Source organism: Trachurus trachurus (genome assembly GCF_905171665.1).
Source record: "Trachurus trachurus genome assembly, chromosome: 20".
In the NCBI taxonomy this organism is placed as follows: Eukaryota; Metazoa; Chordata; class Actinopteri; order Carangiformes; family Carangidae; genus Trachurus; species Trachurus trachurus.
Genome location: NC_139911.1, coordinates 15,622,256 through 15,752,845, shown reverse-complemented (window position 1 = coordinate 15,752,845; position 130,590 = coordinate 15,622,256). Strand labels below are relative to the sequence as shown.

At 41.8% G+C, this 130,590-nt stretch overlaps 4 protein-coding genes across 4 annotated transcripts; 2 read left to right on the top strand and 2 right to left on the bottom strand.

The window, feature by feature from the left end:
- Window positions 1–13,626: 13,626 nt before the first annotated feature.
- Window positions 13,627–83,943, bottom strand: pou6f2 (POU class 6 homeobox 2; the record flags this gene model as incomplete). Its single annotated transcript, XM_083995077.1, has 10 exons — window positions 83,909–83,943; window positions 77,802–77,987; window positions 63,913–64,010; window positions 58,469–58,688; window positions 43,621–43,967; window positions 30,641–30,778; window positions 25,120–25,329; window positions 23,103–23,256; window positions 18,868–19,036; window positions 13,627–14,134 (listed from the first exon to the last, which is right to left on the bottom strand). Exons 2-10 carry the CDS (start codon window positions 77,971–77,973, stop codon window positions 13,627–13,629), a joined length of 2,016 nt encoding a protein of 671 aa, XP_083851203.1. The 5' UTR covers window positions 77,974–77,987; window positions 83,909–83,943.
- A 1,521-nt stretch (window positions 83,944–85,464) lies between these two features.
- On the top strand, window positions 85,465–102,501 carry vps41 (VPS41 subunit of HOPS complex). The gene is made up of 28 exons (XM_083995926.1): window positions 85,465–85,660; window positions 86,018–86,056; window positions 89,476–89,583; window positions 91,137–91,214; window positions 93,559–93,633; window positions 94,628–94,690; window positions 94,786–94,851; window positions 96,457–96,576; window positions 96,668–96,814; window positions 96,910–96,976; window positions 97,334–97,431; window positions 97,512–97,641; window positions 97,776–97,891; window positions 97,989–98,107; window positions 98,541–98,622; window positions 98,758–98,850; window positions 98,955–99,082; window positions 99,497–99,641; window positions 99,765–99,806; window positions 99,890–99,940; window positions 100,041–100,178; window positions 100,271–100,325; window positions 100,407–100,547; window positions 100,662–100,798; window positions 101,593–101,692; window positions 101,797–101,841; window positions 101,938–102,017; window positions 102,152–102,501. The coding sequence occupies exons 1-28, from the start codon at window positions 85,643–85,645 to the stop codon at window positions 102,230–102,232; spliced, it is 2,562 nt and encodes an 853-aa protein (XP_083852052.1). The 5' UTR covers window positions 85,465–85,642; the 3' UTR covers window positions 102,233–102,501.
- A 760-nt stretch (window positions 102,502–103,261) lies between these two features.
- On the top strand, window positions 103,262–115,430 carry LOC311003821 (uncharacterized protein). Its single transcript, XM_083995698.1, has 10 exons — window positions 103,262–103,314; window positions 104,047–111,106; window positions 111,205–111,301; window positions 111,733–111,814; window positions 111,900–112,008; window positions 112,187–112,318; window positions 112,812–112,901; window positions 113,350–113,493; window positions 113,616–113,800; window positions 113,899–115,430. Exons 2-10 carry the CDS (start codon window positions 104,048–104,050, stop codon window positions 114,065–114,067), a joined length of 8,067 nt encoding a protein of 2,688 aa, XP_083851824.1. The 5' UTR covers window positions 103,262–103,314; window position 104,047; the 3' UTR covers window positions 114,068–115,430.
- A 1,735-nt stretch (window positions 115,431–117,165) lies between these two features.
- LOC311003516 (uncharacterized protein) lies at window positions 117,166–126,745 on the bottom strand (the record flags this gene model as incomplete). Its single annotated transcript, XM_083995284.1, has 6 exons — window positions 126,608–126,745; window positions 124,844–125,498; window positions 124,080–124,236; window positions 122,379–123,689; window positions 121,111–121,346; window positions 117,166–120,360 (listed from the first exon to the last, which is right to left on the bottom strand). Exons 2-6 carry the CDS (start codon window positions 125,489–125,491, stop codon window positions 117,166–117,168), a joined length of 5,547 nt encoding a protein of 1,848 aa, XP_083851410.1. The 5' UTR covers window positions 125,492–125,498; window positions 126,608–126,745.
- Window positions 126,746–130,590: the final 3,845 nt, after the last annotated feature.

Genomic DNA, 130,590 nt, shown 5'->3' with positions numbered 1-130,590 from the left:
AAAGCCCTAAATCTATTGGATATGTTGGTAAAATAAAGATAAAATTGATAAATGACCTATGTCAGTTTAATTGATCTATTTAGATCGGTTTAAATATGTTGTTTTTCCTATTACACTATTCATGCTAAAACAAAAAATGATAATAAACAATTAAAACCTATAGTCTATGATTAAAACCTACCGTACATTCTTTATTTTGGTGCGAACTTTTCCTTTAAATAAACTTCTTCTTGGCTGTTGTATGAAATGAGAAACTGAAAGTTGTAGCGATTACTGCCATCTAGCGACTTGTGGGAATAACGATAATAATAATAATAATAATTTAATAGCAGTATTTTTTTAATCCCGGAGGGGGCGCTATAACCTCACTGTAAAAATGACAGTGGTCCACAAAGAATCCCTGCACGACTCCAAACCATCAAACATGCACAGGCATTAGAGCTCAACTGTGGCAAATCTTTTTATTGATCGTCATCGTCGTCATCATCATCATCATCATCATCATCATCATCAGTAGATGTTTCTCTATGGGGAGAAAACACTAAACACTGAAGTCATGAAGCCCAGAAAAGAAAAGTTAATGAGGTTAAATATGAAACATGATAAATAAACTGTGTCATTGTTGTACAGTGAAAACGATCTTATCTCCATATTTGGGGAATTTTAGGTCTCGAGGTGAATTCAAAGATCAAACTTGGGCATAGACACGTAAGCTAAATAAATATAAATGAATTAATATTAACTCATTAAAATGCATTGTTAAATCTTAGAACTGGGCTGTCCATCTTAAAGTTCTTACAACATCTAAAAACTATCAAATAAATTATCTCATGGGTGTGGCACGTGTAGCATATTCGGTCAATGAGCTTTATAAATACAACTGATTTGCAGGAATTATTTCTGATTTAAAGAAAAATTGATTTAGGTTTCTGTGAGCGTAGAATTGAACACATAAACATATGTGTATATGTGATTATGTGTTAACAACAATGTTATTTGCAAATGCATTATGAAGACCATGTTTTTAACATGAACTGTAAAAACTCATTTGCAGTTAAAAAGATCCAGATGAAGACAATAAAAATGTAGGGAAAAGAGTGAAGGGTGAAGGTGAAATTGTAATTTACCATCACATGAATCCATTCATAAACATGTGAGTGTCAACAATGGAAGAAAAAACAACATAGGATGTCTTGTTTTTTCTTCTATGAAACACTCAAACATACATTTCATACAAATGTTGAGTGCAGCCTGAATGCTTCACTGTTCAAATCACTGTCCAGTTCATCTTCACAGCTTCCTGTTTAAGTTTTCAAAATGTCATCTGTCATGACAAACACATTATTGGCTCATCAATAATGCATCTCTCCTCCTTTTCCCTCACTGTTGAGTAGATACAGAGAGGGGGTGGGGGGTGTTGCTCTTTGTTTTTATTTTCAGATTTTCTCATTCTTCATGCCATGCTTTATGGAAAACACTGGAGAGACCCGATGGCGGGCAAATGCATTTCACCTTGGTGGAATGCATTTGCAGCCGCTGGACAACAATGGCCCTGAGAATACCCAGAGGCCACGACGGAGTTGTCTCTGTTCTGGAAATGGAGTCGGCCTGGAGGCCTCATTCACAGCAGCCACACCTTCAGTCCCCTCGCTCAGAGAGTCAAAACAACCAGCCGGGGCAATCACCTGACACATTTCCATCCAATTTCCACTGCAGAATGTGTTCATTTTCAGGCTAATGGCATGTCATTTTGCTGGAGCCTTTGGTCAAGAATTAATCCTGGAATCAAAACAGATTTTCCGGGGAGCAATCTTCCATCAAGTATTGATTTTTTTACACTCACGGAGCCTGTACTCCCTAATTTAACCTGACAGCCAGCAGCACAATGGACTGGGAGCACCTTGGCATCTCACAGAGGGAGCTCTCCTCCTCCTCCTCCTCCTCCTTTCCTCCATGAAGTGAAAGAGAGATTGGGAAGGAGAAAAAAAGGACTCCCAGATGTATAAAACAAAGATCATTGCTTACAGAAAACACAGAGATAAAGCTTCCGTCTTTCTGTTTTACCTCTAATTATGTTTTCCAGTGTAGTGCAACTTGGGCAGGTAAGGCTGAGAGGGAAAAGGGCAAAGTGTTCTGGAGCCATCAGCTATCATTATGGGCCTGTTGACATCTCCCTGTGTTTGAGTGATTCTCATCTGTGATTTCCCCCGGCTATTTTCCACAGATGCACGAAGAGGGGTTTCATCATGGCCCCGTAAAAAAGGGCCCAAAGTGTCCGCACAGACCCTCACTAATAAGAAAGCAAAGATGTGTCCGACCATGTCGCTCCTCTGCCATCCATATCTAACTCTCCTGATGCCTTCAGATATGCAATCATTCTCCCTCTCCCTCTCTGTGTATGTGCTGTAAGTATACTATCCTGTGTACGTAGAGGTCAGCTGGATGAGAGGATGATGGAGGGCAGGGCCAGTCATTTTCCTCTGGCTCTTAAAGCTGTGATGACCCATACGCAAGAGAGTTGCACTTGGCCAAAGGGATATCCAGACGACCCGACAGAGAGCAAATCTGCTGCTGCTTTTAACTCATAATCACAGATCTCAGCATCAAGAGTGCAGTCAGATTGGAGATGAAATACTACATTTCTGAAACATAGGCCGATTTTATGGCTCATTGCTTTTAGCAGGGCCGTATCCATATGGATTGGGTGACAATGGCTCCTCATGACCCCCCCCAACAACCTCTGCAGCATGTGTGGTCATTTAGCATTTTTCTCCTTTAGCATTTTGAGGCTTAATCTCAACCTTAAGGTTTTGTTTTTTTAATTGCAGCAGAATCATCCCCAAAGTGTTACTTGATACAGTATTGATGTAAAAAAAAAAAAAAGAAAAAGAAAACTTGAAAAAAATTGAGGAAAAAATGTAAAACTCTGGTACATGAAGTGTTTGTTGTTTCCTGTACAGTAAATACATTTGAACTGGCACCATTACTGGTATCAGTGGGGAAAAGCAGCAAATTACATTTAAGTATCGTGCTTAAGTACAATTTTTGAAGCCTACTTGTAGCTACTTTGCTATTCCAGTATTTCCATTTAAGGCTTCATGGCTCAGAGTGAAATATTTTCCTACTGATTCACTACATTTCTTTGGCAGCTGTAATTTCTTTGACAAAAAATGTAATGTTATGGATAAAACCATCTGACAGTATAGCCTACATTAAATGGTTTAAAGCAGCTAAAGCCCATTTACAATAACCCAGTAATATAATAAGACCCAATGTAATAAATAACATTTATGCTTAATAGGCTATTCTACATGGCCCCTTAACAAAAAACATAAACAAAATTTGTCTTTTTTAGCCTCCATGTTCCCAGATCTCACCCCCAGGACACACTGCTCACCTGCTGCAGCTCCACGTCAACCATCAACTGGTGCATCTGCCTGCTGTACCAGCTCTGTCTCCTTCTACTCTGAGTTTGTCCTTGATAATGGTCATCAAACATTATCAAATGTTTGATTTCTTTTCATTATAAACCTTATTAAAGTTGTGCAGGCCTGCCTTCGTTCAGTAACCATAACCTCTTAAAGTATTGATATAATTACCACTGTGTCCACACTCAGTTGCCTAAGTGGTTACAACATAGGGTGAAGTCAGGTATAGCCTACTATAGGACACTTTTTGTGCAAAATTACCAAACCACCATCAACCACCATTATTATCATTTATCACAGATCTTGTCTTCAATATTTCTGCGGTGAAATTATGCTGTAAAGTATATTTGTTTAGAAACTAAAGACCTATAAACTCACTGAGACCCGTTCTCTCCCCCTTCTGCAAGTTTCGGGTAATATGGGACAGCTGTTATGGTACAGTATATGGGACATTCATTTTCAGCCAGATTTCTTTTCTTTAGGCTATTTGAACGTGTATGTGCTGAGTTCAGTTTTTAAACATAGAAGATAACAATTATAACACAATGCAAACAATACATGATCAATCCTCTCAAAAGTTGATTTTGGCTCTGGCAGGGAACCTCAGCCTACAGGTTTCTGACCTGCTGCAATTTCCCTAGATTCACATTGTCACCTTGGCTAGGCTATATTAGCCTAGAGAATAGATCAGCCTATTGTAACTGTGTGAGGCAGAATGTGTACAAGGTTAAAAAGAATATACTAAAATACCAACTAACAATGGGATTGTTCACCATAACTTCTTAAAACATGATTTTATTGCAACTATTATCAGTGTCCCGTGATCACAATGGAGCATTAAGAGAAACTCAACCAAGACAAAATCAGTTTCTCTGTTTTGTTTGATGGACGAGAGGTCACTCGTCGGTAAGGTTATGTGGTCAGGCTGGCAACAACAAAATGTTCCTGCCATTGGAGTTTTTTGATATATATATATTTGATATATTTTTAACTTTAATATAGTTTTTATATATTATTAAATTCTTCATGAAGAGCAGGTTCGAGGTTTAGAGTGGGCTGCAGCACTATTCACATCTATTGGCCTGACTCAACTTAAAGCAGAAGTGAGTGATCCGGTCGTTTTCGCTAATGCTGCGTTCCAGGCAGGCTTTTGAAATCGTAAATTACAGCTTCAAGTCACAACTTACGACTTTGTAGCGTTCCAGGCAACCCACTCGTGTTTTTCCGACCTGTTTTACCGGTGAAAGTCACTATAACGGCCACTCGTAACTTCCGACCGGTGAACTCGTACCAGATCGAACTGGTACCACTTCACGGTCGGAAAAATACGAGTTTCCTTGAACGCACCATAACAGTCCTCGTCGCTACGTCACCACATTCACGGCGTTCCTTGGCTGCACACACAGCCCTGCATGCCGTTCTCTCTCCTCATTGGATAAAAACTGTAGGATACGATGAATGTTTTCTCTTCGGCTCAGAGCAGAGCAGAGGGACTGAGAGACCCGTGTTTCAGTCCAAACACTCTTGATTGCTGTCGGAAGATATAACTATTTAAGACTTATATTAACACAAATATATCACTCACTTCTGCTTTAAGTCACTGATGCAATGGTGAAAAAAAAAAATCTGCAAAGTTTATAGGCCGCTAATTACTGTATGTGATAATGTCAAGAAATATCCAAGAAATGACAAGTAATTGGGTCAATGTCTAGAAATAACCGTCAATTTCATAGTAATGTCGAGAAATATAGCTAAGAAATAATGATTGATTATAGCCCAGAAATATTTGATTGTGACTGACAATTGCAAGGACTTGGTGTAGAAAAATTCTGGCCTTTCCCAAAAAATTCAAAGCATGAAAAGTGTAATCTTTTGCCTTTATGAAAAACAAGACATTACTATGAAATTGACCGCTATTTCCAGACATTATGACACAATTACTTGTTATTTCTTGGCTATTTATTGACATTATCACATAATTAGTGGCCTATAAATGAAAGGGTTACCAGTCTTTCTTCTTTATCATCAGTACTTTTACTTGAAGTAGCTACATTTTACTAGGAATATATTATTTTCTTACTTTCACCTAAGTGACATTTGAACACTTTCACACACTACACAACATTTAAAGGATTCAACCAGTTTAAGAAAGAACAAACTTCTTCCACCACTGTTTTAATGTGGGCCTAACTCTGTACTGCGCTGCTGAATCTGTGGGAAACAAACCAAAGTGAGAGAAAGAAAACATCTTATCAGACTTGATATAGTCAGATATTAAAAAATGCAAAAGATGCACGAAACATCTCGACTTCCTTTCTTTAGACTGAGCCTGTGATTTGACCAGGCTTTGCTCGGGATCCCACTGTCCAGAGTGGATATGGTTAAAGTTGTCCACTTTTAGGCTCAATAAATAATTCATAATGGTTTCATAACCTGACTCTTTGAAATCCAGTCCATAGTCCTGTAAAGTTTATGATGCTAAGGGTCAGTACAAGAAATACTGGGGAAGGGGGGTGGGGGGGCTAAACCTTAAAAATAGATAAAAAGAAGGACAGAAAAAGCATGTTGTCTAAATGATGTGACTTTGTGACAAATACAGCCTTTTTTTAAAATTCTAAAATCTCTTACAGGGTAAAATGAAACATTATGATGTAGTAAATAAAGTTTTTCAGGAAAAAGTAAAACACACAATTTTTCCTCTTTTCTGATCCCCACATCCTCTTATAATTTACCTACGGTCCCTGAACAGGAATTCAGACGCTTAAATAAATGTTGCAGCTACTTTATGTCTAGTATGTCACAGTGGACCTGTCTTTATTCTTTATTCTTTTCCAAAATTACTTCAATCTCATAACACCCACATTTGACTGATGAACACTGGCATGAACGTTTAACGTTTCTGATAAAAAGGTTTCTCTATTTTCCAACCTGGTGAATTTCAGATGACAAATAATCCAATTTAAAGGAAACAATAGGAACAGAGCCGAGAGTATGAATATGATTTTTGATGGTGAGGAATGTTTTGTTGTTTTGTTGAGTTGAAAACTAATGCACTCTTGATACAGTATTGATGTAAAACTGATTACAGGATCTAAAACCTGTTTTCCTATTTGTGTTAGTGTGAGGCAGGTGAGAGGATCTTACACTCTCACCTTTCTGGTTGTGATTTAAGATCCCTGCACAGAAGCACTGAGCTAAAGCAGCAGGTAAACAGAGACATCACAGCCCAAAGACAAGCATCCAAAAACTGGGCTGCTACAAAGTTAAATGGATACAGGCCGACGCAATCAGCTGCTGGAGTCAGACAGGTGTCTCAGTAAAGACCTGGCTATTAACTCCTCTACCTGCAAATACCTCACAGTGTGTCATTGCTAATAATGCTGGAAAAAAAGACAGAAAAAACCCCACCAGAAACAACAGTGAAAGCAAAAGGGATCATATGCATGGCCGACCTCGATTGCATGTGAGGATTGGTAATTGCACCCCCAGAGGCATCTGGGTGTGCAGAGCAGCAAAGTGGGAGATGCCTGAGCAGCTCGGGCTTCACAGTCAGTGTACCAACATCTCAACCTTGAGGAGGAAGTGAAAACAAGAAGGCGGAGGAGCGGAGGGTGAGGGATATACAGACAGTTCATTTACCCAGAACATCAGCCCACCGCGCATTGTCTGAAAGATAAGGAAAGTGAATGCTTCATGCCTGATTGAAAACAAAGGCAGCAATTTAAAACCATCTGCATCCAACACATGAACTCTCTCCCTCCACCTCTCTGTTTCTGTGTCCTGACTGATATTGAAACATAATCCATTTGGAGCGCCGACATGTCATAATATTTCTATCCGGCCTCTCCCTCTCCCCGCGCAGGACAATTTCAGGTGGCTGCAGCTTGAACAGGGATGTTTTATTTCAACCAGTCAGACAGTCGGCTCAGACGAGAGGCTTCACTCCGACTCTCTACCAACTGTTTAAACTGCCTGAAAACACTTGGACTTATTGCACTTAATATCAACTAAAAGTGCCACTCACACATCACACACATTAAAACTGATTTACTACTTATTACATTAGTGAGACTCAACATGTGAAAACAGGAAATGAAATATTTTCTGTGGCTTTGAAGGAGCAAGTCGGAAAAAACTAATGATGTTATCAGGGTCATTTTAGTGAGGCCTTTTACCTTGACAGGTGTCAACATGAAGACAGTCTGTTGTTACATCCTGTGAAGAGAAACAGTGCATTTGTGTAGAATCTCTTTTCTTTCTTTCTTTCTTTCTTTCTTTCTTTCTTTCTTTCTTTCTTTCTTTCTTTCTTTCTTTCTTTCTTTCTTTCTTTCTTTCTTTCTTCTTCTTCTTCTTTCACTTCTGTCCTGCTATTTTTTTTATGATGAAGCATACTAATAACATATAATAATATACAGGGCCGTTCCTAGGAATTCATGGGCCCCCTGAAAGAATACTAAAGTGGGCCCCTGACTTTTCCACTTTTTTTCTTAGACTATGTATGTATTATCATTTTTTATTTAGCCTACTTTGTTTTGATGCTAATGCAGCATTACTATGAGTATTAGTCAGGGTCTTATGCAGAATAATTCAGTCATACAAAGATTAGACTACTGGGGTTTTTTGTGGGCCCCTACTGGGCGCTGGGCCCCTAGAATTATCATCACCTTTCTCCCCTATACAACGGCCCTGATAATATATGAAGTCAGGCTTATGTTTCACAGATCAACTTATGTAAATAAAACGACATGGATCAAAATTATAATTAGTGAGCAGCTATTTTCAGCTCACAAACTGTAGATTTGAATATTTGACGTCTGTAAGTTTGAGCTGCTGATGGAAATGATTTCAATCGACTGATAAAACCATTTCAGGTGTTTAAGATATGATGAAGTTTCTTAACTTCTCCTCGTCGCCCCCACTAAAGAACTGATGTGTGTAGATTTCCTCAAATTTAATCAGGTTAAAGTATCATGAGTCTTCTATGAGGAGATGTTGGAGTATATTCAACTTTGGATTAGAGTTGTTAGATCAAGGATACGATCAAACCTGGAACTGTGCACGGGTAGGAACAAAACTTTTTCGGCTTGACTCATTCTCACCACATTCACATCGCAGAGTGATTGATAAAAAAGCTCAAAACCCTGACATTTACTCCATAATATGTGTGTGTTAGGCTGCCTTTTAACTGAGCTGTTAGTCTACGCTCAAGAGCAGCGCCGCGCCGCAGCAGAGGGAGATTAGAAAGCAAACTTTTATCAGCAGCAGAATACAAACAGTTTGAGCAAACATATATGGGTCAGGAGCTGCATCTGCACAATTACATTGTTAATGGCAAAGACAATGAAAATGGTGCGGCTAGAACACAAAAGAATATCAAATAAGTCGCTGGAGCGGCGTAGCTATACACCTTACCCATCACCACTCAAAAATACATCTAGTGTTTTGAAATGAAGTGGAGGAGGGGGGAGAGAGCTGAAAGGAAGACGAAAAAGCATCTTGAACATCAGTTTTCAGTCTAATGTTAATAATTTATGTTGTCTGTGCTTTTTATTATTATTATTTATTTATTTACTACTTTCTTTTCAGCTGCCTGCCCGTTTTTCAAAGGCATCATGGACAGGGAAGCTGTATCAAACTTTTGAGTTTAGTTTCAAAAGGCTTTCTCCGCGTTTATTTATATATTTCTTCTTCTTTACACTTGTCTTGTTGTTATTTGGTGAGGCAAACATATGAAGCTTTGATGAGAAGCAAACCTGACATGTATTCTTCTCTGACCGACCCCAAGGAAATCTAAATAAATTGCTAAATATTGTATGCACGACTCTTTGTGTCGACGCGGCTCTCATTAAACGCATCAAATAGTCCGTTGTATTCATTCATCTATCCGCCAACAAGAGGTCAAATGTCAAACAACACGTATGCCGCCTTAAATATGAGGGTTTGTACGCGATCATTTAACATGCACTTGTACATGACCTCGCACAGGGAGAAAGTCAGCATGAGTTCGATTTTATTTGATGTTCTCAATAACTGCGCGTCTGCGTGTATCTGGAGAAGATGAAAGGAGAAGTCAGCAATGTTTTCAGAATATTTGTATGTTACCGAAACTTTTGACCCCTACATCAGCCGTTACCTTATATCACACTCCTTTTATATGGAACACAAAATATCAACTACATTTTTCATGCTTATAAATCAAGCAGGCTACGTCCACACCGTGCATAGTGGGGAAGAGAGTCATAGAGAAAAAAGTTTTTAGGTTATTCAGTGTTACAGATAATACCTTAAGTATCTGTGCTGCCCTTTAGGCGACCTTTAGGGATATTGACAAAATGTGTTTATTCACCTTTCTTAACCATTTCTGAACTGTGAGATAAATGAATTCTAGGTATACATCTATGGGTATAGTGATTACATGTTTTGCAAGTGTCTGTTTACTCTATTTACGTACACTGAATACAATGATTTCATGATATAATAGGCTACATTTACTATATTGTGCAGCTTAGCCACAAACCTGACAGTCTTCATTTTCTCAATAACTGATAAATATTGAATTAAAAACGATAAGACCTTGAAATATCCTACATAACCATACAATTTAACAAATTAAAAAATGATAAATCTACTAGAATCAAAACCCACAGTCATTTCTTCTCTGCTATGCTAGTTGGCATTAACAGTTTAGATTTAATTTAGATTCTGTTTCTCTTAATTATGAGGAACAATAAACATAATCACCAAGGTTAAATGTGTGGTTAACTGCATTTTAATATGTGATATAGCTTATTCACACCACATCACATAAACTTAGCCAAAGACAAAATCTAACAGGCTATAGTCACTGCTACTTCATTAAACCGGCAGCAGTTCAGCAGTTTTTTCCATTATGATTGGATTCACTGCCTCGTATAGTTACAGAAATGGGATTATCAAGATTTAAATCAATCATTTGACTGATTTAAATCAGCCAACATTACGTGGATTTATCTTAACTTGTAGCATAATGCTTCTATTTTAGTAAGGGGTTAACTTGTCCAGGTCACACAATGTTGTCTCTAAGAAAATTATAGAGTTATATGTTGTAATATTTATTCTTAGTTAAACAAATGGCAAATACCCTCCACGGAAAAGATGACACAACATTCATGTCAAACAATTGTTTATTACTAATTATGGTACAAATCAATGTGACAGACTTGAAGCTTTTTTTTTTTTTTTTTTAAGAAATACACAAAGTGCTGCTTAACTGACCAAACAGATATTGCTCTATAGATTAAGTACAGTTTTCAGTCTATAAAAAAATGAAAACCAACCTCTGCAGGCTCTTCAGCTTTGGTTTCAAGTTAACAAAACATCAAACCAGGTTGTCCGTGTTAGTAAAATTTCACAAAAGTATTTCAAGGTGATTAACAAATCATCCTAATTGGGTTAAGAGCAACATCACTGTAATCTCCCTCTCCTCTACACGGGTCTACAGGTCTGTGAAAACAGAGGTGGATGTCACAACGAATGAGGAATAACGCAACACAAGAACAAAACCAATGACCAGAGAGTCACATGTGGCTCAGGAAACCACTTCACAAAAAATAAAACAATCATGTGTCACATAATAATAAATAAAACACCAGCCTCCCTCCCTCTCCACGTTGAAGGTGAACATCGACGACACAGTGCAGAGTAATCATTTGTCTTTTCTGACCTGCTGCTGCTTGTATGGCATTTGTATGATTCTCACAAGAACAGTACTGAGGTAAACCTTGGATGAACTACTGTACATTTCTTCTCTTCAATTCTTTTATCTCAGATTTTTAAAGATTGTCAACATCGTGAATCTATTTCTCTGTACAATGTGCATAACTATAGAGCTTTGGTCCAGCATTGAAAAGTTGAACAAAGGCATAACTCCTATCTGTGTCTTCTTTTATTTTTTTTTTGGTTTTTGGTTACAGCTTTATTGTTAAGCCTCACAACTGATCCACTGCTGCTTTCTCATATATTTATCTGACAGGTGGTGCAGACATGTAGTAGCTAATTCTTGGCCCACGATTTGCCTGAAGTTAAGTTTTTTTTTTTTCTCTTGGAAGAAAAAATTAAAATCACAAAAAAGTGTGTTGGTGTAGAAAAAAAAAAAACATTAAGTGAATCTTTTTCATGTGTTTTCTTACATTTTCACTGTGTGTGTTTGTGTGTGTTTTCCAGGCAGTGAAGATGAACACAGCAGTGCACAGGGGACTGAAAGACTGAGATAACCAAAGTGACATGGAAGGACAGACATCAAGCCGACACATGATTCTGAATAAATTGCATCAAATTTCACCTCACTTCAAATTAAGTTCACTTGTTCTGAAATGTGACACTTATTCTCAACGTTCACCTCCATTTTTACTTATTTATTTTTTTCCCTTTCACTATGGGTTTTTGTAAGAGCCAAATATTAATAGTGATCGTATGGGAGGTTTTCTCTTTGCTTGGAATATTGACATTTCCGACAAGGTAACACGATATATTAAAAAAAAAAAGTGTCATAGAGTCATGGAGAGTCAATTAATTAACACTTTGTTGGAGTGAAAATTCATTTTTACCCATGCAAATTATGATAAAAAATAACCACATTGAGAGAATCTGCTGAGATGAACATTTTTAAACACTTTGGAGTGGTAAAAAAAAAAAAATCACATTGGAGGTGAGAAGAAAGTATTTCCACCAGGATTGTAAACCTTCATCAAGCTGAGAGGAATGCAAAATAGAAAGAAAACAACGACAGTTATATTTGAGCTGAAATATTCAGGTTATAAAAACAGCTGAACTGGAATGAGCTCAGTAGTTTGGTCAGTGGCAACAGACAGACTTCAACTTTGATGTAAATTTAGGGCATAATTAAAGGGTTTATAGTGTAAAAATATGTTATTTTCAGTGACATTAGCAAAATTCAGCTATTTCTTTTATTTTAGGACTGGTGAAATCTACTGTATCTCAGCCAGGTCTGTAAATAATCCGCCTTCGTGTGGTTTGAGTTGAAACATGCATAGGCAAATTTGCTTAAAAGAAAAAAAAAATCTTCCAACTCATTTTCTCTATTGCCGTGAAAAGAAATGACAGCAGACACTGTTGCAGTGTTTGACATTGCAATGTTTTTTTGTGTTTTTTTTTTTGTATTGTTAAATTCGACCCACAGAGTAAAACACTTTAGAAAAAGGAGGGGGAGAGAAAGCCGTGTGAAGAAATAAATAAAAAGGTAAAATCTTCCCCAGTCCTTGAGCTGAATGTGTGTGTGTGTGTGTTCTTTGGCTATCAGGCTTTGGCAACAGAATGACACAGTAGCTCAAAACAAAGCTGCAGTAGACTCGACAGACACTGAAACCCCTCCTCCTCCTCCTCCTCTTCCTCGTCTCCGTCCTTATGTGACAGTCCTTAATGTACTCTCCCTCCGTCCTCTGAGACAATCTCATGAGATTTTTAATAAATACCTGTAAAAGTTGTACAAAGTTACACTGTGACTGAAAATATTTGCAGATGAAACACAAATCGGAGGCAAACGACATTATTATGCAATTGTTTAACAGCAAAGGTTAATTTTTTTTTTTTGTCCAAAAGAGAACTTTATCAGTGTGATTTCAATCTGAAGACAGCATTTTTCTTTTTTTTTGTTTTAGATATTTACATACAAACAATGAAGAAAAAAGGAAGCGAGACAAAGATAAAATGTATACTCAACCTCACACATATAGCTTAGATTTGCCAGTACAAATGTAAAAATTTAGAGCACATTTACATTACAAAATTATTCTTAGTACTCAGATGCAACAGACTTTGGTAAATAGTGTTTTGATTTGGTATGATCTCTTTACTAAATCCCTCCTGGTGGGAACCAAAATTTTGGGCGATAGTCTGGTCGGTAAGGCCAGAATCTAAAACTCTTTGAAACAGCACACCATATGTTTTTACATAATTCTCAGATATTAATCTCTTTTTTCTTGTTTTTGGTTTCGCCAAGGTCATTTACATAACTGTGGTAATCACACTGACAACACATAGTTTTTGTTTGCAAACTCATGACTGTCCATCCAGGTGACTGGGAACATTTTTCAAGTTCTCGTTTTTTCGAGATGAGTTCATCCACCTTTTGTTGTTTTTAATGGCTGCCACTTTTCCACTCCGCTCTTGTCGGTGTTGCAGTCGGAGGTGCTCGTCTCGTTCATTTGGGGAGCTCCTCTAGAGAATCGGTGAGAGGGTCCATTGGAGCAGCCGCGCCAAGTTCGGGCTGTTTCAAACGCTTTATTGTGTTTTTCAAGGCTTGCCTCTTGTTGCAGAACCAGACGCGCACCACCTCCCTGTCATAGTTCAGTTTCTCGGCTATTTCCGTCATTTCCTGTCCGGAGGGGTGCGTGTTCTTCTCAAAGTGGCTGTTGAGGATCTCCAGAGCCTGCGGGGTGAAAGAGGTCCGCCGCTTGCGTTTTTTCGAAGGCTCGCTGCCGATAAACTCAGTCAGGTTCTGCATGCCGGATCGGTGGCGGGCTTCAGCCTCGGCCATCCAGCGCTCCAGAACGGGCTTAATCTTCTGGGCGCTTTTAGGGGTGATGTCCAACTTCTCAAACCTGGCAGGATATAAAAGGCCAGGGTTCAGTTTGCCTGTCAGACTGCTACCTATAGTGTTCTCTTGGGCTTCCTGTGGTAGGAAAAAGTGGCTTCTCAGGATGGTGTGTCTGGGGAGAATTGAGAAAAAAGAATCTTACTTAGGTGCCCTGCCAGAACAAGGGATAAGCTGCCTGCCTTTTAGTCTCCTCTACCAGAATGCCACAGGGACCGAGACTAGCATCCAGGTGCAGGTCCGAGCCAAACTCCTCTGTGTTCTGGACCTGGAAACACCTCAGCTGCAGCAGCTGGAGGTGCTGGTTGCCAGTGCTGTGATAAATTTTCTGGAGGAGGCTATGGTTCTCTGTCCCAAATTGGCAATAGTGGAGCAAGGAGATTCTGCCAATGGCTAACGTCAGGTCCAGTTGAACCAGAAACATCAAACATCTAACTAAATGTTTTAAATAATAAACTTCAAAAATTAAATCAACAGAAAAACAAAATAAGAATTACTGTTAAATATCCCATTTCTTTCCCTCAAGTGATAAAAACAAAACAAAACGAAAAAAAAAAAATCCACTAATGCATGCAGTTAAATATGGCACCATCATTTATTTACAAAAAGACTTGAATTATTAATCAAAATGTACATTTAATACATTTTTCAAACTTTCTTTCATCCTCTAACAACCTCTCATTTTATATTTAATAAGAATACATTTACACACTGCGTGACACTTAATTCTGACTTCACAAAGACTCAGAGCATCTTATCCAGTCTGAGTAAGAATGGAGAATGAAGCTTTCTCCTGAGAAACACTGCTGCTTGGCAGCTCAGTGGCTCTGCCAGGTGCTTCAGCCGGTGGGATGAACAGGTAGTGTGTATGGCGTGTGAATTAGATATGATGAAGATGACGTTAGGGTTTTGAAAGGAAACCTCTCACACCCCTGTGATGTTTGTATGGAGGAAACAGAGAGGGTCTCATGCACATGAACCTGTAATTGAGTTTAAGTGGTTTTAATGTGTTAAATAAAGCTTTGGTTCAATCTCGTGATTTCTTTTAGAAACACTTTGTAAATCTGACACTTTGACCTTTTGGAGAGTTGCTATAATTATATATAATAATAAAAAAAACTGAAGTGTGTGTGGTTTATAACTGAAAGTGTTTCCCAGGCAACACCGGCACATCAGTCTGACCGTTATTTACAGGATCTGACTCACAACCATTTACAGTTTCAATGATAAACGTGGAAAGATGTGGAGTGGACGAGCCATTAAAGTCACTGATTAGACTCTAACAAGCGATGAAGCAGTTACTTAAATTGTCTAGACGTTTCATTATAGGAAGTCTTATATGAAGGGAACACATCAGGACTGAATCCATGTGCGGTGCGTCGAGCAGAATTTGTCTAAATTGGCCAAAGACCAGAGTTTTTCTACTGGAATGAACTGACACGGCCTCTACAGCTTCAGTTGCTGATGTATTTTAATAATACATTAAAATTAGTGTGTCTGTGTGCAACTGTGCAACTGACCTGACTGAGTTGTGTGTATTTTATTCTCATGTGTCTTGATCTCAGAAGTAATGAGCTTTAAGTTTGTTTATATTTTATTAGCTGATTATGTAGTTAAAGTTCCTGTCAGATTGACTTATACTGGGCCGAATGTTTGTTTTAATGATTCATGAATGAGCACCTCAAGTGTATAATGTTGCCTTACAGTCCATCCATATGAAACACACATTTGTGTATTAAACTAACCACTTAAAATATCAACTGAAACTCATATTTAAAGAGCTTTTCAAAAACATAATTTGATGGACAGCTGATTTCTTATAAGCTGATTCTTACGACCTGATTAAATCAATAAATCCGATGAGCAGAGTGAACGTCTTGGTGGGATGAAGTGGAGTGTGACGCGTGTGTGTGGATGCTTTTAGTAAAATCCATCCTGAAGTGATGGAGAGACAGCGGAGAGGCAGGAGAAAGCTCTGCTCTCTGCGGAACAAACAATGCGCCCAAGACATTTTTAATGGCGAGGTGAGCCGCTGCTGACAACAACAGTGAGGCCGAGATGTCCATGCATGCATGAACTTCCTCTGTTTCTACACCTCGTCGGTGCATTCCTGCTTGTCGACAGGCGTTATTATTTATAACCCCCGTCCTCCCTCCTAAACAGTGGGAAGAGGAGAAGAGCTCCATACTGCGGGGAATACATTAGTAAATATGAAGAGTCACCAGAGACAGGACATTTCATGGATCAACAGGAACCGCAGATACTAAAATGAGTTGAGAGCTGCTCAGCTGGGGTATGCACTCCCTCCTCGAGTGCATCAGCACGAGGGAGAAATGGCCCTGAATGCACCTGCAGCCTCTCTGGCTCTTCTTAAAAGAACCGTAGGAGCTCTGCTTATACGAGCTGTATGTTTAGACCTGAGTTACAGTCCGCCTCGGGGTTTACACTCACCAGAGCAGAGAGAGAGCCATCTGAGTGAGATATACTTAACATCAAAGAACTGGATGATGTGACCTCAAATCTATATCTGGATCAATGATCAGATCCACCTTAACTTGGGGTATTTTCATTTTAATATCAGAATCGTGTTTAAAAAGATTTTTTTGAAACCTCGTGCAGGGTGTAACACTTTTTTGAGTAGTGGAGTGAAATGTGTGTGGTCAGGTATAGGGATGCATGGTAATGTAATACAGAAAGACAATGCACAAGTTTATATTGCGTTACGTGTGTCATCGCTATCTCTGGATAAGATCATTGTGTGTGATGCTGAAAATCAATGAACCAGATTGTTTTATTGCTGTGAAAAGAAATTTTATGGGTGTCAATTCATTTTATCCAAACACAAACTATTATATTCTGTAATATATGGATAATATGATATTGAATTAGAAACGTGTTTGATTTACTATTGGGTACTCAAAGTGGTTTTAAAATAAGTTTTTATTTGTATTGAAAAAGCAGTATTTATTAAGATACAGTACATAAGATTAAAATGAACCTGTTTTTGCTGTGTAAGTGCATTTTTTTGTCAAAGATTTATAATATGAGTGATTTGATAAAGTTGGTGTGTTGCTGAGCCCCACTTGGGGATACTGATGATGAAATATGGCTGCATATGTATTTTTGTAAACTGTGTTGATTTCTGTTGATTATTTGGTTAAAGTTCTGCTCATGTTTATGTATGCTGGGTCAAATCTATCGTCTTCAAGATTAAACTAATGAGGACAGACAGAGTCTATAATGGTGCACTGAATTCTAAGCAGTGTGACTCATTAATTAAAGAGTTATTAATATTTTCTATCTTAAATCATGTAATTAAAATGATAAATGATCACTCTTTAATTTCAATCTAATCATTTCGCTCGGAATATTTTTGTATTTTTAAATCTGAGCCAAAAGTGGACAGAGTGGCACATCATTGGTTTGATGATGCCCTCATGTAATGTCTGTGCCTGTTTAGATAAACTAATAAAGAGCCTGGGAACATAGCGAGCAATGAAAGGAGACAAGATGGAAGCATCTGTCAGTGTCTGTTCACTGTCTGGGCTCAGAGCCGAAGCCCCTGAGCTACTGTGACGTCCCGCTCCTCCTCAAACTTCATGTCTGCGTTGATGTTAACTAAACTAAAGCATGTGGAGTTTGCTCCTCTACTTAAAACCTCAGGATGTCATGTCCAATGTCATACAAACAAAAAAATTGTCTTAACAGCGTGAATAACAGCCCACCGTGTGTTTATTTTTGAGGCTAATGGCTTTTAATGTATATTATAAATATTTGAATTATGCCTGGCTGTGAATATTTCATGTGTGATTTCAAAGACTTTAAACATTAGTCAGAGGAAGGCCGGGCCCGGGCCTCATAAGAACCCGGGCCCCTGCACTGTTTCACATTTTATCGGCCGTTTGATGTTGATGTAATGAAATTTTTAAAAGTGCGTGGCAGCGCCGCGTCACATAAACAGTAGCGGTCATCAGCAAAGCACACGCATTGCAGAGGCACATTAAAATTAATACAAGAATTTCACTGAAAACAGAGGAAGGGACCTGATGCAAAAAAGGCACAAATGTGTAAAGTTCTGTGGTTTTTTTTTTCAAAAAGAGAAGGAGCTGAAATGTGATTTTAGAAAAGACATGAAACATTAACTTACATTTGCTGACTCATTAGTTAATTTAACACTTAAAAGTAGTTTTTTACATTAAGTATGAAAGATTACACGATTTAGCTCTCATAAAATTTTAATACTCGGACATGATGTAGCCCAATTATTCTGCCCTGAAAGGGAAATGTGGCTCATTTGGCATCTTGGTGGAAAATGTTAGTCAAGTGGAACAACAGTGGGGATGAAACACTGATTGTCTGATTGTCTCATGAATATATAATGCCCCATTTATGACTAAACTGTCCTGGTGGCAGCAGTAAAACATGGCAATCTTATTAACAGATCATCGCCGTCATGCTCTCTCATGTTCAGACGGAGTGAAAGGCAACGGGCCTTAGTAATTATTAAATGCTTTAAGTGCTCCGTGTAATACTTGTGTATGTATTTTGCATAAGTAACAAGAGGCTGTCATGTCAGCGGGTGAGAGGGAAGGGAGAGGAGGACGGGTAAGTACAGACATGAGAGCTTTCGTTTGTCAGGGCGGTGATAGTCAATTATGTATTTTAATATCTTAATAATGTCTGTTAAAACATGGGATGAAAAATAGATGGGACGTTATGAGCACCGGAGAACTCACTGAGGCCGCGCAACTTCTGTCTGCTTCCCGTTCTGACACAATCGGGACAAAGTGAGTGGCAATAATGAGGCGTTCACTGTCGGATCTGCTTTCTTCTTGGTTTTGTCCTTACCTGCAGATGGCAGACTGGCTGTACGCCGGCCCCTCGGCGGCGCTGAGCGCCTGGCCCACCTGAGTCTGTGTCAGGCCCAGGGACAGCCGGCGGATCTTGAACGCTTTGGCGAATTCGCGGATCTCCTCCAGGTTGACCCCGTCCACCTCGCTGGGGGCGGTCTGCGGGTCTACAAACACAACACAACGCAACACGTCTCATTTTATTAGCCCTCTGCTCCTCCGTCGCTTACCTCATTTTCCAGGAGCAAATCATTCAGACTTATGCGATCATGATCGACCGTCTCGAAAAAATAAATAAATAAAAAAAATCCTGGTCAGGGTCAGAACTTATTATTTTGCCTTTGTCCCGGTGCTGTAAACTACATGTATCTGAAAGATGTTTTGAAGCACAAATTCATCTGAGCTATGAATACAGGCGTGTCAGGGCTCTGACTTGCCAGTGTAAATCTTAAATCACATACACAAAAGCATATGGACAAAACCACTGAACACAGAGTAATTCAATAAATAGATAGATCTGGAGCAGATAGATACTGATGTGAATACACATATATAGTGAAGCTGTCTCTCTCAGGTAAAGTTTAAAGAATATATAAAGACATTATTTCATCCCTCTGACCCTGAGCCTCACACACAGACGATAAGAAGGCTCCAGTCGGACGGAGACTCTCCACACACAAAGAAATGCTGTTTGTGAATCTTCACATCTTGAGCACATCTGAAAAACTTCACTGAAGCATTTTGAAGAATTTCCCTGCTAATAAAAAGTGATTTCACATTGTACATCAATGTCAGGTGCCCTGGCATCCTGCTTACTAAAGCAAAGTTTGTGCCTCTGAATTATTCATCTTGGTCATTATCAATGAATTATTAAAGGAATCCTCCAAGCGTATTTAAGCAAAAATCTATGGGGCTGCCATCTCGTTGTGCCTCATAAGTGACGTGTAGCGTATGCGGCGCGCTCCAGACGTGTGAACACTTGGAAGACGAGGGACTGGAGGCTCCACGCCGACTGAGATGGGAGGGATGAGCACTCACAGCTTTGGGTCCCATCATCTCCACATTGATGAGCATCTCTCCCTCATTCCCAGTGGAGGCTATTTACTTAGTAGTTTGAGAGACTAATGGTCGTCTGGAGCAGCAACTGGTGTGGCCTCTGGAGCCATCATGTTCTCTTTAGACATCAAGCCACAAACCAAATATGATATTAAGTCTAATTTATTTGAAAATAATGATAGTAATAGTGGAGTAAAGCTCTTACTCTTACTTTTTAATAGGTTCTAAGGACCAATTTTAAAAACACAGAGGCTTTAAGCTTAATGATTACTGGTGTTTAACAAGTTGAACACATTCTTTGTTTGCTGAAAAGGGAAATAAGGAGAGAAATGTTCCTTTAATATGTGCCAGCACTTAAAGTCACACAATGTTTAAACTGTCTTAAGGGGAAAAAACCTATTTGTATCCTTGTTGTTTAAATGATCATAACCCATGAGCTTTTTTTTTTAGTGAAAATCAAGTCTCAAACTTCGACATGTGGACAAAATGCTGCCGATGTGTTGACAAAAACCCACTCAGCAACGAGCTGGTGAACATAGTGGAGCGTTTAGCAGCTAAAGAGCAGGACATTTCCCTCAGGAGTGAGAACAGTCCAAACACAGAAGAGAGGAGAATGATTATTGAGCTGAGGTTTTATCAGCTGGCCTCAAACACGACTCAAAATAAATGATGCTCTTGTTGTAAAAGTCTGTGAATAGTGGTTGTGTAAATGAGAAGCTTTAACTAACAGGTCTACCATATCAAATTCAGATGTTAAACGGTGATGATATATCAATAACTTGCATCTGCTGCCCCCAAAAGACCATATAAAACATTCAAGGCTGTGGTTATGCAGCACATATTACATTTGCATCTGGTTGAGGTTTGACTGCAGACCAATGATGCGATTTGTATAATCTGATTATATTCTAGGCACAGTGTGTTCTGCACACATTCACACCTGCGTTTACATGTGTGGTTCCTTCTCCACAGCAGATATCCAGATACATATTGCACGTTATCGCCAGGAATAACTAGGTAAACATGCCGTTGAGCAAGGCTCAGGGCCGTTGCTAGGAATTCTGGGGCCCCTGAAAGAATACTAAAGTGGGCCCCTGACTTTTCCACTTTTTTTCTTAGACTACGTATGTATTATCATTTTTTATTTAGCCTACTTTGTTTTGATGCTAATGCAGCATTACTATGAGTATTAGTCAGGGTCTTATGCAGAATAATTCAGTCATACAAAGATACAGGGGTTTTTTGTGGCCCCTAGAATTATCATCACCTTTCTCCCCTATACAACGGCCCTGCCAAGGCTCACGCTAAAAAGACTGTTTCTAAACAACTGTGGTACAGAATACTGCTGACATTCATGTTCATGATTGATATTTTCCCCATCTGATTATTAGAAATAACTCTAACAGACGTTCTCAGGTTTATTCATGTTTTTCCGTCACTCTTTGTGGTTCATGACAGTTCTAATTTTGTCATGGTATTTTTCTTTGCGTATATTTGCTGTAAGTGATATTGAGAGGAAGCGATATGGCTCGTACTCAGCATAAAACATTAATTCTATTTACCACAGAACTGAGCCACAATGATTTTGTACAGACTCAAAAGTGGTTTATCGGATATTTTCAGAGCTACACGTAAACATAAACTAAACACAATGTCTACAACGAGTTGATCAATGGCGACTTGTTTTTTTTTATTAAATCCACTGGCACTGGAGCTGCCTTTGAAATGAGTTTACATGGAGTTTAGCGGAATCGACTCTGACAAATGAAATTTATGTGACTAAAGCTGAGTTTTTAGAGGCAGTGGCTACATGCTGACAGGCCGTGGCCCGGTGATTTATAAGGCTCTGCCAAAGGCTCACGCATTTGGAGAACGAAACTTATGTTCATTATACGTTACACGCGCCACTTTGGAGGCTCTGAGATACGACAGTCGTAGGAGAATAAAACGATCATAGGAGGCGGATCAGTCAGAAGCTGTCCACACGGGGAGTAATGCAGGCTCATCGACTCAACCGACGCTGGATCTCAGACCAGTGATGTTAAAGGAACACTTCACCCAAAAACACTTTTAGTCTTGCCCCTGGTTGTTTCTGGCTCAGCAGGCAGCTCTGGTTTTATTTGCTGTAACATTTTTGCCAAATTGTAATATAAAACAGGTGAATTAGATTTAATTGTAGCACTTGAATTATTAAAAAATTGGATTTACAGGAACAGCTCCTACTTTCCAGTAACTGTCCCACTAATTTAATACACAGAACACGAGGTCTGTGTTTTCAGTAGAAAAAAAATCATCTTTCCATGTTATTTAAGACTATTTTTAGGCCTTAAAGTGTCTCTGAAACCAACTGAAAAGCATCTGCCAGTCTAGTGAGTGTATTTCAACTGCTTTCAAGAATTGTGTAGAAATATTTGCCAGTATAAGTTATAAGTAAAAGAACAAACTAAGAATGCACTCATGTAAATATCACCTCTACATGTAACCAAATGTATTCCTCTGTCTTACAGCTCCAGAAAGAATCTAAACACATCAGTGATCCACCCTGTAGCACTGGTTGACATGTTCCTTCATGTTAATCAGTACTGTACAGTTACATCATATACGCTGCTGTTGCTGTGCAATAATAACACAATATGACACCAACTGTTTATTAATCTGCTATGGGAAATAGTCCCAAACAAAACTATTATTCCTGTTTGCCTCTTGTTTCTAATGAGCCCATGTGTTTGTCAGCTGTTTTAGAAGATTTATGTCCACAGTAAAAATGAATGATCGTGCCACAGACACAGCACTGCAGTGATGTCCGAAAATATCAAGAGGTGAACTAATGCATTGCTGGTTACAGTGCTCTCATGGGGTTTGATGACGGGATCAAACGCATCCAATAAGTCAATTAGGACTCAAATGACAAATGAATCTTGAGACGGAGACTTTTGTATTTTTGTGTGAATCATTCAGAGCACTCAGGACAACAAGAGACAAAACGCTAGACACCTCGGAGACAAATCAATATGGTGTCGCCTGACTAAGCTGCACTAGTGGTATCTAACAAACTTTGCTGCGTACTGGCCCTTTAACGCGCAACATGTCATGTAACAGCGATAGCATTGGACACGGTTCTGTATTCTATGTGTCTGAAGACATGTTGTGTTTTTGTGAGCTGTGTCGGACACTTACTGCTGACTAGCTGCCCCACGCTGAGCGCCGAGGAAGAGGAGGAGGTGGAGGAGGAGGAGGAGGCCTGGTGGAGAGGACTCTGTCTGTGGGGCATGTGGAGCAGGTTGGGCTGAGACGATGCAGCGCCTGTCTGACCCTGCTGAGCCTGAGGCAGCTGGACACACACACACACACACACAAACACACACACACTGAGCTGATACAACATATCGACAGCGTGCAGTACAGAACAATATCCATTATTTCCTCTGCACATCATCATAATAACCGCCATTTATAGTAATCATGTCATTACGTTGATTGAGCTATAGTATTAAATCTAATCAACCAATCAAAAGCTATTAATTTATCCACTTAGAGGCCGAATATAACGAGATTTACTTTGCGGTGGTGATGAATAACTGTTAATTACTGCCTGCGCTGTTTAGACTGACAGAGCAGAATATGGTGTCAATAGTCTGCTCAATAGACGACTGCAGTGGTTTATGTTTCCAGGAGCCATTGAGGGTTTCAAAGGAAGTAGATGCTGGTTCAGCTGAGGCGCTGCACCGACTCTATGAGCTTCATACCATAATAGCTGCTCTGCAGAAACTAAACTCAGTTTTACAGGAGGAGAACAGCTCATGACAATTAGAGGAGCCCTGTCTCGTCATCGAGGCGTGTGAAGATGCTAATAATGGCAGCCTGACTGGGAAATAAAAACATGTGGACACAGCAGTCCCCGTATCAAACATAATTCATGATCCACAAGCTACGTGCTCTGATGGCGAGAAAACGATGTATTTTCATGTTTTATGCACATTTGAATTGCTTTTACAAGATCAAGATGGTACGTCTTCACTTTTAAAGCTGTCTCTCTCCGCCATAAGCTGGGCTGACTTCTCCTCTCCTTCTTTTGCTATTAATTATTTTCTCTGTGGCATGTGTTTGTTTGGATGGTGGGGGGTGTCAACAGCGATGCACACACTGTCAGGACTGTTGACAGGCTCGGAGAATTATCTAGCTTCACTTGAAATATTCTAGACTGCAGCCTCTGACAACCGCAAATTATGCCCGTGGAACAATGTGTACATGCAGGCTTTGAAGTGGAGACAAAAGCATAAACATTATTACAAATGCATTAATTCATTCAAGAGTATGATCTGGAGTTTCGCAGGGCCACAATTAGATGTCCGTCTGCTGAGAGTTCATCCATTCAGCACTGTATGCGCCTCCCGATGTGAACTTTTACCCTGTAATTCTGCGCTGACATCGTCATTATCAAGTCAATAACATTTTTTTATTGTTGTGTCGCATGCATCTGTGCTCCAACAACTGTATAGATCTTCAAATTGTGAGGAGGGGAATGTTTCTACACTTACAGTATGAGCTCAAATGTAGTTTGAAAAAGAAAAGAAAAAAAAAAAAAAAAAACAACTTGCGTGTTTTGTGCTTCTGTCCTTTAAAATCAAAACAAAATACTTCTAGTTCAGGTCAGAGAGGACAAATCATAAGGCTGCAGAGAGTGATTGAAGACCGAGAGTGAAACGGAAAGAAGTGGAGAACAGAGGCAGGAGTGTTTGAGTTTTTAAGTGGAGTGATGAAAAGTGTTGTTTTGTTTTGTGTTTTTTTTTTTTTTTGGAGGGAGGGGGGGCTCTGCAGGGGCGCAGCAGCCTCCCTGAGACTAAGTTTGAAAGGTTGGCTGACAAGTGCATTCCAAACATGAGCAGGCACACACACACACACACACACAAACGCACACACTAGGAGCGATTGTACCAAAAAGCTACAATTGTGCAGGTGGAATGATGCAAATGAGCATTATGAACGTTGAAGCAGGAAGAAGATGAGCTGCTGGTTGTAAACAGACCTGACTGGATATTTCTTTCATGAACAAAACACGGCTCCACTAGGTGCTGCTCATTCAACAGTTTCGAGTTCAGCTCTGTTTAAGTAGATAATGAGCTGCTCTACAACATATCTTCCTTTTACAACAAAACGTAGTCTGGCGTTTTGTCGCAGCGTCGTGCGCGTTTACCTGCTGTCCGGGCTTGATTGGCGACAGTGTGATTCCCTGGGTGTTGATGACAGGCAGGATCTGATTGCCGATGACTGTGGCGATGATCTGGCCTTGAGCGTTGGTCAGAAGCTGAGGTGTAATTGGCTGTACCTGCAGTGCTGGGTTGCCACCCCCTGATTGGCTGGAGGGCCCTGCAGAGTTGGGCATCAGTGGGATTGTTCCAATTATCTACAAAGGGGGTAGAGAGGAGATGAAATCAGCTGGGCGGTTTAAAAAAAAGAAGAAACAGAGAGGGTAAACGCTACTGGAGGTATCCGTCTTAATGATCTCTGCCGCTGTGAGTCTTTGCGATCGGACACACGACGCGAGACGGTCATTTTTTCGCCGGCTAATCAGAGAGCTCTGTTTTTTTGGAAGTTGGTCCATGTGTGTGTGTGTGTGTGTGTGTGATTTAGGGAGAGAAACATGCACAATTGTTCACAGATCATCTGTCACTGAGGTGGTTTTACAGGCAAGAGCAAGTGAAGGCAAAGCAGACTGCTGGGAGCACACTGCAAAGGTCAACGCTGAATACCTGTGTGTGTGATGGTGCACACCACTGACTGTATTATCCATCACCAGGCCAAGACCGGCATGAGTGTGTGTGCATGTGTGACTCTGTGTGTGTGCATGTGTGTGTGTCTCTCTCTTGTTGTGTTTGTGCTTAAGTGTCTTTGTCTGTCTCTGCTGAGAGTGTGGCTGCTGAGAGACAGAGTCCCCCACTTCACCCTCTCTCTCTCTCCCCTAGCAGAAAGGAAGAAGTGGAAAGACACAACAAGAAAAGAAACAATAAGAGGGAGAAAAGAGGTGCATCAGAGAGTGAGACGGGACCCTGTGTTTCTAATTCAACTCTCAGGGTCCCAGGGGTACTTCACCCCCCCCCCCCTCTGCTCTCCTCTCCTCTGTCGCTGTAATCAGGAAGGGCAGATCAAAGGGGGCGGCAGAGTGTCACTGCAGCGTTTTAGCTCTCAGAGCTGCCAGAGTGTGGCCAAGAGTGGCGCTTTAGGGGGACTTAGTGCCTCTTCACCATGATGAAGGTTAATGTCATCTGGGGACCGGTTCTGGGCGGCTCCTGAGCAGCCGTTTCTCCGGCCTCCCCGCTGACAGCGCTCCTTCACCCAGCCTCATTACGGCCCAGAAACTGGCTCAACACGGATGAAACGCCCATCAATATAAATTCTGTTATTTGGCAACTGGGCAAAAAAAGCAGCTTTTCTTTCTTTCTTTCTTTCTTTTTTTTTTTTTTTTTTACAACTGCACTGTCTTTGAGGCTTATTTCAGTTTACATTTTATTCCAAGCTTCTGCACCTCAACCCCCAGCAACATAAAACTACAAACAGCCCTCATGTAGCATTAACTGGGCCTTCCCTGCCTGTGCAGTCTCTCTCGCCACCACTGATGTGTTCCAGCGCGTGGTCCACCTCCCCTCCCTCCCCCCGTCGTCGTCTCTTTGACATAATAGGGAGGGATCAGCGAGAGAAAGGTGGGCCGACAATCTGTAATTCATCCTTGCCACGGCTCATTTGCTTACGTTGCTTCACATTAGGGGAGAGATAATTTATCTCTCTCTCTGCGCCGGCTCCACAAATTCCCTGTAATGCTCTCCTGCCACTTAGCATATTTTATTGCCCTGCCTGACGCTCGTGTCTCCCGAGTCCCACTGATCCCGCTTTGCATGCCACAGTGGCAGGGAACTTGTTCCGCTCAATTATTCATCGTCATTGGACTAAGTGGTTGTTCTATAAGCATAATAAAAGAGCAGGCAACTGACAGCTTAGCTCTCGTCCCCGTCCCGCCGAGCAATGCTTCTCCATCTGACTATCTCGGGCAGATGTTTCATGGCAGTGTCACAAAGATCTGCTGCTTCTGGAGGAGGTCTTAGTGTATTCAGCTGTCTGATTGTTACCTTATAGACAGATGGGGACACTTTACTGTACAATAACCTAACAGGAAATACTGAATTCAGTGATGCTGAGCTTTAGGAAGTAGATGCCTCATTTATTAGGAACTATTCCTGAGGCTCCAGTTGAAAACAATTGGGAGTTTGGTTTTGAGCCTCTATTTTTCTTACTAATGCAAAAAAAAAAAAAGGGGTAAAAAGGTAACACTTTATTTGACGCCTATCTCTATAACGCATTATAACCATCCTTATAATGTTATAGCACTGTATAGCTATAGTTATAAACACTCATGATGCTGTGTTATGCTTATTGTTATAAAGCCTTATGGTAAAAAAGTGTTTATAATGATAGTTATACACATTTATAAGCCAATTATAACACATTATAACTATATTTATAATGCATTATCGATGTGGGCATTGTCAGCAAGTTACTAACAGTTATAATGTATTATAATACCTGACCATATATAAATCATGATAAAATGCCTTAGTGTGTTATGATTATTGTTATAAAGCATTACGATCATTTATGAGTGCTTATACTATAGTTATACAGTGCTATAACTGCATTATAAGTATGGTTATAATGCATTATAGAGATAGGCGTCAAATAAAGTGCCCCCCCCCCAAAAAAAAAAAAAAAAAAAAAAAAAAGCATTTGCAGCATTGAGTGTCCAAACATGGTCTAGTACAGAATTTAAAAATTGGTAAAGATTGATTTGTCAGGCTGTTTTATCTATGGACCTATTCTCTTATTCAGTAAACACATCTCACCCTAATGTGTTTCTTTATGAAATATTTTATGCATGTTGCTCCTCTCAGGTTTGGGGAGTTTTCATTTAGGCCTCCAAACAACCAGCAGGAAATACAGTTACTGTACAGAGAAACTGCATTTGATGAAGGCATTCAATCATTTTGAAACACACTTGACTGTGTGTTTCTTAAGGAGCAATTTCATTGTAAGAGAGTTTCATGAATAAGCAGCTTTCAGGAGCCTCTCTCATTCAAAGCCCCTCCTCTCAGTTATCTGTCAGGTTTCCTCTGTCTGTCTTGGATTCCTCCTTTTTGCTTCCTGGGTGCGAGTAAAGCGCCTCTCTCCACCCAGCAGAACTCATTAAGATTATGCTGCTTTTGTTTCCACAGAAATGTCATCTCATCTCGCTCAGCCAGGTCAATCTGTGTCTTTAGCCATGGTCGCCTTGGCAATACCTCTGCCCATTTTCTCTCCTGCACTGTGCATGCGGTGAATTGAAACCTGGGAGGTAAAAAAAAAAAAAACGTTTGGAAAGTTCGGCCTCCTGTCAACATACTGTAGGAAGTCCATCGGAGCTAAAGTCCAAGTCAGAGCCTATGATAGAGTACCACCAATGATTGGTTGAAATGAGCAGATTAACAGAAACACCATCTGTAACAGCCCTGATAATGAATTCAGCATTTCAATAATTTATCAAAAAACATCAGTCATAGTTGCTTTTAAGATCACATTACCAGTGACATCTCTAATTTTTGGAGTGTTAGTCAGACAAAACAAGGCACCTGAGAACTTGGAGGCCATTGACAGATGAATTGATACATTGAATTGATCAATAACAGCAGCCATACAATAGATGTACAATTTCAAGGCCAGTGGCGGTTTCACGCTGTGGTTTGTGCTTGACCCGAGGGCTGGACGCTCCCATCAATAGGGCACATTTGTGTTGCGGTTCAGCTTCAGCTGCTTTACAGGCGAACTTGCTGAGCAGGTTAACAGTACATGTGTTCCTAACCTGTTGTTCTCTGCATTAGTGCCAGCACACTGTACCCAAGGGGCTCAAGGCCTCACCAAAGGCTGGGAATGCTGGGAATACAAAGGACGGCTGGCGCGGTGGGAGGAGGAGGGAGGGCTTTCATACATGAAGCTGAGCCACTGAGGTTAATGTAATTTCAGGGAGGTCTACTCAGTGTGTATTGTTCACTACATGAAATAGCTCTTAATGTCTCTATTTCCACCTCAGTTTTTACTTACAGATTAAACTGCACAAAAAAGAGTGAGAATTAGTAGCGAATAGACGATGTTCATGAAAATGCCACAGATTTATAAAGGAAAAAATATGAGGAGTGAGAGTAACTTAACAATGCTCTGGCTTTTATCCACAGCCTTAATCACTGTTGCAGAGGTGGTGAGGATAAAAGAGCCTCATTGATTCTCCTTGGAGAATAAAAAGGCTGGGGCCAATATAATTAAGGTTTAAAAACATATTGAACTCCAAACGTCCATCAAACCTGGCACTTTTCAAGGTCCCCAGAGCTCTTGCTTGTGAGAAGGTCTTCTAACACAGCTGTAGAGGAAATTCAAGGGTCAGAGACAGTCTTGAATTCAAGGGACGGTAACGTTTTAGTCAAGGAGCACGGTGATAATTAAGACTTTTCCCTAAATTCCATCTGAATAGAAGCCTGAATGAGATAAAAGCAGCTCTCAATTAACACAAACTGAAATCTGATAAAAGCTGCTGCTCTCCCTCTAGTTCTCAGAGCGTGTTTGTTGGACCTCCAGCCTTGTTTGAGGTATGTATTAGCCTGTATAATCTCCTCTGTGTTAAGGGGAAGGGGGGAGGCGGGACCTTCTGATAGGGTAGCGCATGTTTCAGAGCCCTCTGTCTGAATAATGCTGTGGAATAATGAGGTGGGGAGCAAAGGCTGTAGCCCAGGGCTTTGACCGTGTCTGTGACCTGATTATGTCAGGCAGTGTCAGCCGCCAAGACACTACAAAAGCACAGAGCATCCCATCAAGTCCATATCCACAGTGATCTGTCCCCAGCGCTCCGGGCACCGTGTGAGCCAGGGAAGTCCATACTGTCTCATTTGTGACGTTTAGCATCAAGCTCTCGCACACAGATAGCACTTTAACTCTAAACAGTGAAGCGTGGTGGTCGCGCTGCCGGTGCCGAAACGCGACTCTAGTCGGGTTAAATGTCAAGTGTGGAATTTAAAATCATCTGTTCTTTTAGTGTTAAAAGAAACACTGTGACTCTTCCTGCTTGGGTTTTTGTTAACCTGCTGCGATGAAGACTGTGCAAGTGTTAAAAGATGAACAAGGGTTAAGGTAAATAACAGAGTGGCATGAAAGGGCACATTGTCCATACAATTTTCCTTTAATATGTGCTGTGTGCACCTGCGATAAGATGATTCATTAGATAGGGCCCCACAATGACAAGCATCATCGTTCAAGCCTCTGGCTACTGATGGAACAATTCTGCAGCCACCCTGTAAATATGACAAGGTCAGCGTTTTACCGCGACAGGCGCATGCGGATAAGAGAAAGAGGGGCTTTGTTTATTCCCAAAATGCTTAATATATGGTAGGGTGGCTACTAGACTGTAGGCAAACGCTTTGAGGACAACACAGAGAGCACAACATTTGAAATCTATGAGAAATACAATACAAATGGTTTATTTGGAGCCGCACATTCTTACATGATAGATGGTCCAGAAACGTATTTTACAGACCATTTACCAATGCAGCTGATGCTCCCGAGTATTCAATTAGCTGCACACATAATTGGTTATTCATGATTTTTTTTTTTTTTTTGCATTGAAGCATCTCGTGAACAAGACTCACCTGTCCTTGTGCATTGGTGACCAGCTGCCCAGTGGCTCCTTGCAGGTTTGACAGGGCGTTCCCAAACACCTGAGACCCAGCGATTGATCCCATGGCCGCTGCCGCCGCTACCGCCGCCTGGCTGGCCAGAGGATTCAGCTGGAGAGAGAGAGAGAGGGGGGAAAAGAAAAGAAAAGAAAAGAAAATCATTCATCAGGACTGCGATCTGATAATGTCAGCGGTAATATGCTAATTTATAAAAAAAAAAAAAAAAAGCAGGGTTGAGTCGAGCTTGTTGTGGCGGGGGGGTTCACACTTGTATTCTTTGTTGTCAAGGCCAGAATAGGCTAACTGCAGTGAGTGAGGGCTATGCAGTCCATCATGTAGTTCCCGGAGGTCCGTGCTCCTGGGCCCAGTGGGAGGCTAGAGGGTAGGGAGGAGCAGTGAGAACGGAGGAGGGTGGCTGTGAATAAGTGGCCATTTTACCACTCTAAGTGCTTCCTCTGGCCCCCGGGGCTCCCCGCGGGCCCAGCCCCGCTCTCTCCGCCCCGCAGCAATGGCCCAACAGCATCGCTCCTCTCACAATAGAGCCGGGGCAGTGTGGCCATGCATCACTGTATCGTCAACCGCTCCAATACGCTTCGACTAAGAATTCCTCCTGTGTCATGATGCACTAGCTACTACGCTGTTACTTTTTGAAGGAGAAGGAGGGTTAAATGACCGTCTTTAGCCCCCGCTGTAATGGACTCATCTGGTCTGGCCCTGTGGTTGCGAAAAGAGGCTCCTCGCGTCGGGGAGAGGCTGTAGAGCGCCGCCACATCGCCAAGATTACCTATATAAATCAAGCTAACCACTTATTAGGGGGCTGAAAATGCACTGCTGATTTGGTTGTAGTGCAGCAGAGCAAAGTCTTATTAGGTTGAGTAAGTAGATCAAAGACCAAGAAGAGATAGGAGACCTCCCAATTACTCAACAGAATAGAGAAATAATAGAAACGCTGCTTAGAAAGCAGACTGCCTGCTCCCTGCTGCTAATACTGGTTGGCTACATATTCAAACGAGACTGCTCAAATCAAAAGTAGAGTCTATAAAAAAAAAGACTTAAAACAACTGCATGTGTTTGTATGTACAGCTGTTAAGTTTGTGTAAAATACAATGTGCTGCGACAAAAGGATCTCCTACTGAAGCATAAACTTTTCGACACTTTCTGTACTCTGCAGGGATTTCAGCTTTGTTCGTCTGAGATCATTCAGCTGCCATTCATCTTTTATCGTACCCCACCACCATATATTATTACACTTTCTGAAATCAAATGATGAAAAAATGCCACCGAGCAATCAATACTTTTTCATTGACAGTAAAGGTTAAGCACATTAAGAATGACACTGCATTTGTCTTATGAAATCATATTTCATGTTGGTGGCCTCAAATTGGCCATGATTGATATTGCCTCCCCTCGTCTGAAAGTCATCCAGTTTTTTCCGGGATAATCGCAAGATTGTCTTTTATGTGTCCAGCGCTCGTCCTTCGGAAATCTTAACATCTCGGATGGTGAAAGAGCAGAGGGATGATTCTGACGACTGAATCGCAGAATCTCAGTCTAGTCAACGATTGATAAGAAGCTTATGTGTACTTTAGGATAATACTGTATTGAGCTGAATTGGATTTTCATGCTCTGACAATTAAACATTACTAGAACAGTTTGTTACAGTCAGAGGGAACTTATTCATCATATGATAAACATGTGATTTAGAGAGATATTTGTTCATGTTAGATGCTTTAACTAATGGATAATCAACATCTTTCAGAAACATGTCTTCTAAACATTCATCTGCTTTCCTGTGAGACAGTGAAATTCTTACTTGTGTATTAGTTTGACTCTTGTGACTAGAGACAATAACTGTTACTAAAATACATCATGTTATTCTTCTGAAGGTTTCTGCAGATTCCAGCAGCCAAGCTGGGACTATGTAAAATGTCACTGTGGGACATAGTTTATTTCTTTGAAAATAATTTGAGTTATTTTCCATTTGCCATATTATGATCTGTATTCATTTACACCAATGAAAATACTTTCAACCAAATCAACTGCAGCCCTGACTCATAAATGCTCAACAGCTTGATAAAAGTACAAATGATTATTTTGTGAGTGAGCATTGTTTTGTTTTTTAATCATCATTCATTATCACAAAGACAGTGGTAAATATGTTTTTACTGTTGTGCAAAACTGCAAAAGTTTTATTTTGTTGAAAGAGACTAAAGGAAGCTGAATTAAGTTGGAATAATTTTGTTTTTAGACACATTCCTCTTTTTATTGCTATTATAAAGGTTAACTGTGGTTTCGTTTTCACAGTGATTTGTTTGGAAAAGATTGATCAATAAAGTTTTGAGATGATACACTTCATCTATCAAGAATAAATCACATTGTCACAATCATTTCATGAGAAGAGGTAAAAAATTGTTTTATTCCAACTTTATGAAGATGGATTTGACCGGTACATATCGAAGCAAAACACGTAGTAAAGTGTAAACTCTTTCTAGCCGGATGCTGACTGGGGGAGAAGTCGTAGTAGTTGAGCAGATGAAATAAAACCTGCTCAGTTTAAGTGAAAGAGGCTCTGAATATAAAACGACTGTGGTGTAAACGCAGTATTATGGGCTGTTGTGATAGTGAATGGGAACGCAGAGAAAAGCCAACATGGCCAGTTAAACAGAGACTACAGATCAACACACTGATAATGTTTCTCTGCTCAGAGGAGCACACCCAGACTCCCCCTGAAAATCTGCTGGCGTTTGGTGTCATTGTGTGAGTGATGGGTTGTTGGGAAAAGCTTTCGGGATTGATTTGAAATATTATCATTGTGTTTCATTCGATGATAGCCCTTTCAGATGCTATGTTATTCTGGCAAATCTAGGTGAAAAAGAGAGCAGGCTTTATTGCTGCATCTCCTGCCACTGGGTAATATGGATAGCAGTTGGAAGGAGAGCCGGGAATAAGGAGAGGCGAGGCTGTGTTCAACACCTAAACAGGTGATTTTCCGCCACGGTGACTCCTCTCAACACCTCGGCGGGAGGCGCAAAATGACAGACCTGGCCTAGCATTTGTACTGATTGCATGTGTTGGAGGAGATAAACAGTGATCTTCCAGTTTGCAGACCCTGCATGTTAACCATTGTGTTTCATTCTTTTCATTCGCCATGAAAAGGGCATCAAGAGGATTTTCAGAAGCAGAGACCGTCCACACATCCGCAGGAAAACGCTTAAATAAACACAAGTCGGGGTGTGTGTTACTGTAGAGAGATGGTTTTATATTTTCTTATTTCATCCCCATGTCGTGCGGCTGTAAACTTTGGCACCGCTAAAGCCTCCATTATATCCTGTGACATCATCTAGTCACCTTTTAGTCACCACAGCTGCACTATCATGGTTTAATATAGCCAAATATAGAAGGTTACACAGGGATCAACAAACACAAAATAAACGTATCTGACAGGGAAGAAAAAAAAAACCCTTGCAAATTGTTAAAAAATGAATCTTTTCTGCGCACGCTACGAAGGGGAGGGAATCTAAACTCCAGCAGGCTCTCCGTCGCCTGTTTGACCATAAGGGTCACCTGGTGCAGCAACCCGTGTAATCTCAGGAATAGAGGGAAAAATAGCGTCCCCGTAAACCGTGGCGAGACCCCTGGAAACTCAAATTGTCTGACACAAACTAACTGGAGTTTATTCTTGGTTTTGCTCTTTTCATGTGGCCATTTTAAACTTAATTGCTTTTTGCTTTTTTTCCCGGGCCTGCACATGACATAAAAGAGCAAAGATAAATGGACAAAGTGGTGCAGACACCAGAGGCGGGCAGATTTGTCTGCACTCAGTCTTCAGCGGTGTGTAAAACTTATTTTCTACTCATCTATGATTCAACAACAGAATCAAACATTTATCTTATTTGTCGGTAAAAAAAAAAAAATGAAAGAGAATATGAGAATATGAGACCACGGAAAAAGATTTAGCAAATTAGCGGTCAGTAATGTATCCAATTGAAAGTGAAAGCAGTTGTACTGTATGTAAACTTTTGTCTAGAAGAGCAGAAGGACGTAGAAAGAGGTACGACAGAAGCTGAAGGTTGAGAATCTGAGAGGCATTTAAAGTCTTTGTGCTTTACTCGCCATCGGTCTGACAAAGTGGCATCGCTCTGGACCAAACAGGGTAAATTAACAGTCAATAGCACTATTGTGTCTGGACAGGGGAGAATGTCCCTTTATCTGTTGACCAGTGTGGAAGTTTCTCTCATTCATCCTAACCCCACTTCTCCTCCCTGCTCTTTTCCCACTCCGGAGTGAATGTAATCAGCTGTGACATGAAAAAACACGTTCTCTGTCTGTCAGGACTCTGCTAGTCTTCCGCTGACAGTCCTCTGCTGACTCTCTCCCCCCCTCCTCCCCCTCCAAAACGGCCTTTCCCCCACCCCACCCCACCACCTCCCTGTCTCCTCTCTCTCACATCCGCTGTGCTTATGAACATCAAAATGCCATTAGGCCCTCAAAAACACCTCTGTTCCCTTGGTTGGCGGGGGCCTCGCGCTCCGGTCGTGCACTCTGAGCCCTCCGAGCGCCGGCTATTGCTCACCGTTGGGCCTCTGCTCCAGCCATTGTGAAAAATAACCCCCCCCCCAAAAAAAGAGAGATTCTTGAAGAGAAATATTGGGGAAGTGAAAGACGGATAGAACAACTGGGGCAGATAAAACCCAGCGAAAATACAATAACGCTACATCCGGTGACATTCGGACATTGTAATTGCTTAAGGCAGTGGAGGGATGGCGGTGGTGGCGGTGGGTGTGGACGGTGGAGGTGGCTGAGGCGGCGGCGGTGGCGTGCGTGGCGGGTGGGTGCTAATGGAGTGATGTCACATGAAACGCCGGAATGACAGCTAGTTAACTGGGGAGGTTTGGCTGATCAAATAAAATGCATTAGCTCCAGGAAATGGATATTGCGGGCGGCCTCAGAAATGGCCATATCTAATGAGGCAAAATGCAAATGAAGGAGGAAAAGAGTCGTGAAAATGTTTAAACTAACTATAAAGGGATGATGGAGTGTCGGACAGTGGCCGTCAATCTCCCCACTCATTACCTTCATGTGAAATTAACAGCAGCTTTAATCATTACATAAAATCTGCTCCAGCCCATTTGTTGATAATTGTGAAGCGCAGAGGTTCAGAGTGGGTTCTTTGTCATCAATCACGCCAGCAGTATATTTCCTCTGGTTAGGGGACACTGCGAGTAAAAATATAAGTTATACTACATTCCTCTTGCGCTATTTCTCTTCCTGGGGAATGATCTATAATATTTAGCTGTTTCCAGATGTATTAAATTTGAAACTACTTGGTGATTAAGTATCTACAGGAAAGTGCTGACCATTTCAGCTCGTGATGTGACATATTTGGTGCAGTTATTTCTGTACCACGCGAGTGTTGGGTTGGAAATCACAGCGGCGTTAAACCGGTGTTGTAGTAAATCTACTGCGGCTGGGGCAATGACTTTAAAGTGGATACCTGGCTACGTTGTTAGTCGCTGTGAAAAAAAAAAAAAAAAAAAAAAGAAATTCCCAGAATCATTAGTCTGGCTGGAGTCAGGAGATCAGACCGTGGAGAAATTACGGAGACTGTTATTTTGGTGGACTCTCCCTTTGCCTTTTGATGACAATCCCCCTGAACTATTCAATACGTATAAAACACATGACTTGATTTGGAGAGTTTTATTTCTGCTGCACCAACTGCCGCCCATTTGTTTTCGTTTGGGGGGGAAATGGCATCTCTTTTCACTCTGCTGTTGTTTGACATATAAATATAGCATTTGAATGACTTTAATATCCTTCTAATCAATGTCCAGTGATCTTTTGATGTCCTCAATTCAATATAGGAAGGGTCATCCCTGCTGCGGCTTTATAAACACAATAAAGGTAAATGATTACTCTCCACTGTGGTGTCCAAAAATACGGCCAGTAATGAAGAGAAATGGAGGAGTTTGAGGGGGAGTCCTGTCATGTGTCATTGGCCAACTCTAAGCCCAAAGATTAATCACAAGAGAGGGGCTCTGTGGCTAAGATGTGGTCACCCTTGATCAATAAATCTGCCTCCCTCCCTCCTTCCACGTCTCTCTGCTTCACTGTCTCTCTTTTTCTCCAAAATATACACAGTCGTTGGCACAAGCTAAATCAGCATAACTGAAAAGATGAATTGATGACATTTACAGCCATATTTGTATTGATTACTGGACTTCTGACTTCCCAGGCTCCGCTCTTGAGGAGTTGACTTATGAAAATGCACTGATCTTGCATTCTAGTTGAGTCTATTTACAAAACCATCAATTGCACATTCTCGCTCCTAATGAAAAAGGGCATAAAATCAGCCACCGGGAGAAATACAAACAAGAAAAAAAAAAAGCTAAAATCCTCCTTATAAGAGCGCAGGGCAACAGAGTTTAGAGGAATTTCAATTCACTCATTCTCTGTACATAACAAAAACACAAAAAACACCAAATCTACCTTCAGCTAACCACAACCAAACACAGAGTGGAGAAGAATTTCTGATAATATTCTGCAGGGACCACAAATGGGACTTTTGACTTGGTCTATGAGGAGGGCATAATGCAATAACATTGCATTAAAAGGGTCTTTTTACAGCGTGGTAGCGCTGTGCGGCTGTATTCCTTGTGTGAGCCCGGTGCTCTGTTTGCGGTCACTAATGGGCATCAGAAATTACAGGCAGTGGAATCGCGCCCCGCGGGGAGACTGGCCTCCTCAGCGGAGCGGAGCACTTAGACAGTGTCTGGGAGGCTGCTGGAGGAGGAAGGGGGGAACTCAATGTCACAGCCCTGCCTCATAATTAAAGAAACCCTATTCCTTATCCACTGTTAGGTGAGCCCTGGCTTGGTGCTCCATCCGAGGGCTCCCCTGTGGGCGTCTAATGCGTGTTGCCCCCAGTGTGCATGTGGGCTGATCAGGGAGCTGTGCCTTTCTGGTGGGTGTCTGAGCTGGGAGCCCTCTGCCCACCGCCAGAGTAATGGGGCCAGGTTGAGAAGAATCGCAGACCTCAAAAAGCGAAGGCAATATCAACTTGGCGAGGTCTGAAAACCAAACAAGACCAGAAAAGCCAGGAAGTAAGTGCAAAGTGCCATGTAGGTGTAATTTTAAAAGTCAAAGTACCAGCAGAGTTTTCCAAATGATCCTCCTGAAATATGATAAATTTAACTTTCTCCTTATTTAGAAATTCAGGATTCATCGTTGGTCCTTAAGTCTGTAGATTTTCTTCTTGCCTAATCCCTCATTGAAGTAAATAAAAGTAGTAGAGCTGTCATGGTCAGGTTGTTTTCCTCATCTAGCTCCCATGCTTTATAATTATTCATATGAAATGTGGTGCTGTTGATGGGCAACAGTCTTATTTTCTGCTTCAGTCAACAGTGCACATTTGTATTTCTAAATTGTGGAGCGCTTGTTATGTAAGGCAATTTTCTGCCTTCTTAAGAGCCGGATCTCCTGTGCATTAATAAGAGGCTGGGCTGAGCTGCTGGAGAGCTGAGGGCCTGTTCATGCTCTGAACCACACAACCAGCAGCAGCAGCAGCAGCAGCAGCACAGACATTTACACACAGTCTGGCACCATATACCATTCCTACATATTTAAAAGTTTTATTAGAAAAATTGTAATTCTGAAACAGGTGTTAGCCTGGATAATGGTCAGATGTGACGGTGCTCAAAGCTTCACCATATTCAGATTATTTGCAGCTTTACCTGGAAATTAATGTAAAATAGGAGAACGCCACTTCACCAGAGCCAGGCGCAAACTTTTAGGAATACCGAGGTCATTAGTCTTAATCCCAGTGCTGCAACCTGATTCCCTTATTCGTTTACCTAATCAATTATATTTTCTGTCATTTCTATCTCGGACTGTGACAGGGTTGAATGCTTTTTAAAACCTTCACTACACTGCTAAGAATATAATTATGCTGGAGGCACATTATATATATTTATTTGATTTAAATATTTAACAATTGTTTTTCACAAACTGTCACAGTTAAAGAAATAGATACAGACCAGAATCAGAAGTGTATGATCTGTGTTTTCAGTGGTAACTTCTGCACTTAACTCCTGATTTTAAAAATGAAATAACTTGATAAACTGATTGGAGACTGAAAATGTAGTTTAAAAAAAAAAGAAAAGCTATCCATTGAGAGGGAAAAAAATATTACGCAGTTGAAAGTTTACTGTCAGAAAAGATCTGTGGAAAAAAAAAATCGTTATGAATAACCTCCACTCTTTCTCTACAGAGACACCCCTGTTGAGTTATGGGACATGCTATAGATAATGGACACTTCCCTTGATGTGAGCGTTTCCAGTTTCATTGACAAGCCACAGTATGAGCCATTGGGTCCACATTTGAGCATGTCATTTTAATTTTGATTTAATACCCTGCGGAATGATGGCAGCCCGTTTTGCTAAATTGAATAGACGTGGAGCTGATCTGGAAAATCAATTAATCGATGTGCAAGGCTCATTTAATACACATGTTAATATAATGGGAGAAACACCCACCGCCCATAAAATAAAAAAAAAGAGACATTTGGAGCAAATTGGACGGTGGTGATTTTAACAGCGGTTGACATAAGTAAAAGTGCACTGCAGTGGAAAACAGTGACATGAGTGTCTGAAGGGGCCTCAGCTGGAGACAAAAGCAGCAGAGATGGGCCCGAGACTTGAGGAGGACGGTGGAGCGAACGAGGGAGGAGGGGTGGGTGGGGGGGGTGGGGGGCAAGGAGGTGAGAAGAGATGGAGAGTGCAGACAGCCAGGCCTCTGAAAGGCTGTTGTGGTTGGCAGCCGCTGACCTTGGTGACGATGGGTTTTCACCAGAGGCTTCTAATGAAGGCTGATTGCCAGGGAATAGTGAGGGAGCCAAGGGGTAGAGAGGGGAGCAGGGAGGAAGAGGAGAGGGAGAGAGAGAGAGAGCAAGATAGAGTGAGAAGAGAGAGAGTGAGAGAGAAAAGGATAGAGGAGAGGTTCAGGTAATTGCAGCACTTGTGGGTCTGAGGCCCTGCGGTCCTGTGATGTCGGGGTGCAGTGGGGAAGAAGAGAGATGTCTGTGGACGCTTTGGTGGTAAATTGTGGAGCACAGGGATAGGAGGCAGGCCCCTAGGCTGTAATTACCCCTATGAGTGTGCGGATGGAGAGTGGACAGGCCCAGTGTGGGGCTCTGACAGCGATCAAGGAGACGACTGCGAGAGGGAGAGTAAGAGACAGACACTCAGACAGACGGCGGGAGTCTGACGGAGGAGGGAGACAGAACGCCTCCATCTCTGCCAGGTTTGGCCCCCCGAAAAAAAAAAACCAGCCATGCAGCCAGACAACCGGACCAAGGTCAGAGGCTATTAGGGAACACACAACACGCTGGTGACAAGGCAGCCATGACAAGAGCGACAGAGAGATACGCTGCAGTGTTGGAGACGATGCCGCTCCTGGATGGAGAAAGAAAGACATAATAGAGAAAAGGAAAAAAACGGCAATAAAAAGCAACTAATTAGATCAGAGCCAGAGAGAGAGGGAGAGAGGGAGGGAGAGAGGGAGGTGTGGAGGGGCTCCACTGGATGGCGCAGCAGGGTCAGGAGGGTCCGGGCACACCGACTGGAGTAAGGGAGTTGATAGGCTGGCCTAAGCTTCCCGCTGCCACGGATCAGTATGTACTGCCTCTCCTCTCCCTGCCTGGGCTGATGTAACTCACTGGAGTGGCAAATTACACCAGACCTACAGCTGTAGCCCGACATTATGATTAATTTGATCAGTAATTTCTCCTGTTTTTCATTTTAATCGCCGCGACCATTCTGCTGTGGCAGGTCTTTCAGATCTAATTAAGATCAATTCCGGTGTAACAGACTTGGCGAGCGCCTTTACCCCGTCAAATCCCTGAGCTCTCCGGGCGTGGAGAAAACCCGCAGCTCTAATCAATCAACTTCCAGCGAAAATCCAGCGGGCTCCCGCAATCAGCCCATTAACACACTTAAGCAAATTTCATAATCTCCCCCCGTCTATTTGTCATCACTGTGGTGGCTATTTCAGCAGCTACAGGCTGCATCTCACTGTACTCTGCATAATGGGGAGCGGGGCGGGCGTGGGCGGGGTAGAAAGGTACATTCTTACTCCATTTAACCAAATTAGCCGCACTAATCTGAGTTTAGACCATTGACTCAAGGGGACACAGTCTGCTGTGGTGTGATTTGTATGCTAATAGGGATATTAATGAGCCAATCAATGCATTTTGTCTCATAAATTAAAAACACCAAACACTAAAACACTAGGGATGTAATGAACGCTGAGGATTTCCTCACGATGAGTTTACAAAGAATATCGCACACCTCCCATGAGAAGAGAATTACAATGGGACATTAATTGGAACATAATGAGTGTTTGTCTCTCTGCAGCTCTGCACTGTTTCTTGGCAAATAGCTGAATGGCTGGGTGATTCTGCGTGGCTGAATAATGACAGCAGGAAATAGGGGTGTTATCTGTGTAATGCTGATTGTATTATGGTAATTATGACTCGACTTTACCGCACAGACCGGCTCCTCTGGGTAAAGCCTGGAAACACCAGAAATGCCCTCCTGTGCCTTCAATTAAATCACACCACGGCAGATAACGGAGGCGGTTCACGTGTGTTTGCCACAAACTCTTTGCTCAGGGAGTGTCCCCCCGAATTAAAAACTTCTGCGAATCCACCAATGAGGCGCTCGGCGATTCTGGGAGTGAAAATCCAATCACTGACCCGGGCGTCGGAGGGAGGTGGAGCTGCTGTTTAAATCCTATTGCAGCCTTGAGTGGGTGCTGAGGCCGCGGCCCGTCCTTGGGCGAGCCCCTCGCTTGGGTGACACACTCTTTGACAACCCCAGCACTGACCCAGAGAAACTAAACCTTTTACGGCCATTCTGATCCTTGCACGCGTGCACACATATATACACACATATAAACACACTGGTGCACGTGCCTGCACACGCAAACATGCACGCTCACACGCGCGTTCCATAATCCTATTTGATGAGGCAATATCTTAATGATACCTGATGTGGCCCCTTTGGCCCTTCTCGAGGGAGGTCTGTCCTCAGTCATCATAATCAGCCGCGCTGCTTCTTTGAGACAAAGACAATCTATATAAAGCTAAAGGGTCTCAGTCTCACAGTGACCCTGCTCCTCACACAGAGACATTCACAGATTTAACAAACTTGTGGTTTCCTCTCAAATCAAGCAGAGACTTTAGTGTAGCTGCTACTTAAAGGCTCAGTACGCTGCCTAATGCGCTTAATGTGTGAATCTGTATGTTGGTCAGTAGCTGCTGAATCTACAGCCAGACTGGACCGTGTGTTTGGGGCGATGTAGCGGCTAGTCTTTGGAGCCCATTAAATACAGAGGCTGTTTTTCCTGCTGAGTCTCACTAGGCCGTGACAGGGCCGGAGAGGGCTGCAACGGGGGAAACAAATAGCCCAACTCATCCTGGCCATAAAGAAGGTTGCACCACAACCCAATAAGGGTCTGACGCTGATGAATGTGACCAGGGACAGAAAGGCGACCCTGGCCAGTCTCCACCAGAAATGAAACCACAGGGATATAAAATAGGTTATTATCGTCACACAGTGACAGCCAGACGGACAGAAGGGCAGAGATGGATGGACAGACAAAGTGACTAAAAAGCAGGTTGAGTAGGAAGAGCAGCAAAGATTAAGGGACTGATTACGTCTGGAAAGCCCAAGGATAGATAACCTCAGAATCCCTCCTGAATCTGCAGGAGAAGGATGTGAATCATGCGTCTTGCCTGGTTCGGAGGCTTCATGTGCTCAAGTGTGTCAAGGCTTCAGCAACAAGATGCATATTCTAATGGCTGCACATAGACAGAAGAGCTGCCATCCTCCATTCAAATACAGCCACTTGATAAAGATCAAGTGCTGACAGAAAATCAAGCGCTGTGTTAACCTGCGTACGCACTGCATTTTCTCAAGGTTGACCTGCCCAAAATCACACCATCATCAATGTCACTATTAAATGCACACTTGAATTTTTTTAAGTCGGGAATCATATCATATTTCTGAATGCGAATTATATAATATTCTAATTTGCGTGCTATATTGTCAGTTGAACATCAAGACTGACACTGTGGCTTGGTTATTCCTCCCATAATGCAGCTCATTCAGTGTCCATGAACATCTGCATGAAGAGTTTAGAAGTAGCTGATTATTCCTGAGAGCCATAGAAATGTGTAAAAAGGCAGACGATTAACAAGTGATTATTCAAAGAGCAAAGCCGCTGTCGTGTCTTTTATCACTATAAATATAATAGTGGACAGGCCAGGCATCAGTGCAAAGTCACCAGCCCTTTACCAGTCATTTTATACCAGTGGTTCCCAACCTTTTTTGGCTCGTGACCCCATTTTGACATCACAAATTTCTGGCGACCCCCTCTTCTGGCGGCCATCAATCAAGATGCGCCAGCTCTGATATTTTTATATGCTGCATTTTATTTGAACTTGATTTATATTTGAGAAAGTGAAAGTTTAGAATACAGTTGTTTAAGATTGTGTGTGGTGTTTTTAATCATCATTTTAAAAAGAATAATAATTAGTTAGTTAGTTAGTTAGTTAAATATTCTTATCAGTAATTTTTTTCATCAATTACTAAACATTTCATTTGAATTTCAGGCGACCCCACGGGGGTCCCGACCCCAAGATTGAAAAACACTGTTTTATACTGTTATGAAGCAAGAAATATAAAGCAAAGAAAAGCAAAGAAAAGGAAATGAAACAAAACGAAACGAAAGGAAAGGGAAAAAAAGAAAAGAAAAGAAAAAAAAGATACAAGCCTGACAGGAAAGTTGGTGAAAAGAAAGTCTCATGTTGTGATCCCAAGCTGTATACAGTGAGCTGCAATATGGATTGTTGGATGGCAACACAAAACGCATCTTACAGCAGTTTGTTGACTTACGGGCAAAGGCATGGGCGGGGTGACGGGGGAGGGGAGGCTGCGGGCCGGCGACTGGTTGGGTCGGTGCGGTGGAGACTGCTGCGGCCCGGAGGTGGAGGAGCAGGTGGAGCCCGGAGACGGGACCGAGGTCTGCTGCTGCTGGCTGGGCGGGGTCATGTGATGCTGGGCCGGCAGCTGGTTCTGGCTGTGGGAGTGGGAGTGGGAGTGGGAGTGGGTCTGTTGGTGATGGTGGTGTTGCTGCTGCTGTTGCTGCTGCTGATGCTGCTGCTGCTGTTGCTGCTGGTGGTGGTGCTGCATCTGTTGGAGCTGCTGCAGGTGCTGGAGCTGGGAGTTGAGCGATGAGGTAGCTGTTGATGAAAGGACATGGGAGTTGTTTGGTTCCTGTTTTGACTTTCGCACAAATTCACAACAAACACCGTCGAGTTTGGACTGGCGATGTGACGGGAAGGCGGCCTCATTATCTGATGAATATACTCGCACCTCAGATAGAAAACACATGCACACATGGAGGTGTGGGATGCATAGGGTGAAATGTGAGAGATGGATGTAAATTGGGTGGAGCCGCAACAAGGTCCCCCAGGGTTTTTATCCTGGTGGTGAATTTAATTTTGCTAGTTTGAGGACAAAACTATCAAGCCTGACTGATATAATTGCTCTCTCTGGAGCCAAAAGTCTTCATTGTAACTTGGGGAATGTCACAATCTTTGGTTTAATGGCTGAAAACCTCATAGGAACGAGACATCCATCTTCACTGCAAGAGTTCAGAAATAAACCCATTAACTAATTGGATCCAATAATGGCGCGCCATTAGAACCTCATTTCAACATTTGAATGCTTATAAATTTTTTATGCTGTTTAAAAAAAAAAAAGGCTGAGACGGAGCAGTCTGCAGCCTGCATGCAAATACCCCCATGGACCCAGAATGTCCATCTAACATATGATCAAAAACATAAACATAAAAATATTGTTCTCTGCGGGTGCACCTCAACTTCATGGTCATTTTCTGTGGCAGCTGTTGCAAAAATACGTGAGTACAGAATTTGGTGGATCTTCTATGGGTTCACACATAGACACACACACATAAAATCCATAACACAACATAGACAATAAATAATGTCTACACAGATGTGGAGAATTGGACTAGAAACAACATCTAGGCTGCCCTTCACAGCCTAAATAGAAGAAAGGGCAACCTGAGACATTATAGATAGAAAAGTTTGTGCACACATTCAGAGGATTGTTTCAGGCTTGTCTACTGTATATATGGTATAAACATACAGTATATATATATTCTCTACAGTGAAACAGAGCCCCATGTATATAGTCCTTTCTGGGTCATACAAAATGCAAAAGACAGGTATCAAAGCTTCCCCAGCCACAGACAGTCAGCCAGTCTGGGTTTGTGCCGCTGCCTTTGACTCTGTGATGTTACACGTCTTTCTATCGAAGACAAAAGTGAGCACAGCGGATGACCGTGACGGGAGCCGACGTGGAATAACAGAGGGCACAAACTAAACCAATCAATCCTGCTGAGGAAAAAACTTTTCTATGGCACTATTGATTTGATGGTCATTGTAGCGCAGAAGAAAAATAAAAAAAAATAATGTTAAAATTTGAAGAAATCCAACTAGAAAATGAAATGATTAATAGTTCAAATTGTAATGTTTACTGATTAAATTATGAGTTCTATTGTCAGTCCAATATTTTCCCTATCTCTTTGCCACTCATGTACAGGAAAAGAAAAAGAATCCATCTGTATATAAAATCCATGGTTCATTTAAATGTACAACTTCACTATGTATACTAATATAAGGCAATATAAATCGTTATTCTTCAATAGACTGCTGTGATCAGAAGGACTTACAGCATGTGTCACACACACTGTTCGCAACCAGAACTTAAAACACAAAGGACTGAATAACAAACATGTGAGTGTTTGTGAACATTCATTGATAATGCAGCCGAGCAATTGTGAACACAGGCGTAGACAAGCTTGTATATATACAGAATCAATGCACTTAAATAATTTAAGTATGGTTGTCTCATAAAATATGAATAAAACATCAGGGCAGACAAGTCTTTGATTAGTGTGGTCACTACGACTCCAGGACGGGCACAGATGAACATTTGATGAACATCAGATCATTGCCCTCTTCCTCACTCTGCAGAAGCTCAGCAGAAGAAAAGCCGGCGTCTCTCGGCCAGTAAACAGTACACTTTTACATTTCTTCTACCTCCTGACACATTGACACCTCTCTCACACCCCCACCATGAATTATATATCATCTGTGCAAACGGCGAGAGTCCAATTCTCTCTTGAAATGTTGGGGCAAGTTGTCTAGCAGGGCTGCTGAGCCCCTGACAGGACCGGCTCTTTTCCTTTGCAACTTCACAACGACAAAATGTTGAGCCCTATTTAAAGATGGAATAAAAAAGGGAACAAAGACGGCGAAAAACAAAAGGGGAGTAAAATGAGATTTCTGTCAAAAAATTATCGAAACCAGGCGAAGATCAAAGCCGATTGGAGAATTTCCTCCAGCGCCAACCATTACGCCGAGGAACAAGAGGCACAACAAAAGAATATGAGGCAAAAGAAAACAAATACAGAGGGAATATGGAAGAAGCCCCATGTGGCCTTATTATAAGGGCTACACCGCAGGTAACTATATTCTTTAACAGCAGTGCTTTATAAATTCTGTCATCTTGTTAAGACTGTCAGGACCACTGACCCTCCCTTCCCCTCTAACTGGCCAACTGGCATCTTGAAGCTCATTCTTTTAACCACAGCTGTCTGATTGCTTTGGTTGAGCACATAATCCAAACGGCTTGTCTCAGCTAATTGTTTGTGCTCCTTCCTCCAGCAGACACAGGGCCGAGGATGAGAGCGGGAGCTTCACTTATGATGGAGAGAGGGCAAAAGGGTGCCGGGATCCTATAGTGCTCATTATATCTCCCACTGTCTCTTTGTTGTGTTTCATATTCACCAGTCCTCCCGACTGCGATGCAAGCTGCGCTCCCACTTAGTCATCATGCCTGAGGGCTGCGAGAGCAAGGGGTCCCACTTTCACTGTTGTCACAACTCGCCTATGTTAATGTTTATAATGAGGAATGAGCCAGATCACGGCGGAGAGTCAAGCAGCTAAATGACGAGATACGAGCCGAACTGTGGCATTCTGCGCTCCATCGAAACATTTAACAACAATCATTTGGGAGTATGAAACACCAGCACTGAGAGAGAGTCTGAGGCCTCCAACCTCAACGCTTTGCCATCTCTCTTTCAGAGCTGTTTTTTTTTTTTGCTTCGGTGCCACAGTAGAAATCAACCGTTATCTTTGACTGTCCCAGCCCCGTCTTGTGAAGTACTGGAGGACGAAGCGAGACTGATTGTCAGAGGTCGAAAGGCTAGGTCAAAGCTGGCTCATCCGTCAGACAAAATGCTATTTTTGTTTCCTGTGTGGTTGAGGAAAGAGAGAAAGAGAGAGAGAGAGAGAGGTGGGGGGGCAGCCTGCTCTCTCATTACCAGCGCTATCTCAGTCGTCCCTGCCAACCCCCCCTATTACAGCACTTTTCTCTCTGGGGCTGATTCCAGCTCGGCTCCTTGTTTTCCCTCACAACGCACAACACCTCAGTTTACAACTATTTCCTGTGAGTTATCTTATACGTCATTTGTGTGCGTGCATGATGTTTGTGTACAGGTGCAGTCACAGTGTAGCTGTCCAACACCGATCCTCAACCCAAAGATGAATTCTGAGGAACATGAAGAACTGATATTAGAAAACTGCCACAGAAGTATGAGAGTATGAGACGAGTACATGTTTGAAACTGAGTCACTTGGTCCTATTTTAAAGTTAGACTTGTACCTGAGATGCTTCAGGCCGCGCTATCTGTTCAAAGACACATGTATTGATGCATTTAGGCTACATACAGTAGAAAGCATATACTAATAAGTGCTCATCATTTGAAAGTCCTTAAAAGAGCCTGGCCAAGGCCGACATGAAGAGCGTCTTGAGGTTGACAGCAATCACAGCCGCACAAACGGACTTTGTTTTTCGCCGCGTGTACTGTAGCATGAAGTGTAAAGTACGGTGAGGAGAAGGACGAAATGTCTTGGAATCAAAAAAAGGAAAAATACATCACAAATCTTGAAAAGATCTGAATTGAGCTCACAGAAGTGAATACAATCCTCAGAACCTTATGTCAGATCGGTAAATTTGTGCAGTGTTTGCAAAGTTACTTTCTCATAGTAGGCAGTGATACATGTGCATCACCTTTTCCTATTGAGCTTAGATATATAATCAAACTCAGAGCAGAAAAATGTCTTCACTGAAGTCACGGCTACTTCTGCTGCACCGAGTGTCTCTGCTATAATTTAGCAGCGCTGTAAATTAAGAGCTAAACAGAAATTGCATGAGAGGCTGTCAGGAGTTAATCAAATTGTCCAATGTGACCCACCCTGTATTTTTAGGAACCTCTCTAGTCTAAACACAGCTGTCATTCTTTAACAAGAGAGGTGAGAAGGGACAAACAAGCTCCCCATTACTGCTCTGCTTCACGTCCCACTATGGGAGTCCATAAACCACTGTCTCAATTGCCTTTTCAGTGAGTCACACTGATAATTACTCCACTGGAGGTAGGGAGATTTAGACTCTATGAGATCTGGTAATTATGAAGCTGGTCAAAGGAAGGTCATTTTTTACTCTGTGGATTAGATCGTAGCACGCGCACACTGATGAAGTGGATAACATCACTGTTTCTGCACTCAGCTCGCTTCGTTAGCTCTCATCACCGTCGGTCTCTTTTGTATCACTCGGATAACGCTCATCCAAGTAACATAACGAGGGTCGCCTTCAATAACGATCGATAATGTTAATAATGTTTTGTGATAAATTCTCTAGACTAGAAACTGTTCCAGAAATCTTTACAAGTTCTCAGACTCAAAACTGATTTCTTAAAATGGACATAAAAAAAACTATAACTTCTAGCATTTGCTGCATAAATGTAAAAAAAAAACAGATCAGAGAGCAGAAAAAATTCATGACGCTCTTTTAATAACTTGTCAATTAATAAGAACATCACCAGTACTTAGATCTTAGAAATAAGCCACTGAATCTAACAGACCTGCATTAAAATGCCCCCTATAAGTTCTTTACCATTAATGTATGCATTAGTTGGATTACAATTTATAGTGGATTTATGTGTAACTAGTATTTTACTGTTGTAGCTGGTCAAAGTGGTGCTACTGTTTTTTATCTAAAAATGCAATCTTCAACACACACTCCTTTTACCTGCGAGTCTATACAATTGTTAATCAGATTTAAGAAATGGAGAATAGATTCCTTCCTTGGCCATGGCTCCACTAAACATGGGGAAAATGAAACGTGAAAGGAACAAGTAAACTACTGAATAAAAACATAACTCAGAGCCACAGCAGGCAATACTACTACACAGAAAAAAATAAAATGAAAAACATCTCTCTATATACATACGATAAATACATGCACACACACATGTGTATAAACTGTATATTTTGAGTGTATATAAATATATATAGTATAAAAGACATACAGCAGTTAGATTTAAGAGGAGTCGCAGAGCCACAGGATTTTAGGGACTAAACCACATCACTCACAGGGATCCAGAGATAATGCTTTCACTTTGTGTTGCAAGGCAATATCAAGCTGTGTTGTAGAACTCTCAGTCTGAGGGAAGCATTTCAAAGAATCAAATCCTCTCCATGGAAATGTTACACATACAAGAAAATCCCTGTGTACTCGATAATGTTGCCCTCTTGGTGTTGCTTATGCCACGTTATTGATTTCCAAAGTGTGGTCCAGGGACCTCCTGGGGCCCCTGAGAGAGATCCAGGGGGTCCAGAGCACAGTGAGATCTAGTTTACTTTGGCTGTGGCTCATTCTTTTAAAAGAGACGTGTGACGGGTTGTTTTGATTTTCCCTTCCTCTGCCTTTTAACACTTACACGCTGAGGTGACAACACACATTCGCTTCATTAGCTACTTAATCTCTCTCTGCTTAACAGTACATACAAGATCTAAATATGTATACAATCTATATTCAGTAATACTGTTTTCATTCAACAGCTCAAATCACTGCAAATCAAATTCATGACCAAAGCAACTGGATTTCTTGTACAGTCCACAGCAAGAATGTGCTTCTGCTTTAAGACACAGAGGAGTTTCACTCTTATTTCAAATGCTGCTTACAGTATGTAATACTGTGGTGCCCAGTGAGGGGTCTCTTGCTTTTGTCCTTGAGAGTCCAGAAGGTGTTGGACCCCCCCCTCCTCCTCCTCTTCTTCAAAAAAAGCGTCTGTCTGCTTGGCAGGACAGACTGGGTTATTACAGCGTGTTCATGGTCCCATCATGTGTCGTCAGACCAAAGCGGAGGCCGCGAGTAAAAGCCTCATGCAAAATTTATGTTCATGCGGCTGTTTCAGTGGGTGGAAAAATCAATATTGCGGGCCTGATGCACGGAGATGACTGAGTGCTCTCTGACTGACAGTAAAAGCTGAGAGAGATTGAGGGGCTACATTTACTGCTCTAGAAATGGAGTGGAGTGGAGTTGCCCTAATAGTCTAGTTCACCTTAAATTTGAATTTCATTGTGGATTATTTTGGTAACAACTTGGATATTAGGGGCTTGAAGAAATCACGCCATTAGAGGAGAAGACAGCAAATGAAGAAGACGCAAGCTTGTTTTCAAACCATGTAAAACACATCTCGCATTGTGGTTTCTGAGCAGCTACAGTATTGTATATTATGAGGTTATTAAGCCTTCCCTTCCTTTCCAACTTACGCAGATATAAAATGATTGTAGAATAATCAAAAGGCAATGTGGGTACGAGGAGGACATCATAAGGCTTTTGTTCTATGCTGCTTCGCTTACATATGCTTTTGATAGTGTGCCACATACCCACAGTGCATTTGGGGAGGAATGTGAAAAGAGAGCGAAAAGAAAGTGAGAAAAAGAAATTCAGTGGGATGAAATAACCCCAAACAATGGGATTTGCTTTCCATTCTTCTGCCTCCATCTTCTGTCTTTAATTATTCCCTTTGGTTGTCTGAGGGAGCGTGTAAGCACTTTCACACAGCACAACATGCCCAGCAGCACAACACTGTCTGCCTTAGTGATGTGGAGACTTCTGAGTGACACTGAGCCTCTTGTGATTATTAATGCTGTTTAATACAACACAGAGCAGCCACTATGATTGAGGGAAAAAACAGATTTCAAAATACATGCATTCACAATGCAATGTGAATGGAATTATGTACTACATGAGCACTTGCACTTGAGATATGATTCCCCCCTGCAACATAAACAATGTGTACAGCATGAAATGAAGGCTAATGTTTTGTAGATGCAACGCTGGAAATGTGTATTTGATAACAAGTACCTAGTGCGCTCTATTTTGTACACAGCGTTTAAATGGAACCTCAGCTGATCCTGGTGGGATCCTTTGTGCCGGTTTAGTAGTTTCTTCCTGAATCGCATATGAGATATTTGAGAGCCCAGAACGATGTATGATGAATGAAGTAGCATGCTACTTATACGCTTATCGTGCTCACTGACTAGCAACAGGTTCAGCAAAGGGCAGCGGCAGTAAATGAAATTCCGCACCGGGACAATATATCATCAAAAGAAATGTATGCACCCGAAACTTACAAGCCTTCTTCAGATGCGGACAAGGTGCCTGACGGGGCTGGGGGAGTGGGGGAGGATGGGATAGTGGAGGGAGGGAGGGAAAAAAAATAGGGTGGGGGGAGAGTGGGAGAATAGTGGGGGGAGGGTTTTTTTTTTTTTTTTGCTGGATGGGTGAGGAGCAAGCAAGGGGAAGCAGCAGATTTTGTTGAATCAGTTCTATTTTCATACTGGCTGATCTGTGTCTTTTAACCATTTCACTGCAGCTGGAAAATGAAAGTACCAGGGCTAATTTCACAGTGAGAGCTCACTGAACAAAACCCCCCACGGTCTGTGGAAAAAGGTGCTAAGTCTACTTTGTCATTGTGAATTACGGCAGTGTAATGCAGGAAACGGGCTCATGTGTGTGTATGTGGGGGGGATGAAAATATGTGCAAAACGAAGAGAAGCCCACTCTTTCCTCTCCAGCCTCGGTTTCCTTATGATCTGCGAGTATCAGATGGCTCTCACCAAACATGTCATCCTGTACCGATGCCACAGGATCCATCTATGATGTGTCTGCAGTTAGTCCAGAAATAGCACCCGCGGGACCTACACACTCCTCAGGCCTCCTGCGGGACCTTTTAAGCTGCACTGATACTGATAAAAGCCCCCACAAATCTGGCCCCCAGATACCTCGGCCATTAATTAAGGTAATTAGGCCCTGGTCAGCAATTAGTAACCACAGATAGCTTTTAGCAGTGGCTAAGACCCCCCTCCGCTGGTGAGGGGTTTGGTTCCATACCATCTGCTGACAAATGTCACCGTGGACTCTTTGGTTTCACACACTGGGAACTGGAGAAGTGTGTTTAAAAATGACCTCTGTGTGATCCAGGCTGGCTCCCAGACTCCAGCAGCCTCTCTGCTGCTGCTGCTGCTGCTGCTGCAGGATCGCTTTGTTTGTTCTTCTCACTTCTTTAGTTCTTTTCTCATTCGACATGGAAAAGCTGGCTCTATGAAAATCCATACATGTTGTGCACCGGCAGAGTGGGAATAGGAAACGTTCACTGCACAGGGTATCGATCAAAATTAGTACATCTGTGCTGAGTGTAAGTAGTATTGATTAGAGTGTAATGCTAAATTGATTTGCTTGTATTATTAAGTCTGTGATAGAACTATAGTGATAATGTGTTAGTTTACATTATGATCTTATATAAAGTCTTATTAAAATTGAGGATAAATCAAAGTAATGCTGTATATACAGTTGTTTTAAGCATGTTTTTTTTTTCACCACAGCCAATTAAAGTTTGTGTGATATGTGAAAACACTGACAAAAAAAACACACATTCATAAACAAATGTGTCGTTTAAAACTCAGCAGTCAGTGTGTTACATCCTGTGGTGAAGGTGTGTGATATAAGCCACGCTGACTAGAACACACTGATTAAAATGGGCTGAATACACACATTCAACCTTACAGGACAGATCATGCAATAAGTCACATAACCTGGGAATAGGAAATAAAGGATGCAGCTGTGCTACTTTACACAATTCCACATTTGAAGCAATTGGTGATAACACCATTTTCATTCCAGTTCAGTCCCATAAAATTACCATTAACATTACAACTCATGCAGAACACAGATAAATGTAAAATGTCACCCAGTTCTGCCAGGCGGGAATTCCAGTTCCACAAGATTACCATCTCTGTCTGCTCTCTCCCACTGCACCTTGTCTAATATTTCATTTACAACATTTCATAAGTTCATTTTCCCCTCACTGACCATGTAAATCACAAATCAATTTTCATTTAAAATGCTTGACTACAGATTGTTGCTGAAAGCTTCTGAATTGCACCTCAGCAATATGGCAGACCTTTAGCAAATCTTTCGGAAACAGTCTGGCTAGAAAAGGGAGGAAAAAGTGAGATGTAATTTCTGCAAAACAACTTCGGGGCCAAGTGGTCAAGGCATTTACTGGCAGCATTTTACAAGTGTTGAAATACCATGAAAACAATACAATATGTTATTATGTATCGTTATTTATATCACACTCAGTACTCCCTCATTTACTGAGACCTCAGACTTGTGATCGACTGGTCTGTTGAAAGGGAGCGATGGGCTGACTGTGATGATGAAAAGATGAACGTTATGAAATGAACATAATTCATGGGGATACTAAATCAATATCTTAAATACTGAATATTTAACAAGGGTGTCAGCGTGCAGAAGATTTGAGAAAAGGTTCAGATATTGAGGTTTAATTAAAAATATCCACAATATTGTAATATCGTACTTTTTTAAAAAATGATAAACTGTTAATTTGGTTGAATTGACACAATAATATGCATGTCTCACATTTAGAAACTTAATTACACCAGGCAGAGGGCAATCGCTTGAAGCTCAGGAGGTGAGAGAATCAAAAACAGCTGGATTAAAAAGGAATAATTTTGCACATTTCTAATTATTAAGCTAATTTTAAAAACTGTCATGTTGGAACTCAAACAGCTAATTCAGAAAGCCATGCTCTTCTAATACACTTCTACTACAAAAAACCCATTTAAATAAATGTATTACACTCCCTGCATACACAGTGCAGACAGACACAGTGTGTAATGTGGAGAGACTGTCTTGTAGACTCTGTGTTTATGGCAGGAGGTTTGCAAAAAGCCTCCCTCAGTGTTTACCACTGAGGGCAGATGTCAGGGTTTGCTGTGGAGGAGCAGACACAGCCACATCTGATTAACAATATTATTGTCCTCCTCCACACCGCCATAAAGACTCACAACCCCCCCACCCCCCCTACTTTTCCTTCTTTTCTTTCTATTTCAGGCTCTGGCAGCATGCTGTCCTGTGGCATGGCTGAGCCAGAGTGACACTGCCACCATCCACAGTAACAAAACATGAGTCAAGAGCCAGCAGGTTAAGACAAACAGCACGACTCTTTCTTACCAGGCACAGATAATGAAAATATCTTGGGATACATATATTTATAAAAAAAGAAATAAATATATATACTGATTTTCAGATGCACTGTGAATCATTTGTACTCTTATTTTTGTGCAATTATGGAATATATGTAACTTGAATTCAGAACAAATCATTAGCATGTCTGCAACAAGTGAAACACCAGGGGGTAAAATTTACTCACATCTCAGCTTCAAAAAAGACATCAGAGTCTAAATCATGAGTCTCAAGGGAGTGTGTCTGTGTGTTCATGTGTGCATGTACAGAAAACCTGCGCATCTGCCTGGCTGTAAATTTGTGTGTTTGATTCTCAGCCTCTCATCGCTCCTCTGTACATTTTGATTGGTGATTTTTTCCCTCTTTCCGTCGCCAAACTGTCACAGAGGCAGTAACCCCGCACGTTTCCAAGCTGCTTATTGAAGACAAACAATAAACTACTGGCAGATATCAATGGCAGAGATGAGAACCCGGGTGCCATATCTGCTGGGACTGCCTGGCGAACCTGCCTCTGCCTGCGCTTCATCTCCAGCAGCACCTCTCACTCTCAATTATTTGGCTGCTGTCACAACAAATCAATCAAATTACCGCTCCAGGACTGTGTGCAGCTGCTCCTATTGCACCGCTAGTTGCATTAGCTTTGAAATGTATGAGGTCTACATTTTATCACTGTTATTTATTTAATGCGGCTCTCTCCCTTGCGAGTCATCTTACAACCACGGCAAAGTTAAATCATTAAAGGACGACGTGGAATACATACTGCTTGAGAACACTTCAAATTAAACAGCGATAAGGGAGAAAGGACGGGGTTGGCCTCTATTGTGTTAAGATGGCAGATGTTGATGTGAGGAAATATGGACTTCTTGCACTGGGTCCCATTAATGCACTCCTCTGCTGGCTGGATGTGCAAACAAACAATAGCTTATCTCTTCCCTTTCTCCAGGATGATTTGACAAATATACACATGAGGAAAAAAATAGGTCCACAATGAGCAACTAGTGCGGCTATAACAAGCCCAAAAAGGATGTTTGAAGTTCCCCGGCTCCGATAATGTAATGGGTAAAGGGACACAGAGGCATTCCCACAGCAGATAGGGGTTAAGTCAGTGGCCCAGCCCGGTGAGCTAACCTCTTAAAGGAGCAGCAGTCAGCTGAGGCAGAAGAGATGCACTCTGACATGTCTAACTAGTGTGGAAACATTTGGCTCTTCCCCCAGGAGCCCACCCTTTGGTGGTGTAATGAGCAGAGTGATTTCCCTAATTTGTATCATGCCAACACCCACAACCTGCAAACGACACTGCCGAGCATTTTCATCAAAACGGCAGACGTGCCTTTGATTGGCACTGACACCGGGTCTCATTACTGCAGGTGAGTGGGATGCCGACCTTTATCAGGGAAGCCTGAGTGCTGTTTTGTGTTTTCTCGCGGACGAGTACAGAGGAACAATGCTCTCACCTCACCATTAGAACTCGGCTCTCTGATGTGATGCGCTGCCTGGCTTTCTGCTGAGAGCAAATAAGATGGGATATGCTTATTAATATGAAAGAGCTCCAGCAAACTAGCTTCTTGCATTACCTTTGAGTGAGTCATGGAGAAGAGGAGTAGACAGATGAGACTTTGTTCTGCTTCCTCCCATTGAGCATTACATGTACAGTGCTTTGATACAACTACTTTTACAAGTATGGTAATCACGCTTTGCTTGTGATACAATCATGTGAAATGAAAACCTATTAAAATGCAGCGGCGTGGAGTTGGCGCCCTATCTAACAACTAAAATCTGTAGATGTTTGGTCTGCATCCGTCGTGCATGCTTGTGTTTAAAAATGTGAAAATCATATATGATTTTTTTTATTCATATGAGCTGTCATATTTACAGACCTCTAGCATGACCCAACCTAGTTTTTGCCTCTGTGAAGTCAGCTAGAATTGTGTGCACTCTGTCACAAAAGATAACTTTCTCCCTTCTTTAGTTTCATTGGGAATTTGTTTTTACTGCATGTTTGCAGGCATAAATCATTCTGACAAATAACCAGTTACACTGGTGCCTGTGTTTACTGAGTCTGCCACAAGATGCTGCTCAGTTTTATTTAAGCAACCGCTCCAACTTTATAGCACAACCCCATTACAGTGATAGTTATTCATCACAGTCTGAGAGAGCTGCCCTCCTAAAGCTCACAGCGGTCCAGCCGCTTCCCTTCTGTCAACATTCATTCTTACAGCCAGCTCTGATTAACACCATCAAAACCATCCAAATTCTGTTACCACTGCTTGTTCGGGTGTTGTCTTCTCGTTGAATGTCCCTGAGCAAGGCTCCTTGTAAAATGTAACTAAATAACTAAGCATAAGTCATAAATACACCTAAAATGCAGACATCTGACCTAATCTAATACTGTATTGAAAGGGTAAAGTCTGAATATTGTCAGACTACCAGCATACCGGCTCTCATGTTAAGTACACAATTCCTCCACCCACAACTGCCCATTCCCCAAGACAAACAGCCTTATTAGTTGGTCATTAGCCGCCTCATTACATTTAAATACAGCCATTGGCTGGGCTCCTCCTGGAGTCTCATTACTGTGCCTCACAGTTGTCTTGTGTCTGATCTGACGCTAATTAGCTAGCAGCGTGAGTGCTGTAAAGCACACTTGCTCCTGAGGTCGTGAAATGAGCCGACTGCTCCCCGGCGACAGCGTGGCGCTGTATTATATGTGTGATTAATCAGGCCTGGGGACCCAGAGGGGCTGGGAGGAGAAGCGACAGGCAAGCGGGGGCAGAGGCCAGAGTTGCAGTTGTCTGACAGAGGTGCTGTGCCAGCAGGCCTCATTCAGAGGAGCTGTGATGAACTCAGACAGGGGAGAGTGGAGGAGCGCCGTATGGCCAGAGGGGCCCGGACACAGTCAAGACATTTAGCTTCACTCGTGACTTGTGTCACTTTCTCTCCATGGAGGTCCCTTCAATGCATCCCCTTCAGATAAGACGATGTGCGAACAGGCAGTCTGTCAGTCCACACGCTTAAAAAAAGATCTGCCACAGAGGCATTTCTCCGCAACAGTTTTTTTTTCACTATCTCTCATGGATGGGGAGGGTTATCAGGACATTGGACTCCAGACTATGTGTTGGTTTGTTTGGCCGTGGACAATAAGGATGACTGAGAGGTGTTTGTTTTGGCATTCTGACACCCTGACAATGTGTTTGTCGATCAGTTCATCAGATCACTGAAGCCTCTGGGTTGTCCCTCATGCACCAGGAGGAAGATCTGTTGAAGTGTGAGTCAGACAGGCCTGCTGGGCCCATTATCGTCCACTAGTGACGGATACATTGAAGGGCTCGCTGGATAGATGTGGGTTTATTAAAAGCTCTGCCCACAGCGATGGCTGCTGTTATTTATGCATGTTTGTGTCCATTAGGCTTCTACCTCCACATTTCCTCACTCAGGGCATCTGTCCATCCATTTCCCCACATGAAGGGAGCCTTCCCTGCACTTTGTGCTGCACTGGCATTATTGTAATCTCCATCCTAAAAACACACTGCTTTACATGTGGCCTGGCATCTTTTTACATTAGTGCAGCTCTCTCATCCAAGATTTATGACCGACTGTTTCCCCATCCATCCCTCAATCTAATGGTATAAAAGAGACAATGTTTTAAACATTAAAATGAAAACCATTTACAACTATGATCAAAAGAGAACACTTGGGCATTAAAGTTTTAAAGGCAAGGATAAGTACAGCCATGTGGATGGACAGATGAGGTGGAAAAGAGATAAAAAAGTAAAGTACAGTGCACTCATATGCACAGAAAAGAGGCATAAAGTGCTTTTGCTCTGCACTGCAAAACGTTGACCTGTAATTAATATGGTTGTTCCTCTGGGCAAGTTGAGGATGGCAGCTTTTTGGGATACAAACCCCTGAAGGATTCTTACCTGCTCAAAAGCTTTGTAAAGCATTTTTATTAAAGAGAAAACAAAATAGTGTTCCATGCCATCCACTGGAAGCATAAGCAACTGTCATTGGCAGCGATATTTGTTGTGTTTATCTCTAATAGTTTCCTGATAAATAAGGTGTTCATGTTCTACAAATCATCATGCAGAACGCAGAATAATACTGAACTGACCATGCAACAATGGACTTACCTATCAGCTTCATAATGTAGCTGAGTTATTTTCTGTTTTTCCTTCTGGGTTATCATTGTTGACCTTGTATTGTAACACTAATGAGTTTTTTTTCTCTCTCATCTGTTTGCCACATTTCCTTACCTTGCAGGTTCTGGAGGGGGAGTGTCATGATGCCCCCTGCAGCAGCAGCAGCCACCAGGCTCTGGATGTTGGCCGTGGGCAGGGAGAGGACCAGGCCCTGCTGTCCGCCCAGGTGCCCGCCCGCGTTGAAGGGGATGAGGATGGGCTGGTTCATGCCTGGCGCCGTCCCAGACATCACGCCGCCTACTGCGTTGGCCAGCTGCTGCGCCACCAGGAGAGACTACAGGACACACACACACGAAAACACACATGCAGAGACACATCCAGCTTTATTGAAGGTAGTTTTTAGTTAGTTATTTTTCACAAGGCAGGTAAAACAAAGTCTTTATACTGTAGGACTTTGTCTTACCTGTATGTATTTTTATTATGTGATCATTGTTGACTTGTTTTGTCTTATGTAAGTCTTGCTGGCTAGCGTCTGTTTTCTTTTTATGTAAGTGAGACCAAAGATGAATTTCCTGCCTTGGTGGGACAATAAAGTTTTTCTATTCTATTCTATTCTATTAATGTGAGTGTACTTAAAAAGAATGCAATACAAGTCTGTATTATCACAACAGCATTGATGCTAGATAACCCACTACTGTGAAACCAACACTCCCTGTACATGTAGAATTAGATGATGTTAAGTTAAGTTAAGACATTATTGAAATAAGTATCAAATAAAATAATATAACTAGCTAAGTCTATTCCACTATTAAATTATTACATGAAACTGACTCTTAATATGTGAAATATTATCTTGTATTTTGTCTGGTCCTGCTTTCAGTGCGCTGCAGAACTCTTGTGTAATACAGAATAAATAGGGTTAACTGATGAATGCGCGCACAATTTTCCTACCCTGGGGTTTTTAATTAAGACATGGAAAGCAGTAAAGGAGATGTCATCAACTTGACTTCATGGCCAGTGATTGTGTTTTGATGAATGCAGTTGTTTTGCAGCTGAACTCTGTGCTAAGCTGTGACGCAGACTGACAGTCAAAACATACTGCCGTTGGTACTTAGAGAGATCAAATCCAATTTTTTCTGTAAGAGCTGAGAACTTTTCTTTCACAGAGATGCAGAGTGATTTATGTTTCATCCCATTGAACAAATTCCTGGTAACACGGCAATGTGCCTGAAATGCACAGTATTCAAAAAAAAGAAAGAAAAAGAAAGTGGCACCGTGTTACTCTTTTGATGAGGGATATAACACATCACTCTCATCTCTTCATGTATCCATTCATTCATATTAGTTAAAGTGGAATCGGTGCAGTCATACCCATAGAGGAAAAGATATGTTATCAGAAGTATCGCTCTGAGATATTTTGCACAGTAGAAGATCTCTTCAAATGCATTTTCCGAGGAAGTGGGTTTGGAAATACACCAACACATTTTTCATCGAGAGCTTTGAGCCAGAAGTGGGAAGGTTTGTACCACGGCTGAAATCTCCATGAATACACAGGGAACGACATGTTAAATTTCATTCATTCTCATAAAACCTTTTCTTTTTTTTCGAATTATGTCAGCATTGGAGCATGTCAGACCGAATTTGCACAGGGGCTACGAGACGGGAGATGCTGAAGATGCTGCAAAAAAATCCGACAGAGTTCCTCTTTAAACATCGAATTGAATTGTTTGGAGTAAAACTAATAAAACGACGTTGTCAGCTTGTGTTGTGTCCGCGGCAAAGCAGCCTTTAGACGTTGCTAGGTGAGCCTGGCTGCGCTGTGTTGACTCCTGCACTGTGACTTAAGTTCACAAGCCTTTAACTCCAATTGTCAGCTATCTGCTTCTGTTTTGCATGGTGTGTCTGCAGCACTGTGCAGGATGCAGAGCGGGCTGACTGGTGCGAAGAGCCCAGCGCACGGCCGAGCCCGGTGCTCCTAGGTGACAGGCGTGTCACTGTGATAACCCTGCATGGTGCGGAACGCCTGCGCCCACTCCGACACACATGCGATCACAGTTTAGGGAGGTACGAGGTCACGTGAGTTTAAAGGAGGGGGGTGAAATATCTGCACTGAAAGACAAACAAATACCTGTTTGTTTTTTCTAAGCTGTTAAAAGAATAATAAAAAAACACAGCAGTGAGAGGTGATTGTTGCTGGCAGGGGTAACTACACACACTGTATAGGATTCCTCTTTCTCAACATTTGCTTTGATACACAACAACAGTGCATAACCAATGACAATATCTGATGCTTCTGAGAGCATTCAAAATGACATTTGCCATTAACTTTAAAAAATGAATTAATAAGTCGTGGGGGCGCTCAAAGAATCCTCAAAGGACAATAACAAAGGCGACGCGTTTGTTAGCTGCAAGTGACATATGTTTAATCTCGTGTTTTAAACTAAATTTAATCTTGAATCGAAGCAGCATATAATCAAAGACACTCTTTGAACATTTCATCTCTGAGCCAAACAAAATGAGATTGCCAAGCTTGACAGCAAAGGCAGCCTCACATAGAAGGGAATAACATTAAAAGACAATTCTACAATTATCAGATGTAGCCCTGATTTATTTATCATTACAGGCAGCTTTGGAGAAGCACGCAGCTGTTAGGCACATAGGCAGCTGCCGAGAGAAAGCACTTTGGAGATATTTTTTTTCGTAAAGCCTGCAAGAGTTCTCTGTCTTTAGGCTGTTTGTTGTGCCAGTTTAAGACTGATTTCTATCTCCAATTGAGGTGAGAACACTGTACGTGCACATATCAAAATCAGAGATAAGAATAAATTTAGCGTGAACATAATTAGCGCAACTCTGCAGCCACACAACAAGAAGAATCTCCCAGCTTCGCTCATCTAGATTTACAAGCAGTTTCCCCCTTTCTGCCTTTTTTTTTTGCCTGATACTCTCACTCCTCTTCTCCATAGGTGCTGCTGGAAAGCTGCTGTACAGTGCTTGGCAGGCCTGACAGCTGAGTGTTGAGAAGTGGTCTCCTAGGGGCCACACTGACGCACAGAGCTGGGTGTGTGTTGGGCTCTGGATGTGGAAGCAGCCCCACTCAGGACTGGATGTGGAACCCAGCCTCTCTGCCCATCAGGGGAGAATAGGCCCTTCTATCTGCTTGGCAGCTCTGGCACTGAGAAATTGCCCATAATCACCCAGATAGCAGACTTTTGTCATCCTAACTGCGAGTGGGAAACAGAAGGAAGGTGGATTCATGTTGGGTAAACTACCATTGGATAATGGTTGTTCGAACAATATCCGGCTCTGGAGCGAGAATCTATCAAAACATATTGATCCTGGAACAGGAGAATTGGGTATGGCATGCGGAGCGCCTTTGTTTCTGAAAAGTGTTAGCTTCACAGAGACTGTACTGACAGCATTAATATATTAGATGGTGACTGTTGAGAGCCGCCTGCTGAGGCTCAGAGTCTAACTGTTGCCTGCTCGAGATGCTTTCTCCCCTTTGTGTTTATTTCTTATCTATTACCAAAACAGCGGCTTTTACCAGCAAGGGTATGTGTAATCAGAAAAGTGCTTTTAATTAAGCTCATTCTTTATCTCCCCTTGCAGCAGATTGACTTTTTTCCACCGGGGGATTTCTCACCCCTGCAAACCTAGCCCGGCAAAGCTGAACGGCTTTTCTCCTCTCATGTTTCCTCTTTTGTTTATCCTGATGAGGATTGACTGTCATTGAGTAACACTGTGAGCAGAGAGAATGGCCTTATTAAAGCGGGTGGAGGAAACCTGACTCTCTGTGTGTGTGTGTGTGTTGAGCGGTGACATTGAGCAACACTAATGAGATAGATGTTCATTAAACACCGGCGAGCCACCAGGCCAATAAATCCAATCAGATAGGACAATGCCTGATTGAGCTATTAACAGGGCTGCAGGCTCGGCCTCTCTGCTCCCCTGCTTGTTTTGACAAGGCCTGTATTGTCAGCTCATTAGTGCCACAACTCAATTACATCTGAAGATGATGTGTGATGACAAATAACATTACAATTTCACATTTTCTGCTGGGAATGATTCCTGGTGTGGTAGTCAGTGAAGGTGTTTTGTGTTACATTTCACTCAGCGTGTTTGAATGCACTGAAATGATTTGACCAGGAGCTGGGTAACACTGTTAGCTGATTATTGAAACTGTCATGTAAACACCTGAATCTTTCTGTCATTACAGCTTTGATCAGAGTAAACACAGCGAGACCAACAAGGCTGAGTTAGTAGTCAAGTCTTTTGCATTAATCCTGGTGTACATAACTTAGTTTGTCTCCCTTCGGGCATCTTTATTCTACACACGTGCAACAATGATCAAGTGAAAACAGAGCAGCGTGGCTAGCCAAGGCAGGAAAATAAACATTTTCACGCCTGCAGGCAGGACACATGGGGCTGTTGGAATAGTTCAAACTAGGGGCAGATGATCTGATGATTTTATACTGTGATCAGTCTTGAAGACGTACACGATCTGCCTTTGAAGCAACTCATAGAGCTTGTGGCATTTTACCATTGTGCCAACGGTGCTTGGTCAACTCTAAGATGTGGATCCAAGCCACCTTCACAAACAAACAGAGGGAACGGCTGTGTGCTGATTGGCCAAATCACATCACGTGTCTCTGTCGCAGTCTCTCTACCATGTGTGACGTGTTGGGAAAACAGTTGAGTGTGAGTTAGCAGCCTGAGGAGCTGGTGCCAGAGAAAGAGGCCTTGGTGTCAGAAGCGTGGAAGAGGTTCAAGTTATCAGTGAGCACGGCTGGTCATTGGTCGAGAAAATATGGCAAATCTATAGAACCACTTTAAAAGAACGCATCCAAGTGAACATGCAGGTCGTTGAGTATGACCTCACTCTTCTGTATCTCACAAGGTCCAGAATTATATACAGTTAATGACTGACAATAAAAATAGCTATATGGAAAGGGGAGACTGAGGACAATCTGGGATTTAGGGAACTGATGAACATGACCAGAATGAAAACAGTGTATCTGATTTAAAAGTTACAAACAGATACATTTACTATCTGGATAATGATCTGCCTTAGTTTGAATGATGAAAATGCACCAGGGAAAACTTGTAGCAACCAATGAATTCCCGAAAAGTCTCCTTAAAATACCCTTTGACTGGAAAAACAGAGAGAAGTGTGTCAAATGTGAAAAATGTGAATGTGTTGGTCATAGGATTAGTGTCAGCAAAAGGAATGTAACGTCTCAACCTCTAAAGTCTTAAAATACTTTTTTCTGCCACAGTTAAAACCGTTTTAGTTATTTCACCTTTGGGATTTCAATGTTTCTTTTCATCCCCCTTTTCTCTCCTCTCTGGTTCTACATGCAACACCAATGGTTTTAGAATCTCATTGTTACTTACTTAGTCAGCATGAATATTTTAAGTTATGGAGGAATAATTCTGTTTTTGCAAATCCTGAAAACGAGCTGTTGTAAGTGCAGAGGCAAATCAGGGAATGAGAAGGAACTTGCGTTATCAGCGACTAAGTGCTTGGTTAAGTTTCAATGTCAGATCCTCTCACTCACCTGTGGTCCCATTGGGTATCCTGGGTGAGACTGGCCCAGCTGACTCTGCTCTGAGGGACTGCTGCTGGCGTCAGACTGGACCGAACCGTCCCGAACTCCTGAGAGAGAAAACAAAGATCCCACCTTAGACCAACAAGGTAAACATAAGTTGATACAAGTCGATTTACATACAACACGGACCACGCTGCTGTGAGCAACTGAGGAGGGCAGCTGGGAAAGGAGGGCGAATTTGTATTTAAGTGTTTTATCAATAACCGCTGAAGAACTGTATAAATTACCAACCAGTGGAGAGGCTCATTGATGGGAGATGATGCATACTGGCGGGTCCCCGATGGCCTAGATTACTGCTGAGAGATAGAGCTCCACCACAAACGCTGTGGCCATATTATTCAGCCATTTACATCACTGAGTATCACTCATCTAACCCCTCCTCCCTCCTGTTCTGAGCCTGCAGCTACTAGACACAATTAGACCTGTTTGCTATGAGGGCAGAGTGGAGCAGAGCAGACAGGGACATGATAATAAGCTTGCTGATGGCTTCGGGGAGAATAAAGGACACCGACGATTGGATATCATAGCAATCCCTATCTCACAGGATCTCTCTCCGCGGCGCAGCAAGTGCAGCGCGCTCTGAAAGGTCTGAGGGGCTGCCGTGACCCTCACCCTCTGACCCCGCTGATATCAAGATCACACAGTGTCTCACTGGTGACACAAAGGCTCGTGGAGTGCAAAGATGAGGAAATCTTGCGGAAAGGAATTGTCAGAAAAATGAAAGGACGCTTGGATGTCTTTCACTAAAAGCGACTGCCCAGAAGAAAGATACCACCTGACAAAAAAAAAAAAAGACTTCATTAATTACTTTAGATTGGCTGGAATAACTGAACAGGAAGAGCACTTAGATCTGACTGACTGAAAAGGAAATGTGTGAGTGCTTGAATCTAAGAAAGTGTTCTTGTGAAAATGATGAAAAAAAAAGACACTTCAGAAACATTCAGGTTGATTTTCTGCCAAGAAGAGCAAATTCTGTGATTTTAAAATTCTTTACAATGTAAGAAAACAAACAAACTGACAGACAGAAGGCACAAAACATGAGAGTTGAAAAGATGTTGTAGTTGTGTGCATCAGAGGATGAATGTGCTTTGAATAAGTCGGTGAAGGTGAAATCTGAAAAGCCTATGTGCTATTAAAAACAAAAAACCCTGTTCTCTTAGTGATGATGGACAATATCTACTATACTGCTCATCATCAGGTGGGCCAATGAAAAACTCGTGTCTTTTACTGGCTTGTTTCACCCTCAGCCTTAACCTGGGAAAACAGTTGTCTTTGATCGACCTTCAAGCAATAATCCAAGGTATTTCAACTTTTTATTTGGACACACAACACGTTATTGAGTGACAACATTTCTCCGTACTCACCTCCCACGTTTGTGGAGGGAATTAATAATAATAACAATACACAATATCTACAGATATCTTGAAAAAAGGGGGAGTGTAGGGAGGCGGAGACCGAATCTGTGACCCAACGTCTGCCGTCAACACAAAAAGTGAAATCATGGATGTAAAAGCTTGGTACAGCTGCCTGTATGCCTAAAAGTCCAATGATTCATAGCTCCTGGGTCAATTTACAGCCACTATACTGTAAAAATGAACTAATCCAACTTAAAAACATCAATATAGTCATTTTAAAAAGGTTACTTGCTGCTTTGATTGTATAAATGTCCTTTGTAAATGTGCTGTCATCTTCTTAAAAATGCTTTTGCCTTGAATAAAGTGGATGTTGTGGACGAAGACAGGCCATCGATGTGGAAAAGCATCTGAAGGCTACACAACCTTGTTAACTACACAATGTTGGCAATGAGGTAAAAAAAATCACATATCCCGTGAGATCGATTTTCTTAAATGGAATATCGCAGCTTTTAAATAAAAGAATAAAACCCCAATGTATTGTGTCTTTTTATTCATGGATGAATGGGTTCTTTTTCTGTTAAACATACAGGGCATGCAGTGGTTTTCTGCTCCTTTTACAGTATAAAAGCTTCATACAAAACGCACTATTGAATAGCCTTGCCAGGAAGATCTCATTGCCTGTCAAGTATATTTAAGTATAGTATATTTAACTCCCCTCCGCCAACTAAAATCATTTCATCTTTACATAAAATCCAAATAATTGGTGAATGGCATGACCTAACAAATGAACCTCAAGCATTTGATGGTTGATGTGAAAGCCCAAGGGGAAGCCTGCTTTTCTGGCTGGTTTCTACCTCTGACTGGCTGGCCCTGCTTCTCGATGAAGGTCCACATCCTCACGCTTATCAGCCTCGCAACGCAGTGGATGTTTTGACAAGCCAGTCTCTTTTCACCAATTATTTCACCCATTATGGATCACGTTGTACACAGCCCCACCCTGTGCACTCAGTTCCTGGAATAAGATCAATCTAAACATACAGGGAAGACTTTGTGACTGTGTTGGAGTCGATATAAAACTACATATAAAAAGGACAGTATCATCATAATCAGCTGTATAATCTGATACACATTGATGTATATTATGAGGCTGCAAGTTCTTATACTGGATTTCATTATTATTGTATTGTCTCTAAGTGGTTAATTCACACTTTAAACGTTATTAAATTAAAGCCAATTCTTTCCTCCAGGATTATTCCAGTCTGATTTTCATTTACAGCAACTCAAACTTTCAACCATCTCAAAGGCAATTGTCTGAATGCAGCTGCCACACTGTGATAACAATAACAAACTGATGAGCTACGGAGCAACCTTTATGCCAATGAATTGACCAATTATCATCATAACAAAGGCAATTAGCTAAATTAAGATACTATGATGAAGGAAAGAGACTTACTAATATCATTGATAAACTCCACACAGTATGGGCTCCTGACTGTAGTTAAGATATTGGTCATGAATAATGTATTCTATCTGACAAACAGTGTGGGAGTCTTACTGAATAACGATTCCTTGATGCCTTTCATTGCTTCATTTCACAATAACTTAGAAAGCTTCATCCCCTTGCAAATATCTGTAACGTTAACACATTTATCGCAGAGGAAAAATCAATAATAAATAAATACACATGCACATCTTCTCCCAAAGGATTTGTGTAATTTCTTTAACTAAATTAAATAGCTGACAGGAGAAATACCTAGGGAGTCAATCTTCAATTCTTTTTTATTACTAGAATCTTCATACATGTTTTACTTTTCTTTTCTTCAAAAAAAGAAAAAAAAAATCTACTTATCCAATGTGAATGATTCTTAAATGGATTTCCAGATGGAGATTAGTACTGTACACAGGGAAAAAAAAGAGAATATCTCGATCAAACCTTTACTAAAAAGAAACTCCTTTGATGCCGTGATTATACGCAGGTCACACGATGGATAAAATGGAATGAATGGACGTATTGATGTGAGGAGAGATGAAAGAAGAGGCCAAACGGATGAAAGAACAAGCGACGCACATTCAACATTGCTTTACATTTATCTAGGACATTCAGGCTTCGTCTCTTTTTTAAATATCCTGAACAATTTAATTGCTGTTGTAACAGCACTAGTGTCCTCTTATCACATATTGACTAAATAACAAAAAATGTTTTCCAGCTCTTAAATGGACAGGGATACAATGTGTTTTTCGTGGCCCTGATTTTACGTATGAGGACTAAAATTAATTACACATTAATTCCAAACTCAGCCCTCATCCTGTCATGATTAGTGACATTTTTATTTTGTAAGCGAAATAATTATATTTTCCAGGGGGCAGAGGGTGCAATTTGATTTGAGTTATGTCATGGAAATATTGCCGATATCCACCACTATATAAATTCTCTTTCATTGATCACCAAAGTGGCCACTGGAGAGCGACTTTCAATGCCACACAAGGCGGCGGGCCTCTACGTGCTGTGTGTGTGTGTGTGTGGGGAGGGGAGGGGAGGGGGCAAAGAGCTATATTTATTTGACTTCGTCCGTCCTGTCTTAATGCAGGGTGCCCCAAGGACTACACCACAAAACAATTAGCCTGGATTTCATAAAGCAATCAGCATGCCACCTTGTCTAATGCAACCGCTTCATACATTGACAGTCTGAATAAAATGGGCGTTATTGAAAGCTTTGTGTTCATGTTAGCTTTCGCCTCAGTGCATTTATGAATCAATTTTTACCCATAAAAGAAGCTTTAACACTTAAGCTATTTTAGTGCAAATGCATTATGTAAGTTGTCAAATGTACGAGAGAGAGGCCTGGTAACGATTCAGGCTATTCAGAATGAACAGCCAACCCCCATTTTTATAATGGCCCTTTTGAAAACTGTCTGGCTGAGTGCATGTTTTTGCTATTAAGATGTTGTCAATCATTTTGCCACTGAAATCTAATCCATAGAAAATAATTTCACATTCAAAAAGAAGTGAAGGTTATGAGTTCATTATCTTCTTAATTGTCATTGTGCATGGGATTATCACAGTTGAGGTAATTACAGTGCAACATGCAAAACTATGACGTGATCCTCATCGCCTAACGTGTGAATGTGTGCTTTATGTTGGTCAGGGATCTGTGAACTGTTGGGGGTGAGAGGGATGGGCCCAGAAAAACAACAAGCCACATAATACACAAGGTTTAATTCCATCAATACACAACCAATTGTCCCAGATTGTTTGACCATTGATTTTGTTAATACCACTTGGAAGGTTGATGTGGCATTGCAGAGAGAGCTGAGAGAGAGAGAGCGAAATGTAGTGCGACAGATCATTTCACTTTCATTTTTCTATCTGAAGCAGCCTGGAATAAAGTCCAAAAGGTAATCTAACAAACAGGGCGCAGTGCTGTATAGAAGAGAGAGCGGCTCATAATATGCAGTGTGGGCTTTATAGTGATTTACTTAACTCCTTGTAGAATGCAAGAGAGTCAAAATCACCAGTGATTTAGCTCAGTGTTTCATTACTCCCACCAAAGCCCTCAACAATAACACAGGGCATAATCTGCTGCCAATAACTCCAGGTGCTCTTAGTCAGATGGCTCCCTCTGGACTGGCAGGGAAGTAATACTCTGTTTAGAGGCTGGGGTGGAGAAGCTGCTAGGGATAGGTCAATAGCGTTTCTGAGGATAGAAAATCACCAGAGACTGACTTTTGAGTGGCTGCCTGTAACACTATTAGCTACATTATGGCTACCGCTGCTGCTAGGAGAGCTGTCATTTTCTTAATTAAGAGCCCAGCGCAGGGGCATGAGGGAGAAGAGGCCACGGCAATCTCTCCGGGCCTCCAACATTAAAGCCTGATTCCTCATTGCTCAAGGGTGTAGACCTTACAGGGGAGGGGGGAGAGAAAAAAAACTCTGTCATTCATTATTCTGGCACAAAGTGGAATTATGGAGTTAAGGAATTACATAGGAGGAGGTGCCGTAGAGTGTGCCGAACAGAAAGGATTTTACACCTCAGCAGTTCTGCGAGGGTGGTGTGGAGAGGGGGGGGTTGGGGGGGGGGGGGGTTCGGATGCGGGGGGCAGAAGAGGACGAACGAAGAAGGACAAGCAGAGGAAATGATGTCTCCATAGAAAGGTCTTGAACGTAAACAACAGAAAATAATACACTTCAAAAGCAAGCCCACCTCCAACCCCCCCAGTTTCCGATGAATGGGGGGGATTGGGGGAATCTGCATGCAAACGATGCTTAAGGCAGTAAGGGCCCTGTGCTCCAACACTTATACTCTCAGTCGTGGCCACAGGTCTTCACCAAAAGGCTCTCTGGCATGAGAGTGCTCGGCTCCGGCTCTTACCTGTCTCTCCCTTGATGCTGGAGTGGAGATGGAAGCAGCACAGGCACAAAAGGGACCAGGGGGAGGTAAATTGGTGAGAAGAGGCAATGCCCATTTCAAAGGTCAAGAAGGAGAGATGGTGTTATGGAGAGAGGACGATGGAGAAGGGAAGAGGAATGGAGGAGGAGGAGGAGGAGGAGGAGAGAAGAGGGCTTTTGTGTTGCATCCTCACAGGGGACTTGGGACACTTTGCACATGAGCACATCTGTTATGGAGCGTCCTCCTCATTCCCAAAGCAATGTCAACCTGATTAGCTCAGGGTTGAAAGAGGCAAATAACAATCCAAATTATTCTTCATCCTTTTATGGCCATCAGCGGAGGCGGGACGCTGGGATGAGGACTGGCGTTAGAGAGCTGTAAGCCTTTTAGGAGATGCTTGCTTCACTGCTGCTCCTCCTCCTAAATTACTTAAATGATATTTGCAGTAAATAGGATTCTGCAGCCTGCAACGCTGCGCTGAAAAGAGGCCTCCCTCTCCCTCTGTGTCACACCTCACTACTTTGTCTGTATATACACACTCAAAGCTGTTATGATCGGAGCGGAAAACATTTGTAAATTGATAGGTGATTAAGTTTATCATTGGTTAAAATGGCAAAAATGCTCTGGTTTCTGGTTTTTCCAACTTTATATACCGTAGTTTTATATCATGTTAAGTGCAGATATTTAAATTTTGGACAGTTGCCTGCACAAAACAAAGACATTTGAACCTGTGCTTCAAAATTTAATGATGTAATGATTAATCAAGAGATATTTAAAATCATATGCTTAGTTGCAGACCCAGTTGAGAAAAAATAGATGGACAAAATCCATGTCTCTAACAGTCCATCAACAAACAACTATGATGACAATCAATTAAATATTATGATAATGTAATTTATAATGCAAAATGTGAAACATTATGTCATGGTTCTTCGCTGTTTTAGTATCTGTTTCTATCTATTATCCATTTTTAAAACATTGTGAATGTAAAATCTAAATTCCTAGTTCAGCACGATTGCTGGTTTGCGATTTAAAAAAATACCACACGGTTCTGTGAAGTTGTGAAAGACATTTTTCACTATTTTCTGTCATGTTTTAGGATAAACAACATCTGTATCTTCAAACTGTTATTGTGTTAAAAGCAGCATCCATCTTGATGTGTGTCCATCCGGCGTTGCATCTGGTCAACTGCAGGACATTTAGAAGTAGCCAGTGGGGTGTGAGGCCAGTCCAGCACACCGTGTGTATGTGTGTGTGTGTGTGTGTGTGTGTGTGTGTGTGTGCATGCGTGGGGGGCTAGACACCCACATGTCATGCTTGACACATCAGCCTGCGCCCCCCAGGCTATCCGGCACTAATGCTGCCTATGTCCCACTTTCTACCCCTTGCCCCCTCAAAGCCTCCTCTCCTCCCCCCTCCTCACCCGTTCCTTCTGTCATAGAGGTATAATAACAATGGATCACAGCGGCGCTGCAGCACAGGCTCAATCACTACAGGATAACATCAGGTGATACAGGCTGCATCAGAGTATATCTGAACTCCACAGAACCTGAGCTAAACTAAAATATCCAGAAATGAGTCTACCTGGTTAAAAGTCCTGTGTTAGTTACTGTATTTCCCTGTTGTAGTGATTTTTACAGGACTGAGTGGGTACAGGTGGAAACAAGCAAATAATCGTGTAGCTAAAAGACATCCCACCCCACCCCACCCCACCCTACCCTCTCCTCCCAGCACATTATTCTGGTGGAGCAGACAAATAGTGGAAGGAGGGACGTCAGGAAATAGTATTGCTTTGAAGCCCATAACTCTATTCTGGAGAAAAGAAGCATCACAGTGTTATTCCACATCCTCAGATATAAAGGAAAAAAACATAATAACTTCTCGATAGCCTGGATCTCCACTGCCCTATACTAGCTCCCCCCCCCTCCCCTCCTCTCCACCCGCCCACACCCCTGCCTCATCCACCATACACCCACTTCTCCTGCCTCAATCTTTGGTTTCAAAGGAAGCGAATCAGCCAGAAGGACAGAAGGTTATGCATTAGTACTGGTCATTGCTCAAAGAGCGAGCGTTATAAATAATAAAGGCTTGTGAAGGACACAAGGGCTGTGGGATGCATCTCTGGTTCACGCCACACAAGTCAAAGACAAGACTGTAATTTCTATTCCGAAAATGTGACCCTTGCAGCTTCAATTACATCTCAACAACACCAACCGTGTCTGTGCCAGGAGATGTGACGCCTCTTTGTTAGCTCTACATGAAAGGCTTATTGATATTGGTTATGGAGCGCAGAGTACACAAAATGTACGTTTTTTTTTCCTGAAAATGATTTCCCAACTTAAAGAAAGTGTATAACTAAAATAAATGCATATTGAAATTCAATTTATTTTCTCCACAGCTGTCCACCTACAGAACTTATAATGTGCTTTTCTTTGGAATAGTTTCTTGTCAAGGCAAAAAATAATCTTTAACTTTAGATGTAAAAAACAATAGGGAAGAATTATATTGTCAGTTATTTTGAAGTTTGCGCAAAGTCATTTCTGCATAACCAAGCATCCGTGAAACCTGGTGACCTTTGCTGCTGTTTACATTGAAAACAACAAGTCTGCCTGGTGCTCATCCTTCCTCCCTGTCCTCCATGCCACGCACTGATTGTGTTGCTGCAGCCACCATGGACACATTAACCAATGTATTACACCTGCTTTATAGGCATGCATTAAGCTTGTTTTCAAAATCGTCGCAGACAGCAGAAATCCCCATAATGAGATCCACCTCCTGCAGAGAGACCTGTTCCCCCTCCGTCTCCTTTATCCGCTCTTATTTACTCAGCGTGGCCCATTCAGCACTGGGTTTGCACCACTTTATTACTTAACCTCGCCACACAACATTACAAGGCTCTTTGCATCAGCAAGCAGCCTATCCCACCATGCATCCTGCTCACTAAGCTGATTACACAAAAATAATAAGAACTAGTGCCTCAAGCAGTGTGTGTGTGCGTCTCTTTGTGTGTGTATGAGTTTGCAATGGAAAGGAGTGCAAAGAAGAATTCTGCACAAAGGACAGTAGTTTTGTCCTATATCTACATTATATGGTAATAATAATAAGTATGCACTTAATAAGGTAGTATACAAGAAGTTGGCATGCTTTAGCATTTTACCAGCAAAAACACACAAAACAAAGTCGTTGAAAATAACGCCAAGTCAAACTTTGACTTTGAAAGTCTAATGTTGATGTCAAATGTGCAAAATGTTACTTTAAAACTAAATAAAGTGAAAGAAATTTGATTAAATGGTTAAATAAATAAATAAAAAGGTCCTCCAGGTGTTCATGAAGCTGTCTCACCACTGTCCACAGGTAATTACGTTATGTCCAAGATCCACGATAGTTGGTGCAAGAGGATCTACTGTACAGCAACTTGTCTTCTGGCAAAGGACTCTCCCAAAATAAGACTGTAGTGTGTCGTGTGACACATTGAATTGGCCAGATGAGATTAATTTCACTAATCCAGTGCACAATCTGATAGTCAGTGAAGCCAAAGAAGCTCGTAAAAAAGAAAAATAAATAAATAAATAAAAGCAAAGTACAGCATTACAGCAGACGTGGCGTTCAGGACGGACTTTTTTTTGCTGTGGATGACCGCCAATACCGGGAATCAATGAAAGATTCATTTTGCTCTTTTGGGGAGGGGGGGTCTCGAGGTGACCTTTGTGAAAATGTTCCACCATTTTGGCAGGATCCGTATAAGTGCAGACCATTTCATGTAGACAGTAAGTGTATGAAATGAGTGCTCCTGTCGTTCCAGCCTGGCTCTCTTTGACAGCATGATGATAGAAGCGTCACATCCTTGGAAGAGTAAATGCAAACTGACAAGAGATGAGCCTTTGGTTGCTGAATATAATACGGAATTGTGCTCTGAGTGTCTTATTATCTTGTCTGTTGATGTCTGAAAGGGGGAGATTTGCTTGAGAAGAGAAGACAGAAACTGTACGCTTCCAACACCATCTCGTCCGTTGAAAAAAAAATTGCTTGCCTTACTAACCACAGCTTTCCCACCTAATGTCCACCTCTACTTGGAATAAATACAAGGCGGCAGGATGTTTGTGGTGCCTTGTAGCCCCTGTTAGCTGAAGTGGAAGACTATTTGCACAGGCAAGCTTTTAGGAGGAGAACGACCCTTTCACCGCCGCAGTAGGCATGTGGTGGGTGTAGAGGGTGGACAATTTACTGTAGACAAACATGACCGCTACTGTCATCGCCTCCCACCGACTCATCCTCACACTTGCTCAAACTTGTACAAAGTATTAAAGCACGAAAACTAAAATCGTACATCGCTTCTTCTGCAGAGACGGTAAGTTGTTGTCGGTTCATTAAATATTAAACTACATACATGGCACATGTAATCACTGCCAAGAGTTGCAGCGATATCAACAGTGAGAGAGTGACAGTGGCAGAGAAGATTTGCGGCAAAGATGATTCAAAGCTGCTCCAATACTTTCATCTTAATGCAAGTCTGTAGTTATGAATTGCTAGAAAACACGATGGCACATTCTTCACACCTGTTGTCCAAAAGATCCCCATTGACAAGAGTTATTGTGCAACTTTTAGTGCCTATTGAGGAAGACTGTAACCTTTAGCTGTAGATTAACTAGCTGTCCTCATCAAGAATCAAAAGACTTCCAGGTATCTGTGATGTGAATACACTCTGTATGCAGGGCTGTGTGCCATATTCAAACTATTCAAACATTTTTGAGTAGTTTTTGTCTAGGAGAGCAAATAAGTCTGAACCTGATTTGCATTTCCTTGAAACTATTAATGTGCGCTGTTTTTGTACAGGTGAAAATTGTATCTGTCAATCACGAAACTGGAGCATTCTTGCAGAGATTCTGCAAAATAGCTGGAATAAAACAGAACAAAGTTTTCAGACTAAGAAACTGAAGAATCCAAAGTACACCTTCATCTCCTGCTCTCGTCCTCAATGCAAGTAAACGGGACAAATCTTAATATTGTCGCTTTTCACTGTGCAAAAGCACATAAAGAAAAACCACTGAATAATGTAAGGCCAAGTTTGAAGGCTCGGTTCAGGGTAGTTCACAATAGTGGCATTCATGTTGATAAAAGAATGGGGACAATTGAAAAAGTTTGCACAATTTTCTTGCAATGATAAGAGTTCATTGTAAAGCACAAATACCTATAAATGTGACTCAAATTAATATAAAGTTAAATACAACCAGTGTGACAAACCACAAGACTGTGGGGTTAGGGTTAAGTCTAAAATGTCTATAAAACTGTTCAGCTATTCATAAGGGTCAAACACAAATTCATTTCATCTCCTTGTGTTGAGAAACATATGTTCCAAATGTCAGCTTTTCAGGAATTAAACCAAGTAATCTTTTACCTCCAAGGCCACTTGTCACACTCAATTGGTTTTGGAGATGCTTCGTAAACCTGATTCAAAGAGGCTGGTACAATCCATCAACTGAAGTCCAAGTGGAAAAAGTCTCCACAGTGTTTACTCTGACTTCAACTTAATGACAAAGAAAGCAAAACTGTCCCTACAGTCCTAATCATTGAATTAGTAAGTAACTCCCACCGCCTCTTCTGTCCTGTGTCTCTCAGCAGCAGACACGACTGTACCATGTCTCATCCCTGGTCCCTGTCTTTCTCTCTCACGGGTCATATGGGCAACGGTTCCCAAACCAAAGCTGTCGCTGTGAGCTGTGCCATCGGCCAGAGAGCAGCCATCCCCCCAAAAATAATTCACAAGTAAGTCCGCAGCAGCTCTGACCAGTCGCATGTAGGATGACGACAGGCCATCAACAAACACTCAACACAAAAATGACATAAAAAAATAAACCTTTAGCTTGTGTTTCCAGGAATTAACAACATATACATGTATCTGTGTATTTATCACCGATTAAAGCACCATTGTTATGTAAGACAATAATAGCTTCTAATATATATAAAGAGTAAAGCATTTACCAACATATAAGTGAAGGAGAGGAAAAGAGAAGCAAAAAGTAGCAAGTGAGAAGCACAGAGAGTCCAGGCAGAGAATGATCAGACAGAAAGAAAGAGGGAAAGACTTGATGCTTATTAAACCAAATTGCAACGCTTTTGAGACAAATCCTGCAGCACCCAGCCCTTGTTTAGACGCCTCTAGCCTCAGGTTATTCTTGAAATAAGGATTTAAAAGACAGCTGAACTCTCGTTGATCAGGTTTGAGAGTAATATTTGGCTATCCCTCCTCCAAATTCAGATTTTATTTTGTTCACAAATGTTTGGCAAGCTTAGTCCACTGGCACTTTACTATACTCCCTGCCATTTCTCAGGGGACACACACACACACACACACACACACCCACACCCACAAACCCACCTACACACACACACAGATATTCCGTAAATGTCGTAGTAAAACAAAACAACAGGAACAAATATGCACTGGTTGTGGCAGCATAAATTCATCAGCAGCAATAAAACAATTACATATCTGAATCTTTCACACACAAACACACACACACACACACACTATGGCGAGCATCGACACAAACAGACACACAGTTTAACTTTCTGGGATGGAAACAGACGTTCACGAATGAGACAGCAGTTTGCATAAATATTAGAACTAACATTTGAAGCCAAAAGAGGAGGTTTTTTGTCACTGGTCACCTTGCATCCAAATAAAAAATGTGTTATGATAATGATAAAAATAAAACATAACAAAAAGGTAAAATCATAAAAAAAAAAATATAAGTGAATAAGTTCTTTGTAAGAAGCCCTTTAAATATGTCTGGTCTGGTCAGAAACCTGCTACTGAAATTAGGATAAGATCAATAAAGACAAAGTCTTGACAATAAAATAAAAAGGGAGGACATCATTTCCTTGAAATATTAAATATATAAATTCAAGTTGAAATCTTTCATCTCTCTCTAAAACAACAGATCCTTTAAATATGTAGTTGCTGAACATTATATCTTGATATAAATACAAATATTCAGTTTGTAATTATTTCGATAATTAATTGCGAAATCTCTTTAATGAAAGCGGGGGTCTACAGGGGCTTTAAGGCTACATTACCTTTCTCATTACAGTAAATAAGTTGAAAATTTGCTAAATGGTAATTTATATCATTATGCTTATTGATTCATGACGAGGTGCTGTGATTGAATTAGTTCATGACTGAAACAGCTCAAAATAAAAAAAAAGAAACACTTATTTAGACACAACAAAAATAGAGTGTGAACACTGAGTTAACGAGGTAACTGCAAAAATAATGAGGCATGCTGATTTAGAAATTGGCTAATTTTGAAGCTCATTTGCAGCTGAGGAAACCAAAAGATTAAAAATAACTGAATAAACCGAAAATAAATAACTGTAACAATAGAAACCTCTGCAATAATCTACAAACAATAATACAATACAATACAAACATCTGATGTGCTGATGATAACTAGAATATCACTTACAAGGTTGATGTTTTAATGTCACTCACCATCAAGTTAGAATTTACCTGCAAAGTTTGCTATTATTTCCTTTGATGTTGAAAAACAATACATCACATATTCTCTTGTGATATTAAGAAACAACTACATAATATTACTAGACATCTGCAGGGCAGTGGGGGGTGGGTTTCAGGTCAAATATCCTGACAGAATTAGTTTTTATGAGTCAGTTAAACTTTTTAAAAGACTTTATATAAAGGAAGGTAATTAACAATCAACATGATTAACTAATAATTATTTAGTAGTCATATTTAAGACAGTGTTATGAATGTATCATTCCTGTAATTCAGGAAGTCATCTGACACAGAGTGCCCCCTACAACTACGACTTGCTTTTACAAGAAAACCAACGACTATGAAGGTGCATGAAACACGCAAAAAAATACAAATAATACATTTTCTGCTGACACGCCAAGCAAGAAAAGAGCCGAACACTGACTTGCTCAACTGCACTTCAACTTAGTTTGTTGTCTGACACTGCTGACACCTGTCCCACCACTGGAAGCCTTCAGCTTTCATCTCAGCGCTGCTTAAACCCGACCTCATCCGGCAGCTTTGTGAAGGAGAAGGGACAGGTAGCGTGAGCCGACTTACCGTACAGCTTGTTGGGAGTGCCCTCTCTGTCCGTGGCCTCGGAGGGCAGGAGCAGGGGTTCGTCGTTCAGCTCGCTGTCTGGGGTGGCCGCTTTGTCATCCGCCCGGAGTTCTGCCGCGCTCATGTTGCTGCGCAGGGAGAGCAGCGGCTTGCTCAGCTGCCCTGTAATCATCGGATCCCGGGGAGCTGGGAGCCCAGGTGGGAAACAGGGAGGAGGGGGGGAAAAAAAGAAGAGAAAACACCCCTTGTTAGATCTGCGTCGGCATCTCACCCTCACCGGCTCCTTCTCTATGTCTATACTCACTCTCTCTCTACCCAGCTTCTCCTTTCTATCGCTCACTCATCACTCTGCCTCTCTCTACTGCTCCCTCCCTCTCCAGCTCTCTCTTTTATCTGAGGCTGGTGCTACCCCGCTGATACTGCCGGCTGCTGCCTGGTGAAGAACTGTTACGGATCGCGTGGCTTTACCATTATACCCTGTAGTCCTAAAACGGTGATACATCCATCTCCAAGGGCTCATTACTACATGACATGTGCCTCATCTCCAGCAAACACTAAGCTGACAGCAGTCTACAAAGAGGTCCTGGGCTGCAGGCCAATAAATAAGTCAAATAAATCTAATTCTAACATCTAATCGGAAAGATATGAGCAAAAAAACCCACCACTGATTATGTCAATTTTCACATAGTTGGGGACACAAAATGAGATCAAAGATGATATCTTGCTGCAGAGAGCCAGGCAGCATGAACTTCAGGCCTGATTCAAACAAGAGATGAAGTCCCAAAATTTTCCTTCAATTATTTTCATTTTTTTCCCCGCACTTCGACTTACAAATTAAACAGCATCTAGGGAGTATTATCTGTCTGAGCATCTTGGAATAGAATAAATTCATAAAGTAAAAATGACAAACTTTACGGTTTAGAAATACAAAAAAAAGAAATGTTAAATAGAGCAATTTATAAATGGCATAATAAGTTATCAGGATATTTCATTTCTATCGAGGTTCCAACACTTGCACACAACTACTAAAATACAGTCTACATTTTTTTTTTTTAGTTTTTCAATACCAAATGGACAATTTCTTAGAGACTGCTCTTACCTAAACAAAGCTCCAGAAGCAAAAAGTAAAAAATAAAAAGTCTTTTCAGAAAGTCCAAATGCTGAAGTCAGTCAGAGAGCAGCTACAACATGCCACCACAGCGCAGAGACCAGCTAGTACATGCTTTCTACTGAACCAGAAGCAGCCTCCTCAACCTTCGTGTATCTGAATGGCCACCACAGGTTCACGCCTGAGGTTGCTTCCTAAGACAAGCACTGGAGCTGTCACCTCCTCCCTCTCTCCCTCCCTCCCTCTCTCACTCTTCCTCTCTCGCACACACACACACACACACACACACACACACACACACACACACAAACACACACTCTCTCTCTCCCTCTCCCTTCTTCACTCCCCTCTGTCTCTTCCCCCTTGTGTCTTCTGACTGGAGAGCTCCTCAGACAGTGTTCACCCCACCTCGGGCTCCGAGACACAGACACGCAGCAGCAGGACTACGACCCTCTACCTTATTTATGAATCAAGTCCAACCTAAATATGTCTCGGCAAAGGACAGGTGACCGGAACGTATAGGCACAAAAGAGAGGAAAAAAAGGAGGGTGACTCTTATCTTGCCCCTGCACCCATCAATACCCCCCTCTTCTATCCGAGTGGTCGATAGGTTCCTGCCCAGAGGGGCCTTTTTAATGTGCTCATCATGGGAATCGGCCCGCCTTGATATGACACATGATAATCTATGAAAATGTTAATCAATAGAAATAGTTTAAGCTGTCGTTAAAAACGTGAGCCGGCTGGTCAATACTCATATCCCTGGTAACAATGTCACTAGTCATCAGGGCTTCATTTGTGGAGCACTTAAATATGGGACACTGCGCATCAATGCACCTCTCTGCCCGCCGAGGTAAACACATTTTCCCCTCTGTCTGAGCCTGGCCACACTCTGCATGCATTTGGGTCCACCCCCACCTCCCACCTCCTCTCCTTTGAGTTGCTTGATAGGTCCACTGGAGGGCAAAATTAATACCTAATTGAATCTTGCAGTCATCAAAATAATCAATAGTTTTTTATTATTTATTCTTCACAGTCTGTTGACTGTTTGAAAGCTCAGAGGGACAGCAGAGAGCACAGGCAGCCCTGAAATTTCTACCGTTTCACAATGTAATTTTCACTGGGGCATGAGAGTTTGCAAGACCTATAAAAAATGAGAGCAGTGGTTTTTGTTAGGAGGTGGGGGGGGAGAAAAATAAAGGAAAAATGGGAATCTTTGCCCCAGCAGCTATGATGAAAAATAGAATAAACAAGCTACTGACACTTCAGAGAAGGGCAGGGTCCTTTCTGTCCATCCCTCCATCTTTTTCCCTTTCCCCTTTTCTCCTTATTTCATCATATCAGGAGTGTGGCGGTACCTCTCTAATGCTGGCATTTCTCTTCCTGACAGACTCCAAACAAGTGCTGGGAATGAGATCAGAGCTCTAATCTTCCCCTGGCCTCTGAGGCTCCAGGATAACGGGGCAACACATCTCTCACCATCTTACGCAGCTGTTAATTACTTCATTTCAAAACAGATAGCTTTGCCTATTTGCAACCATGCCACCAAACTGTGCGTGTGTTTATTAATTTAAACCCGTGGAGTAATGTCATTACACTTAATGGGATAACTGTAATCTTATTGTAAAAATCCGTAATAAAATGGGATATTACCATAAGAAATTAGATTACTGATTCTAAGCAGTGGCTGTGTAACGGATTAGCTTCATTTTTTAAAGTAGACCTCAGACCCCTGATTAAAGCAATAATCTGAGTTTGTGAGTGTGGGTGTGTGTGTGTGTGTGTGCGAGCAGGAGGGTTGGCAGGGGAGCACACATGAGGGAGAAGGTTTGTCTCGTTCCCTCTAAGTTCTCTCAGTCTGACCACAGCTCTCAGGAACAGGTTGCAGGAACAAGAAAAAGCACTCGATCCCCCCCCTCTGCCTCCCGTCCCGTTCACCAAACAACCCCAACGGCCAGAGAATCAGTGGTTTTCAGAGAGTCCCGAGTGTCATCAGATATCCATGCTAATAGCTGGTGGACTTACCCGTGCTGTCCCAGTGTGAGGGCGAGGGATTTCAGCCTGTGACGGACATACTCCGTTCCAATCTTCGAGACCGCTCTGGTTGATGAACAGAGGACAACAGGACATATAATCAGTACTCGGCAGAATTGTGATAATACTGGTTCATCTTATTTGCAGTGACTCTGTATTTTATATTAGAATTGAACAAATGTTGTCCTAAATTCATACTGCAAACAAACAGTACACTGAATATACAGTGTAAATAATCATGGTTGTTCTTCCAGTTACTACAGTATCAGGGATGTGCTAAAGGATTAAATGTTGCCACCCTTGCTAAAACAGCAGCAAGGATGGGGACAGGATAACCACTTGTAAAACCAGTGGAGTTTGTTGGTGTTTAACAGTGGCCCAGAGAGCTCTACACACTGCAACTTAAAAGAAACACATACAAAAACAGAAATTTGACAACACATGCACACAGCACATTAGGAGTGGATCCAGGAGACACTAAAAAGTGATGACTCTGGCAAAGACTTTTAAAGTTACAAGCATAGAATGACAGGTGAGGCCCATCACCTTTTTTCTTTTCTGCTTTAGTTCTGCAAATAGAGTGATAGAGAGACAGGGAAATACAAGAGAGAGAGAAAGCAAAAGGCCACAGGTTGGACTCAAACCCCTAGCTGCTGTTATAGTTAGTATTACGCCTTCCTGGTATGTGCTTGACCAGGTGACACCGACACATGTTAACCTCATTCAGCTAAACAATATGATATTGTTTACCCACACAAGCTGCAATGCCATGAAAGGTAATAGCCTACCGTTCATCACAGGAATGACTGGGTAAAATAAACTTCCACTCAGCTTTGTTTTCTTTAGGTCTAAATTTAAATTTCCATTTAACTGATGGGGAAAATAGAAACCTCCCTATTTAGTACACAACAAAATTATTCTGGACTTGCCTGTTTTGGACTAACAGGAGATCACACTGTACAGTACATGCTTCGATATCTGTCAGTCAAACTGTGACTTCAGAAAGATAAAGAAACACATTTTTACAGTTTCACTGTTTTCCTTTTGAATTGCTCTGCAGTACAATATTGCTCACAGTAAAAAGTAAAACTGTTGTTAAGTGTTTTAATGACACTTTAATTTCCCACCTGCACAGAGAAAACATACCATGTATTTAAAACCTGCTCAGAATACGAATGTAGATTGGAATTTGGACACAGTCTCTCTATAATGTTCTTGTAATTTGTCCAGGCGTTTCCCTGCCTTGTAAAAATTTGCATGCTGAGGCAGGCACACCTGTAACCCTAAAATAAGAATAAGCCAGTCAAAAAAAACAAAAAAAAACATCGGAGAGTGAGATTTATAATGACAGAAAAAAAACCTGAGTATGTGTCAGACAAACTTCTCAGACTTAACGTCTCCTTATAAACATTTTATCGTTGGCCAAACATGTTTGCTTTTGGTTACATAACTTTATGAGAAAACAAATGTGCCATGCAAAACATCTCTTGTCTGCATTTCCCTGTAACTGCTATATTACAATGACTTCACACGTTATTAGCTTCTACATCTTTGTGCTGGTACCTAATGAGTGCAATAACAAACATAAGGCAAGTTTACTTTTATTTCTCTCTTGTGGTCAGTTTTCCAGCTACAAAGACAGATAACTGAATAACAGTATATAAGGGATGTTTTTGCATAATCAATGGCTGTGAGTGTTGTATCTGGGGAAAAAACCCTCAAAACTAAAACAAAACAAACAAAATTAACTAAAATTCTAATCTAAAAAATGATCTGTAAATTTTAGTGTCATTATGTTAATCAAAGGGCAGCAGCAACAAAACGATTTTTGCATCTGTATCTATATTACCCTTTGTCCTATGCCTAATGTGGTATGGTAGATGATGATTTGTCTCCCCCTTAGGGTTATTAACTAAACTGTTCCTCTATCACATAGTACATGGATCATTGTGTATTTCAGTGATAATTTCACCAAAACAGTATTATGCATTCAAATGTCTTGTGCTGTTAATATTTTCTATGATTTACCCCTATTACTACTTATCTTATCTGTGAAATTGCTAGCCAATTAGCCCTCTCTGTACACTCTTGAAACAGCAGCAGCACAACTTAGTAGTGAAGATTTGACGTGTTTTTTTTTCATGCTCATTAATATGATCAACAGTTATCCCACTCTACTCCACTAAAGCTAAAATGCTCCCCAGTGGATGGTCGGTGGGTCAGTGAAGGCTGAGGGCTATCAAAGCAGTGTATTAAAAGGAGCTCTTTGAAGCTTGTAAACCACGGTGCCCAGCAGGTCCACAACAGATAGACGCCTCTGATTGGTCAGGTGTGTGTGTGTGTTTTTTTGCTAGATCGATCCACGGAGCTGACATTCTGGAGCATCAAAGCTTTCAGCACACTAATCTGACTCCTCCTATGAGGGCAAGGGTTGTTTTTATTATTCTCCTTTTTTTTTTCTATGAAATGCTTATACCTCAGTGGGACTGCATGCTTATTTGTGAGTGCGCAAACCGTGTGTTTTAAAGGTTTGAAAGGGAATGAAAACATATTAAAATAAAGCTCGGACACTATTTGTCAACAAATAAATAATGCAGAACTATAGAGAGAGTGACGGGCAGAGCCGCAGAGAATCGCATGGCCGTTCATTGGGCATACCAGTGGCAGCAGAGGAGTGACACCAGAGAGATTCACACACCACTGCTCCTCAAAGTCAGTTTCCCCTCACACTGTCTCTGGAGACCTGTGCCACATACACACTCATGAAAGGTGTGAAAATCTGATTTCCCAAAAAGGATCGGTAATTCTCTGTGAGCGTGGAAGCCACAATCAATAAATCATTGCTAAGTAGATTGTAAAGAAAAAAAAATTATTCCCCTTTGGTATCAGTGCATTAGGATTCTCCTGAGGATGGATGAGGCAAGATGGGGGTGTGAGACAATCTCAATAAAGAAGAGGCAAATCATACCTCTGGCATTTATCTGGACTCCGGCAAGCAGCTGTCAGCAGAGCGAGGAAAGACACGGAGAGTTGACTAATATCTCAGGGACTCATTTAGCCACCATGTTCAGGAATGTCTGGAAAAGAATAATAAAAAAATAAAACGACATGACTTAAGTATTAAGGTTTTGATCTCTCAGTGAATGCAGGGGTATGTTTGTTAAGAAACTCTCAGGTGGCAAACTCAGAAAAACCTGAGATAACCATTCAGTGCTGGAAAATTATTATGTTGCATTCATCCAAATAATGTAAATCAATGTAAAGGTTGGACTCTTTATTCTTCTACTCCTTCACATTTTTGAGATATTTTCTTTTTCTTTCCACTTCATTTGTCTGACAGCTACAAAAGATACTTGTGTAGATTTTACATACAAAACCTGTTCAGCTGAAAAAATTGAATAGTATCACTTCAACCTGCTGTAACATTAACAATGTACATACATCTTTGTGCTTCAAATATAATTCAATAACATAAAAAAGTTTCTGCATATTGTCTAGAAAAAAGCAAGACCTTGAATATAGGACTTTTATTGTCAATTGTTATAGTATTGTACGAATAATTTAACACATATGCTGATGCTTTGTAAGTTCTGCATTTCAATTATATTAAAGTAAACTGAAGTAGGCTACTGAGTGTGGAGATTATTTATTAGCAAAATGTATGAGCATTTTAAACACGTAAGTAAAGGTTCTTATAGTCCAGCACACAAATGGTGAGTAGCCTATACTGTATATTGTATAATTAGACCACTGATGCACATGTTTAATCCATATTTGACTGATGTAGCTGGCTGAGGTGGAGCTGTTTCCAACTATTTTAACTGCACATTGTTGGGTATAGTTAATAATAGTCTTTCTTATATTTCATGCAAGCTTAGGCCTACTGCATGTACCAATGAATGGAGGAGCTGATAATGTACTCTAGTAAAATAACAGTGACAAATACTTATGTAAAGTACTTCAAAAATTGTAGTTGAGTATCTGATAGTTACTTTCTTCCACTGCTCTCCACTAGACCGGCTCTTCCTCCATTACTGCAGCCATCACGTGTTTCACCTGGGGGAAATTTATAGGATAGTCTGACATTAATTAATTGTACTTGGCACCTGTTCAAATTGTTGAAGTTCTCATAATAAAATATCAGTGGCAACATTTACAGTACACCTACCTGTACTTGGCGCTGGAAAAGACTGGACATTAACTTGTATCCTGTGAGAGAGGTTTAACTTAACTGTTTTATATGGCTCGCTAGCTTAAAGTTAACTGTTTCAAATATGAAGGTTATTGAAAAAAATAAGAAAAATGACTCTGGACCAGTCTGAACCGAAACAAAAACGAGCTTTAGAGACGTAAGAAGCTTTGTAAAGTAAGAACACCTTGGTGGAAAACAAAATGTTGTTGTCACTTGTTTTAAACTCGCACTAATTAGCCCCTCTTCTTTCGACACTGTTGGCGTCGTCTCGCTGTCGGCGACGGGAAGACTTCAATACCCATAATGCCTCACGGTTTTAATTCAGTCATGTGATTTAACTTATGACTGCGAGCAGCCTCCGACAACAAACATCATCTGCAGCTGCAAATTGGATGTTTACAACATGAAGCAAAGCTGACTACGACATTGCAGACATTGAATATGCGTTAATAACCAGGCACTGAGATCTTTAAACGTTTCTGTGTGGATACAACGCTGCCTGATATAACAATGGCGGAAGTGGAAGAGGTAAGCTAATGTTAGCATGCTAAATGTTGATGTTTTTATATCAAATAAGGGAGGCAGATGACTTGTGAATTATGTCAACTGTATTTTTCTTTTATTTACCTTCCTGTCAACCCGTGTCGTGGTTTCTACAGCACGGGAAACGGATATTTATGAAGATATTAGCTTATTAGTGATGTCACATCTGTATTCTCTCAGCAAACGTGTAACGCTGCTTCATCTTCTCTCAGTTTGAGTTACAATTAAACACAAATGCGTCCAGCTACAAATATCCCACAACTGTACCCTGCTCTGTGTTACACTGGCAGTAAAACCTGTTGTTAGTTTGTTGAAATTCATTTAAAATGTGTCTCCACACAGGGAAGGAAATCAAGTGAGGAATTCACAGATGAGTCTGAGGTAAGAAACTCAACAATTATTCATTTGTGTTGTCTTTTCCTTCCTTGCAAGAAAGGTAACATGTTAGGGTGGGGGAAAGAAAGTTTATTTGGAGTCAGAGGAGCCAGAGAAAAATTACACCCAGAGATGTCATGCAGTTGCACCAGTATGTCAACATAAAAATGCATCAACACCAACATGTTCTCAGTGTCAGGGGCTGTGAATAGTTGTGTGAATAGTTCTGTCAAGCATGGGTGATGTTTGAACCCAAATAAAGCTCACTGCCTACTGAAAGGACTGTAATGCATAGCTAGCCTTTATCAACCCAGTTTGATCCCGTAAGGATCTTTGTCAGGTTTGAGAGGTGTCAAACACTCATGAATTACAGATAGCTCTCCAGAGCCATCAATATTATGGCTCAGCTTCAGCATGATACAGTATGCCCGAGCTTCTGAGAACCACAAGTAGGCTAAATAAAATATAGCTTTACGCATCAGCCTGGCAGGAAGGGGAGTTTGTCTTGATAGGAAGCAGAGAATAGAATGAAATATCAGGGACAGGCAGCAGCGGACGCTTGTAGCTCTCCGAAGAAAACAGTTCAGAGTGAGCAAGACAAAAAAAAAAAGAGGAAAATTCCAGGTTTGTAAATAGAAAGAGCTTCGTCCTACATCCTGTTCTCTGTGTGCGCACAGTGTGTTCAGTCCTGTAGAACACAAAAACACTCACAGGGAAACAAGCACCAGGGATTGTGGGATTGCGTGTCTCCTCCAAGTGGCTGCAAGCAGATGTTATTTACTAAGACTATAGTTCACTGTGCTGTAGTTGGCTTGTGGGAGCAAATGACACATAATAATACAACAGTAACAAACCTATTACACCTGTATGTCCTCATTTGAAGCACTGAAACAAAATGATCAGATCTACCTGAAATATTCATATCTGGAGAGTCAAGAGAATCACTGATCAGGCAGAAAGTACCTAACCAATTGTTACATTTTGTCACGTAAATTATTAGAAAAATGTGCAGAGGTGAATCAAGAAGTAGAATCAATACTTTCTTGATATTTTGGAAGATATGTCCTCCTGTTTAAGCCAGATACATGTAGTTAGAAAATGTGCTTTTATCTAAAAAGCAAGTTTGGTGGTTGGACTGAAGTAATCAGACCTCTTAGTAAGGTACGGATCCACTGTGAGTGTCCAAAACAGCCCAAATACTTTTATCTGTGGACTTTCCATGTGTCTGCAACTCTACTTGAATCCTGAACACCATCCTTTTCAAAGATGTTCCCTCATTTGGTGCCATGATGACGGTGGTGGAGAGCACCATGCGAGACATTTATCTAAAATCTCCCATGTGCTCAATTTGGTTTCTATCAAAAAGCCATAGCGTGCATTTCACAACATTTTCATACTTCAAACCTACATGCGTCATGTATCTGCATCGGTTATGTTTGTCTGCTCCTTTACACAGATTTTTGCCTTTAATTTATCCTCCACCCTGTCGCCCATGGGTTGCGGGATGATACATTTCTCATCCTAAATGTGAGTTTGTGACTAGTGTGGTGTTCAGTGCGTATCTGAAAGCAGACTGTTATCCTCGATGCAGATAAAAGGCTTGGTTGAAGCTTGTTGTATCTTAACTGCCAATAGGCAAAGACAATGGCAAAGATGGTTACAACACAAAGGCCAGCTCAGTAGTTGACAAAACAAAGAGCAACTTAACAAGAGATGGCAAAAGTTTGAAAATGGGTAGTTTCTCCCTGGGGATGAAGTTTGCCTTTGTTGTTTGATACGCCTTTGAAACCCGTGACAAATGCCCTCGCATCAGAAATCTCACAACCAGAATACACAGGAAATAGCCTAGATATGGCGTTGTTGAGTGGGAAAGGATTGTTTTTGAAAATAACATTTTTTCCACGCTATTGTCCCCCACCTCTAACCCAGTAGCACATAATGGCAGACAATGTTTTGAGTTGATGCACCCTCTGGGCAGCCACAGACTGTGCAGCATTGGTTATAAACTGAATTATGAGTAATATTCAGGCTGTGACTGGCCGCAAACGTCGGCTCACGCTGGAAAGTGTAACACTGTAGAATGCTTTAAGTTTGTTTTATGAAAAGACCAAATTCATGTATTTCACTGGGGATGAATGGTCTCATGGAAAAAAGGAATTACTTTATGCTGCATTTCACGCAAGGTGATGGAAATGTGTCTTTGTGCATACATCGCCTGGTACACACAGTCAAGACTTATGCATTTCTTTGAAGAGGTCAGAAATGAAGGATTGTTCTTGCTGAAGTGATGGTGAACAATGGGAATGAAAAACCAAAACATATTAGTTATATATTAGTTATTGGTGAATATAGGTTGATGTGGGATTGCTGCTGAGGACTATGGGACCTATTGTTCATAATCTTCATATAGTTTTATTATATGTGTTTAAAATTATAAATATAGATGAAACAATCAATGGAAAATTGATTGTCAGCTGCTTCTCTTTGTCCTGTATGAACTAAACAGTTGTGATCTCTTTATTAGGAATATAATAAGTTATAATAACTCAACTAATCAACCATCCATGTAAATATTATTTACAGTTTAAGTTTATGATTTATGTAGTTGAACATGAAAAATTGTAAATTGGCGTTAAAAAAACAACTGAAAAGTGCTATGTGCCATAGGCGTCATAGTGGTGGGTTACCGTTACAAAAAAGTGAAATAAGACAAATGTCGTTTCAAAACCAATTATATGCATTGTCTACTTTTTGTTTCATACATGAGGAGTTTTGTCAGATGTACAGAGGAGCATAAGTCACTGCAATAATTAAATGTGATTTTGCATATTTTTGAGAAATATGCTTGATATTTGTACGTTCCGTTCAGTTGGTTTCTAACCGTTTATTTGCCCTGCTTTACATAAATGTTTATGTTCGAGTGGGGTGAAGTTAAAGGTGCCATGTGGAGTTGTTTTTCTCTTTATCTTTGAGATTGAATGTGTTGAATGCATTAACAGAGCTATAAACCATTGACTTCCTCTTCTTCACTTCCTTTGGTGTCACTTAGTGTGAAATCACTTGCAGAATGTAAATAACAGTGCATCCTCAAGTATCCACCTAACAAAAGTTGGACTCACCTGTAAAAGCATTGCTCTACAGCACCTCTAGTGGTTCAAAACTCCAACAAGGTGCCTTTAAAGTTGAGTCGCATTGAAAGCGTAGGAAGTCATGCCACCTCGTTCACAGAGCACAAGGTTTGAATGACTTCATGTGGACATTTGTCTCTCTAAGTTTACTGCATGAAGGGTTTTTGTCAGGGGCTTTCAGAAAGCACTGTGAGCCGGGGCATTTATCAGGGGACGCTCGCTGTGTTGTTGTAATGAATACCTTTTAAGAAAATGATATGGTGAGAGGCCGTCTTAGGAGTCTCCTTTCTCCACCAGGAGGAGGACAGCGAGGAGGAGCCCAAACTGAAGTACGAGAGGCTCTCCAATGGGGTGACCGAAATCCTCCAGAAGGATGCAGCCAGCTGTATGACCGTCCATGACAAGGTAGAGGTTATCATCCACCGCCACCCACAAGGACATTTCAGTTTTCAAGCCCACCCATCTCAAGTGGCGATTTCTCATTGTTTATGTACACATTTGAGAGATGTCCTCTTTCAAAGTTGGTTTTCATCCTCTCTCTTGAATCTGTAAAGGCAGGCCATTCTTTTCTCACCTTCCCCTGCTTTTCCACTCAGGGAGGTACATCGAGAGACACCCGGCCCCATTGTCTTCTCCTCTTTTTTATTCCCACTGTTGAATGCTGATATTTTTTAAGAGGGCCACTCTCGGCAAGATGGTTAATCGTCGTGGCACCGGCAGCGCACACGCACGCCTGAGCAGAGCAAAAGTCAAACCCAGTCGTGTCTCCTCGCTTGATGTTTTATTAACCGCTATTTATTTTCATTTATTTATCTTTACTTTGAGGATTCAACCCCACCACCCCACCCCCAACCCCCCCTCCATTTTTCTTTTATAACCTCAAAACAGCAGCCGTGCCACAGTGAGAGACATTGTTTTGCTGAAATCCAAAATTTGATCTGACTGTCTTTCTTCCTGGGATTTCTGTGCTTGCGTACCTTCTGCCATACGCCCACCCCCCCACCCACCCACCCCTATGTGGTCACACCAGCCCCCACCAGCCTGCCAAAACTCCCACAACCTTAAAGCCACCGGCAGCACATATTGCCTTATGTTGCCTCATATTTTAAGTGTCTGAATCGGAATTTCATTTGAACAATTCCATTCTGATAAATCCCTTTAAAAGTCGCTCCGCCTCACAAGGTTGAACCCTTTATTTATTTATTTTTGGTTATTTTATTTGGGGAGATTGCAGGGGCTCTGTCTGACATGCTCAGCTGTGCCTGTAAATATAAGCATTTCATTATAGACTGCACTGAAGCATGGTGGGCTCGCCGCACATCCACATGCTGGTCTAGAAGGGAGGGGGATTATAGGAGGAGGGCATGGAGCAGGGGCTGGGGTGGAAGAACACACACTTAATCTAATGCCAAAAGCCCCCAGTTTCTATAATTTTTTTGTCCCGGTGGACTCATGTACACACACACGCACACACACACTCACATGCAAGCACGCACACACACACGTTTGCTTGCACTCCTGCTGAAGCACAAAACACAGGAACCAGTTGCTGCTCAGTAGAAATAATAGCTCTGTGCTGGGCAGGGAGGTGATTGGGTTGCATGGGGAGCATGGGAAGAAGTCAGATGTACAGTGCATTTATTATGCTTAAGCATTTTAATTTGAGAAAAAAAATGCCATTTCACACTGGCTGCTTTAATAAATAGGGCTTTTCCACCCCCTGCAATTTCACAGTTTTGCCTCCAAGCCCACCCAATCCCCACTCTGCCCATGTCGCTCCAGCTCCAGGAAATATTTTTTTATCCTCTTGCACAGCCTTCATCAGCAAAAGATTTTGGAAAAAAATCTTGCACAGCCTTCATCAGAACAAGATTTATTAATTTTTTTTTTTTTCCAAAATCTTGAATTGGTCTCAAGTGTTTTCTGGTTTAATTCACACTGCATTTATCCCCTTTCAGTTTCTTGCCCTAGGTACCCATTTTGGAAAGGTCTTCCTTCTGGACATCCAAGGAAATGTAACTCAGAAGTTTGAAATTGTGAGTACATTGATATTCTTTAGGTTGGAACAATTACATTCCTCACGCTCTGTGGTTCATGCACAACACTTTTTACACATGCTAACAGCGTAGCTCTGTGGCTGCTCCATCATTTTGTTCTTGACTTATTTATATAAACGACTATTGGATGAAGTGTCATGAAATCAACTTTAGACTCTCATGGTCCCGACAGGATGAATTGCAATAACTTTGATGATCCATTAATGTCTCATCTAGCGCTAAAATCTGAACTTGTCCAGTAATTAATAACCAAAACACTTGACATTCTTTACTTTACTTTACTTTATTTATTTCTCACGACCACGCAAGTGGTATGGAGCACAAACAATAAAACAGTACAAATAATCAGACATAGCAAGAGGCAGCGGAGGCTGTACATGCTTTGTACATACATCTCTGACCAGGACAGAGCAAAATCACTTAAACAGAGGAAGAACACATTTCAGAAAAGCACCTAGTTTATAAATAACTTTTCTTTTATCCGACTGTAATAACAAAATTAGTTTAAACATAGATGGGTGACAAACATAGTATTTCATCTCATCAGCAAACATTTTATGATGCTAATTTTCCAACATGCAAAATCAGGATGCAGAAGATTTGAATCCTTTTTTGTTAGAGACTCCCACACACTGTCTTTCCGTGCAAAAGGAATGTGTTTATTTACGACGTGTCAGTACTAGACCTTCATCAGGCAAACAGTTTGTTAACAATGACAGGGAGTCTTACTGTAGATAATAGAGTGGTTACACACGTGCAGCCCATTGTCATCACGAGGTCAGAGTTTCAATCATGTCATCAACCACAAGACATTATAACAAAAGGAAGAATTATCTAAAGAAATCTCCTGTTTTTTAAAGTTTGTACTAAAACATCATATCCTAACAATACTAATAAGAAGAAAACTTCACAGACAGAGCATCATCAGACTGTTGTGACATATACAGCAGGTAACAGAGTAACTCATCATTTTTAATAGGACAGTAAGCAGCTGCCTCTCGATCCATAATGTTGTTCCCAGACGGCCCTCACATACCTGCGTAACGAGTCGACTGTTGCGATGTGCTTGTGATATGTGAGACCATCAAGCAAAGGCCATGTATTTGTATTTTTAAGGTTAAGTCTACTTTTCTCCGTCAGGAGCTTTAGTGCTTATTTCAAAGTGTTCAAACTAGACCTTCATAAGTGACACAGCTCTAACATCTAAAGTACAGTGAATTGTATCTTAGCCAGTTTCTCAATACAAACCTCTCACTCTTGACTGAAGCAGGCCTGTGTCCCCTGATTGCCAGAGCCATTACTATTATTTATAGTCCTTGTGTTGTCGTTCTCAAAATGGGGAGGAAGTCTCGGACATAACGTGTACAGGTCAGACAGACTGGGCCATTAAAATACAGATGAAATCCCCAAAGGATACAAGAGGGCACATTTGGGGCTTTTGCATTAAACCATGAAGGGAAATGTCAAGTGTTGGATCTATCAACAGAAATGATCTTGCTTATTCACAGGCTCTATTTTACTTTTGCCAATATATTTCTCCTCACTTGATCTGGAGGGAATGAGCTCAGAGCTGTAATTTAATTTAGAAGTCCAAAAAAAAAAGAAAAGAAAAGAAAAAAAAGGTTTGGTAATCACGGCTGATTTGGCCGGCACAAAGGAGCCATTTTACATGACTGTACCTGCGCTCGTGCTTCTAACTGTAGCATTCCTGCTGAGCACATTGATTCAAGTGCTCACCTAAGCACCTCACCGCCAGTCATCAGCCCCCTCTCTGAAAGAAAAGAAAAAAAGAGAGACACCGCTGAATTGTGGCTGATGGATTTGTGACTTAGTTTGATAATGAGCCATTCAGAATCTTGTGAAAAGCAGATTTAATATGCACTACATAATATGATACCCAGGTGAAACTATTGCGCTGGAGAAAATGTAAATATATGACGCAAAAAGTTTTCTTCTTTTAGTCTACACAGCAAAGTCGACCCTTAAGGGATGTTTTTAAGTAACATTTCCTGTAATTTATGCCATTCGGTTGATCCTTTTATCTAAAGAGCCTTATAGTCTTGTGCTTGTCTCAAATTTAAAAGCATCAGCAGTGAGGGGACCCCTAACCCTCTAAGTATTAATGCCATGCTCCATGCATTGACACATATGGGACCATGCATCCATTACAAACTCAAATGTTTTTTTTTATTTTATTTTTTATTTTTTCGCTTTTTCTGGTATTTCACTTAGTGGGGTAAAATGTCAGCCAGCAACATTTGGCCAGCCACAAAGATATTCGCTCGCCTCTAAAAAAAGATGCCATGATATTGTGTCTCCACAGAGTTCAGTGAAGATCAACCAGATCAGTCTGGATGAAAGTGGAGAGCATGTGGGCATCTGCTCCGAGGATGGGAAGGTGAGATGTCGCCGCTCATCACCGCTGGTTACTGATCCTTGGGCCTGCAGCGAAGAATCGCCAATCGGCGTTTCTCATCTTCCATAATTCATCCTCAGGATCATATAAAACTCCATCTTATCAGTCTTAAACCTTATGCTAATGATGTGGAACTTGGGGTGTGTTTGGGAGTGAATTTTTGAGAAGGTACTCCTCTCACTGTCAGAGCATTAACCTAGAGTTTTATCTCCACCATATCTACACATAAACCCATATTTTTTTCATGATGTGCGAATTTATAAAAAGCTTGTACCAATTTTGAAGAGTAGGGGAGAGGATTGCACTCAGATCCGTTGAGCTGTCAGTCAGCCATCAGCCGTCTATGGATACCCTCTCCATGTTCTCCACCTTGCTGTTATCTTGTCTCTTCTCATCATTACCACCATCCTTCATGGATTTCGCAGTCAAGATATGCCGTCTGATATCACCCCCTCCACACACACGCACGCACACATTTCGAGTACTTTGGTGGCAAAAACAAGATCTTGTCGTACAAAAAAGTGGAGCAGACAATTAAAATCAATGCTACAGCAATTGTTTGCCCTCAACCAATTCAGCTGGCTGTTAATCCTTTGAAATCTAACTTAATCCTTAATCAGTGGTGCGGCAAAAAAAAAGATAGCATCTGAGTTTCATATTATTCCCATACTTAAAAAAACTCTCCTTTTTGGGGCCTCAGATAAAGGAAAAGGGGGCGTCGTGTACTCTAATGGTACATCGGAGGTTGCTGTGTTCAAGTCCAAGATTAGGACCCCTGTTTCTAAACCCTGCAGGGTTCAGAGAATCAACCTGTCCACTAATTGGTGACCCAGCGGAGAAGTAGGGAGCCAATCAAAGTCTTTTCTGACCACATTTCTCCCCGCTGGCCTTAGATAGTTGCAGAGACAGCAATTAAAGGAGACATTTTGAGTTATTCACCTTTGCTTGGCATTTTGCTGTCTCATCTCTGTTTCAGGTTCAAGTGTTTGGCCTCTATACGAGAGAGGGCTTCCATGAAAACTTTGACTGTCCCATCAAAGTAAGTTGTGCCTCCTCACGCACCCTATTGCATTGTGGAAGAAGAAAAAAGTTGAACCTCATGGCCTTATCCGTCCCCTGTTCATTGTTTCGTAGGTGGTCGCGTTACACCCTCAATTTACCAGATCCAACTACAAACAGTTTGTCACTGGGGGCAACAAGGTAGGTTTGAGTAGTGCTCTATACCCGTGCATTCTCAGTGTACAGTTTCTTGCCATTTTTAGGCATTTCCTGCCACAATAATTCATCCTGATTGTGTCCGGGTGAAGGCGAGTCCTGCAAAACCTTCTCACTTTGGTTCGGCTGAAGGCGATGTACAGGCCTTTGTCTGGTGTGAAAGGCTCTTACTTTTCTGTCTCTTTGCTGGAGTGCTCTCGGGAGAGCTGCCCATTTTCACAAAGTGCTGTTCGCTCAACAGTGTTTGAAAGGCAATACTTCACAAGCACAGCAAATAGATGTCATTATCAAGAGGGTACATAGTCTTAGGGTTTCCGGGCGCATACAGTGATCTCTTTCCTGAACGCTGTCTCCGGAAGGTATGTCACTACGGCAAGGTGAAAACTGTTTTAGACATTAGATTTGTCTTTTTTTCCCCCTTTGGAAGTAAAACCTACCGCACATTACCACATGCCAATTACACTACTACTGTAAGACCTGCACCGATGTGGCAGCATTGCACAGCCACCCATAAATAAAGTATACTGACATTTATACAACAGGGGTGAGGAAAAACAACTTTTTTATGAAACCCCATTGTTAGTGTTACTTTGCCATTTTCTTTCAATTGGCGCTGATTCCTCTCAGTTCCAAGTTGTGAAGGCCTCCACAAGGTGCCTGTGATGAAAATCAATAAGCCTCAACGGGAGCCACGTCCTGTCACAGGAAATTCAATTTTGTCTCCACAGTTCTTTTGTCATATCATCTCTTTGTAGAGCAAACTGTTTATTAACATAGCCCAACTGCTGAATTAAAGAGCCTATACAACCTTCTCTTGGCCTCCGTGGTAATATAATGTGCTTTTTTTGGGTGGGCTTCTTTGTATCGGCTTATTTTGTGAGGACAGTAACAATGCAGGGAATGTGAAAGACGGGCTTTGTCCTCCTCCCCTGCCTGTACAGCACAAGGCCTGGACATAGAACCACGATTGATTAGGTAGATCTGGCCACCTTGATGCCACATTACAATGTGGTTAAAAGAAAAAAAACTCGGATGGCGCTCATAACAGTCTGACTGAGCTCCACCACACAGGACAGTACACATACAGCGTGTTTAAATCTATATACTTCCTATTTCTATGTTTTACTCCATCCACAGTGACTATGACAAATGGTGTGTATCCTAAAGAAGCCATAACCATTAGGATTAAAATGAGAGGGATGTACGAAATCATTCGTGACACCAGCCATGTGAATCTTAAAAATGACTTCCTCCACCACTGAATGTGAAGCTTTCTAACTCAGATGGCCTACAATGAGCAGTCCATCTTTATTGTCTTTGTGCCTAAATGCTATGAAGTGGAATTAAGATCTGGATATTAGGATTAAAATCTGATTTTACTTCATTATGTGCCAGAAAGTGGCCCACAGTTTAAGTTAGATCTGTATGGCTGCTTCGCCCTTTCATCAGAAGAAGCAGCTCCTGACTGCTGTGTAATGTGCTGTTCATCTACTGCCCTCTGTAGGTAGTACAGAGCAACTGCAGTCTTTAGTTGCTGCCAACTCAGCTCAGTGTGGTATTAACTATTGTCCCGACTCCTTTTCCTTGAAGCTTCTTCTGTATGAAAGAAACTGGCTGAATCGCTGGAAGACGTCTCTTCTACATGAAGGCGAGGGCTCCATCACTAATATCAAGTGGAGAGCCAATCTCATCGCCTGGGCAAACAACGTGGTGAGTTGCTTGGTGACTCACTCCACATAAAAAGAGCAATAGGGATTCTAAATAAAGCTAAAAATGTGTTTTCTTTGCTGGTGTCTCGCAGGGAGTTAAAATCTATGACATCAGCACAAAACAGCGGATCACCAATGTGCTGCGGGACAACGTCAGTCTGAGGCCCGATATGTACCCGTGCAGCCTGTGCTGGAAAGACAACAGCACTCTCATTGTGGGCTGGGGAACCTCCATTAAGGTTTGCTTTGTTTATCTTCTTCATTCACCAGTCATTACATGCACCAGCTGCTGAAGTTTTTCAGCACATTGTTTTTTTTTTTAATTTCTCCTCAGATGTGTGTTGTGAAAGAACGAAATCCTACTGAAATGAGGGATCTGCCCAGTCGCTATGTGGAAATAGGTATAAATTACACTGTACATTATGATGAACATCATCTGTAGAACACTTTTTCAAAAGAAAAAGCTAGCTAAGTGTTTCATTACATAATGATAATAATAATCAAAAGCAAAATTGGAAATGATTTTGCAACATAAAACTGCAACAGGCAGTGCAATAAAAAAATGAAGTGGCTTCTTCTCTTGGTTCCTACAAAGTGAATAATTTGAGGATATTAATCTATAATGGATAATTAGAATATTATGATTTAAGTCCTTTGTTACCAACTCTGTCTTGTTAATATATTAAATTCACTAGAACAAGATGATAATATAGTGTATTCTCTTCTGATTAGTCTCCCTCTGTGTCTCTTTCCAACAGTGTCTGCGTTTGAGACAGAGTTTTTCATCAGTGGCCTGGCGCCACTGGCAGATCAGCTGGTCACCCTGTTCTTTGTGAAGGAAAACTCTGACCAGATGGTAAAAAAACGTCTTTTTACACACAGTCTAAATCAATAACCAGTTTATTACTGACGTGTGTGTTTGTGTTTGCGGTACAGGACGAGGAGTTTCGCGCGCGGCCTCGTCTCGACATCATCCAGCCTCTGCCCGAGAGCTGCGAGGAAATCTCCTCGGACGCGCTGACTGTGCGCAACTTCCAAGACAACGAGTGCAGAGACTATCGGCTCGGTGAGACTATAAAAACCGCCCCGGGAGAAATGTCACGCAGCTTTTTACTGCGCTCTGATTTCATTACTCGCCCACTGTCAAATGTCAGCTGTAATGCGCAGTATGCAGAGGCATAAATGTATTTTCATTAACAGAGCATTCAGAGGGAGAGTCGCTCTTCTACATCATCAGTCCCAAAGACATTGTTGTGGCCAAGGAGCGAGACCAAGATGACCATATTGATTGGCTTCTTGAGAAGAAGAAATATGAGGTTTGCATTGCTGGATTTTATGAACGTTGCAAAAGGTTACGGTCTTTAATGTCAGAGTGTAACGCTGTGTCCTATTACTGTGGTTGAACTGTGACAGGAGGCACTGATGGCTGCAGAGATCAGCTTCAAAAACATTAAGAGACATGACGTGCAGAAAATTGGGATGGCTTACATCAATCATTTAGTGGAGAAGGGAGACTATGACAGCGCTGCAAGGTAGGTTTTCCAAGTTGTAAGGTCAGATGAGGTGTATGGGGGGGATGCATATAAGCAGAAACTAATTTATTTCTTATCATTTATTAATAATTCAGAAAGAATAAATATTATGAAATATAATGTATTTGTGTGTTTTTTCTATAAATCTCAGCAGTTGATGAGATCTTAAGTTAAAACTGACCTGAGGGAGAAACATGTCCTTTTTTTTTTATTGAGTGATGACCTTAACTTTATACTTTGCCAAAAAAAATCTTAATTACTTTTTCCTTGGCAGATTTTTCCAAGGTCAAAAGACTTTTATTCTGAAAAGTCAAATCATTTTTGACCAATCATTCATATATAACATTGATTTTGTTGATGTATGTGATTGTACAGCAACATTTGTGTCAGTCATTAATCTGTCTGATTCATGTGTTTTGTTTTTTCACTGCAGGAAGTGTCAAAAGGTTCTTGGGAAAAACATGGAATTGTGGGAAAATGAAGTCTACAGGTTCAAGACTATCGGACAGCTAAAGGTAGAATAACACAACTCTTGTCAGATTTCAGCCAAAACAAATATCCGTTCCTTGATTTTTAACAGTTGATACGGTTATGAATTGATGATGATGTTCGATGTCTCTTATCAATATTGCTCCTCTCGCCATCTGCAGGCCATCAGTCAGTACTTACCCAGAGGAGATCTGCGCCTCAGACCAGCCATCTATGAAATGATCCTGCACGAGTTCCTCAGGACTGATTATGAGGTACTTTGTCCTCCGCGAGTCTCTTCGCCCTGTGACAAATCCACTTTTCATGAGCCGGTTGATAAACGTCATCTTAACTCACCGACTTGTCTTTTCCTCAAAAGGGCTTTGCCACGCTGATCCGGGAATGGCCTGGAGAGCTTTACAATAACATGGCCATCGTTCAGGCCGTCACAGATCACCTGAAGAGGGATCCCACTAACAGCACCCTGCTCACCACCCTGGCTGAACTGTGAGCTGACACTTTATTGAGTGCAACACAAGAGTTTGAATGTAGACTTATGCATCTTTTATGTGAATTGACTTGACATGACTTGTTTTTTGTTTTTTTTTATATTGGTGACACTTTGAGCAACACTTTATATACTATACTGTTACTCATAAAATTGGAATAAGATAGTTTTTCTTGATAGATAAAGTGTATATCTTCTCAAAACTTTATTGATCAATCTCTTCCAAACACACAACCGTGAAAATTAAACCACAGTAAACCTTTATAATAGTAATAAAAAGAGGAATGTGTCTGAAAACAAAATGATTCCAACTTATTAGGCAGCAGTGTATATGTTTGCAATAAAATACCTGCTGTGAGAAGAAACTGAAATGAAATCTACATTTATGGAATAACTTTGATGCTTGCTTCCAGGTACACCTACGACCAGCGGTACGACAGAGCCTTAGAAATCTACCTGAGACTGAGGCACAAAGACGTTTACCAGCTGATCCACAAACACAACCTGTTCTCATCCATAGAAGACAAGATCGTGCTTCTCATGGATTTTGATAAAGAGGTAAAAGACAAATCATATGACAACTTATTTTTGTACAATTGTAAGATAAGATAATACTTTATTGTGTTGCGATGTTGCATTATTTATCATCACATTAATGTTTTTATGTCCTTCTGAATTCAGAAAGCTGTTGACATGCTGCTCGATAATGAAGACAAGATATCGGTAAGTGAACCTCTCACTCATCTGTCTAGGAACATGTTGATGAAAACACATGACTCAGATTTTTCTCTTCTCTCTGCTAACAGACAGACAGGGTGGTCGAAGAACTTGCAGACAGACCTGAGCTCCTACATGTGGTAAACGGAGATAGATGTAACATTTAAATATAATCAGGTTAGGTTTCAAAAATTCAATTGAGGACAAATTTTATTGTTTGTTTGTTTTTTTCTGCCACAGTATCTCCATAAATTATTCAAGCGGGACCACCACAAAGGCCAAAAGTACCACGAGAGGCAGATCGGCCTGTATGCCGAGTACGACCGACCGAATCTGTTGCCTTTCCTGAGAGACAGCACACACTGCCCTCTTGAAAAGGTACAGTCACGTGTCCTGTCGCACAATCCACATCTCCATAAGCCACAACACATCAGTTATGTCGTCTCCTCCTCTCTGTCCCTCCGTCTTAGGCTCTTGAGATTTGTCAGCAGAGGAACTTTGTGGAGGAGACCGTCTTCCTGCTCAGTAAGTGTTTCATGAATGTTTGTGTCCTTATACTGTGTTTGAAATGATATGTCGGACATTAATGTGACATGTTGCTCCCAGGCAGGATGGGCAACTGCAGACGAGCTCTGCAGATGATCATGGAGGAGCTGGAGGACGTGGACAAAGCCATCGAGTTCGCTAAAGAGCAGGACGATGCGGAACTGTGGGAAGATCTCATCTCTTACTCCATTGACAAACCACGTACGACACCGTCTCCTATTGACCCTGTTATTCCAATCATCCGTCTTTCTTTGTCGTTTTCTCACCCTCTATAATATCTCTTTGTGTTCATCGCCCCCGCTATTTTCTCCCCAGCATTCATCACCGGCCTCCTTAATAACATCGGCACTCATGTGGATCCCATCCTGCTCATCCATCGCATTAAGGAGGGCATGGAGATCCCAAACCTCAGAGATTCGCTGGTGAAGATCCTTCAAGACTACAACCTCCAGGTCAGACGTGTTTCCTCTCCATTAGCTGTATCACTTCACATCTTTATGACTCAGAAATAACATCAATATGGTCGGGTTAGTGTTGCATTAATACTTTGTCTGTCAGAAGATCGGTTTGCTCCATCTGAGTACAGCAATATATTCTAATTTAGTTTCTCTGACACAACGAGAGAGGGAGAGAGAAAAAGAGAGAAGACCCCAGGTCTCACATATCTGCAGAATGTCAGAGATAACACAATTAAGTCCAGGACCTGTCTCCAGTGTGGTCCTTAATGTAAAGACAAGAGACTAAGCACCGTGGTGACATCATACTACTAACAGTAAGAAGTAGTAACATGTATTATCATCAGTAAAGTTTTATTAAGAGAGAGTTAGTGGCACTCTACTGCACCACTTTTGTTTTATGATGAGAGTGATGATATGAGAGATTAAAAAAAAAAAAAATCATATAACCTCAGTAGCACCATTTACAAATTTATCACTGCAGCAATAATTAGGGTGATTTTTAGAGGAGAAATATTAAAGCCCCACAGATGTTTTAAGACATGTGAAAATACCCCACTTGGAATAATGATTTGTGTCTCAGATTTTTTTTTTCTCCATAAAAAGTTCAATGACTTTGTTAAAAACAATCTCTTTGCTCCCTCCCCAGACCATGAATTTGCAAATATTTTTTATTTTAAGTTTGTAAATCTCATCAGGCTTCCTAACTATTCATTTCACTAGATCCTGCTCATATCTGTGCATCTAAAACGAGAAATTTAGAAACTAGCGTTTGTTTCCCTGTTTTGCAGATTCTGTTGAGAGAAGGTTGTAAGAAGATCCTGGTGGCCGACTCTCTGTCCCTGCTGCAGAAGATGCACCGAACACAGATGAGAGGAGTCAGGGTCGATGGTGAGCGCTCCTCCTCCTGACATCCAAGCAGTAACAGCACACATTAAATACCTGAACTGAATAACTGAACCTTTTAACGCTGTTGTTGCTGGTTTTCTTCTCAGAGGAGAACATTTGTGAGTCATGCCATACTACAATCTTACCATCAGGTAGGTCGTTTATGTTGCTGTGTGCAAATGTTTTTATTGTCATGTTGCATTTAAAGGTTATTTGTGTCTTATTTATACCTCACACCTGTGTTTCAGACATGGCCAAACCCTTCGGCGTGGTGGTCTTTCACTGCAGACATATGTTTCACAAAGAATGTTTACCATCCCCGGGAACAGTGAGTAACCATAGAGTCTGTGTTCATTGTGTTTAATGTTGAACTCTACATGAATCGTATTCACTCGTCATGTGTTTCTTCAGGAAATATTCTATTTCATCTCAGAGGATCAAACATAACTTTCCCTGTTTCAGATTCATGGAGTCCAGTTCTGTAACATCTGCAGTGCAAAGAGGCGTGGGCCAGGAAGCGGAATACTTGAGATGAAAAAGTAATGAGGATTTATGCGCTCACAATGTTATTATTGACGCTTCTATCTTCCCCCTGTTGCTCTCCCTTTACTGTCAGTGCATTGATCAATAAATATCACTTTCCCTCAGCCGCTGAACTGTGCACTTGCAAAAATGCAAAACATTTATATCTGATTGTCTCTGTATATTTAAATCTAACAACTGTAAAGTGCTGCACTTGTTCTGCTTGCCACTAATACGATTTGGTGATGAAAAGTCTGCAACGTCTGAAAAATAAAATCACATAAAAACTGCCTGGTTTGTGTCTGGTAATTATGTATGTCTCCCCCATAACTCAGTTTAAGTCACTCCTGTCAAGTAAAGATGTGTGAGAAGAATTTATTTACAAGTGTGATAGTTTTATCCAAAACAAACTCTGAGTTTAATTAGATCCTGACTCTCTCAGTTCTGCTCTGCTGCTGCAGCTGTAGCTACTACTGACTTGCCACAGTGTTATGGGTGGTTTAATATTGTCCAAGATGTCCTGCATCTTACTTTGTATGTGTATGCAAGATCAGTCCTGGATGAGACTAGACAAATACGATTCCAGTCTTTTTGACCAGCTTGTCCAGTCTCCTTGTGTTGAGGTCAGACTTGTCTTGGCACCAGCAGACTGCAGCATAAAACACACACACTGGCCACCGGTGACTGACAATAAAACTTGTGCAACATTTCACTGCAGATGTCAAAGAGCCTGAGATTTAAACTGTGAAACAACAAAATGTGAATGTTTTGTAGGGGGAATTATTTTTATTCTACTTCCTCTGTAGATCTCTCTAATAACTAAGAAAGATATATTTTTTAAATATGTAAATTGTAGCATTGCTAGACAACATACAATATTAATGAAGACTGGATATGTAGTATAAGTAAAATGAAAAAGTAAAATAAGACAATGAGTGTGTAGGTGTATGTATATAAGTGGGCCTAAAAAGAAAACTACAATCTCGTTTTTGAGTGAGGCTGGAGGGCTACTACGTCACATCCGCCGTTTCCCTCCGGAAGTAGAGTTAATTTTTATTCACAAGGAAAAAAAACAGCTGTTGTTGAGAAAGAACACATCAAAAGTGAGTTTCATTGACGCATGTTGTGCCTTTGTTGTTTTGGCTGACGTTGATATCGAGAGGGGGGGTCTGTAAACTGCTGCCTCGGGGCCGAGCGGCCGCTGTTTGGGGCTGAGTTGAACAGCGAGTCTCGTTTCGCTCATTTGTTGCGAGTTGGCTGCTGCTGCTGCTAGCGTTAGCTGCCCCCACTGTGGACTCTGCAGCTAGCACACTAGCCCCTCTCTGCTACTTAAACTGACCATTTCTGACTGTGTGCACAGCTCCAGGTGGCTGTCGGCGCTCAGACTATCTATTATATCCTTTATACAGATGGTGGATAAGTGGGGAAATGTAGATCGTACATCGTGTGACTCGCTAGCCACGTAGTTTAACTACGATTTATCACTGTTTATGTTCAGTGTTAGCCAGCCTTGTTGCATATAGGAAACCATGCAATAGTAAATACATTTGGAAAAGCATGACATATAACAAGTATTTACTTGTAGCACATGGGACTGACTGTGTGCTTTTTTTTTCTTCTTTTTTTTGGATAAGGTTTGAAGGCTTGTTGTGTACACAGGAGGGATTCATCACATGTTATTACTCCACTAGGGGGAGGGGGGGATAACAGAAAAATGAGTCCCTAGTCACTTTTGTTAAATGCTAAATGTCAGATTAATGTGCATGTTTTTTTGTCGGTCTGGCTTGTTCTGTTTTGTAACATTATTTTTTCTTTAATCAAATATTTTATGACAGAATGCCGGCCCCAAAGAGAGGACCAGCTCCTCACGACTCTCAGCCCAAGATGAGGAAGTTGGATGAAGATGGGGAGGCTCTGCCATCCAAAACTGCACCAGCCAACATTAATAGGTCCCTTACCACAGGAAATACGCAAGAAAACACAGCAGCCCCCCGGACTAAGAAAAAACTGTCTACTTCAGCGGAAGAGGGAAATAAACCAGCCAACTCATCCAAACAAAGTTCACCTCCAAAGGATCCCAGCAAAACCATTTCTGACCCGCCTGTCAAAAAAGCCAAGCTCCTGAACGCCACAAGTGCCTCCTGCGAAGAAGCTCTCTCACAGACAGCGAGCTCCAAAGCTTCCCTGAAGCGAGCAGCCTCCACAGAGTCCGACGACGACTTGAGTAGCGATGATAGTAAGATTGATCTCTTCAGAGGAAGGGATGATGGCGAAAAGGCCCGCTGCATTCGGAAATATTCAAACAAAGCAAAGCGAAAGGCTGAAGAGTCGTCCTCTGACCCACAGGACCCAAGCCAAGGGGTACCATCCGGGTCCGCAGACCCAGTACAGATGGACCACAATTATGGTAGATTTTCAGACTCGTCAGATAGTCCAAGTACGGGTGAGGAAAATCAGAGCGGGAAAAAGGAATCTGCAGAGTCTGTTACTGAATCAGAGAGACAGGAAAAGTCAGGAAATCCACCACAAGCAGAGTCAGAGGAAACTTTAAACTCTGAATCAGGTGGTACAGAGGCTAAACATGAGGAATTAAAACAGTTAGAAAGCCAAAAGCTCACAGGAAACGAAACACTACCATCATCCAGAGATACATTAGACCCCATCACCATCACTGCAACAGCTTCAGATTCTCCTTGTGTTATGCCTGAGGCTAAGAAAGATGAAACAGAGGACGTTGCAGAGTCCACTAAAAGCCAAAAGGATGTAAATGATGAAACACTAGTGGTGTCAGTTGAAACACTATGTGCTGTTCCTGGAGAGGTAGATCCAAGCCGTGATGGTGAAGACAAGGCAGACGAAAAAACAGACTCAGCTTGCAGACCAGAAAGTCAGAGTGGCATGAGCAGTGAAACCGAAATGAAGGAGGCCGCAGAGTTAGTTTCTGAAGGGATGAAACTGAATATAAAATGTAAAACCAAGGAAGGCGAACATGAAATGAAGGGAGGGATTGAAGCAGCTGGTGTCTCAGCAGAGCATAAAGATGGAGGTGTAGAGGAGAAAACATTGTCAAACAAAACGGAAGAGGTTCTGGTAGGAAACGGAAATCCAGAGAGTCAAACAGACCTCAGTGTCAAAATTCAAGTCACTTTTAAGGAAGAATCCAAATCTGTGCACATGACGGACCAAGTGCAAGAGAAGTTTACCAGCTCTTGCGATGGCGTAAACAAAGTGGTGAGAAAGTCGGAAGAAAAGCTTGAAGAAAGTGGAAGAAAAGGAGTCGAATTCCAATCAACTCAGTCGGTCATTGGCGCTGCGTCTTTTGTTGATGTGCAGCTGAGCCATGATGTGACACACAAGATGACTGACAGCTGCACTGAAATATTGACTCCGGTTTGTGAGGCGGGTCAGGAGCCAAAAGGCAGAGAGATGCTCTCTGAATGTGTCACAGTCCCAGACGGTCAGACAGACATAGACATGAGGACTAAAATAACACCAGGAGGGATGTCTGACTCAGCACCTGGAGTGGGTATACAACACACAGCTAACCACAGAGTTAATGATCAGACCACCGAGAAACCTGCTGAGGTTAAAGAAGATGGGGGAGTTGAAAACTCTACAAGTGTGGGAGAAGAAAAGGAGACAAACTTCGAGTGTGCTTCTGCAACAAATGGTCAAATCCAAGCGGATGTACAGGCTTCAGCGACATCAGAGCCGGAGATTTCTAATCCAGCATCTACAGCGGAAACACAGAGCCCGAGGAGCCAAGAGGTTTGTGAACCTATTACAGATATATCTACTGAATTTAATAAGGATCATGAGGTTGAAAATGCTAAAATGATAGAAATGCAGACCACATTGACGTCAGAGATTTCTCCTCCAACTCCTAAAGTGGAAATACAAAATCAGGAAGAGCAAAAGAGTGACGAATTAACTGCAGACAAACCCACAGAGATTTGTGGAGCTATTGAAGATAATGGGAACTCTGCATCTGAGAGTGAGAATAGAATGGAAATGCAAACTTTAACAACATCAGACATTTGCAGTCCAGGACCAACACTGGAGGAGAAGAGACAGGACAGCCCAGAGCCGAGTGAACCCATCAGAGACAGAGGACATGCAAATTGTGAGAGTAGAGAAGATGAACACAGGGTTGGTGCTGGACCGGTTGCTGCTCCTGAGGATCAAACAGAAGTGGATATGCAGACCGGAGGTACATCACAGGAGCTTCCTAACCTCACATCTTCAGTGGAAATGCAAAACCAGATGGGTCAGGAAGTCGGCGAACCTGTCGCAGACGTGTCTGATGAATTTCATGAGGATCAAAAAGTTGAAAATTCAAAGTTTGCGGAAAATGAAAACAAGGTGAACTTTGATCCTGTGGCTGCAGCAGAGAGTCGAATGGAAATGGAAACGCCGACAACATCGACACCAGAGATGGCTAACTCAGCCCCCTCAGTGGAAATACAAAAAACAGGAGCTGCAACACCAGGGGAGGTATTTAACATGTCACCTTCAGTGGAAATGAAAAGCGAGGGAGTCGGTGAACATGCTTCACACACATCTACAGAGGTTCACAGCAACCTAATGATGGAAAATTCTCAAGATGTGCAGACTGAAGATAAGATGAACTTTGAAACCAGAGCTGCACCGATCAATCAGATCTCATTGGAAATGCAGACCACATCAACTTCTGAGATCTGTACCCCAGCCACTCCAGTGGTTACAGAGACTCAAAAAAGCCAAAATGAAGTGGGAATGGAGACTGCAACAACGTCAGAGATGTCTAATGTCGCACCAGCAGTAGAAATACAAGAGCATAGGAGCCATGATGTCAGTGAGTATAATAAAGACACATCTACAGAATGTGTGACTGCACCAGAGACTCAAATCAGAATGGAAACACAGGCTAATTTGACATCAGAGATTTCTACCCTGGCACCTAAAGCAGAAATACAAAGTCACAAAAGCCAAGAAGATGCTGATCCTGCAATAGACAAGTCTGAAAAAGTTGAAGAAAATCAAACGCTTCCTCCAAATGAGTGTAATGAAAATGGAAACAAGGTTATTACAGGATATGACAGTGGCACCGAGAGTCCAGCAGAAATGGAAATGCAGACAACAGCAGCACCAGAGGAGAGTTCTCATCCAACAACTGCAGCACAGACACAAAACCAGGGAGGTCTCACTACAGGCACTGAACTTCAAAAAGATGCAATCACGGCCTCTACTGAGAGTAATGAGAACAAGGAAGAGGTTATCGCTGAGTGTGTCAGCGCTGATGAGAATCAAACAGAAATGGATGCAGAAGCAGCAACAGCACCAGAGGAGATCTCTGATCCAGGATCTGTAGTGGAAATACAAAACCAGAGAAGCCAGGAAGTCGGTGAACCTGACACAGACAATGATGCTGAAAAAGATCCAGTGGCTGTAAGTTGCTGGAATAAGGAAGATGAGGCTACTGCGCAGTCTGTTGACATCCCAGAGACCCAAACAAATATGGAAACTGCTGCCACGCCTGAAGAGATTTCTGCTCCAGCACCTATAGCGGACCAGCAAAACTATAGGACGGAAGAAGTCACTGAACACATCACAGCCTTATCAAATGCAATTCAGAAACCTCTTCCTGTGACTGATTTGGAAAATAAAGAAAATGAAAATATGCCTGAGACAGAGCCTGGTGCTGAAGATGTCCAAGGGGATATGGATGTAATAAGTGGATCAATAGAAACCGTTGATACGGCCTCAGAAGTGGAAACAGGGAAGCAAATGATTAATGAGGCCAAAGAAGAGGCTGCAGTCATTTCCAGTGATGGGGCTGACAATGGAGTCGGTTTAATTGAAGGAAAAGGAGAAGAAACTGCGAACAATGAAGTACTCGTTTTTGTTTGTGGCCAGCCAGATGACGTTGATGTTGTAATTCAGGCATCAGAAGAGCAGATAAAGACGGTTAATCAGCCAGAAGTTGAACCTCACGAAAACCAGATAGTGTACGAGCCCATAAGTAGCCCAGAAAGTAATGACGGCAGGGAGATGTCTACAGAGTTAGAGAGGCATGATGGTGTGTCTCTACTGGATATACAGAACCCAGAGGCCCAGCAGATAAAAGAGGATGTATCCAACAATGAAGAAAACAAAGAAGTAAGTGAGCCACTAGTGGGAAATGAGGAAACCGTGAAGGAGCAAACTTGTGTGTCTGACAGCCAAGCGGCAGATGAAATGGAAGTACAAAACAGTACTGTGCCAGAAAGTCCTCTCCCCGTGCAGTTGAAGCAAAGTGCCGTGAATGTGGATGTGAAACAAGTAGCAGTCATCAGCTCCAGTGATGATATCAGCGTGCCAGATGGCCGGTCAGAAGATGCAACAGAAAAAAGTGACAGGAACGGTTTTCCTGAGTGCGTCACCGCCACAGAGTTTACCGAACAGGTGCGGGAGGACACTGGACTTCAGGAGGTTGCAGACGTCACGGTGACAACGACTACAGCCGCCGCCCGAGCCGGGGTACCAGATGGTGCAGCTGAGGAGTACGTGATCTTAGAGCCCGTCCCCGAGAGTGAGATTCAGTTTGATATCATCACTCAAGCGGCGGCAGAATCGGGTTTGTCTGCGTCGTTTTCCGAGGAGGCAAGTCCAGACGGTGGATTAGAAAACCTTTTGAACGGTTCCCAACAAACCGTTTCTCCTGACGCGGAGGCACATGAAGTAAAAGATGCTAAACTGACCGGTTCAGGAGAAGAGAAGGAGGCCGAGGGGAGGGCAGAAATATCGACGGGGGAAAGTTTTGAAGTTTCAAATTCTGACCTTTGCCAGCAAGCACCGTCTGACAAGATGGATGTTGATTCCACAGAGATGGATATGACAAACGTGAACGCTGAAAACACAGATGAAGGCGGTGATAATGTGGTAATGGAAAGCGTCGAGGGTAACGTGGATCTCCAAGAAGTGCAGATTCTGCAGGACATAGAGATCGGTCATGAGATTGTGGTAGCAGAGGAGGAGAATGACGAAGACAGTGACGTCATAATAATACAAAAACCCCAGGAAACACCTGAAGCAGTCCCTCCTAAAAAGGCAGATGAGAAAGCTGATGAGAAAAATAAAGACAACATCAGTGGAACCAACTTGAAGCAGAACAGCACATCTGGTGAGAAGGCTGAAGATGATAAAAAGGGACAAGAGCCAGAAAAACCCAAGAAGCAAGAAATGAATACACAAGCCAGAACAAAAGCTCGCCTGGCAGCTCTGGCTGAGCAAAAGGCTGCAGCTTCGAAGAGAACAGCAAACAGGCAGCAGCTGAATCTCTTAGCTCTGTGTCAGGAAATCGCAGAGGACATAGCCACAGACAGCATGCTTTTGAAGAGGATAGAGGAGGAGAAACAAGCGGCGGCAGCGGTAGCAGCAGCAGCAGCCGCCGCATCCGCAGCTGCAGCTGCAGCAGCAGCAGCAGCCGCCGCCGCTGCCAAGAGTGAAGCCATCAAGAAGGAAAGTCCACCGGTCAACAAGCAGGATCCAGACACCGTTGATGTTGCCACTCCGGCTGGACCTGAAGGGTGCTCTGCCTCGGTGACCCCGGCTCCGGAGGGGCCGGTGGCCCAGCCTTCGACGGCTGACTCAGCTAACGCCAAGCCCGATGCAGAACCCCCAAAGAGACGTTTCTTCATCACGCAGATTTCAGTACCGCTGAAAGCCCACGAGAAGAAGAAGTTGACTCGATATCAAAGGCTAAGACAGGTGGAACTGCAGAGAGAAAAGATGTCCTGGGCACGCGTCAAGAAACTGAAGTCTGATCAGGCAAATCAGATGTTTTCAGACATGGACTGGCAGTCTCCCCTGTCCTCCACATCTTCCTTTGCAATGGGTTCTTCAACCACGGCCCCTCCTTCTCCTGCATCCACTTCATTGAAATCATCCCCGTCGAGTCCAGTCACCTCTAGCAAACCTGCCACACCAACACCAGAAGTCCCCAAGGTTGAGACTCCTAAGGCTGAACCCATCAAAACAGAACCTGCAGCAACAGAAACCCCTAAATCTGCACCCACTAAAGCTGAACCCACCAAACCTGAAGCCTCTAAAACCGAACCTCCTAGTACTGAACCCCGGAGAAGTACAAGGCAAAGCAAGGCTCAGGCTCCGAAACCAGACCCTACTCCAGGGCCGACCCCGAAAGTGACCAGATCGGGATCAAAGAGGACCCTCCCAGCGGTGCCCCCTCCCATGCCCAACGGAGTTACTGCTCAAAAACCCAAGCCTGTAGAGTACAAGCCATACAGACCCCGGCCTAAGTATTCCTTTGATGACTTTGAGCTGGATGATGACCCGCTGCCAGTAGCTCCGACGAGGCCCGCCCCTCAACAAAGGCCTGCACAGCTAACACGACCCAACCCCCAGTTACGCCCCACAGCTCAATCTCAAACCACCGTTTCACCACAACTCGCCCACCAAGCAAAACTCAGAGCTCAGGCCGCACCTGCCGGACAGACCTCAGGTCAGTCAAAGCCCAACATCGCAGCTACAGCTCAGTTAAAACCGGCCTCCTCCTCCACCACTCCACAATCAAAGCCTGCTGCCACAACAACAACCCTCCCTTCAAAGGCCGCAGCTGCACCCGCAGCTTCACCGAAACCCGCTCTCACAGCTAAAGCTCCGTTAAAGTCTCCGGGCTCGACGACACCACAGGCGAACGTGGTTTCAGCTCCGGGTCCACACAAGCCTGCTGCTTCCGCTCCCACCCAGGTGAAGCCTACAGCTAGTGGAGGAGCAGCTCCGTTGAAGCAGTCCGCTCCAGCAACATCTCAGCCCGCTGTGTCGACCACATCTGAGACAAAACCTAAGACGGATGCTTCTCCCATGTCTCAGAAAACCACAAATCCACCATCATCCGGGGACGGCAAGTGCAAGGTAGCTCAGAGATGAATTCCGCCGCATTGTATGTCACAAGTGGTATATTTGAATACACTGCAGATGTCACTTATCTCTTATCTCCTCTTTTTACATAGGAAACAGCTGATCCACTTTCATCCTCTCCCACCTCTTCCTTTTCCTCTGAGGAGAAAGTGTCTGATGGCAAACAGCGGTGCGAACAAAAGCCTGCAGGTATGTATTTATTTACAGGTGGCATGTTTTATTTAAATGTGCTATTTTCTACAGATTCTGCCTGCAGGGTTTCTGTCACTGATCTTCTGTTCTTATTCTTGCACCCTTGCGCATTTAATGTGATAATATATACTGTTATCACTGAGTGAAAAACTAAAAGACGGTATGTGTTCTGAAAAGCACTTAACCACCATAAATTGAATGCAATACAATATGAATCTTGATATTATCAAGGTGATTGTGGGATATTGCTTCACTGCTGTTACTTATTACACAACAACATGAAGCTGAAAGAATGTATGTTATTAGTATAGAGTGTGTGTGCGTGTGTTATTGATTTGGCCATGTGTTATTATTGCTGTGCCACTGCAGATATATTAAAATTGTAATTAAATTATTCCAGTGTGTAAAGATCTTAACTTTTCTCCCAGTCTCCGCTGTTGATCCGTCTCCAGAGGATAAGACAGAAACAGCAAAGACAGCTGAGAGCACCTCAGAAAAACCTTCGCAAGAGTAAGAAGTTTCTTTTAAATCATTGAATGTCTTCTTTTTGTCTTGTAGCAATAAAAAACTAATCCGTGGTGTGTTTGTATCACAGCAAAGCAGCGAATCCGCAACATGGCGAGACCCCTCTCTCTGATACTTGTCTGCAAAGAGAAGTCAAGAAACTAAAGGAGGCTGACAAAGATGGAACCCAAACAATTATTGTAAGTGGATTGTTTAAGAATTTCTTTCATCTGTTTTTTAATTTAAGAAGCACAGGCCAAACCCATCGGGCTGTGGGGGAAGCTCATGTAAGCTACTCGATATCCCTGGGATTAGATGGATCTCTTCTTGCATATATTTAGATCTAAGGCGTGATCTCTTGTGTCCTTTGTGCCACAGGATGCAGGACAGAAGCATTTTGGAGCGGTCGCCTGCAGCGTGTGTGGGATGCTCTACTCCGCTGCCAACCCCGAGGACGAATCTCAGCATTTACTTTTCCACAATCAGTTCATCAGCGCTGTCAAATATGTGGTGAGAGCAAGTTTCCTTTGATTTCATATGCTATTTTCTTGCCCACCGGCTCACACTACTGACTCAACAGGGCAAAACACCAGTGTCTCCATGCAACACTGTTTAAAAATACTGAAGAAGCGTTCACATAGTGATTTGAATAGTTTATTTGACCTTTGGAGTGCTTAGTCATTGTACAGCGTAGTTCCACATGGATAAACAGGTTAACAGTTTGGTTCTGACTCCCCACCTCCATAAAATCCCCAAAGCTCAGTGTTTAGTTGATTTGTTTTGAGAAAATAATCTTGAAGCAGCATGTAAATAAATACAGCAAAGGAGTGACTGACGATAAGGATGAATGAAACTCCAGGTTATAAAATAAAGAGATAAAAAAGAATATTTAATATTTAATGTATTAATATTTACACAATGTGTACCATTCAGGTAGTTAAGAAGTAATGAAATATAATGGTAGAAATTGAATAGTGTCTTTTTCTCTGCTGTGTTCTTTCAGGGATGGAAAAAAGAGAGGATTCTGGGAGAGTATCCAGATGGAAAGATCATTCTTGTCCTGCCAGATGATCCCAAATATGCTCTGAAGAAGGTATGTTTACAGAAACAAGTCTTTTTGGTGCTTGTCACTGTTGTGGGCGGCCCTGCTGAGGCAGTCTCAATAGAAAGATGCTATTTATATAGAATACTGCAGCATTGTTCATCTTAAGAGAAGGAAATATAGCGGCTGTCTTCTTTAGATAACTCAAAATGGGCTTATTATGTTATGTATGAAATAAGCTGTATAGAAATGGGCATAGGAAAGTACAGTTGCTGCATTGCGTATACTATCACAGTACAGGAAAATTAATTGATACATAATATATTATACAAGAAGGCTGAATCAGGATTTTTTTTAAGACAGCTAACAACATCTAATATTAAAATTCTTTATAAGAGACATAATGTGTGACATCATTCAGATCACAAGTATCATAAACTGCCTAAACGTGGTAGCTGCATGTTATTTCTTTATTAAACACTCTTTGTTTGTTTGTCAGGTTGAGGAGATCAGAGAGATGGTGGACAATGACCTCGGCTTCCAGCAGGTGGAGACCAAGTGTCCCTCTCAGACTAAAACCTTCCTCTTTATCTCCAACGACAAGAAAGTGGCTGGATGCCTCATTGCAGAGCACATACAGGAGGTGAGAGACACCCTGTTGATATTATGTTGCATGCTTGTGTCCCCACAGATAATGAACAGATTTCGTATTAGTTTGGTTTAAACTGAGCCTGGTGCATGTATGTTTGTATGATCTGTCCACAGGGGTACCGTGTGATCGAGGAGTCCATACCAGAGGGTTCAGAGAGAGAGAAAGTGATGTTTGAGCGTCAGAGAGCTTGGTGTTGCTCCACCACACCGGAGCCGGCGATCTGTGGCATCAGCCGCATCTGGGTCGTCAACATGATGAGACGCCAGGGTATCGCCTCGCGCCTGATCGAGTGCCTCAGGTCAGTGCGCTTGAAATCTGCCAGGATTTGATCTGATAACTATCTGAAAACAAGTGTAACCTAACCAATACTTCCCTTTGTGGTTCCTTCCTGCACAGGAACGACTTCATCTACGGTTCATACCTGAGCAAAGACGAGATCGCGTTCTCCGACCCCACTCCCGACGGCAAACTCTTCGCCACAAATTACTTCGGCACCTCTCAGTTTTTGGTTTATAACTTTGTGAGTGGAACGCACTCGTCTCAGCCCAAAACTGATGCGGTATGACGGTCTTCAGGAAAGGTAACGACGGATTTAACCGACTAACTAACAGGACCTGCCCTCACTAAACACACTCTTTATTTGTGAAACAAAACAAAAAAACTGTAAATTACTCTTGGAGCAAATCCACGTTGGTTTAAATCTCAGGATGAAAACAACAAGGTGTTGTTGAAAAATGTTATTGATTTACCCTTTAATCCCTCCCTGCATAGTATTTTGAAAAAAAAGAGTATTTTCTTTATACATTTTTAAGCAAACAATTGGTTTTATTAGAAGTATAGAGTTTACATGCATGACCTGAGAGCAATAGAAAACAAAGAGCATCTCATTGTTTCTTTTAAATTCCTGAGGAGCATAAGATCAATTGACCGCGTCAAACGAATGGTTATTTTAGCGTTTGTCCTCATTCTGTTGTAATGTGTTTTTTACACTTAAGTCATTGAGTAAACTATCCACCGAGTCCACTGAGGCTTCCATCATCTGTAATGTTAAAAGGTAACAACTGCACAATGTACATGGAGCAGTTAAGGTTGACTTTTTTTTTTTTGTCCCATTTCAGGCCCTTAAGTTTCACTGTCATGTTTTCTTGTAACATTTCAAGCCGATCATCATCCGCACTTGACGTGTTTATCGACGGGACTCATTTCAACAATCGGATCGAGGCGTTGAGGGTTAGACCTGTAGCTTGGGCATTAATTGTGTGCTCTAATTTTCTTAGATCACCTCGCCTGAACTGTTTAGTTTTCCAAGCTGAGCCATATACTGTACACCATTTAGCAGGGCAATGTAGCCTATACTGTATGAGTGATGTCTTTTATTTCACCAAGGCTGTCTATTGCTTTGTTTGTGCCTGAATGAATAACATGTGACTTACAATGTTGATTTGTTTTCTCTTCTTTTCTTTTTTTCTTTTCTTTTTTTTTTTTAGCCTCATGTCGCTATGAGCAGCATTTGGCATTTTATTGAGTTAGCTTAGAGTATCATGCTCCTATTCCTTAGTAACAACAAATGAAAATGTATATCAAATTATCATGTAGATTTATGCATACTATAATGAAATCTATAATGGAAGATGAGCAAGATCTTAAGGCTCAGGTGTTCAGTGGTATGTGAGGGATGGTGAAGGTCATCCAGGTTCAAGCCTTTCTGATTACTAACGGGAATATTTGCTCAGTGGTCAAGGTGAACGGACCTCTGCCTCTCTCAACACAGATCTACAGTATAGCATCATTGTAATCCATCACTTATTTTCTTCCTTCTTGTTTGAGCAGTTGCTTTTAGACAGATGTGTCGTGTAAGAAAAACAAATTTGATTTATACGAAGCTGTTATGTAAATATTTATTTAAATAATAAACAATTTAAAACGTTGTTGGTTGTAAAGTTGTTTTTTAACCAACAGGTGAGTGATTGTGTACTCCTACTTTGGCATGCTTACAGTGCCATCTAGTGGTAGGTAAACATGTCAGCCCGTAATGTTTAATAGATTTTTACTATATGTGCTCTGTTTAGTTTAGTTTAGTTTTTTATTTGCATATTATATAACCTGCATAAACAATGAAAATAGTCAAATGAAACATTGTGCAGGAGAGGTAGAAGCCAAAAAATGCTTATAAAAATACCTCCCCTATGTAAAAAACAGGTGGTCTTCAGAGTAAGAAGATGTGCTCTGTTGTGAGATGTCACTTTGGCAAAACGATCAGTTATCCCCATGATGTTTAATGCTAATAGATTTGAAATTGCAGTAATTGATGGTGTATATTTACATGTTTGATATCATTGTAAATTGTGGGAACTGTCATGTTTTCTCTTTGTAGTTGCAGATGTAAACACTCGCCTCTTAGCGCATTCCTCGACACTCCTGTCACAACACGGACCAGCTCGATGGCAACTTCTGAGAAACAAAACAAGCTTAGAACAACACGGATACTTCCTCAGGCCGAGAGTGAGAAAACAGAGGTCCCACTCCCCGCTCCTCCTCGGGGATCTGATACCGATCAACAGCAGAAAACAACCCAGCTCAGCTTTCCTAAGGTATCTTCAAGGCCCGCTCACCTTGGCCTCTTGACTTACACCTACGCTAAGATCGTGACGATAGCGACGACTAAATACACAGTATGTGGTTAATCCACTCCAGGATCCATGGGAGTGATTTGGTGATTTGAATTAAATCCATGATAAGTTCATTAGAAAGTAGACAAAGAAGTCCAGCAGTTGTAAATGACATGTTTATTCTTACACATCAATTTAAAGAGACAAAATTGTCACAGCTGCCACATTGTAAACAATAAAACCATTTATCCTAGATAGAAAGGACGTGTTACCAGAACTATGTGTTAAATAAGCTATGCCTACTTGGTGAAAATCAACAAACTTATCTTATTTACACTTTAGATGACCAATATACAAAACCTTATTAAAGTATTTACTGACAATTTCTACAATATTCACACATCCCATATACTGTATATTCATTTGTTTTTTTAGAACTGTTAGGAGAATGAAAAAAACAATTAACAGCACCATTTTGACCTGAACTCCAGGCCAAACCTGAGCTGCGACCACGAATTGACCCTCTCACTGTGGTGAGGATTGGCCTTGTTGCCTGACATCTGCGGAGGGGGGGGGGGGACTTGATCTGTTTTAATAGTTTTAAAACAAGATTACAGTAATGCTCTGGGTACTTGCTCTGTTGACAGGCAACCCAGGAGAAGAAAAGAGCTGCTCTGGAGAGTGCATGGCAAATACACAATCAAGGTGGTAGCAAAAACAAAAACAAAACACATTTACTCTTTTTACACTGAACAAGGAACACAAACTGATAAATTGTATCGCAAGCTCTTTGTCAGATATGAATAGAATTGAATCCATCTGCTCATGCATCGGTGATACATTGTTACATATTCGGCGGTTTGTTCAACTGAGTTTACATAGTGTATTATGCCAAGGCTGTGGCAACATCAAAACGTAGGCACCAAAGTTACGATCATAAACTGTAGCCCAGTAATGTACATTTGATTTGATTTAGAAAAATAATAAAAAAGTCCTCAGTTCTTGTTTTGCAATTGTGTGATGTGTTATGAAATAGCTGAAGGAGACGAAGTCCTCACAGGATAGGACAGTTCTGACCGCAGAAATTGTACAGCAAGTCCAGCACATCAGGCTCCTGGATCCTCCTGTTCATTACTCCCTGACCTTTCCCGGGCTGCACCACGACAACCCCACCGTCAGACGGAGCCTCCACCAGTGGGTGCACTTTGTTATCCATCATCTTAAAGTCAGTAAGGACGCTAGGCAGCGCGCCGTTCCTCTCCGCCCACGTTTTGGTTTCCTCGGAACTGTCTTTCGTGTCGATGACGCTGTCTTCGTTGGCGCTGCCCTTGCTCACGATGCTCAGATCGTCCTGACACGCGTCTGAGTCACTGGCGTGGGGCAAAGAAAAGTAGGTGCACTTTCTTATAAGTGACTTTGCCTTGTCTTCCACCTCGGACTTGGTGGTGAAGAGCGAATATGTATTGTCTTGCTTCGTGTCCTCACACAGTCTCTCGTCAGGAGGAGAGTTTGTGAAGGCTTTGTTTATTCCCACTGGGTCTGAAATTGATTTTCTGATCACCGTGTTCTCTCTAAGAAGCCATCGTCCGCTATCAATGGGAACACTGTCTCCGGGTCCAACTTGTGCATTAAAAGCAATGCATCGTGTTGCTTCACTTAAGGTGTCCAGTGTATTACTGGAATTGAAATAAGAAAACTCAGACACTGCTTTGGATCGTGCAAGGTGGAAGGGAGAGAAAATGCTTGACTGCTCTTTCTTTTTCTCTTTGGGTGCAGATGGAGGTCTTTCACCTGCCTCCTCATCGGTGTTGTTATCTTTCTTGCCATACAGCCTCTCGATTGCTCTCCTCACAAAGCCTTTACTGATAGATTTCCGCGCCGTATCGTCTTCGCCACTGGACAGCTCGCTTGAAGTCTGGGACTGATAGCCGCCACTGGCCGAGGTCTGTGCTCTTAGCTGGGGCAGCTCTGATGTGTGCAAGGTTGGAAAACCTCTATGTCCATGCTGAATTTCTGCGGCACTCTTTGCCAAGAACATCTCCCTGATGGATTTGACCCTGCTGCCTTCAGGCTCCGTGGTGATGACGCCACTGGAATCGTAGCTGAAAGACAACGACGACTGAGGAGCTGATCGGGTACAGAGGGTTGACTGAGATGTGGGGGATTCAGAGGGTGAATCCTCAACATCTGACTCCTGCTGAGTATCTGTAACATCTGTAACATTATCTATCTTTTGTGGATCTGCAGCTTGCTTTTCCAGATGACTTATCCTCTCTGCAATAGACTGAGATATTACTTCTGCAGGCTGATGTTTGACTTTTTCAGATTTTGTGACTTTCAGCGGCACAGGAGCTTCCTCGTGTTCTTTACAACTTTCTCCTGCGTATCTGTCAATTTTGGCTTGTTCCTTCTCTGAGCTGCTGGACTCTTTCTCATAGTAGCTTAATTCTTCTTCAGTTGAGCTACTGATTTGCTCCTTTACAACCTTTGGCTGCTCTACCTCCACCTGCTCTTCACAGCTGCTGTGGTCATTTCCACTGTCCTCATCTGCACTAAATCTGTAACGCTGTGTTAAACTGTCTTCTTTGGTATATGGATCCTGATTTTCTATCAAACTGCTTAGACCTCTGTCTACACTTTCCTGACCTTTTGTATCACAAATGTGTTCCTCAGTCTCATCTATCAAAGTATTTCTCATCTGATCATCTAGGTGTTCCTCCTCCTCAGTGCTCTCCTTCTCTTCCTCAGTCTCGGACAAAGTTTCCTCTACTATCACCTTTAATTCTTTACATTCTGCCTCTGCCTGCTCTTCCTCTTCGACATCTGAGTTACCTATGCTTTCATCAACACTGATGTTTAAGCCCATACAGGATTTTTGAATCTCTTGTTCCCTCTCAGGATCGGGCACACTTGTTGGGTAAGACAATGTTTCCTCATTGCTCAGGTTGTCAGGTTTGTCTTCCTCTGTCAAAGACTGATTTTCACTATCTGGGCTGCAGATGCTCTCCTTCCTGCTGACACTCAGCTCTACATAGTAATTAGAGCTTTCTTTCTTGTCCTCTTCCTCCTCAGAGGAACTGTGAGGGTTGGACAAGTTGTTGTCATTGTCACTTCCCTCCTGTTTTATCTCCTCACATTCAACCTCTGGTGGTTCCTCATCTGAGCTACGCTGCTCACCTGAGCCGGATACGCTTTGCTTACAGCTTTCTCTCTGTTCTGCATCTTTATTGGCACTTGATATGTTCTGCCCTTTCTCCTCTGAGCCTGAATCATCATCAGAGTTGTTAGGTTCATTCTCTGAGACAACCACACTCTCCTCACTTTCCATCTGCCCACACTCCACCTCAGGACTTTCTTTTTCAAGATTGTTCTCAATTATGTTTGACATTTCTTGATTTTGGAGATTTTCTTCATCACATGAACTCGTAGCCTCCCTATTCCCTTCCTCAGGTTCAGCTGCTGGACATTTAGTCATGCCACTCTGCCCATACTGATCATCCTCGTCTCCAGTAGTCTGATCATTTGCACTGTCCATGTCTGATTGTTTTGCCAGGTCGGTGTCGGCGCATTTTTCATGTTGAGTACCATCTCCAGCATCAGCATCATCTTCTGTAGAGGAATGAGATATTTTGGAATCAACGTCATCTTTTGGTGACGGTTCCACTTTTCTGATAAACCTGGCAGACATGTTTTCTTCATCGTCACTTTCAGTTTTGTCTCCCATTGAAAGACTGGCCAATTCCACCTTGAGCTTCTCAGGCATGTCAAGGTTCTCCATGATTTCATCTATAACATTTTCCTCAATGCCACAGTCGTTTTCTGGACTAGTCTGGGCTATAAACTCTTCCTCTGAACAGTTTGGTGTTGAGCTGCGACTCTTGCATTTGTTACCAAGTTCCTGAAAGTCCCTCCAACTTTGGAGGAGCTGCTTCGAAGTTGACTGCTGTAGATTTGACAAACTAGCTTTTAACTTGTGCGAATCCTCAATACTCGCAATTTTTCTGAGAGAATCAATCATTTTTAGAGCCTCGGCACAGCTGACATTGTTTGCATTCAGCTCATCCGTCTTGAGGTTATTTATTCCTTCTTTTAGGGTCATGACGGACAGAAAAGCGAGGAGAGCTTTAGATGATGAGCCAAATGTAGAGGCAACATGAGAGGAGAAGTCAGGCACGCTGTTGGACTTTTCCAAGCAGGATCGACGTTTGTTCTGTGTGATCTGTCTGATTGACTTAATTGAGTAACAAATCTTCTCAAGGACAGGTTTCATGTTTGGCTGGTTTGCAATATTTAATGGCTGTGGCATAAATTGTGTGTCTGTCACGGGTTTCTCATCCTCTGTATTTGTAAGGTCGTCGGTCTTTATTGCTTCATTTGACTGTTGTGTTTGGGGACGTTTTCTTTCATCCGATGTTTTTCTTTGCGCCTTATTTGAAGGTTCCGATACATTGTCTGATGATAGGTTTCTGGAGAGCGTCCTTCTGCTTGACTTGTGTCTGACAGGTGGTGACACCATGTCCAGAGACTGAGAATATGGAGACAGTTTCTTTTGTAGGTTCGGTTTGTAGGGCATCTTCTTCCTCTCAGTCGAGGGGCTAGTAGTGGGTGTTTTAACAGAATGGTGGTCATGTAATGATGATGATTTTGGAGAGGTATTAGCATGTTCAGAGGAGATTTTCTTGGTTTGGGGTTTCCTCTCTGGAGATGGACTGCTTATTACTTTGACTTTTTTCACTGGTAGTTTAGGTGATGGCGCTTCTTTTTGAGCTACAAGTGGTGTTTTATTTGTTATTGTCTCTTTGAATGGGACATCCCTTGGTGTTGGAGTCTCACATGATGAAATGCTGGCTGATGACAGTCCTTCTCCAGATGTTAAACTAGTAGGAGATGCAGAAGTGCAACATGATGGACTGCTTTTCACATCTAAGATGCTGCTGGATTGCTGTGTCTTTTCTGGTGGCAGTTTAGTCCCTGTTGAACAGATGGCATTTGACAGCACCTTGTCATCAGCACCCACTGTGTTGATGGGAGTAGGTGATGAGCTTGTGTCTGAGCTAGCATCAGTATTTAAAGTATATTTATCCAGACAAGCCTTCCTGAGAGACATTTTCCTTTCAAGAGATAGATTACTGACTAAAGGGGCTCTTTTAATAGATGGAGCTCTTTGTAATGGGGCTTCCCTCGGCACAGTGGGAATGTCAGTTTGAACTGATGGTGTCATTTCCATTGTGTTACCTGTAGGTGATATGGTCTTGTCAGATGTAGGACTGATAGATAATGGATGATCATCTGACATTTGACTGCTCTCTGATGAGAGCCGATATAATGGGCTGCTGGCCACAGACGATACATCCGTCACACAATATTCTGTGTTTGATTGCTCTGTTATTTCAGCAGGCAGAGGTGGCGGTAGCTCCATTGAAATTGAATGGGAAGGAGTAGCTCTTTGCAATGAGATTTTGATTGGACTTGATTTATTTTCCACTGTAATGCCTGATTGCATTTCTGTTGCTGATTTCTTAGTCACTGGATTCATTTCAGAACAGGCATCACTCAGGAGGGGGTTTATTTCCTCCATATTATTCTGAGCTTCACTGGTGCAATTTTCTCTATTTGTGGTGGTGCCATGACTAGGAGCAATTTCCCCTTGCTTGGTCTCTGTAGTTTTCTCCGCTGGAGAATTTGATGATTTCTGTTCAAAACACTGGATCCTCAGTTTGACGGATGATCCCGGCAAACTCCCTGGCAGTGGTTCAGGATTGTGTTCTGACTCCCCATTATTATCACTTTCTTTTTCTAGGTGAATGTCTGCTTTTTTGCTTTCCTCATCTGGGTGGGAAGTAGTCTTAACGTGGGCTCTCTCCAACCAGTTCTCTACATATTTATTAGTAACGGAGCTGGAGGAGTTAAAAGCTGGCAGCTCCATGCTTTTGCTGATGTCATCAGACTTGTTTTCAATCTTTTTTTCCTGGTGCATTGATGTCTGCCGTGTTAGCATTCCTCTTGATTGACTCACTTCAGTAGAGGAAACATTCAGCCGGTTTGTTTCAAAAGAACTTGAATTTTCTGTCGGTGTTGATGATGTAGTTGGGTTTCTGAGAATACTTCTTGTTGCATCATCCGAAGGCTGTGAGGCGTTTGTTGTAACACTGCTGGCTCTGCTGGTTGCTCCCTTTTTTAGCCTCATTGTGCTTTTTGCTGATTTTGATTTTTTCCCATAAATTTTTTTAATGAATCCAGCACTGGAGAAAGTTTTCACTTTCTTACTTGTGTCTGTTGCTTCAGCAGGATTCTCCTTTGGTCTTTTCCCTGGCGTCAACAGCCGTCGGTGGTGTTTGTTGATCACATTGGGCCTTGAATAGACCCTCTTAGCCTTAGCCACCTCTCTTTGTTGCAGCTTCTCTTTGCCTCTGGTCGACTTTGGGAATTGTTGCTGGCTGTTTGTTGCCTTAATTGCACCAGTTCCTGACATATTCTCAGTCCTCCAGATGTTAATGGACTCAGATGCTGTCGAAGGTCTCCAGAGTTCAGGTTCGAACTCAGTATTCGAAGAGAACTGTCCTGTTTCTGAAGTAGCAGATCTACCAAAAAGACCCCCGGAGGAGGACATACCCTGAGTGCGAATGTTTGCAAAGAAATTGTCCTGGCAAGTTTGCTGTTCATATATGTGAAAAACAGTTTCAGTAAACTCCTCCCCACCGGGTTCAATCTGTAGGATCTCAGTCATCCCAGCCGATTTGAATGTGGAAACATTTCGGCTGCTTACATTGCTGGCATCCATGGAGCCAAGTCTTCTTGGTTTTGGTACTGGTCTAGTGGTACTCTGTTTGACCATACAGTATTGCTCAGTCATGGCTCCATGTTCTATTTGCTCTTTGTAGGAGTAAGAGCCAACCATACCCTTCTGAATATCTTCAGTCATCAGTGATGTGATGTTTTCCACAGAGGTTTTAATTTGTCCAATTTGCTTGTGCCCTGGTGTGGGGGTTCTCCTAAGTGACCGTGCCGTCTGCATTTGGATATCATCCTCCTCATTATCACTCTCGCTGACTGCTCCATTGCTCAGTGATGGTGGATCTTCATCATTGTTGTCTTTAGGTGTATCCTTGTTGATGCTGTCAATGGAAGCAGGAGGGCTTTGTAAATCCAATGAATTTGATTGAGGCGAGCAGATCTCCTGCTCTGCCTGCGGCGCTGGTAAACAGCTTGCATTAAGCTGATTGGCTACACTTGAGCGTGTAAGAGTGGTCGTCCAGTGAACGGTTTCCTCTTCCTTGATTGTCAAGCGCACCTTCATCTCCACTGTCATGCTCCCATCCTGGTTCACACGAAAGGACTTCTCAATGTCATCCTCGGTGGGCAGCGGGCCGCCCTGTCCTTCAGCTCCATCGCCCTCGGTTTCTGCCACAGACTCCAGCACACGGCTCGACTCCAACTCAACAGAGTTTGCCAGATTACTGGGCAGGTCGAATGAACTTTCCGCAATAGAGTTGTGGATCCGATTGATGATATACCTCTCAGATGATGGAGAGAATTTCCTTGACTTCGAACTGTATGACGTCAACTTCACCTTTTTACCTTTTCAGTCAATCAAAGGAGCCAGGCAGATTAAAAAAAAGGTTCATTTTTAAAGAAGTAGAATGTCCAAAGATTTCAGGTGAGGTTTGAAGAGATAGCCAAGAAGCATGAAGGGAAAAGAGAGAGAAAAAACAAAGTTTAGAAAGAGAGTACAGCTATTCACAGCTCATGAAGAACAATAGCCGGCATCCATGTAGACAGTGTATGTAGGTCATATATGGTATTAGGTGTAATATCATTGTCTCAGCACTTTCTCAATCTTCATCCCATGAGGGCAGGTAGATTACTGCAGACGCGCTGCATGTGTCGTGCGCAACAAGGTCCAGTGGAATAACTAAACAGAGATAAAACAATTGAATTGCATGGGGATATATCGAGTGTTTTACTTACGGTTTAAAGATTTTAGTCTTCTCGAAGCCCTTTGATTGGGAGGAATCCGTGTTGGAGCAGATAATTTCTGTACATTGTAGTTTGCAGATCTGAAGGGCTCCCTGCCTGCAGCCACTACAGTCCCAGAGCACATGATCAAGCCTGGTAGAGTGTCAACCTGCAGCAGACATAAAAAAAAACATGAATATACACACATGTATATTTCACTTTTATTTAGTCCAACAAATAAGATTAAAATAAAGACTAACAACTGTTCATCTTGATTCTAATAAAATCAGTTTACACGCATGTATGTCTGTGACCAGTCTAAATGTATAACTTAAATATGTCTTTGTGATACCACCAGGCTCTGAATATACAATAGATCCTTGACCCAAAGCCTTAGACTGTGGTATCCCAGAATGCCTTTCTGGGTATTAGGTTGTGTTGCCAAAGAAGCTTAGCACTTTCTCTTCTCATGTGATGGTTATTTATGGGGCAGGTTTAAGTCAGTCCTTTATGGGTCAGTAAAACGTACATATTTGTGTTGTATTTGAACATACTATTCTTCGGTGAACGTATATTTTAAAATATCTACCCATGTCTCTTTACAACCATAATGGTAACATATAAGAATAATCTAAAAATGGTGTCCAATATGCTCCAAATTGTCTGATTCATTTAGTGGATGCACTGTGATATTTTCTTAGGAAGATGCTTGTCTCTCTCTTGTACGTTTATGTCTTTGAATGAATTGTGTTGCATTGACAGACGAGAATACTCACACGTCTGCCATCAGGTGTGTGTAGTTTCACCACATGGACCTGCATAAGATCTGAGATATATTCCAAGATTGACTCGAAAGTAGGCGTATTCCTCTTGTGAAGCACCACCGTGTGTCTTACAGAGGGATCTCCATTGCGGAAAACAAGTAGCCTCTTTGGCGTTCGCACAACCACTCCTTCTTGCTTGTTAATGTTTTGGCCAGGGAAGAACCTGCCCTGTTGGACAGTCCGACGTCGAGAACTAACGGGCCTGGCATGGTACCAGGGTGGCAGCTTCTTCCTGGCCAGCGCCAGATTGATGGGTTTTACCTTGCGGCTGTCGGAGCAGATGTAGGACTTCCCATCCTCCAGTTCATCCAAAGTATAAATGGCATGAACCCCCCGAGGGGTGGTGATGTTCCTCACCCCAAAGGGCAGGGGAACCTTCTTAGAGAGACTGTCCAGGAGAGCATCGAAGGTTTTATAGGTACGATTGTTGATGACCATCCGCAGGCCATTGAACTGAGGATCCCCACTTTTGTAGAAGCACACCCGCTTTGATAGAATAGGGTCTTTGACGCTTGGGTGTCGAGGGCTGCCGAAGGTGAGGCCGCTCCCCGATGATTGGTCAGGAGGGATCCTCCGAAGCCCTGTCTGGTGCATCATCATTGATTTGCTGTAAAATATAAATGTAGAAAATAAATATATAGTAGAAATATATAGGTAATATTCTGCATGACATGGTTATTGGTGAAATCTAAACGTTTCCAGCACAGTATCAATGGTGATGATCTCCAAAAGGTTTCTGATGCTGCTTCTACACATAAAATGTAACACAAATATACAGTAAACAAGAGTCACCACAGACATCTTCCATTCATTTTGTTCAATTCCAATTATAAATGTCAAGGAAATGTGTATTAAATAACCTAACGACGCAATAATACATTATCATCCAAAGAGTAAAACATTTTTTGGCACATTTATGATCATAAAAAACATCTGTGCGTATTTGGCCGTCTGCAAAGGGCTCAACACACAAACAACATTAGCATCTTGTTCAAGACAATTTAAATTATTTATGAAGTGTAAACAGCTGAATGACGTCTTGCAAACATATGTTGTTTACTCCGTTCCACTGTCGACATCAGGTAACATGACCTGACTTACCGGGAAGGCTGCCACATGAATGGCATCTTCAATTACTTGATTACTTTGGTTTGAACAAGTGATGAAGATAAGTGTTTCATTCTCTTTCACCAGAACTTATACCCAGTATTTCTTTAAGCATGTGTCAAACTATGAGATTCCCTAACAAGTTTAGAAGAAAATACAAACAACATGTCACAACTATCCATAAATATTTATGAAATTGTCTCATATAACCTGAATTGAGTCTTTTTAAACATTCTATCTATTGTGCACTTAAAAAGATAAGAGATGATTTGGACACAATTTTAAATTAAAAATAATTTTATTCAATTTGATTAAAAAAAAGGTCACATTTCATTTTAAATTGATTAGATTTTTTGTTATTATTATAATGGACAGTAGTAATAGCAGCAGCAGCAGTAGAAGTATTTATCCAATAACCAGCATTAACAGGAAAAAATATTAGCTTGTTGCAAAACAAAACAATATCCAGTTAGAGTTGTATGTCCACATTTGTCTAATGTTGCAGGTGTAATAGTCACTGTCTGGACGCAGTAAACAAATTAAACACAACTCAGTGAGCAAACAAACAAACCTAAGGATATGAACTGAGGGATTTCAAAATAAACTCACCTTAAGTCAGCATCATGAAATTTCCAACTGTTGTCAAGCGATCCATGAAATGTTATTCCGTGTACTACATGTTGACTGCTGTCGAGCAAACTGCACAGCAACAGTTTATTTCGGGAGACACCATCATGGTTAATTTGCTTAATCTTTGCTCAAAGTTAATCTCCACTGCAAGTGCGGTGCTTGGAAATCCTTCTCAGGAAGGTGTGTCACACAGATTCAGGTAGCGCTGTAATAACAGGCCTGACAATGAAGAATTATATATTTGAAAAAAATACTTAAAACAGATTTCAATATAATTTTTTTCCTCTGAAATTTATTTTCAGTTTGCCTCGTCAAATTTCAAAAGAAAAAAAAAAAGAAATGTTTTATTTTTTACAGTTTATATTTTCTCGTATTTTGCTCTTAGAAGAGACTTAAATGAAAGCCCACTATTACACCTGCAGAAGATTATATGAATAATAAGGACACAGTTTTCTCCACGAGTGGCAACAGATGGCAGCTTGGCATCCAGTTGTAATATTCGTGCAGGGTTGTAATCTCATTGAGGACCTCTTTAGATAATAAGGATTAAGGGGCTCTTCATTCGCAAGACCCTGAGAGGACAACACTTGTTTACAGTGGAATGGCTTAAGATTCACCCTCCTACATCTTACTAATGAGATATCACATTAATTAGCAATTTCTTTTTTTTAAATTATGGATTAGTTTTGTCTTTCAATACTTGCTCTGTGTGTTCTGAACAGATACAGATATAGTCCAGACAGTATAAAATAAGAGATTTAAAATTAGCAGACCCATGTAGGGACAATCATATATAGCCTAGTACCTACAGAAATACACATGTTATAAATTGTTACAGTGAAGTTCAGAAGGGTAGTGGAGTCCAGATTAGGCTGAACCGTATTACTCGGGGGTATTAGCCGGTAATGTATGCTTAACCATGAACTATCACGAGTTGCATAACAGTTACCAAAACTAGACTGAAGTTGGTCTATTTCTGTAGTGAAAGAGATTAGATGGCAAGGGATGACTTCATTCCTCAGTAAACCTGTGGCTGAAGTGAAGGAATCAGAGGAATACACCAGAAGTTATCATGTTTCAGCTCAGTATAAAAGGATAAAGTGATGACACTCGTACTGTTTAGTTTACTGCTGTAAAAATACCTCAGGTGTGTATGAAACAGACGATATGTAGCCTACTATAGGAAAGAATTCCTGCTGCGCCCGACCAGACAGATTCAGAAATGCCACAGGACGCTCCCATGTGTCGAGCCCATGACCTGTTCCCAAAACAACAACTCACAAAAATGTGAAAAATCTGTCAAAGGAAGTTGGGGGGACAATGGAGGAAGCCCTCAGAGTAAACAGGTAGGCCCGAAGCCTGCATGCCCCTCATTCCAGCTCTCCGCTGCAGAGATAAGAGGCGAGCAAATGTTGAAACGGAGCGGGTGAAAAAACGGCTGGTCACGCTGATACAGCGGCACAGATCCTACCAACCAAACACAACCCAATCAGACTGGAAAAAGGCCTGAGCCGAAGCTCGGCACTCAGAGCAGCGTGACAGGTAATAGCAACAAATGTCTGAAGCTCCATTTGTCACATAACCTTCCACGTCACGTGTTATCACCAACCAGCTGGTGATATGAATACTGTTATTTTTCCTTCACATGATTACATGTGAAATCACACGCCGCCATGACAGAGATATCTGTCTCTGCGTTCCGGGTATATTACCACCCGTGCCTTGCTCTATTTTTAAGTCCTTGCGCCTATACTGCAACTAATTGGCGCCAAGTTAGATTCAAACCTATGCTGTTAATGGGAAAAAATGTGTGATATGTTTTGGCCCTTGTCCCCTTTCTATATTTGTCCCAGCGTCCTTCATGCAGCTGCTCCTCCAGATCTGTCTGCCTGTGTTCCCATCAAACACCTCTCTTCAGTCTGCTTATTGCCTCAATTCGAGAGTCTTGAGAGCAGAAACACACACCGGTGGCCGCGTTGAAAACGAGATCAGTTTGCGCCGACATTGAGCCACGTCTGGCCTCTGTAGTGTCATTTAAAATAAAATACTCAACTTGTCCTGTCACCCTCGTAGTAACTGGTTAAAATTCTTAGCATTGCAGCTGTCAGGAATTCAATTATAAGTGATGCAGCTGCACTGTGACCAACAGCAGCTTTGAACATTCGCTCCAATTAAAAGTCAGGCCGTTGATCCTGTAAATATGATCTCTTTGAAACTTTCCCTCTGCCCAGAATCAATTTGTTCTCACAGAAATGTTCAAATATGCAAAAAATAATGATAAATTCCGTTTTTTCCTTTGGGTCCACTTTAGTGGTAACTTTTTAAAAAATGCGGCCTGGCACGATTTGAGCCAGAAATATGCTTACTATTCAAAATTCCATTCAAGTTACATGATGTTACATCTTTTTTCCCCTCCGAACTTCCAGTGGAATTCCCAGATTTTGAATGAATCCCTGCCAAACAGGACTCATAAGGTCACACCACCGCCCGTCCCCTCTCATCCAAAACCCCTCGCACAGCAGTCAGAGGTCCCCACCCCATCCATTTTGAGCGCTCCGTATCAGCTGTGCCAAGCTTTTAATCTGCCTGGTGACATCCCAGTGTTTCCTGCATGGGACAGAGGGAGAGATAAGCACGCTCCCCTGTGCGGTAAATCACTCTGCACTCCCCCTCGTTCACTGATATGACCATTATTCAATTAGACTGCACTCAAACTGACCGCAATTCTTGGACTTGGCTTTCAGAGGCCGGCGATTGTTTTTACAATATTTTCTTTTTCTTAATCTCTTTTTTTTCTCCCCCTGTTTATAGCGTCTGCTTTACTTTTACTTATGACAATCATATAAAATAGTGGGTTATTGCCAGTGATGGGAAGTCAACATATTTGGAAATAGTGTAATTATGAGACCATACAAATGCTGATCTCAAGAGCTCAGTTTCAGTTTCCGACTGTGTTTTAAGGTCTGTTCTCATTTTTGTTTTTATCATTTTAAACATAGCTACAGCAAAGCTACAGCTGAAGTAAAAACAGTGGTATGTATCAATCTATAGAAGCTAAACGTGGGTCGTAGTGAAGAGACATTTCTGTAATCTTTATTATGTCTTTAACCCTGAGTTTTCTTGCTGAACATATTATTGGAGAAATATTTACATTAATTTATAATTACAGTAGCCTATATATGACATTTTTATTGTATACTATTTCTACACCTGCATTTCCTCTTATACAAAAGCATACTGTACTTTTTGTTGTTTTTTTCCTTTTATATGACAGCAGTTATTTAGGCCTACTTAAATTTCAATATTAAAGACATAAATAGTTGATTAAAAACCTATGTAACATACAATAAACACTTTTATAATCTTCCAATACTTATCCAGCTACTTTTACATGAGTCATGATTTCATATATTATGATGTATTTCAGGTATTTTTAGATTTTGGCATTGCTATTTAGAGTTAAGTAAACTAGTTGTGCAATACTATAAGCAGCCCGCAGCAGATTAAAAAGTGATGTGGTGGCCAGCCAATGTCTTTTGGATATGTGAGGATACAGTATATCAACAACCGAGCCTCTCAGCAGCAACAATATAAATACTGATATGCGCAGAATGTCGACTATTTTTCTCCCCGAGGGCAGTGGCAGGCAGCGTCCTCCTCCTCACCAAAGGGCTGAATACCACATGGCTGTTAGCTTTGTAGGGCCCGGGCGGAGGGCCAGTCTGCTGACGGGACAACCTGGCTACGCAGGGCCCAGATAGCAGCCCGGGTGAGGAGTGATTTATCCGTCTGTGCTCGCATCAGACAACCTTCCTCTGATTAAAGATCAGTCACTGAGCGACAGAGCGGAGTGGAGTGGAGAGGGCGAGACAGGCGGCCTCCCTGTGTGAGACACTGGCATCCTGACCGCCACACAAATGGACTTTCCAGACGCTTTGCGAGCAGCACATGCACCGTGCTCT

Excerpts from the sequence above, each read along its gene's own strand:
- vps41 (XM_083995926.1), top strand. Across the intron at positions 94,852-96,456 it reads TTGTCACTGGGGGCAACAAG|CTTCTTCTGTATGAAAGAAA; the intron begins GTAGGTTTGAGT and ends TTTTCCTTGAAG. Across the intron at positions 102,018-102,151 it reads GTTTACCATCCCCGGGAACA|ATTCATGGAGTCCAGTTCTG; the intron begins GTGAGTAACCAT and ends TCCCTGTTTCAG.
- LOC311003821 (XM_083995698.1), top strand. The coding sequence starts at position 104,048 with ATGCCGGCCCCAAAGAGAGGACCAGCTCCTCACGACTCTCAGCCCAAG. Across the intron at positions 111,302-111,732 it reads GTGCGAACAAAAGCCTGCAG|TCTCCGCTGTTGATCCGTCT; the intron begins GTATGTATTTAT and ends CTTTTCTCCCAG. Across the intron at positions 112,319-112,811 it reads TCAGCGCTGTCAAATATGTG|GGATGGAAAAAAGAGAGGAT; the intron begins GTGAGAGCAAGT and ends GTGTTCTTTCAG.